Here is a 126,980-nt window from a genome sequence, read left to right as displayed (position 1 = left end):
AAACGTTGCCTGGTCTGATGAGTCTCGATTTCTGCTGTGACATTCAGATGGTAGGGTCAGAATTTGGCATAAACACCATGAAAGCATGGATCCATCCTGCCTTGTATCAACGGTTCAGGCTGGTGGTGGTGGTGTAATGGTGTGGGAGATATTTTCTTGACACACTTTGGGCCCCTTAGTACCAATTGAGCATCGTTTAAATGCCACAGCCTACATGAGTATTGTTGCTGATCATTTCCATCCCTTTATGACCACAGTGTAGCCATCTTCTGATGGCTACTTCCAGCAGGATAACGTGTCATGTCACAAAGCACAAATCATCTCAGACTGGTTTCTTGAACATGACAATGAGTTCACTATAATCAAATGGCCTCCACAGTCACCAGATCTCAATCCAATAGAGTGCCTTTGGGATGTGGTGGAACGGGAGATTCGCATCATGGATGTGCAGCTGACAAATCTCCAGGAACTGCGTGATGCTATCGTGTCCATATGGACCAAAATCTCAGAGGAATGTTTCCAGCACCTTGTTGAATCTATGCCACGAAGAATTAAGGCAGTTCTGAAGGCAAAAGGGGGTCCAACCCAGTACTAGCATGGTGTACCTAATAAAGTGACCGGTGAGTGTACATAGAGACTAGCGGGCTCGTGAGGGAAACTCCAAGGCTGGGAGGCTGCAGCACTTCAGGTAGCTGTGGATGGCACAGTGCATTTGGGTCATGACTTCCTTCTCACAGCAGGATGTGGAGTTAGAGGCAGGCCTTGGCAGTGCTGTGTTTGCAGTGTGAGACTGCCTCACTTCTGTATCCCTACACCTGTTGCACTAAGCTTGCCACATCTCACCCTCAAAGTGTTTTGGAGGAGTTCTGTTTCTTCCTGCTTGCCTTTCCGTGTGTAAGTATGTCTGCCGTTTGTGAGCACCACAATAGTCCAAGTGTGATGCATAGTATTTGATGCGTAGAACTTGAAATAAGATGTCATCACATTTGTTAGAGCTAAATTAACTTATTTGGCAGGTGTATCATAAAATATTGATTTGAGCGATGCTCATGGTTTACCTTATGCAGAAAATTTGTTGATTGCTCTGGAAACCTGAGAGAACCACATTTATTTCTGTCAGTTGTGTATACCTGTGTTATTTTGTATTTATTCTTTCTAAGAAGACAAAAAACATAATATTGGCTGTTCTAACTTTCCCGAAGCCTCCGGGCCATTCAGAAACACAATAAATAACCGGGGAAAAAAAACATTTCTAATGCAATAGAGAAATGTGTTTTAATTGGGACTATGCAAAAAATAAATTTTAAATTGTAATTGTCAATTCATTCAGTTCTTTCAGTCATGATTTTCCTGTGAGAATCACAGTGTGCTTATAAATTCAATTAGAGCATAGTTTTGTTCCTAAAAGGGTTGGCAACTGTCCTGAGAGAAAAGGCTCTGTAAATATTTTTGCAAGAATTATGAGTTTGGCTGTCTGAGCAGTGAACGTATTTGTTGTTGGTTGATGGGTATCAGTTTTAATCCCCTGTGTGTTTGCGCGCACACACACACACACACACAAAAAAAACTGTCTGTTTTTAAAAATTATTCCAAATGTTCTTTCTGTTTTTTGGCACCTGTTCCTTCTTTAAATGGTATTTCATTCCTGTGAAAGTATTTTGTGCATATTTTCCTCCAAAACAGTGTGATCCGATGCCAAATACTTAGATTTTTTTTGTTGATACTACCCCGGGTTTTAATCTTTGTGTGGGATGGGTGCATTCTCACGCTTTAAATCTCTTTTACCGATTTATAAGGACAAACTGAAGTCTTTGTGAACCTCTTATTAAAAGCAGCCAAGGACATTACTTAATCATGTTGTACGTACACATCCGGAAAGAGTAGCAGATATTGCCGCTAATACATTCCAGGCATCCCAAGGGTGCAGCTGCATTTGATATGCTTTTTTGTGAAACTTGCAGGTATCTCCTCGTTGTTCATACCGTTTTGTTACTGCTCCTGTGCCAGAGCTAACTTGTGCCCCTTGTGGGGTACTGGGGGGGTGATCTGTATTTAGACCAAGTGCTGTGATCAGTCGGTCCAGGGCAAGTGCTGCCTCACATACTCGATCAGGCCACCATGGCGGCGCGACAGCATCTCTGGCTTCCATCGCTGATTCCTTTCCTCGTGCTCTTCAAGCATGGGATTCACGGGAAGAGTCATCACTCTGCAGTGCTGGACTAGGGACACTCAAACATTCATCAAGGAGATTAATTTAATAATTAAAAAAAAACTAGAACCGTGCTTTCTTTCTCCACAATTTGGCCTCATTTTCTGTTTGTTTTTTATTTGCCGCATAATCTTTTTTTTTTTTTTTTTTTCCCCTGTTTTTAAAGATGGGGTATGACGTTCAGCAATTCATGGACAGGATGTAGACCATCTTCTAACATAGCAACTAGAATCTGATTGGATGGCAGGCGAGCAGCTCCTTGCATGCCATTGGTGGCCTGGGCTGGTGTGAGACAGGGAGCTGTCAGGGAGAGCAGTTGGAGACAGAGGGCAGAGCCACGTGAGGTAGGTCCCATTGGCTGGGCAACTTGGGCGCAATGAGGCAAGATGGCGGGTGCGAGGGGGCTGGAACAGGTACCACGGAGCTAGTGTGGCACAATGAATCACAGAAAAAGTGGAAATCCAGAGTCCCAGCTATAGCAGACACTGCTGTGAGATTTAACGTGTACCTATGTTAATGTCACATTATTTGCACATCACTGGCACCTATTCTAAATAAGTTCTTCATTAGAAATGCTACATCACACTTTTCAGGTAGTTTGGTGGTAAAGTCATTACTGAATTTATTTTTTTTGCAATCAATTTCAATTGGTCAGGCTGTTTGCCAGAGGGCACAAAACCGTTGCCAAGAAGGAAATCTTTACATAAGAGAATGGAGCACATGTATGTCTGCGAGATCTCTCGGGTTATGCGGATACATCCATAAACCACTGATATTGTCGTCTTTTATTTCCACTGTGTTTTGAATTTACATATAAGCGGGAAGTGAGCATGAATAAATACCCACATTAGATTCAATTCATGTTGGTGAATGTTCAAGTATGTCTTAAAATACCTCTTTTCCTTTCTGAGATCAGGCAAGAAATACTGGAGATGGGCAAATTGTCATCTCACCCCTACTTTCTTCACTCCCTCAGGTTTTGGGAGAGCACAGTGATATCTGTACATGGCCTCGCTTCACATTGTGACTCGGCAGTGTGTTCCTCAGCTGGGGTGAGCTGACGCAACACACGAGAATCTGACAGTGTGGCCCCGTTCCTGCAAACCAGCCCATCTGGGCTACCTGGACTCTCTGTATTGTGCTGACACCGAGTGGGCTAATCCAGTCCTTAGGATTTGAAGGGATCTCGCCAGAACATCCCCATCCTCAGAGCTGTAATCCTCCATAAACAGGGAGCAGCCTTAATGTGATAGGGCACCTGCTGCCTCGTTGGTGGCCAATGGTGTGGCAGGGTTGGTTTGTTCCTTTCTGCATTAGGGTAAGCCTGGCACAAGAGACAGTTTTATTTCAGGACTGTATCCCCTTTAGCTATTGCTCACTAAGTGTTCCAGCTTCACCGAGTAAGAGAACACACTTTTGTTGCCCTACCTTGGCGCATCTTTTTAGGTCAGGTGTGTATAGGTTTACGTTCAGATAAACGTGTTCAGTCCAGCTGTGCCCTGATGTGTTGATGCACCTCAGCGGAGGCTGGCTCCTGCTGCTTTATTGTAGTCATAACTCAGCATAAATCTCAGGGGAAGATGCAGAGGAATGTAATGGAAGGGCAACACATACGCTCTTAGTTTGGAACAGACTTATCACCTTTAGTCCTCGGTCTGCTCTGGTGTGCTCTGAGCCAGCCGTCACACACCAAGTAGTTCCACAGAGAAAGATACTATCTACAGCAGGGCAGTGTGAAATGTCCATGTATAGCAACTGAAGTTCAGGCAAAGGTATAGTGCATGTATGCACACGCGTTTCAGTAGCATTGGGCTGAGGTGTGTGGGTTGAAGCTTGATGCTAGTTTATTTTTGCCCTCACATTTTGGCTCTGAACAGGATGAGTCATTTTCCTGTCCTTCCTGCCATAGGCAACATACAATCTTCTCCATCTCTGCCCTTTCTTTGGCTAGTATTTATGAATTATGATGAAATATTCTTTTATAGCACTTTTTAACATTGAGTGTAAATGAATTATACATTTTTTCACAAAACAATGTGTTCATAGTATGAATTGGGGTATTGTTTGACAGCATGCAGAACAAATGAGCTAACATAGGTGGACAGGAGTGTGGAACTGCATTGGAATTGTGTTCTTTCTACGGTGTATCATTCCTTATGCTCTGTGACTCCTACAGAATGCTCCTGATCATCATAACCATGGTTGCATAAGCCAATATGAAAAATGGATGAATAGGCAGAGAATACTGTTTCAAGCTGTGTCTTAATGCCAGCTTGAAACCAAGCAGTTAGGGAAAACTCAAAGAGAAATGTCTGCTTCCTTTTTCTTTTTCCATACTTGTGATTTTTCTCTCTCCTATGCAGACTAAAAATTGAATCTTTTTGGACCATAGGGTATGGGGTGTAATTTACATTTATACGTATAGCAGATTCTTTTCTCTAAAGTGACTCAAAGTGTTAAAAAAAAAAAAAGTGCATTTCAGAACACTCAAAGAGCTTTAGATGCAGACACGTGACTATGAAAGCACAATTACTTTACCATTGTGCTTCTCAGTACGTATTACACAAGGAGTTGCTTATAGAATCGAGAAGAAATACAATGGTTATCATGACAGGTGGTGGGACCCAAAGTTATGTAGCTGTCAGGAGTGAAGTGAGATGTACGTCGCTTTAGAGAAAAGCGTCTGCTAAATTAATAAATGTAAATTAAGTGAGTTGAAAAGAGGTGCATTTTGAGACTCTGCTTGAATGCTTCGTCAAAAGGTTTCCTTCCTGTGTGCAAAAATAAAATTCCCCATGCTGTGTTATTTTTTGCCTTCGTTATTGTAATTCAAATATTCAGTCATTGCTCTAGGGATGTGTTTACATTGCATGTGCAAAGTATTGTACTGTAAAGACACATACAGTTCACTATCTGCTCTCATTCCTATATCATATGCACAGAGGTCAGAGCTTTGTCCCCTCCATCCTACAAGGACTTTTTGAATTCCTACGATTTTTCTGAAGCATTGTTTGAATTTTTTATGAATGTCTTGATAGGGTTAACGATAAGGCCAAATTGTTTATGACTGCTGCTAGTATTTGATAATTTATCCTCAGGTTTCCAAAACTAAAAACAACTGGATACAACCTAATGTGTGTCCTTTATTTAAAATTAAAGCAGTCTAAAACTACTTATGTTAGATGAATCCCAGAAAAATCCATAAAACTTTAGCGTAGGCCATTCATGGTAGCTTACCAAAATGTTTTTCATTAGATATTGTGCTTATCAGGAGACTTTCAGAATAGAACTGTAGAAATAGTATGAATGAAAAGATTCATACTGAAAGCTGAAAGGTAAACTTTTCAACTTTATTTCTTACATTTACTCAATGCACACACAAAGCAATAATATTTTACCTATAAAACCTTAGTTCAGTGTGTAATACGTATGTATAGAGAACTGTATACCAGTATTGCTCTTGAAAGGAGGGAAATCTATTTATTGTGTCGTCATTCAGAAATGCTACTCTTTTGAGGGCAGATAAAGTGCTGAAGTAACTACAACCTGTTGTTAGACTCAGGTTGAAAGTGGACCATTGAAAAGAGCTGTTAGGTCATCGCTATACTTGTGCACATTACCTTGCGGCTCTAGTGACAGCATTTCCTGAAAATGTGAGTGGCCCACAGTCTTTGCTAAGTAAAGACATGATTGGAAAAATAATCCTGTGGGACAGTGCAAGACTTTGGTCCCTGTCTCCTTACCTCATTCACTCAACCTTGTTGTTTGTTTAGTGGGAAAGGCCACAAGAAAAAAGGGTTAATTGTTGTTTCCCACCAACAATTAAAAAAATTCCAAAAGTCAGTGTTTTTCGTCCGTGCTCTAGTTCAATAGTGGTAGTCTTTGTGTTTCCCTACCATTTGTAACCTGATTGGTCTCTCCAGCAGTTTCAGTCATTTTGTTATTTATAGCGCCTGTCCGTCACTGGCCCTGTTGGTAAGGAGCCCAGTGCTGACTGAGCGGGCTGTGAGTCATCATCGCCTGTGGCAGCTCCACATCCCAGGTGACAGTTGTCCTAGGACACATACTTTTCATGTGGCCCATGCAAGCTGTCACACTTTCGGTCCAAGACCAGAGCATATCACTATTGTAATCAATTAAAACAATCAATTAAAACAAACTGTGGCCATGTGACTTGGACCCCGCTGGCAACATGTCTCTGTCGTCAGGCGGACCTGCAGATGGGCTGCTTTTGATCGGCTCCATGGGCTCATGCAGATGGCTCCCAGCAGGCTCAGTGCAGCCTCTTTCTCTAATCAACACCCTAGCATTGTTGTGTGTTTTAATTACAGCTGCTGTGGGGAAAATGTTCCTGATGTTGAAGTGAAAATACCAGTGTTATGGAAATGCGTGTCAAAAACTGTATCTGAAGTACCTAAAACTCCAACCTGTGTATTTTTTGGTCTTCAGCAAATGGTTTGGTAAGGAGTTATCCTTTGGTTTTTCTGGAGAAAAGTCTACTGCTCTCACTCCACCCTAATATTGTGCAAACAGTTGACTGTTCCTTCTGTAATATAGCCTATAAGTAGCTTTTATTAAGTTTTAACTTTAAAATGCAGTATTACAATTATTGTGCCACTTAATTTCATTCTGCTCAGTTGAAAAGTAAAATACCAGTTGATCTGTTGCTCATATCTCATCATAGTCGGATGGACCGTAAAGAATATTCAAGCAGACCAAAAAGCTAAACATTACATGAAGTTCTTCTCTGACATGCAGTTACAAATCCAGTTTTCTGAGGGTTATCCCATATTAGGCACATGTTCAGAATTTGGAATGTGGTAAGAAAACTCACCTGTAGAGAAAATACTAATTCACTTTTCAGTTGAGATTGACGTTTAGTGTTGGACCTGTTGCTACTTGAGGCTCTCAACTTTTATTACAATGAAAGCTGGAGAAACAGTCTGGTAATTATTTTGGCTGTTCATTGTTATCTCTGTACATATGTATATTTTGGACATAGTAGTATTATCTACTGTATCCTGTCTTGTCTGTAGTCTGTGGAGAAGCATTCAAGCAAGAATTTCATATTACTTGTACACAGTAGTTGTACATATGACAAACTTTGAACAGAAATATGAATTACCTGATGATATAGTTTTTTTGTAGTGGGGGGCTGCGGTCGCACAGCGGGTTTGGCCAGGTCCTACCCTCTGGTGGTCTAGGGTTCGAGTCCTGCTTGGGGTGCCTTGTGATGGACTGGTGTTCCGTCCTGGTTGTGTCCCCTCTCCCTCCAGTCTTAACGCCCTGTGTTGCTGGGTTAGGCTCCGGTTCACTGCGACCCTGCTTGGGACAAGCGGTTTCTGTGTGTGCATGTATAGTTTTTTTTTCTATGAACATAAAGCAGTATGGTTAATGTCAGTGCTGCCTTGTTATGATGATTTGCTGTTAACCTTTCTATTAATAAAGTACTGATCTCAAGTTTCCTGATCTCAGTACTTGCTTGTTTTCCCATATTCCAATACCTGCAATGTCATCTGCATGATGAGAAAGAATGTTCTCTGGGTATTGTCTCTTATTCAAAATCAAGTATTCCGAATAATCAAAACTTTCTATATTTTTATTTTTGTAGGTATAACCCTTTTTTCAAACATTATACATGTACATGCTGGGGTGTACATTTACATATATGGAGTTAGTTTCCTTAATTTAAAAGGTGTGCTTTTTTTTTTTTTTTAAATGTTTAGCTCACGGTTTCACTCCATTCAGAATTTAACACAAAGCCTCAGTGCCCCTTTCCCCCCTGCTCAGAACTGCTCGCTCTCTCTCTCTTTCTCTCTCCCCCTCTTGCTCGATCACCCGCTTCCTCTTGCGCCGTTTCGTCTATACTACCCGCCTAGTGCCAATTCCTATTGGCCGGCCAAATGAGGCTTCCATCGGACGACATCTGCTGTGTTTCTGACCCTGCCCACTCAAATGGCGTCATCCAGGTACGCTCGAGTCTTTGAATACAACGTGAATGTGTTTGTGTGGGAGAGCGTGTGGAGAAATAATGTTGTAATTCAAAGAGACGTGGTCTAAACGGGGCTTTTCCTTCTCAGAAAGAAAATTAAAAAAGATTGTATTTGTCAACATTTCTTAGAAGTAACCTTGTTCCTCATGATTGTTAGGTGGTGCTCCAAAGTAACCGAGTTCATGAACTAAGATTAACAGGCTGGAGGAGGTGTTCAACATTCACACATAAAATAATAAGCAACATAAAATTAGTGCACGAGGGTTAGAGTAAAGAAATCCAAGCCAGAATAAAGTCAACATTTCTTCGGCATCAAAGAAAACCCGCTGGAGAATATTTGAAATGGGGTGGAGGGGGAGGAAGTTGCCTGGTTTGTTTTTGCAGCAGAAATGAATGAGAGCATTTTTTGTTTTCTTGGAGTAGGTAGGTTTGCGTTTGGCAGGCTATGGACTGCATAGAAAAAATAGGCCTCTTTGCCATCAGGGATTCAATGTGCGCTCTAGCGGGATTGGTCAGGCCTTCTGTACATGGGGTTGGTGCCTTCCATCGCCCCTCATCTGCCTGCTGACTCCAGGTAATGTCACGATAAAACTATCGCACCTCTGAGTTGGTCTGCAGGTCCTTTGGCCGCCTTTACACATCCGTATGAAAAATTAAAATTAGTGGAATTTTCCAGTCATTACCACGGTATGCTGGAGCACTTACTGATGAGAGTGATGAACACTGGAAAGTTTCTCTGGAGAAAAGTCTGCACTCACTCCACCCTAATATTGTGTAAACAGTTGACTTTTCCTTCTGTGATATATAAGTAGCATTTATTAAATTTTGACTTTAAAATACAGTATTATATTTATTGTGCCATTTAATGTTTTCATTTTACCCAGTTAAAAAGAAAAATAAAAGGCCAATTGAGCTGTCACACTTCTCATCTAGTCACATGTACTGTAAAAAGATCCTGTCTAAAGTGGTCTAATTTGACAACTCAGTTTCCTAATGGGGGGTGTGGTGGTGCAGCAGGTTTGGCTAGGTCCCACTTTCTGGTGGGTCTGGGGTTCAAGTCCTGCTTGGGGTGTCTTTCAATGGACTGGCATCCTGCCATGGGTGTGCGTGTGTCCCCCCCCCCACACTCTGCGTTGCCAGGCTAGGCCTCAGCTTGCTGTGACCCCACTTGGGACAAGCAGCTTTGAACACTGTGTGTGTGTGTGTGTGTGTGTGTGTGTGTGTGTGTGTGTGTGTGTGTGTGTGTGTGTGTGTTTTTTTCCTAATGTGGTTGTTGTTATTTCATTGTAGTTACTTCTGATATTGTTCACTAAAATGAGATTTAAACTTTCTGAGTAAAGATGAGATTTACATTATGTGAATACTTGTTTTGGCAATCAGATTTTTTTTTTAATGTATGAACAACTATGAATAACCACAACTACTACTACTATACTACCTCTCTCCTATAAAACATACTGTACCTATTACTGTGCTATAGGAAACAATCTCAATACTGTAAGTAAGGAAATAGGCAAAACTCTATCTAGCCAAGCTTTTTGTCTCGTAATGTAGAAGTTATAAAACCATCAGAAGTGTTTGTTTTTACAGCAAATACCCAAATTCAGTAAGTGATGCACTGTACAAGGTGCTCTAATCAGCTTTTAATGGTTGAATATTTGCTGAAGCAATGAAGATACAAGTGTGGGAGTGTGGGAGGTGTTATCATGTGGTCATGGAGCTGCCTACTATAAAAAGGACAATGTCAGCTTCTGTTACAGGTGTCTGCTCTATCATGGCGTGTGCATCAATGTGCAGACATATTCTGATAAACTCAGTATCTGTACAGAATGGGAATCTGAGATAGTGTCATTTTGCAGTGCTGGTGTCGTTCACCTTGCTGCTCATATCATCATCTACTCTTATGCCTACTCTTATGAGCTTGTGGTGAGCTCTTAGTTTACAAGATAGGAAATCCCAGCTTGCTAGTGGCAAATGAATGAAAACTTCCTCTTGATGGGGCACCAGCACACTTGGTAGATGTGTAGTAGGGCTAAATTGTTAAGATGCCATTTCTTACCTTGCATTTGAAGCCATGTACCCAGCAGTCTAATCTACACTCTGAGCAAGGACCTTTCAACATTGGCCAGAAGGTGCGAATGACAGCACACTCCATGCTACAGCAGATGATCCTCCAAATGTTGGATCAGGCTAGTTGAGTGTTATATGTCCCACCCACACATTCTAAGCATGACGAAGAAGAACCGGGCTGGCCCTAGGCTTGAAGACAATAACGTCAAAGTGAACTAGATAAATGGCAGCCCAAGCGGCAGAGCTTAGCCAGATCTGAGGTCCTCACATCAGGGTGACTGTCTTTAAACCCAGGCAGTATTTTTATTGCTTCTCTTTTAGTGCAATTGTCTCTGGCAGGGCTATGATTTAATGGTGGGGACTTATTACGGGTTGGTAAATTTTCACTAGGCGGAGCCCAGGGTTGGCATGGCAGGCAGCTGCAAGCTCATTATTACTTTATTATTTGTCACTGTCTGGGTTTAATTTATTCCTGAGAGAGCGTGGCTGTTCCACCCCGTGCTGTCCATCCCTTTGGTATTGGTCTGTCCTAACTCCTGGGCCCTGTGTATGGTTGTGCCAAAAACATGAACTGTGAGAGTTCAGCTTCTTTGCTTTAAATTCCCTGTAACACTTCTAGCATTCCTGGCTCATGTGAATAAACTCTTAATTGCATCATTTACCACATTTTTGTGTAATGTTGAATGTGCTCTTACTCTTGCCCAAGAAGTACTCTGTTACTTGCTTTTTTGTACACATTCTAAAGCACTGATGAGATAGAGATGACTATAGAGTTTGACTTTTTAAAGGGTTCTGTTGCCTTGTTTAAAATGTTTGTGTTCTATATGTTTCAAAATGTTTCATCTGCTAGTTTCGTAGTTTCAGTCACATAGAAAATTACACATTAATTTCAGTATTAATGTTACACAATACTGTGCACTATATTGCAGATGCAAAGATATTTAAATATTCTTTGTAATCTAATTATGAATAAGTTCTAAGTAAATACTGAACCACAAATAGACAGTACATTTGTTCATTTACATGTACGTATTTATTTGGCACATGCTTTTCTACCGAGTCACATACATTTCACCGACAAAGAGATACATATGCAGACATACGGTTCTCAAAGTACATTCACTTAGTCCAACACCATCAAAGTTACACTAAGTAACTTCATGTAGAACTGATGACAAGCATCTCACCTACTCCATGTCAAATTCAACTTATGAACTTATGTTACTTATGAAGTAACATACCAATTATTGTTCCAGTTAAGTTTGTAAATTGAGTAGCAAGTGTGGCATCAAAAAATATTACGTTGCATAACACATAATAAATAATGAATTTGACTTAATGGGGAACTTCGGTTTGCCTACTTTTGCTTAAAAGGTACTTGTTCACATTTCCATGGACCAAATTTGAATGTTGCACACGTTACACTTGAATTAATACATAAACACTCAATATCATATTGGATCATCGATTACTCTGGGGCTGTCCTTAGGAGCTGGACTATGACATAGACTGTAAATAGCTGAATGGCTTTAAGTTTTATACAAGAAATGATCTCTGCATACCTTGATTATTCAGTAAATATTTGTATAAATTTGTGTATGGACACAAGTTGTTTGTTGGGTTGCACTGTTTATCACATTTTCTTTTATGTCAGGACAGTTTTACATTGCAAGTTTAGGTTTAATAAGTTGAAAAGTCACTAACTACAACTTTAGTAGGGCGAACATCAGCCATATATTTTGCAGGATGAGTTTTGGTTATTAATCCTGCTTGGTTAGTGATGGGGGGGCGTGGTGGCGCAGTGGGTTGGACCAGGTCCTGCTCTCTGGTGGGTCTGGGGCTCGAGTCCTGCTTGGGGTGCCTTGTGATGGACTGGCGTCCTGTCCTGGGTGTGTCTCCTCCCCCTCCAGCCTTGCTCCCTGTGTTGCCGGGTTAGGCTCCGGCTCCCCGCGACCCCGTGTAGGACAGGTGGTTCAGACAGTGTGTGTGTGTGTGTGTGTGTGTGTGTGTGTGTGTGTGGTTAGTGGTGAGTCCTATATTTCTAATTTTTTTATTATTTACAATTATATTTACTGTTCCTGACTATTTTCTTCCTGCCTTGTATTTTAATGACGTGTGTTACACATCTTCATTTTCCCCGTCAACCCCTATAGTTGCACGCAGACATCCATACGGTATAGCATGGTACAGTAATCAGTTAGGGGAACCTGCTTGTTATGTTACGTTACCATAATCAGTGAAGTAATTGTGTCCATTCTGAAGAGATTTGGTGATATTGGACCACATAAGTGTGTAAATTTTGGGGCTGAGGAATATTCAGGAATGCATAAAAAATACATATCTGAGATATTAGAATTCAAGTTACAAGGAGTGTTTTAGGAACACATTACCTTTATTAAAGTGGGAGATGATTGTAATAACAAATACAGGCATCCCTCGATTTGTTAAATTAATCCTGAAAATGGTGCACATGTTGAAATTTCATATGTAGAAATTTTGTTTCCCATTATTTTTAATGGGAAAAAAATAGTTATGCATTTCCAGCCCATTAAAAAACCCTAAAACATTTTCCCAAAATATCTCTAGAACACTGTAAAACACCCATCTAACTAGCAACCCATGATTTAAGCACGATATAAAACACATTTACAGACTTACAGCTCCGGGGTATTTCCCACTTTTTAATTTATCAGTTCTCTGCAATATGAGTAACAAACCAAGCAGGGCACTTTGTGTTTAGTGTGAACCACTTTCTAAAACTGCAGTTCTGCTAAAGTGCATACATACCCAATAAATCCATCAGCTAAACTTTTCCTGTTTATTGCTCTGCTGTCTCTGCATTCATTCAATGAAATCATTCAATAAAATACCACACATATGTCTGGCAACTGCTTGTACATTTCCCATAATGCCCCACTTCCATAATGTCCACAGTGTTGCTTTAAGAAGCAACTCTCTCACATTCCTAAAAGTCAGAGCAATAGATGGAGAAAATTTCAGAAAAATTTTGTTACTGTCTTCTGGTTCTGTAAATTGAAAATTGGGTATCAAACGCCGAGAGCTGTTATCCCAAAATTTCAGATAAAAGAGTTTGTAAATCGAGGGATACCTGTATATGAATATTTACACGGAAAGAAACTTTAATGACGTAAATTAAGTAACGTAAGTTGTGTGTTTAACTTAAAGCATAAAGGAAGACGGCTCAGATGCATAGGCTCATGTACAGTTTACTTATTTTCCACCTTTTGAAGAACAGCACTTACTGTTTGTGATTGCAGTCAATTGTTGCATCAGCTGAAGCTTTTGTATTTGATATGATTAGTATGCGCGTGTTGTTGTTCTGAAAAAATAAATAATAAATGCTCTCTGAAAAAGTTTGTATCAGCAAAAATGTGCTTATATGAAGTTTTTCTATCTGAGATTAGTTATCCCAAAATATTTCTTAATTATACAGTAGTTCTATCAGTTAGATCCCAATTACTTTTTTGCCAGTTACATGCTAGTGAAGGAGATCTGTGTAATTTTTGGAGGAGTTTGCACTATTTAATTACATAAATAAATTAGTGGTTTCTACTGCGATGCCCTTTACGATGAATTAAGTTAAATCTGTAATTGTCAATGGCTTTCATACTGACTGCCATATCATTGTACCCGTTTAAAGCCTGTAACCTAAAAGCTGTAGATATCACTTGAACTATCTTTTTCCAAAAGAATCCAAAGTATAGAAGTATTTCTCTCAGTGCCGGGCTGATGCAAAATGTGTTCATCTGGAACATTTCAGTAGTTTGACATTGTTAGTTTTCTGTGCTGCCTTCCATTGTTTGTATAAAAAAAAAGTAATTGAGTTAATTTAGTTCTTCCCTAATCTGACAGAGTATGACTGAGAAGCATGTCTGTGTGTGCATTGAGGATTAGAGGCTTAGCATCCGTATCTGCGGGTTGGAGAGCTGGGCTAAGCCCGCGTTCCCTGGTGAGTGTGAATAGCCAGCCAAATCGCCTTTGCTATAGTGCGTTCACAATACCCCTTGTATTGCAGTGATACTGGCATTGAGCAACAGAAGGAGCACAAGTACACATTCGTATGGCAGACAGTAATGAGAGCATAACACAGAATTAAAAATAACTTCTATTTAAAATGCTTTTGCACATTTTTTTTAGTTTCACCTATTTACGCTGTTGGAGTTGCAGGCCAAAGAGCATACCTTACATTATGTCAGAGGAAAACAGAGGATTCCTTGTTTTATAATTGTGCTGTTTGGTCACATTTTATTGATCAGTCAGCGGATATTAATAAGGTACCTGCATACCACACCTTTCTTCTCAGATATACTATATATAACTACTTGAACGATGAACCTCGGTTCAGCAAGTGGTAGGTAACAAGCTAGGTTTACTTGAGTCACATGTCTGCAGCCATGTCTCTCTATCTTAATGTAATGCATAAATTGTACTTTTGCTGAGATGTACATTGCTTTGGACAAAAGCATCTGCTAAATGAATAAATGTAAATTTAAATATATATTTTACTGGAAACTTACAACTTATATTATTCAACATTGTGTGACACTCTGCACTCTGGGTTTCTGATATCTAATGCAAGTCAACCTCATTACTTGTGGGACGGTGGCAACGTTCTATCATCACCACAACATACAATACATGTTGTAGCATAGCTGTTATTTCCATCTTATTTCGTCTTGCATCAGATTTTTTTGAAGCATTCAGCTTGTGCTTGTGACCTTAGTACAGGCAGTCCCCAAAATACGAACAAGTTCTGTGTCCTCAGTCTGTATTTGTCGGATTTTGACGCAGGTCGGAACAGACTTAGGTATGGTGAGTATCTAACATCAGTTTGTCACATTTGTCTTACTTTCTCTTAGTTCGTGTAGCTGTCTATGCATAAAAAACGTTAAAGAAACACTTCCGGATACACTAAAACATCTTTAATATAACAATAGAGTAATAATAATAATACAATGTAATAATTATAACAATAATAATAATAATAAATGTTACTACTGTCATGATGAACAGAGGACATGGAGGAGGCTGGACCCAAGGCAGGGTCGTTTATTCACAATCAAAGAACTAGACGTGTTCTCGTGGTGGGGAACAGGTGAATGGTAAGTCAGTCGGCAAACTGAAGAGAGGCAAGGATCCGAAATCATGGTCGAGGGACAAGGCGGGCGGTCATTAAAGAGACGTGGAATGGGATTGCAGAATAATGAGGGACAGGACTTGGAAGAGCAAAGCGAGGTATGTTTGAGAATGAAAAGGGGATGGTTGTGTCGAGTGAGATGTTGCAACTGGGAGCAGGTGACTTTTATAGCTGAGGGCTCTGACTGAAGCTGCTGGTTGAGGTGTGGGGCGTGGTCGTGACAACTACAGTATTTATAATAGAGAGTGAGAGAGTGTGTGTGCGCACACGTGCAAAACAAAGAAACTGTTTGCTTTTCCAATGTTCTTTGGTATTTTACCTTTTCCCGATCGCTTTATTATGTCCACTTTAGTTTCAGTCGTGATTGTTTTCCTTTTCTTGGATGTATCACCATTCATTTATGCTTTGGTGCCTTGGTTAGAAGGGTAAGAACAAAAAAAATTAAAGCCAAAAACACATGAGACACTGTTAACAGCAATGTGGTCCAACTGAAAAGAATGAAGTCTGTCCTAGCTCGGGCTCACACGCCCGGCCTACGAACCAAAGTACCGCTTGTTTGTCATTACGAATCATTGTATATAACTTGAATTTTTACTATAATAGGTTTATGAACTTTTCACTTGATTTGTTACTTAAGGGTGACAAATTAACTTTTGGTCAGTAATGGGGTGGTTCGTAAGTGTGGACTGCCTGTAATGCAATATTACTTGCAGTACAGAGGGTCCCCGAGTTACGATGGTGCGATAGCGATATGCATTCAGTAGAAACCGTAGTTTGAATTTTGATTCCCCCCCCCCCCAGGCAAGTGATATGCAATACGATACTCATGATGCTGGGTAGCGATCTGCATCTCCCAGTTGCTAGTGTTTTTCTGGATACCCCTCCATATCTACATTGTTTTGTGCATCCATCATGTCTACGAAATGCCCATCTCTTTTCTGCTACTGGTGAGGAGAAACTCATTGCACGTGAACTTGGATTTTCACCATCAATGATCTCAACCACCTTAAGAAGCAATGAGGTTAGGGGTATTAAATGCATTTTGCACTTGCGTTGGGTTTATTGGCACATAACCCCATTTATAAGTCAGGGACCATCTGTATTTATGCATCTACTCAAATGAGGCACAACTTGTACCCACACAGACTGAGACTGAACCTAACCTAGAGAGATTCTGTATACCCAGTGCTCTTCTTCCTAAACAAATTATTCCACTCTAAAAACAAAAGACAGGAAAACCAACATGAACAAAATATTTTCTTTATTCTGCAAGAGATATGAATATCATGGAGTGGAGCTGATGACATACACAAATTCATCCCATAACAAATATACTCAACAATCAATACACAAACTGTACTGTGATGAAAAAATGTAACAATGATATACGAGCCTGAAGCAGGTAGAATACTGAGAAAGAGGTGCTTTTTTTTTTTTTTTTTTTTAACTGATGTCTTAGAGGTAAATTAAAAGGTAACTACAGGAAGAACAGAAGTAGTAAAAATTTGCTGACAGGATGGAAGCACACTAGCATAGGCTGTTAAGCTGCAGGCAAGGGGCTAAGGTTAATGTTTCTTATTGCTTGTAAATCTTAATTAAAAACATTAAAGTACTCAGTTGTGCCTGTGCAAATGTTATGCTGTTATTAAAAGTGAAATAAAATCACATCTAATTAAGTCATGATCTATAAATTTACTGTTTGAATGTAATGAAATTTTACAGGTGAAACCAAATATATCATATGGTGCCATTTCAAAACATGGGTTTAAAAAAAATCCTCTTTCTCAGCATTTATAGATTTAACCATTTTAACAGCTATACAGGGCTCTTTTTTTTTTTTTTAGCAGAAGTGACTTTATTTTGTAAGCAATATTGAATTGAGCTGCTCTGAATATACCATAAAAGACAAAACATTTGTTTAACTTTAATACACAAAAACAGTCATTTCCAAAGATGCATGCTGGATTTCTGTATGCATGTAAAATGGGAGAAGTAAAACAAGCAAATATTGGTGATGCTGCTGTTAGGCTGTTCTGGGTAGTTTGCTGGCAGCACAGTCAAGGACACAAACACTTCAGTTAATCACAACGTAATCAAATGCCACCGCAAATATAACTCTGCAGGGCTGTGCAGGGAGAAGACCCCAAAAAAAAAAAAAAAAAAAAAACCTCCCATTCAGAAGCAAGACATACTTCTGATCCTCCACCTTTGTACTACAGCTTAATTTATGTGGGAACCTTTCAGCCAATTTCAATTCAAACAAATACATTTCCTGGCAACATTTTCCTTCCTTTATGGTGAAATCCATAGATTAATCCTGCTAAAATATAAATACTGGAATATGCTATCTGAAGTGAAATAACTAAATATCCAGTCAACTCCGACCGCTTTCTGGCCTGCAGAGAACGACAATTACATTCTTTGACAAACTGTTATACTTTGGGAGCAAGTATTGTACAATATTTCTAAATGGTAGACAAAGAGTGATAAACCCTCCTACACTGTAGTACACAAGTTTAATACTGGCTACATTTTGAAAATTGCATGGTGACAGATGCAGATATTTTTAGAAGGAAGTTAAGGGTATCAGAGAGAGAAGAAAGTGTTGCACAAAATCTAACTATTGTAACCAACTAGTTTTAATCCTGGCTTCAAATTCTCCAAGTCTCCATGTAAAGTACAGTATTATAATTTTATGGTCCAAGATGACAAAGTCCTTTTGGGCAGTTGGATCAAATTACCGGCGGGGGGGCATGGGGAGACTGATCTCAATGACAACTTAGTTCTTCTGCTTGGATCTTTTTAACTGCATGGGTATTGATTCAACATACCTTCCACATAACAAAAGTGAAGGAAGGAAATATGTATGAGAAAAGTAATGATATCTAAATGACTTTAGGGCTTGCACATTGGCTTTTGTGTAATTCATAGGAAAAACCCATTAAACACTAAACAAAACACAACCAATATACCCCACTACTAAAATCTACACACAGCACTTAAAATTGATAACTGATTCAACTTAAGTCTTTGGTCTCAAAGCAAAGGGAGAGATACAATGAAAATGACAAAACAGCAAAGGAAAAAAACAAAATCTTAAAAAAAAAAAAAACCTCTAATGGGTATCCTCTTAATCCTTCAGTAAGCTTAGGTATAGTAAAAATCTTGCATCTCACCCTGAAAAGTGTCTTACACTCCCTCTCTTGGCAATCAAGAAAAACAAGTTCCAAATCATACACATCTACTTCTGAATCTGAGAGAAGCATTGAGCTGATCCAGGCTTATTTAGCAGACACCAATAGGAATCTGTCTTCTGTAACATGTTTCTATCATATAAAAGACATTCAGTGAGTAATGCAATAGTTCAAGTAGTAAAGACAGGGCCTACTGGGGGTCCTGGATAATTATAATAAAAAAGCCACCCTCACATATAAGACAAATTAATGAAAACATTGAGGACAGTTTTGAGAAAAAAAAATCATAAAATGCATTAATAGGACTTAGGATGCAGTCTCTAATTGCTGGGGAAGACTAAATTGCCAGGATCTCTCAAAACTACAAGATAGAAAAGCATAGGGCAGATGCTGCAGACTATTGAAGTAATTTTGATCTGAAATAAGAGCTGTCTGCAGTACACTTTAAACTAATTGTTCAGTCTCAGGCACACCTATAACAAATAGGTGTTTTGGCTGCTGATTCATAAGCTGTGCTGCGTCAAAGACCATTAGTGACACACATATGGTAGTTGCATTCCACTGGTTTTGATGTAGGACAGTGGCCCTCCAGTACAAGGATATTTTCTCTAGTGAGGAAGGAGAACATGAATCCTCATCAGTGATGCAACCTGATGCAGATCTGAGCAACAGAATTTAGCCCTTGTACATTAGGCTGTGTTGGATTGTAAAGGCTATGAGAGCTATGGCTGTGTTAGATTCAAGCTGCAGATGACCTCTCAGTGATAGGGGCCTCTCAATTTTTACACTTTAGGCTTTAGAAACTGGCAAGAGGATCAACAGAAATGTGAACTTCTCTGTACTCCACAAGATAATTTTACATTCACGTCTAATACTATTAGGTGGCAGTTGTACGCATAAATGGGCTTCAGATCAATTTTAATGGTAAGGACATCAGCTGATACTAAACCAATGTCTGTAGCTCATTGAAAGAAAGAACGAACAAGTGGTTATTTAAATGCCACTTAAACCATCCAGATAATCAATCTGTGTGCCCTCCAACAGGCTGCAGTTACATGGTGGCCACAGTATTGAAATGTCACAGCCCTGCTCATGCACTACTGCCACTGGGATTTAAATAGTCATAGTGTTAAGAAGCAGACTAGGGTCACATGACTGGAATCAGAATCTCAACAGTGCAGTGCTGAGAGTGAGGACAGACAGCATCCTGTTGATCAGAAATAGAGGTTATATCGCTCAAAATCCTGTCAGTGCCAATAGCCTTGACGTTTCCAACTAATTCCTTTCTGTTAACTCTGTTTGGCTTAAAACCTAGACAGCCTAAGAGAAAGTCTAACAAAATGATTCACTGGCTATAAACTTTAAAAAGAACTTTATAGGAATTCACTAAACTGATTATCTTTCATCTGTGCATCCTTATAGGGTTAGTGCATCTCCAATTCTAGTTTTAACCCCATTAGTGATGCAAATTGGATTGCACATTCAAGTTATAAAGCATATTACAATAAAAAAGTACATGCCTGATCTATGAATAACTCAAATCTTACTACAGGGAAAACTATTAAAATCCCAAGTATATATTTTCAGAAATAGGCAGATATATGCATTTTCATACATTGAGTTCCTTGTGTTTTTTTTTTTCCCTCCCCCAAATAAGTGCTTAAAAATTCAAAGTACAAGGGACAATCTGACTAACATCTGTAGTGTATATAAGCACCAGATAAACTTGTGTGCAGTACCAAACTGCCTACTTTTCTATCTTGGGATAAGTTCAAACTTTCTGTATCAGTTTTGATCTCTGCAGGTATGCTGGACCAAGGCATATGTCATTCAAATAATAAAAAAAAAAAAAAAAAAAACAAACCACCACAATGAAAATGAGTTTTGTAAGTCCAGTTTGATCTGCCCCAGCAAAAAAAAAAAAAAAAAAAAAAAAAAAAGAATTTTACTATGTTCGTGTAACAGCTTTAAGCTAGATTTCTTATACTTCTTAGCAGCAATCACCTTTACTTACTAGGGGAAATTACTGATCATGTGTGCTACATTTTTATATCTTTCACATGGAGGGAAAAAATTAAAAGAAAAAAATCAATTTTCCCTGTGAGTAGTTGCTCTAAAGCAAGGAACAAAGAAAAATGCATTAAAAATGAAGAAAAAAAAAATTGAGAAAAGTCCCAGCTGGAGTTCAGGCAGCCATAAGTTGCCTGAAACTCGGGTCTTCTGTTTCACATTCAAACTTTAAATCTTCCTTGTGCAAATCAAGCAGTCTTGAAAGAATGCCCTAAAATTGTTCTAGTAAAAATATATATGTATATATAATTTTGCAGTGGCTGACACACATGGGGTGCAGCACATTTTTTTCCTCCGTTTTTCTTTTCGCTTTGAGTTTGCCTGCAGAACACCTTTTTCCCCACCTGCATGCTGACGACAGATGTGGTTCATCTACAGATGGAGGGCATCTGTGCGTAGACAGGGTAGGCCAGTCGCACATTGAGGGAGTCATTGTGCTGGACAAGGGATGTCTGGTGGTAATGCAGGACCAGGTCTTTCAGAGTGCTGTACAGGTTGTAGGGCTCTGCAAAGCCATACCCACGGGGGGTGCTGTAGATCACACAGTGTTTCACCTCCCCATCCGCACTGCAAAAACAAACAAGCCATGTCAGTGCTGACATCTGGGTACCTGTGCAAATGCACAAATGGTGAACAACTGTACAGGTAGCCAAGTTGCTCTGAGAGAATACTCACACCACAGAGCAGGCGTAGCAGCCCTTTTTGCTACTCTCCCGAATGAGAAAGGCCCCATCCGGCTTGCCCAGCAGCAGGTCCTCGGCCTGCATGCGATTAAGGTGACCCACGAACCAGCTCTTCTCGTTGTGGTGTGGTAGATTATCGTCCTCCTCTGTCGTGCAGTAGGTGCTGAGAACAGAACACACGTTACATTAAACCATATATGGACTTGAAATTGAAGGTTCAAGTAGTTCAACTCTCAGGAGGGGCCCAACTGTAGGGCCACTGACCAAAATGCTAAAGCTGCATTGCCCAGTGCAATCTCCAGTAGAGCAGGTTTGTTTATATAATAGGGGTGGGCAGGTTTCGTAGTCATTACAGCAGTAAGGTCTGGGTTTCAAATCTGTTCTCCAGCTGCAATGCCCTTGGGACAGGTACTTGCAGTACCAGACTGAATTTAGGAGTAATCTTGCCAGGAACAAGTCCCCCCCTCCCCATGAGGCATTTGGCAACAAGATTGAGCAGGACATGTCATCCCAGCTGTTCTGCAGCACTTTCCAAAGATATAAGATATTCATGGGTTGCTTAGCCCTCGCACTTTTGTAAAGTAAAAAGTACCCAGCTGTATAAATAGGTAAATAATTGTAAGTAGCCTAAAAAAAGATGCTGGATTAAGTGACCTTGGACAAATTCATCCGTTAAAGTTAATAAAGATGTGTGGAACAGGTAAGACAGCATCTCCCTACATAAAGAAGAAAGCTTAAGAATAACAAAAGTGACATTTTTTAATTAACATTAGTATGGTGCCCACTCAGTCTTCTTACCTAACTACAATCATCATAGAATTCACCTGCAGAGAAAACCACCAGTATCATGGAATTTCAGACACAGAGAGGTTAAGACTACTTACTCGTCATTTTCATTCTTTATTCCAAGCCAGTCATTAATTTGTTTTTGTCGAACACCTTTGTGATTGAGCCAGCTAGCAGGACAAATTGAAACAGGTGGTGAGAGAAAGCAGAACATATTTTCTGGAATGTGTAAAAACAATGGCATCATAGCAATACTAGATTTCAGTTTGTCAGCACGAAACCAATCCTGACAGCAGTTACAGTTTTCCTCCATTCAGCTTTTCTCATCTTGGCAAGAGAGGCTACAGTTTGTCAATGAATTTCAGTTAAATAGACTTAGTGGGAAATGGTCAATGATCAAAGCAGCCCAGGGTTTTGGTAAACTATACAAAAGACTTAATGTTCCTCAGTCTGTTTCTGCTGCAAGGCTCTAAAATTCATTCTGGAATGACTGGCCAGCAACATGAACTCACACAAGGTACTGGTCCCGGATCTTGCGAAGCTGGATGAGGTCAGGCTTCAGGCTGTTCATCTTCTTGTCTGTCTCGCGATTGTCCAGTGCCTGCTTCTTCAGGTCCTGCTCCAAGCGAGACTTGCTGTCATGGATCTCACCCAGGCGGGACTTGAGCTTCTCAAAATTCATCATGATCCTGGTGAGCAGATAAATGGGGGTAATGGTCACAACTCCAACACAACTGAACAGTACAAGGGTCCTAAGAGTATATACACATACTCTGCAGTTTACTTGTTACTCCAAAATGAACTGCTGACAACTTAAGGACACTGGCTTACTGGGTAGCAGAATCAATGCCCATTTCATAGTCAGGATTTGGACTTGCACCCCTTCTAGCCATAACAAACAGCCACACAAGAAGTCATCCAAGAAGAATGAACCATTGTAAAACTGGGAATTTCTGGCAGTAGGAGCACTGCGCTCACCGCTCAATCTCCTTGTCATTGCCCTCCCTGCGGAAGCGTTCAATGTACTCCTGGCTGTAGCGTTCCTGGTTGTGGCACTGCTCCTCAAAGATGTTGATGGTCTCACTGAAGGCCTCAATTGCTGTCCTCTTCATCTGAATTTCCTGCATTGCAGCCATAAGAAATTTCTTATTTCTCCAAGCCAGTAATCAAAGCAGATTTGTACTTAACACCAGTGGGATCCTATTAAGAGTCTGTGGGTGCCACTCACAGGATATCATGTGAAGTTTTCTTTACAGTCCACGTACTCCCATAAAGTACTAGTCAGAACTGAGTACAACTTATGGTACTTTTTCCCCTTGAAGCTTTCAGTTAAGTTTGAGCAGAAAACAAGCTCACATGTCTTCTGCAACAGTTCTCAAATGTTAGGCATTTGTGGGTTACTTAGCCAATTCAGTCCAATCCGTTGTGTTAAGTCTACTCAGACTCTTGACTGGCAATGTACCTAATGCACAACTGACAGTTTAAAGGATATCTCAAACACCGAATATCACCTTTCCCCTTTCTTCTAACCATGTTGTGAGATCGCTTTATAACAGCACCTGTGATGTCTTTGTGTACTCCTCATACAGCCGGTCATACTCCTTGCTTTTCTCCTGATACTGATTGTGATATTCTTGGAGTTTCTTCCCAACAGCATCTATGTTGTCTTCCTTCACCAGCTGATCCTGGGGTCAAAACATTTAACATTTAAGGGTATGGACTGGGCAAATAAATGCTTTTGGCATCCATGTTGGTATCCCCACAAACAAAAAAAAATAAATAAAATAAAAACACTAAAATATGCAGATGCACTTCTTGTGGACTTTTCTTAATGGAAATCTTTCAATGATGAGTGCATGGAAGCCTAGACAGATGTCAGGAGAAGGAAAAATGACTAAAGGCACGGAAGGCCCTCAGGCATTGCTGATCTAATTATTTATGATCTGCACAAGTGAATCAGCAACACAATATATCATTGCATGGAGATCTAGCTGACTGTGCTTTTTATGGGAAAAGCCACAAAATGTGAGCTGGGTGGCATACCTGCTGGTAGCGGGAGACTGGATACATGAGCTTCACATCCAGCTTGGTGTTATACTGAGCCAGTGACTCGTGTCGATAGTGGCTGATCAGCTCCACCACAGAGTTGAAGGTAAGTGGCTCTGAGAAGCCATATTTGCCCTCCCGGTGGTAGATCTTGATAAGTTTGTTATTACCGCCTTTCCTGGTGAAGTCAAAAATAAGATGAGAATGTCAAACATTACCTATGCTTAAGGAGATGATTACAAAACATATGAACAGGGCCACCGTATAAAGCTTGTCTCCTGGATTACCTTAGTGTCAGTGTGTAGTCCCCTTGCATCTTGGTGGATGCATCTCGAACAAGGAAGGTCCCATCTGGCATGTCACGAAGCTTGTCGTTGACCTCCTCCCTATGGGTATACAGTACAGGGCCATCAAACCGGAGTTACAGCCACTGCACAGGTGGTGCCTTTCACAGTAATGGGCGTTGCTGGCCAGCCAGAAACCACAGGTGCCATAGACCCTCTTCCCCACCCCTTTCAGGGGAAAAAAAGCTATTTATAGGGTGTTATGCATTATAAAACTGCTTGGATTATGCCAGCTGTGGGCAAAGCTGAGCTGCTGTTCTGTGACCATCCCATCTGCTGCAGCTGTAGAACATCTTGAGGCACTTGGCTTCATTAGCTTGGCTTCCACCCCATCCTTGGAGAATGCCTGCATGTGTGTCTGAAGACCTACTAAATCTCTACTCAACCTTGGCCCACCACTACTGTTCCCATCCTTACGCTGCCCATTGCCCAGCAGCATGGCTCATGATGCATGAACACAGAGACGTCCAGGACTACTACTAATCTGAAAAACGGAAATCTACAACTGCAATAGCACCTCTGACCAAACTACTTGTACCAACCTGATTTTGTTTAAAAAAGAAAAAAGTAAAACTTATGTCACTGAGGCTTACAGCATCTGCTGAACAATGGAATCAGTCTAATGTGAACACTTTTGGCTGTTCCATTTTAAGTATTATGCAGAAGAAATCTGTAAGCTTGAAAACTTTTGGTTAAACACCATACAACACAGAATCGCAGGCTTAATAAGCACTGTAGAGAATTTGAGGTCCTGTCCTGACGTGTTATGGGAGTGGGGTGGGGGTTTGCAAAGGAGGTGGCCACAATGGAGCAGTGCTGACGCTGGCTACTTGCGGGCGACTCAGAGCCCAGTGGCGCCTGGCATTCAAAGCCCAAAACTGGGCCCAATTCCTCTGGCTGGAGCAGTGGAAAACGCCACTGAAAGGAAGTCGGAGGAGGCGCTGACCCACTATGCTAGCCTGGCGACCTCAGTGAACAAACATTTTAACCACAATCCATTTCAAGAGATTCAGGAAAGGAGACGGTGGTGCTGACTTAAATGTCAAAGTCGGGGACTGATTTCATAGTCCCTTTGTTTACTGGTCAGAATGCGGTAAAAGTAACCCTCCTCTTCCTTCCAAATACTAGAAAATGTACATAATGCTGGAGGGCACAATCGTTTCCCCTCATTGGGTGGAAGTCCTGCCATTCATGTGTGGGAGTTCACATATCCAAGTGAGGATTTATTTGATGCATAATACTGAACATGCTTTATTCATCAAAGTAAAAGGATTAGGATAAAAACGGAAGAAGCCACATACTGGCTTACTTCTTATCCATTTCAGACAACAAACCACAACGAGACACTCTTCTGCCTACAGACAAGAATCGTGTCATTGTCTGGAAGGGAAAAATTTTCAGGAACACGGATAAAGCCCACATGTGCTCCCTAGGTCAGTAATGCCTATGTTCTGCAGTCACATGAAGTCAGGGTCCGCAACAAACAAGACCAAAGCCGGTCTGTAAGTGCTGCTTTAGTTCACTAATAACAGTTTTATGGCATTGTGTGAAAATAGTCTCAGCCAGTTAATATATTAGAGATTCAAGCTCTCCCCTCTTGCTCCCCTCCTTCTCCCCCATTAATCTGAACCAGGTGTTGGACATGCGTGTCCTGGAGGGAGGGGAAACTGGAACGAATGCTGAAGGGAGCTACTGATTGGACCAAGTTGTGCAATAGGTAGATCATAGTGTTGACACTGATCTTACTACATGCAGCAGAAAGAATGCACAAGGGCTTCAACTTTAAAGAAGAAAAAAAAAAAAATCATGCATTTCAAGAAAATGAATGCAGAGTGGATTTGTGATAATGGATACCTCACTCAACTAGGTTCAAGACATAACACCTGTTATCTCTCAACTAAGTCTTCATGATGGGACAAGCACAAGCCAGACTCACCTTGATATATCACCCCAGTACCACTCAGCTTCCTGGAGAGAGGTTGCAGATACTTCCTTGATATTGGTACTGCTGGCAGGAAGCATGGGCTTGGCTGGCTTTGGAGGAAGGGCTGCAAGATTAGAAGAAACATGCTTGAATTTTGATCATGACCAGCATGAAACTTTGGAGAATAACCAGGAAGTACAATATTTCTCCAGACTGTAGCAGAAGGAAGAGCTGTGCTTTCACTCTTCTTTAGCCATAACAAACAGTCAAAAACCACTTTCTTTACAAACAGTATAAACTGATGATGATCATCTAGCAAAGTAGACAAAGACCTGGACTACAGCTGGAGCCTGTATGCGTTTAGCATGTTAATGTTTTTGCAGATAGTTTCTTTATGTTTTAAGATTCCACTTTAGATAAATGTCATGTGTTTAGGGTCTCCAGCAGGAAATTCTAAATGAGCCATCAAGCACATGCATTCATCAAGTGAAATACAGATTATATTTTTTCTTGTGAAGCTTCTCTTGCGATATACTACACACCTGAAGTCCAAACTAAAGTACAGCTGAAACCAAAGTCCCATTTCCAAGCAAACATAAAATTGGTAACTGACATTTTCAGGAAGTAATGTGGGGTGTGAGGGAGGAGAGCGCTTGAACGAAGCTGCCAGTCTGGCCATATAATCGTCTCACAAATTCCACCCTTTCCTTTCACAGCTCCGAGGCCAGAAGGTAGGAAGTATAACCTCCTGGGGGCACAAAGGCCTATTCACTGAGAAGCTAAATGCAGTAAAGGCAGGGGGAGGGAGGCGGCAGGCAAACTGGCTGCCCTCATATGAGGCAACTCCAGTGTTAATACACTCAAGCCAAAGGCAACATTAAGCCGGTGCACATTACACGGCTCTAAGTAGGATGAAACAAAGGCACTGGGTATTGGACACGCTTGGCTTCCCAAGAGGCGTGGGGGCTGGGCATTTGGAGCTCAAGGGTGCAGACATTTGCCCAGGTGTAGCTGTGAAGTCCCCAGCCTTGTGTGTGGGGGAGGAGACCTTCTCACAACCCCACAGTAGTGCCTGTATGAAGCCTGCCTGCTTCCATGTCCAAACTAATCAGCCCCTGGACCAGACAGCATGCTGCAGTCAGGCCAAGACTACAACCCCCCTCCCCTTCCAACTTGAGGGGGGCTCCTTCCTCTTCATTTGCCAAAAACAGACAGATTATCTGCCCGGAAGAATCCCTCGGCTGGCTAAAACGAGCAAAGCCAACTCTTCCTAGCTAAAGAAACTTTGCACTACGAAAAGCCAGGACTTTTTACTTTCTTGCTCAGACTTTCCTTCCAAAGTTCACCAGAAGAGAGTGATTCAAGCTCCTTTGCCCAGGAAGCAGTGTGGGATTGCTTGTACTGCAAGCATTGGCATTGTACAGATCACATGTGAAGCACTCGAACAGCCAAGTGTTTGCTGCTAGATAACACTTCTACTTTTAGGCCAGCTTCAGATGTTAAGGGATGAGTGACACAGCAGTAATGGTTTTTTGGCAGCAGCTTCCCAAAGATGACCGCACCGTTGCAGCGTTCGCAGCCTCGTGGTCTGCGGGACAGTGGGGCTGTTGGCCACTGCAACAGGGTTTCCAGGCGCCCACGTCCGCTCTCCCCAAACCAAACCGAGGAGAGGCCGCTTACACAGGGAATTCCAGTGGCCGCTTCTGGGTCAATGGCTTCCTTAGCCGGACCAGCCACGGAAGTCCCCTAGCATGCTGGGGACGCACCAGGACACGTCTCAGCTGGCACCCGTCAGTTGGACCAGGTCTAACCAGTTCAGCAGGACCACAGGGTGAGCGTGCCAGATTTGCTAATTACACGCTGCCTAAGGTCCTGCCACAGGATCCGCAGAGCCTTCTCTTTCACACAGAATGTCAACGCAGAAGGTGATGGAAACTATTCTCACGCAATGTATACTTTTGAGTAACCTTTTTATACACCCAGTTGCCCAGCCAGGGTACTTTCCTCCTGTCAAAACATTTGGGCTGATGCAAATCACTTGGCCGAAAACCATTTGTGCAGCACAGCTACATCTGAAGGAGGCCTCTGACATGGCCGTTAATGATTAATGTTGTTCCACTCTTTCCTCACCGACACCATAATTGCAAGATTAATTATACATCCCCCCCATGGTCCGCAGACTCGCTAATGCAGCTGTAAACTTCCAGGCTTCTCTGAATTGGTGGACTGGGCGAAGGGTGCACACAGACCATTTGAGGTGTTGTTTCAACAGATTTCTCCTTGGCAATCCACAAAGCACCATTCACAAATTTAAGAGTGGGGGCGGTGGGCAGGGTATATGAAAATGGCCTGTGAAAAGATATTTTGGTGGGCTTTACATCACCTCCTTCTGCTGCTGTTTAAACAAACCATAATGCAGGTGCAGAAGCAGGAGCAAAAGGCTCAATTGGAGTGTCAGCTCTTCCTCTGCTTGATTACTTTACCCCATTTAAAAATCACCATCTGTGACCAGACGACTGAGGCAAGGGTGAGGGCATCTGCATGGCTCAGGTCAAAGAGATAAACTCCTACACCTCCTTTACAGATTTTCCCCGTCTCAAGATAAGCACAATGGCACCATGAATGACTGAACACCACACACGTTCTGCAAGACCATCTTTTTAGCAAGTCTGTGCCCATTTTTCAAAGCAACGTTAAGGAAAAATACTTTACGTGGCAAAAGTCTAGTTCAGTACTGCTCTTTGCTCGTCTCACTAGCAAGACTTCCACATTGTTCTGTGTAAGATTCTGTAAAACCACATCATGACTACACATATACTGCCCATATTGCATACTTTTCAAAATATCAGAAATATGAGGCTAACAGTTTTATAGATTAATGCTTATTTTTATTCCTATTAAAGCTGCCTAAATACATTACAACCAAATGATGGGCCAGAAATGCATATTCTTCATGATGTGATTTTAATGTTACATATCAGTGTTTGCCTATGCACACTGCAATATGCAATATGGAAGAGAGAAAAAACATGTCTTGGAGATGGGTGGATAAATGCTGGCCTGTGTATGGAGATCATATGACCCAACCTGGAGAGAGGCCCAAACCCTGGGCAGGCACACATAAGATCTACATGTAGAGCTTTCTATAATGAGTATCTCCACATATCCCTCTGAGGATACATGGTGTAGGCAGAAACATAACAGCAGTGCACATCTATGAAAACATTGCGTGAAGCTGCTTTAAAATGACCTGCGTACTCTTTACACAAATCAAAAATAAAAAGGTCATTCACAGCACATTTATATTAACATTAGTATATGTGCTCTTTCAGAAATATCACCAGGAACTGGTATCTCTCACTCACACACACAAACCATGTTCTGTCCTCCAAGCACAATTCAGCTCTCCCCCAACAACCTCAGCATCCACTCTGTGTGGCAAGCAGACATGAAATCCTTTTCGTCCTTCTCCCCACAGTCTGCACATGCCAGTGCTCTCCCACTAGGGGGGATGTGAGTGGAGAGGTGGGGAATCTAAGGAGTTGGGGAAACAAAGGCCTCGCCCATCCACACCCTCACCCTCACCCATGGGCTCTTACCACTGTGGGTGATGGCCTGTGACCAGCATGACAGATGAGGCAATCTACTTTGCGTTAGGCAGCAGAACCTGAAGAGCTCTGCACTTCAACTCTCTTGCGGCCTCACCCTCCTCTTCATCCCACAAGATGAGAAGAAATTCCCTGCTTCCAAGATCAGATGTTCCATCTAAACTGAATAGAGATAGGATCCAGTGGGAACGGAGAACTGTAGGCAGGTGCTTCCCTTCCGGACAAGCCAGCAGTTGTGTGGGACTGGGGTCCTGGCAGCGTGCTGGGCTCCACGACTGCCGAAGTGGCCAACAGGAATACAGATTAAACTTTTACACGTCTGAGACTAAAAGCACCCACACTAAATGCCCTCAGTGCTTCCGAAGATATCTCACATCAAGTGTAGCCTGAAAGCAAGTTCCAGCCCACCAAAGTTCTACCAAAGTAATCAGAGTGAGGGGGCATGGTGGCACAGCGGGTTTGGCCTGTGCCTGCTCTCAGGTGGGTCTGGGGTTCGAATCCCGCTTGGGGTGCCCCGTGACGGACTGCCATCCTGTCTTGGGTGTGTCCCCTCCCCCTCCGGCCTTGCACCCTGTGTTGCAGGGTTAGGCTCCGGCTCGCTGCGACCCTGCTTGGGATTCAGTCAATGTGTGTGTGTGTGTGTGTGTGTGTGTGTGTATATATAATCAGAGTGAAGTTCCACCCACATTAACATATTACAGTTCGTCTGAATGAAATGGAGAGAGAAAGGTAAAAATGTTGACTTATGTGTCACAGAGCAAAGATATGCTAGAAGTTCATTGATTTAAACATAAAATACAGTGCATACACTTTCCTGTAACCCTTCATATTGCCCTTCCACTGCAGAGCCACACAAGCAAAGCTTCAAAATGAGAAAATTCCCCAAGAGCCAATAATAAAGGCTGACTTAAGCATGACCTGAGACACACCATCAGTTCTAGCAGGAGCTCAGCTGATATAATGTCTGCATGACAGAGATTCTGAGTTAGAGCACAGAACAACACTGCATGAAACAAAAAAGGCTTGAATGTCATATCCCAATCTGGGCACAATCACAGTCTACAGTGAGTTTGGTAATTTGCAAGACTATATCCCACAAGGCAGTTAAAGCATCTATATATAATACTACAAAAGTCCTTATTGGATACCTGAGATTAACAGCGCAGAAGAAAGTTTTGACAGATGAGAACCAAACAGCTAGATCTTGTATTAAACCATCACATACCCCATTCGAGCGATTTTATACATGAAGGCGTTCTGAAACAATGTCAGTATGAAATTTAACTGCTAATTCTGGTTTGAGTACCTTAACCTAACCCACACATAGCAATGGGGAACCAGTGCATTGCTTTTGGGGGAGGGGACAGGCTGCTGCTTTAGCCTCACACATCTCAATCTACCAGTTTATTAAAGAGCTGCAAGAACTACTGGACCCCTACCACGTGTCACCACTCCCTGGAGCTACTCCAGAGCATCATACAACATACAGCAAACCTAAAATACCCTCCCAATGGAGACAGAGAGGGAAGGGAAAGAAAAAGTAAAATCCAAGAATTGGGGCACAGACTGTCACAGGAAAGACTGTCGAAGGACATGAGTGGGGTCACATCCTGGGCAGAAAAGATCCTGTGTGTTTACCAGCTCCTCAGATCTGCACCAGAGGACCAGGGGACAAAAGACAGCGTGGGGGTGGATTAAAGGGAGGCTTGGTCACAGTCGACGTTATTAATCCCAGGAATCGAGGGACAGAGCTTTGACACCCAGGAGCTCATCCTACTGCAGTTCAGTCTCCCTCGCGGTCCAGTATGCCGGACATCTCGGCAAATGGGCATCACACAATGGATTTAAGGCAGGGGAGATTAAATGGCAGTAAGTAATGTGTTTGCTCACTGCCATTCATTTTAGGATGCTCTTCAATCCTACAAACAAGTCCAAGAGTGACATTTAAAACTGGCCAGGAACATATAAAGATAGATTTCACATATAAAGCCTTGATAAATATCCACAGACATGATGAAGGAATCTTAGAAGCATCGTCAAAGTTATTTCGGATTGATACGCCATAGCATCCATTTGTAAGTTTTCCCTCTGCTGTCTTGTCCCGTCTGTCCGCGACAGTTTGTAAAACGATTTCTGTATATAAAGCAAGTGTCACTGCCCAGGACAGATGTAACAGGGGGTTCAGGTTCTCTCTCTCACTCACACTCACACACACACACACCTGCTTCGGTCAAACTGCGGATCGAAAACAACAAAGACAAGTTTATATTTTAAAATACCAACATATAAACACACAGAACCATCTGATGCATCCAAAAGAAATGCGCACACTGGAATCTGACAGGCTGCTGCACTTCATACAATATCGAATAAGTGGAACTACAGCTGCTCGTCTAACAGCAGGATCTAACAAGAAGATCTATACAAATGCGGGGTTAAACTAGAAAACTGCAGGCGTGTGAAGGGCAGAGAAGATGCAGACTGGCGGGTATGTGACGGAGATCATCATGGGGAACGAGGGAGACGCGAAGGCCACGCGAAGGCCACGCAGACAATCAATGCAATGAATGAATGCCCACGCCGCGACGCCGGCCGGTGCAGCACACCCGCAGCAAGCAGAGGGACTGACAGCTGTTCCTGTACATTTTCGAGGACAGGGCGGCAGAGAACGTCTGAAAGAAAGTGTATAACACACACACACACACACACACACACACACAGAGCGGAGCGCTCGTGACGGACACGCACGAGATCGGAGCAGGAGAGAACGCGCTTCCGGCTTCTTCACACTCAGCCCACTTGTTCCAACACACACATCTTCACCGCCGTTTCCTACAGAAACCGCTCTACTCTCGGCAATAGGGTACCACACACCACACTCCCCGCTTTTTTCCGTTCTTTAAAAAAATACAGCTACGCAACTAATCTTTTCCGAACACGGCGAGACGTTCATGACGTTCATGCAACAACGATCCTTCTCAATCCCGAGTCTGTCCATCCTCTCTGCACACTGACAGTGGACCACTGTGTCCAGGAGGAGCACCAGCCCGGTGAGTTCCTGAACTTGGACAAGCTGCAGGCATGATCGAGAACAATCCCCTCGGTACTTTTACATCGAAGATGTCATCGTCTTTGTTAAACTCTGCACTTAAGACGGAATCGAGTTTGACAGGTGAATTTTGCAGCTTTTTTAACAACACGAGCGGAGTTACAGGTAATAATGATAATTATAATGGCGCACGGCCGGGGTATTCGCTGACTGTCCAAGTTCAGCAAAGACACGCTTCTACTCTAGACAAGACAACTAGCCCAGAAGAATCCGTGTCTTAGACTTTTTACACGGGGTCGGTGTCATCGGCGGGAAAATGTAATGTTAAGTACCTGGCGGCTGATCCATTTCGATGTAAAATATCAGTTCGGTGGAATATGGCATCATCACGTCCCTCCAGCCGTCCTCTTCTTTCTCCGCATTCCATACGGTGTTATACATCCTGCTATCTTTTACCCTACTTATCCTCCAATCAATTCGTATGAAATAAACGTAAAATGTTATCGGCGAACGCCGGTATCATAAAAAGTATTTATATCTGGATAGAAGACAGCTAGTTGACTATTTCTACACCGAACAGTCTGTGTGACCTGAATTCCTGCTTCAGAATAAATATACATGGATGAAAATCCGCCCAAAAGCACCAGGCTTCACGGGTATCCTTGCTGTGGAATATTCATAATGAGTATACAGTTCTACAGAAAAGAAGGTAGAAGCCGGCTCTACGATCTTGTCCTCTACTGCTAGCTCTGCTTTCGACTCCGATGTTCATTTTGAAGAAAGAGCTGTCCGGCTTCGAGAGCTCACGTTCACCTCATCCCGGAACGGCCCATGAACGCACCCTGACAGGGGTGTCCGTGCCAGAACACAGTACAACACTGTCTTTTCACACAAAAGGAAAACAACATCTCCTTCGTTGCCAACTACAGAGAAAACATATTTACATCTATAATTATTGCTAATGAATACCTTATATCGCAAGATCAAGCATTCAGATTACTTTACAATGTGCAAATTAATTCGCCCTTCCCTTTTTTCGAGTCAAAGTGGTACGTACGTCGCCAATCCGCGCCGCCTTGTAGCGGGCAGGAACCGGACTGGATAGCCAATCAGAGAAGGGCTTTAATTTAACTCTTATCGAAATCTGAGCGGCTGCTCCGTTCTGAGCCAGACAAGAGAGAGAGCGGTGCTGTGTGGAGACCTTCGCTGGCCAATCAGGGGGCCTGGAAAGGCAGCGCACCACCCGATAGGCTGAAATAGTTACTATGAGGGACAACGAAGCACGTGAATCAGGACGCGAGACGTTACTCTGCTGTGCTCCGTGCCTGCCGACAGGTTCCGCACGCAATCATGGAAACACTAAAGCCAAACAAAACAATTTCACAAAGATTTCTACCCCCACTTTAAACCCCCTGCAGCTTAAATATACGGTGGAAAAATACACAACTGAACTGGCAGACGTTAATGCAACTGCAACTGTCAATATAATAAACGTGAAATCTGCTGGACAGTAGACGACATTGTCTGTTATCTCTTCTCTTGCGGGAAATGGTTATGCATTTCTCGAAAAACCAAAATGCTGCTTTCCACAGTTACATCAGATATATCAATATGAGTATGAGAATTATGGGGAGATAGAAAAAGTCAATCATATCATCATTCAAACAGTCTTCACTGACAGTAAACACATAACTGAAATAAAATACTTGGTAGCAGCAAAATATATATATATTATATATATTTTAAATTACACCTCAGATTAAATATCAGTAGTGCTAAGTTGTTCACCAGACACCTTTTCCATCTGTTCTCCACACCTGCTCAAACTAGTACAGGAGGTTTGTCCTTTTCTTCAAGCAGACCCATGCTGTCAACAAATAAATCCATTTACCCATCATGAGAAGAATAACTCCCATATGGCATATGCCTGACACAGACAGACTTGGGTGAAATATGTCAAACATTTACAACTGCCACTTGCTGACCCAAAGTGCCATGTGGACAGATGGGTCTGAAACAAAGACCAGGAACTGAATTAACATGCCGATCATCCTCAGGAGCCTTGGGAGAAATCCGTCAGCTCGGATTTGTACAGAAAAATAATAAAGTGAAGCATAAAGAACAAAAAATGAGTGCAAGGATATAAAAAAGGAAATACTCTGTGGCACAGAGTGAGATGCACACGTAAACTGAGTGGTTCAACATTCCACTCTAGGGCATTATGAATTACCAATAATATATATGGAACATCACGCACACACAAGACATACACCAGCTTACTATGCCATCCTAACACATATACCTAGTTATTATTAAACACCTAGCTGGCATGACTCCCCTATTTAAGCTTGGCAGGGAGAAGGGACTTGCCCTGGAGTGGCAGATGGCAAAGGACACAAGATAGGAGTGTCCTAGTTCCCTTCTCCCCGACACTCGCCCCGCCTATGAGTTCCAGAATGAAGACTAACGAATCCAGAAAACAAGCTGGCGTCCTCTTGTCAAGTCACCCAGCAGTTTGTCACACACACACACACACTGACTTTCGAAATTCTGTTTTTTGCACCTCAATCAAGTTACAGTAATTGGTCAAACATTGCCTAGAAGTTCAATTAAATTAAATTTAATTTAATTTAAATACTGGCTTTACACTGACCTTTAACAACCCTGAAGTGAAGAGACTGTGGAAACAGACAAATATATCTAAGTCTACATATTATGTTTTTTCCATTGCTTCCCTCCTAACATCACTGAATCTATTCACATGGCGAAAATGCTGCTGTATTTAAAAGACTTGCATATAACCCCAAAGAAAAGACGCATGTAAAAGAAAGGAACTGTAGTGCGCTTTGTTAGAAGACCAATGTAAAGTCTAGCCTGATGTGTGAAAATGTGAGTAAAGGTTGGGGAGTCTAAGCTCTACATTACATTTACATTTATTCATTTACCACACGCTTTTCTCCAAAGCGATGTACATCTCAGCAAAAATACAATTTGTGCATTACCTTAAAAGAAAGAGACATGGCTGCAGACATGTGACTCTTAAGTAAACCTAGTTTGTTACTTTCCACTTGATGCACCAATGTTCATCGCTCGAGTGGGTGCATGAAACGCAGGATAGATAAATCCTGATAACTTCCCCACAAATTTTTTCTTTTTTTTTTTTAAAAAAGGTACACAAACATTCACATACAATGCCGGAGTAGCGGTTGTGTAAAGGTTCATCTGGGGATGATCATGAAGTTACGGTGCATGAACATTTACACCATACATGAGCTGGAGAGATCTTGGGCGAAATGGGTCCGGAAAAGGTGAGTTTTCAGACCCTTCTTGAATGTAGACAGAGTTTCTGCAGTTCTGAGTGAGAGGGGAAGGTCATTCCACCACAACGGAGCCAAAACCGAGAACCTCCGTGCTTTACTTTTCATGCAGAGGACCACCAAGCGAGCAGAAGTAGACGAGCAAAGGGGTCTGGCTGGAGTATAGCAGTTGATAAAGTCTTCTAAATAGCTGGGAGCGGTTCTATTGATGCATTTATAGACAAAAACCAGGCTCTTCAATTTGATCCGGGCAGCTATAGGAAGCCAGTGCAGAGGAATGAGTAGAAGCCAACACACTGATTTGTATGTTTGCAAGAATTAAATGGAAATACTGTGTCTACCCCTCCCCATATGACATCAGATGCATTACAATTCAACTTATTTGTGAACGATTCTGTATCAACTTCTCTACAGCCTTGAGGGAGTTCATTTGTGACATAAGTCAATAATTCATTACTAAATTGACAGTTTTACCCAAAGTAACAAAGTATTTGACCTACTTTTGTTGCTGTATATTTTTCCTTCAGAAATTGACTGAGCCTTAATCAGGATATTATAGCGGTGGCAGGAGGAGAGGTTTGCACCTTAGCAACCCTCATGTTCCAAAATCCTCTCACTAACCACTGTAGTATCTGCTGCCCTGCTTTTATGATTTCTTTTGTAGGAACACAAAAACCGCACATCTGAAATCAAAAATTGCGACCTTAAAAAACTTTAAAATCTTACATTGGAGGCATTAGGAAAGCAAATGCTGACAAAGCTAAATAAAACACAAGAGCTCTAATCCCACACCTCTCATCTCTTCCACACATAGTTCATCACACACACTGAGCAGTAACATGAGGGCCCAGATGAAAACGAAAGATTCACACTGTGGAAATGCGATATGAAGAGATGCGGTTGGGGGCCAGCCGGCAGGCTTTCCTGGGCTACAGAGGGGAGCCTCTGATGGCTGGCCTTGTGACAGGACATCTGGAGGGGACAGATTTCCCACACCATGCGGCCCAGATGGTGGTAAATAACAGATTTTTAAACTGTCTCCTTTCACAGTGGCTGTTTATAAACCTCAAGTAAAGCTAGTGGATTTCTTTTTTCTTTTTTACTTGGGGTGGGAGTCCTGGTTGGCCAAGTCTACCAGTGGTACACAAATTTTGAACCAAGTAAAACCCCACCTCACTTTTTTATAGTTTCTTCCCATGCCAGACAGTAGTAGGAGTGCAAAGAAAGGCTTTCTTATGTCACAGCAGCCAACTCCCACCCTCCACATTGCTGTGGTCTCTGGTGGGGGTGAGTGGGGGCATTAGACACATTCAGTGATGTCATTGTGCAATTTGACCATCCTTTCAGGCTGATGCAATACTCAGGTGACATCCTATAACCTCCCTCAGGTCTTATTCTCTTTAGCTTTTTTTTTCCCTCTCCACCTTCATATTGCACTCCCTGTCTACAGTCTGGTCCTCCGCAACATCCTTCATCATTCTATTCCACATTTATCTGCGTTATTTTTCAATTCCTCTTGCTCTTTCAGTTTTTTGAATGATCAACTGCTCTCCATGCCTTTAGCATTCCCAGAATGTAAAGCTACTCATTCAAGGGCTTTTTTTTTTATCTCCCTGCAGTGAAATGGACATGGTGCCAAGGGAAACAGAATATTATTATTTCTGTCAATGAAACTGTGTATGTGATCAACAGCATACAACACTATACAATGGTATGCAAACTGTGACTACAATGCACTATAAAATCAAACCATTATTTATCATCATTATTGTTTTTCAATCAGAAAATTATTCTTTATAAATTTGACAATCACACAAAATTGCTTTGTAATGCTCTAGTTCTGAAAATTAAATACAATAAAAAGGTACAAACAAAAAATTCCGAATATCTCTTTTGCTACATGTGCAAAACTATTGAGACAGTATAGCATGCATTGCATGATATGGCGTGTGGGTTGTCCTATGTACTTTCGAGGGTGTGAGAGAAAAAGCTAGAGAATCAACAATGCAAATTAATATCAACGAATCTGATTTCAGCTGATACAGGAATGTTCCATTTTTCTCACTGGTGAGGAAAAGGGCAGTACCATGTATTTGAAATGTATATACATTGGTCTGTTTTGAGCTGGTGGGGGGAGAATTCTTTTGGAAGGACTCCCTGTACCTTCTACTGAAGCAGAAACGGTAATGAAGTTGAACAGTGGGAGCGATTGTTTCACTGATCTGGCTGTTGCTCCTGCCCAGCGCTTCAATATTTTACCAAGGAACCATCCGATTGGTCTCTGCCTGGCACAAAAATGGAAACACGAGAAACGCGTAGTGAAAACTTGAAAGGAAGGAGAAGGAGGAAGAGCTTTTGGGGTGGAACTGCAAAAAATGAATGAATTCATCAAAAAGTCTCAGTAGGTGTGACAGTGCACCTGACTGCGGTCTTGAGGTGGTCTCACCATACTGTGAGAAAAGCCCTTATGCACATTGAGTAGCTCATAGATCATATATTGTAATATTTCTTCCCTTTATTTCCAGAACATATAAATGACTAGATAAAATGGAGGGGTTTAAGAGAAAATGTGAGATAGAATGAGAGATGTAAGCACATACATCCTGAAGCCAGAACATATCAAATGTGGGTAAGACTGACTGGATTGAACTGAGGAGGGAACCACAATAAAGTTATTAACTGGAGAGTTAACAAAAGCTAAATAATAAGAGGCTAGCTTTTCAGGCACAGACTGTCTAGAGGTGGGTTAAATTGCACTGCCCACAGGGATTCTCAGTGAAAATGCTTTTTAGTCCAGGACTACACTTAATCTGTCTGGAAAACCATGTAGAAATGTGTTAATTATAGAATGAACAATAATGGAATTATTTGGCAATAAATGATAAATTAAGGAAATCAACAATTTTTCATATATACATAAAAATAAATCTGATTAAAAGTGAACTATATATTAGAGTATGATTACTTGAAAGCTTTCCAGTTTCACTGATGTCCTTCAACCATCCATTTTCAGTTACCACTTATGCAATTCAGGGTCATGGTGGCCTGGAGCCTATCCCAAGCAATATAAGGTGTAACCCTGCACCCTGGACAGTGAAATGCAGGACAAGTGCAAACATTCTCACTCACTAAGTGCAATTTTTAGACTCACAAATTCACGTGCAACATGTCTTTGCACAGTGGTAGGAAACCACAAAAACACAGCAGAACCATGCAAACTCTTCACAGAGTAAGACTGAAACAATACAAATAAACCACATAAAGCTAGAAAACTGTTTTTTTTAAACCTGATTTTGAGGTGGATGGATAGCACATAAAGTTACCACCATTTCTTAAGTTACCACATGTTGTCATATCCTAAATATCTGGGAAAAATGGTTTCATTTTCATGTCATGACGGGAAAGAGGGAAAAAAAAGGAAAGGAGGAACGCGAATTGTGAATGGACCCCAGGCCACCCTGCTGGCTACCCTCTTTCCTTGAACAGATGAGGCCCTGTAGTTAAATGCAGTTAAACAGAAGCCAACCGCTGCGCTCCACTGAAAAATGCACCATCTGGTGGCTTCGTGTGAAATTTGGTGTGAGGTGGATGCCAGTGCACTGGCTGCCTGTTGTGGTGCTGGTGTCAGATGCGAAGACCACAAGGATGTTCCCCTTTACATTTTTGGCAGTAAACACTGAAAAACAATGAGAAAACAGAGTGTCTGGCTAAAAGAAACACTCGAAAATAACAAAGACAGTCCACAGGACAAGACTTGAACTGCAAGGAGCCTCATTTCAAGAACATGAAATTTTTACATTTTATACATTGCTGGGTAGTGAATAAAAAACAACTACTATTTGCATATCTAGTAAGCACAGCATATAGACTGCTTTTGTGTCTGATGCCAAATGGTGTAAACTACAGTATATTTGTCACTGAAAACCCTTTCAAATCAATGCAAATGTGTAGAAAGTGAATTTCAAAGTCAAAGTCAGGTAATTTGACTGTACCAAAGATGACAAAGGTTTGAAAGTAAAAACTCCACACAACAAAGTATGTTCTCAAGTTTTTATATTAGTAATTCGAGTTCAGAAAGGATATTTTAGTAGAAGTATCATTACTTGACATCTTGTTTCCTGTGCTCCTTGCACAAAGTGTGAATTTATACAGTAAGCCTCACATTTTTATAATTACTCTGTCGATTCATCTTAGGTAAATTTAAAAGATGATGCCATGCCATCTTGCTATAAGAAGCACTTTTTCGTTCCATATTACTGTGACAGAGTAGGGACTGTCTACAATATACACACAGAGGCACACACACAAACTTATGTTCAATTGTAAATCACTTTTGCATTCTTGATCAACACTATTGTCACGTCCACGCCCACAACAAAAGCGACAACACCTGACTCTGCACTAGCTCATGAGTAATCGCTCACCCTATAAAGGCCCTCTTCAGCTCCCGTACCGTTGCGGAATCTCGTTTGGGACAACCGCCCTTCCTCGCGTTACTACACACACTCTTGCTCTGTTCACGATCTCCGGTTTTTTGACTCCTTGCTTCGTTCTCCGACCACGTCCATGGATACTCGTTCCTGTCCTGTTCGCCGATCGACTGACCCTTCGCCTGTCCCCGGTTTTGAGAACTTGCCTCTTCCCTCAACTTCAGACGAACAACGTTGCACTTGGGTTCAGCCGTTCCAGCTCCCTGTATTCCGCGTGACAACTATATTGTAATTAACACAAGTTCCATTGTTGAAATTTTCATAAGCAGGAAAAAAAACTTGACATAATATCTACCACTAATTGATCCTTGGCATGAGTGCAGCCACTGCCATGAGCGCTCATATCTGTTGACTGTACTGTGTGTATGTAACTCCCCTATGCTGTGAAGAAATAGCAGAATAATAACAATATAGGGGAAAAAACAAGCTTTCTATGTCGCCAGGCTCATGGATACTGGTAATATTTTATCCTTTATCACTAGAAGAAAACATTGTTCTCACAAACATTGAGTGTGAATGAAAGCCTTATGTGACAGTTCTATGTGTTACTAACCTATAAGCCACATACAGTACATAACAAACAGGACCAAGCATGGCCATGTCCAACTGGTGCAATATGAATAACAAAGATGTAAAACCTTTATTCAAAAGAAATACCACAAAAAGTATTACAGGGTGTGACAGACATAAAGCTTTTTCAGCTATTAAAGGGATGTGAAGCTATTAAATTTCCAAAAGCCTAGCTGGCATTTTGCAGTGGAAATAGTAAAGTATTAACATGACAGCAATAAATGCTATTTTTATATGCGTTACATGCAAAATTTATAAGAGGAATAAGCACCACCAGTCACATCATTCTAATCAATATTTTAATCCACCTGAATTTCCTGCACAACTCTTCAGAACTGTCAGTGAGTTAATGAAGACTTTTTGAAGATATCCTTCCAGACTGCATCTTTCACAAGAAGCATCTGCTGTCGTAGTCAAGTGGTGTGTTTAAAAGGTGTAAAACTAACATTCCCATTGACTGTATGCCACGTATCAAGATGTATATGCAAAGTGGGATGTTCTAAATGAACATTTGTTGACTTCCAGTGTTAAGTAACAACTAGTGGGAAATATTTCTGCGGTTTAAGCAAACTTCTGAATGACTACGTGCTAGGATTCCTCATGTGTCACTGAGGCTGATTGCTCTTATCTGACCTATGGCTCTTGTCCGATGTTTTCGCAGTTAGGTCTGTTGGGTGCTTGAAAGCAGGTACAAAAAGAGACCAAGGGGCTCATGGTTGCGTGGTCAACTTCTGTAAAGCACGGTTCCTCACATCTACTTGAACCTGGACACGACTACACCACTGGAAGGCTTCAATTGACTGGGGAACACCCATGTACAGTTACGGTTCTGTGGTTTAAACGTGCACTAGCAAGACAACGGATTCCCCACCCAACCACTCCAACCTTTAAAAAGTTCCTGTTGAAACAGTGCCGACATGAGGACTGGCACTCCACACAACCACCTCCGTGGAAGCAGATGAATCGAAGGAAGTTTCCAGAAAACAACACGAAGAAGTGGATCCTAATCTAGCGTTTCTTGGATGGTGCTAAAACACACAGGCAGGGAGGGTGGCGTGTTCGCTGATCCCTCATTTCACAATCCACAGTCATCTGGAGCGGAAAAGATAAAGGTATTTCTAAATGAGGGATCCTTCAGAGAAATCAAACACAAACAAAACTGCCACAACGTCGCAACGTACCAATTAAGTGGGATTCAGGGCCTCGCTAAGTAAAAGCTTCACGATGTGCCCTTGAACGGATGTCAGCATGGGGGGGAAAAAATAAACTTGTTGACCAGACAGTTGAATGGCACGAACCATCCTTGTTCTGTGGTTGTGTTCTATTTCTTGCACACCCAGGCATGGTCCCTTTAGACTCCCTACGCTGGCCTCCCCCAAAACTCTCCGACCTCCCCTGGAGAGCTCAGAATTCACCACCGCCCACCCCCTTTACACACCGCCTCAGAGCGTCTGCATGCACCCCAGCAGCTCGTGGCTGCTGCTTGGGGGGCAGGTGTGGGCATCAGATTGGTCAGTCTTGGCCCACAGCACTGAGCAGTAGTTAGGCAATATGACCTGTAAGGAATACGTCTGGCATCTGTCAGCACACGGCACATGGGACCGAAACCCAAGCCCATATGTGATAGCCGGCTGTGTGCCGGTCTGTAAAATGTGCCCAGCCTGGTACCTGCCTGAACCCTGAAAGAGTTTATCCCTGTTAAGAGAACAGGGCTCCCAGAGTTTACAGCAGCACCTTCATATACATAACGTTAATTAAGTGCAGAACTTTGCAAAACACAATAATGAATCCAGAGTTGGGGGGGGGACAACGGACAATATTATAACATTTAGTACCCATAGTGACATTAAACAGCCGTAACCAAAAAACCTGTCTTGGGTACAAACCACAAAAAACAGGTTGCCTTTTCAGGTCTCTGTAGACCTTAACTTCCGCAGAGTTTTCACAGGTTGCACCGGACTGTAGTTGTACAATAAGCTTCTAGTTATATTTCAATTCTGCGGCAGTGACCGAGTTACCAGCCACAAAATGTCCCATCAACTTAAAATTCTACTCTTCTAAACTTTCCTCAATCACATATGGAATTCTGATAAAACTGGTAACACTTAACACTAACTGGCCCAGTTAAAACTAAAAGGAGTCAGATTTCCACTACACTTACTGTGGTCCATAGTAAGATACTAGGTTGGGAAAGGTAGAAGTACGCTGCAGAAAAACATGTGAAGGTTTGTCTAAGAACTAAAACAAAGGTCATGGGTCAGATGTCCCATGGGGCTGAGGGGAGTGGTTTTTTTTTCTTGGGGGGTGTTTAGGTCAAAGGTGTTGTCAGGGCAGGGGGATTACTGCATTCTCAATCTACACATTGTTCTATACAGACCAGAGGGTGGAGTGCAGTGTTACCCCAGCTACTGAGTTCACGCAAAAGCCACAGTTAAAAAAACTCAATCTTTTAAAATATATAAAATGATTTATTTTGATTATATCCATATCATAATATTACCTCAGATGTTAAATGGAATACATAATGTGTCTGTCTAGTTGGGGCATCATCTAAGAGCATGTGATCTTAATGCAAAAATGAAGTGCATGTTCATTTTTTCAAGCAAGTGTCAATCTGTTGCTCAGACAGGAGCAAAATATAAGTCCAGGTGTCCAAGATGTGGAGGAGGTCTGAGGTTCACATCTGGAACTCAGTATACACCCCTTTGCTCACATGTGGACCCTGGCCTATGGATGCCATCTTCCTTAAATGTAAATATCACTGTAATTAAGTAAGGTCCATCTATGAAATGGTCTTTATAGTGCCTAGTTTAACTTACAATAAGCCTACTCTCGATCTGCTCCGAGACATTTAACAGGCACTTAGCTTAGTAAAGGGTAAAGAAAAAGGGCAGCAGAGCATTTCAACATCTTTCCGGCAATCAAAAAGAAAAAAGAATCAGCAAATTTAAGCTTTATTTGTTCCAGAGTGACAAAACAGGCAGTAAATCTTAGAAGTGTTAGGTTTTGCTGATTTGGCCAAGGTCATGGAAGAGCGCAACGGTCAAGCCCTGTTGAGAAGCCACAGTATTTGTTATACTGCACTAAATTTCCCAGCTGTAAAAGAGAATGGTGTGATTTACCTGCAGTTGCTTGGAACTACCTTGAGGAAAAATGAAATGGAAGGATTGCCTATCTGTGTGGAAACAGCTGGGAGACGAGAAAATTCACTAGCCACTTGTTCTGGCTGCTGGTGGTGAGAAATTACATTACCAATCGGCATGATAACGTTACCCAGCATTAGTGAACATGTGCTCTGTGGTTTTATATGCCTGCTGGTTAGGGTCTGGACTGTTCTAAGGTTAACGAGGGTGTTTCAAGGTTACACAGAAACTCTGACAGCGGTAACAGCAGAAAGAAAAAAACTTTTGAATTCAGAAACAAGAAAGGTCTCCTCTGGACATTTTTGCAATTGTTAACATGAGTCAATACAAAACCTGCCGACAAAGCACGCTTGTGCAAAAAACAAAAATCGCTGCTGAATTACTTAGTTCAAAGCATTAAACTATGTTAAGGATGTGATGATTTTAACTGATTACTTACTGCTTAGCTTAGCTTCCTTGTTGGAACTTTAGTCGTCTAAATGGCAAAGTGTCCAAGACACTAAGTGTGAAATAGTGGTTGAAGAAATCCACAAAAAAACATGTAGGTTGCTGGTTTAAGTCCCAGAAGGATATCTCACACACACAGAGGCAATAACCGGAGCCAAACCCGGCAACACAGGGCGCAAGGCCGAAGGGGGAGGGGACACACCTTGGATGGGACGCCGGTCTGCTGCAAGGCCCCCCAGGCCCGCCACACACCAGGAACTGGCCAAACCCACCGCACCACCTTTAGGAGGATATCACACACACACACATTTTCTGAACCGCTTGTCCCATACGGGGTTGCGGGGAACCGGAGCCTACCCGGCGACACAGGGCGTAAGGTCGGAGGGGGAGGGGACACACCCAGGACGGGATGCCAGTCCGTCACAAGGCATCCCAAGCGGGACTCGAACCCCAGACCCACTGGAGAGCAGGACCCGGTCCAACCCACTGCGCCCCCATGGCACCTTAGGAGGATATCAGTTACATAAATTTCTGTCACATAAATAAAGACCTTCAAGTACCTCTGAAAAAAGTTGTTCAGGTTAAAAAAAAAAAAAGATGGAGAGAAGGCTTAAAATGAAAGTTGTTTTGGTCAAAAGCAATTGCATATAAACTTATTCAGTGATGAAGGAAATTACTTTTTCTTGACAGCCTCAGTAGCTTCTGATTTAGGCAACACCTAAGTGCCACCATGCTGTAGTCCAGCCACATTAGTTCAGTAACACTGAGAAAGGACCCTGTGTGGAAAACTCTAGTCCTAAAGGGGATGGGTTTGGATGTAGCAACCCTGAGAGACAATGGCTTCCTGTACAATCCACTGTGACAGACAGGGATGTGAGGCTTGGTACTCTGCAAAGGGGCTCAGTGCACCAGCATTTTGTGTGCTCCTTCCCCGGAGTCCTCATTAAGGGTAGCCTCGGTACAATTAGAGGAGTAGTGCTGGGCTGACTTCTGACCTCCCTACCACCTGAATGCCCTGGTTTTAACTGGAGTTCACCTGGGGACAGGTTGGTGAGGGCCCACACAGAGCCCTGCATGCACAATACACACAGGGTAAATCCCCTTAGGAAGGATTTACAGGGTCCAGACACACTTAACACGTAATGGACCAGGTCGCTTCCAATGGGGGGTCCTGCACTGTCCCTGAAGAATGAGAGCAGAATGACAATGAGGGCCAGGTCTGCCTAAGACCCTTCACAACTCAGTCTGAAAATGATCATTTCTTCATTTCATCCTAAATACAAAACACAGTAAGTAAAAAGAATACTGGAAAAATAATTATTTTATCTTGTATGACTGCTTATCAGAATTTTTTTTTTTTTTTTTTAAATCTTGTGTGGCAACTTTTGTAGTGTTGTGAAATATCCAACATAACAACCCAGCCTCTGGTTCCAGAAGTATTTATGAATACTTATGTATGTTTATGAGAGCGATATGGAAAGTTATGCAGATCTTATGTAGGTACTTTTGTGTAAAGTATTACCGTTACTTATTTTTCATCTTTCACACTCTTATCCAATAATTTACTTAAGCAATTAAACTAAGCATGCCATTGACAGATACAACAGCAGACGTGGTATTTCAGTCAACAGCATTTTTATGAGTGTACGTCATTAATAAGAACACTACAAGGACGGCATGGTAGCGCCGCTGTCTCACAGTGCCTGGGTGGTGCAAGAGGACATAGGTTTGATCCCTGCTGAGTGTGTGTGGAGTTTGCATGTTCTGTCTGTGTCGGTTTCCTCTGGGTGCTCTGGTTTCTTCCCACAGTCCAAAGACATACTGTTCAGGTCCCCCACAGCGTGTGAGTGACAGAGAGAGAGAGAGAGAGAGAGTGTGTTCCACTGATGTATGGATGAGTGACCCAGTGTAAGTAGTGTATCTAGCAACGTAAGTCACCTTGGTGAATAAGGTATGTGGGCTGATAACACTACATAGAGTTCACTGGAAGTTGCTTTGGAGAAAACTATCTGCTAAATAAATAAATGTAAATGTACACCTGCTACCCACCAAAAAACTTCTCATACAAAACAATAGATAACAAACAAGATATGAGATAGGCTCAGTACACCATGAAGCCACATAAACCCTGGTGCTCTTGTCTTCAGATTTAGGCAGCCCTGATTAGATTAATAAAGGCTAATCTGGCTTTGACGAGATCGGCTGGTGCTGCCTGTTTCTCCAGCTGGTGGCAGACATGACTAATCGGCTCTGGGCATCTCTCTTTCACCTATCCAGCGTCCCTCCACAGGAGCAGGAGGCCAGCTTCTGGAATATTAAATGCCATTGGGTGTGTGGCATTTAAGGGCATCGGAGTGTGTTCAGTAGTAGGGACAGGGGAGATATTTTACACTGGTATGAGCTTTTAAGTGCCCATATAAACAAGCGTTCTTCATTGTCATGGAGCCACTGACAACCAACTTAATGTAGCTATATTGTTACTTTCCTTACAGCGGGTCACTATGTTTGGTTATATTTCATGGAAAGCAATCTGATGACAAACAAAATATATTCTTGCTTTAATTATGATATTGCTATGTCAGATAAAGAATAAGACTTTTTTTTTTTTTAAATATATTTCATACAACTACAGTTTAGCTTCACATGACCACATGACCAAGCTAATAAGTGAAAGGGGTCCAGTCGTGCAACTGACAGGTCATTCCAATGCATCACGTACATAATTCTTAAAAATTATGTTCTCATGATAGTAACCTTGTTATAGGCAAGTACAATGTTTCATTCTAGCTGGTTTTAAAGAAATTAACAAAAAATTTTTGTGTTGCGTACTTTAAATTTGAAAGAACGGTAGAAATGCAAATCTCACACACTCACACACACACACACACACACACACACACACACACACACACTGTCTGAAGCCACTTGTCCCAAGCGGGGTTGTGGCAAACCAGAGCCTAAGCCAGCAACACAGGGCGCAAGGATAGAGGGGGAGGAGACACACCCAGGACGGGACACCAGTCTGCCACAAGGCACCCCAAGCAGGACTCGAACCTCAGACCCACTAGAGAGCAGGACCCGGCCAAACCCGCTGCTTTTTCCTTTTGTCCAAAATTACCAATGAACTTAATGAGAAGGAAGTGATGATTCCTTCCAATTCTGCATTTTTAAAAATATTTTGTTATGAGTTGTATGCTTGACAATCACTTTAAATATTTAAACATTTAATATCTGAATTATGAAGTATTATGAATATTTAACCGTTATTCCTTTTTCAGTTTTTTTGGAAATTCAAAAAAATATATATTATAGATAATGCTGTATCCTGTTGCTCAATGTCTGGTCAAACATACAGTATATTAACTAATTCTGAATAAAAACAACAGAATCACTGATCAGTAATTCAGAGTGCTCAGAGTTATACTATGCAGCCAAGAAGACAAGATATTTAATCTCTTTATTTAACAGCTTCTTTCAGTATTTATTATTGCCCAGAGCTGGATTAATCCATCAGATGAAATGCAGATGACATTGCTGATATGCTTTTAAACTCTACTCTCCTGCATCAACGGAATGGGGACATTAAAAAGGAGCAGTGGGAGTGTTGAGCTTGTAATACTGGGGATAGGGGATACACCTTCCCTGGTAACTCTGTTCCTACTCCCTCAGTGACAGCAATCACAGCTGTACATATCGGCAAGAACATCAACCGATGCTATCATAGATAAACACTAATTTATTTGTAATTTCAGGGCTCTATGTATTTTTCATTTTCTGCTTTGACAGCACAAGCACACTCCAAGTATCAAATGACCATTAATGTTTATTTAACCTTCTGGCAACACTCTGCAGATCTGTGACAAGCCATTGGAGCATAATCATACTCCTCAGGCCCAGGAAGAGCCTTTATTTATGTAGCTACTTACAAGCCTCGTGATTCATTCAGCAACTGGGTGTTATTTTCTGGCCCATGGGCCCATTTAATCCCAGTTGGTACTGTACTAACAGAAGCATCAATTCTATGATTGCACCAAAAAGTTGTACATTTGAATCACACACACACACACATTTTCAGAACCGCTCATCCCATACGGGGTCACGGGGGAACCGGAGCCTACCCGGTAACAGAGGGCGTAAGGCCGGAGGGGCAGGGGACACACCCAGGACGGGACGCCAGTCCATCGCAAGGCACCCCAAGCGGGACTCGAACCCCAGACCCACCGGAGAGCGGGACCGCGGTCCAACCCACTGCGCCACCGCACCCCCTATTACATTTGAATCATTCACAGTTATTCATTTAGCGGATGCTTTTCTTCAAAACGACGTACATCTCATCGAAAATGCAATGTGTGAATTACATCCAATTATCACGTGTGGTTAGTGGAGTTATGAGGGGAAGAACTCTTATTAGAGCCACAGAGCCGCTCCAACCACCCCATCTGCTCACACTACACCTGTACAATGGTCTGTTTCTCTTTTCCTCTCAAGCGGGTCCCTCAAGGAAAGCAGCTACCACCGTTCCATACGTTTTTCCTCACATGTACCCATAGCACTCCCAACCTGGTTGCGCATTTGCAAAACCCTGTGGAGCAAAGTGTTACATTCCACAATTTACCGTTCGATATTGACCTGTCTGCTATCAACACGGCTTTTGAAAACAACTTCAAAGCATGATACACACCAAGTCAAACAGTTGCATACTGATGTATTTTATTGATTATACATTGTAAACCAATGCTCTTCCCTCAGTTTTAGTGCCATAAAAAAACAATTCTGTACTCTCACATGTAGTGTGAGCAAGTCATTTAGATTAGATTGTGGTGCAAATGTGAACAAAGTCCTTAGGGCTTCCATAAAGAATAAATAAATATGATCTGAGGTGTGACCAAGTGAAAATGTTTCTTTCATCCCAGTATAATAACCATGTGATCCACACTGATTGACTGATCTCTCTCTTCAGAGCTGGTAGCAAAGGCTTTTCTCATTATACACCTGTATATTTTGCTTCAAGATATACAATACAAATGTGGTGCCAGAGACCATGGGTCAGGATCTGAGGATTCATTACAACACTCACGAGTCCAGCAAGTATAACAACCTATTACTGCTATTTTTGAATGGAGGAAACCCAGCTATTTCACCTTACCTTGTCTGGGTTTTTCCCAGTCCTGGAGATATGAGGAACAGAAGCAGTTAATTTCTGGTGCCCTACCATCAAAGCCCTTTGACTTTCATATGTACAACTCCTTAATCTAATTGTAGTCAATTCAAGGTCATGCTGGAATTTGATTTTTAAAATGAATTCAAACCTAATGCATTACATTGATATTTCCAATTAAATGTATTGATTTACATCTTGCAAACTGTTTCCTTTGCCTTTGCTTGGACATGAAATCCAGCCACAAAACAATGTTGCAGCAAGTGAATTAATTTGCCCCATTCAGCTAGCCTGTGCTGACAGTTAAATGGGAGCTGCTTCCATACCGAAGGCTTATTCCTCTTCCAAAGAACAGGCAGTAGACCTGCAACTGCATTTGCTCAATGCAGACATTGGCAGAGGCAAATTACCCTTCCAGATCATGGTGGTCAGTTGGAAGAGTGCATGAGGTCTTCTTTATTCACCAGCAACGTACAAATACGCAATTTCCTTACTGGACTGCTCTGCACTCAGGTCCTTCTATGGCAGGAATTGTATGCCTGCCCTCTGAGTCACTCTCCCACCCAAACTGGGATTAGTAAAGTGTTCTGGAAAGAACCTTGAGAGGACCACGTTGCTGAGCTCAAAATAGCAAGGCCTGGGAATATTGCTTTCATCTAAGAGAACATTAGAAAAAACATGCCAAGTATGATGGAGAACAATGGAATTTTCCAACCAAGTATTCATTATGTCCTCTATCTTTTTTCATCACCTCCTGCTCCGTCTCCCATCACTCTGACAAAGTCCCCTATTTCAACCACCGTGTCTTTTCATCCCACCGGAGCCAAAGCTACAAACAATTAAACACAAACGACATCTCTTGCTGCAGCGCTTGCCAGATGTGGATCTAGAATGCCAGGCCCTGGGGAGAGAACAGCATGCACAGTCAGCAGCTCTCACCCCCTCTGGGTAGAGTCACCCCAGCAGACTGCTGAATTTCCAAAAGCTCTGTTGTTGAGGAATGCACTCAGAGTCTCATTTTCTAGCTTTGTGATGCACATTGTCTTGCATTTATTTTGACAGACGCCTTCATTGAATTAAAACACTAATGTATGTGGTAAAGAAATGTGTCTTGCTTTTATGTTCTTTCAACGACTGCTCCACCACTGACAAACTCCAGAGGACATGGTGACACATTCTAAATACTGTTTATTGTAATACATTGCATTTAAGCATTCTGACATCTGTTCTCTTGCTGAGAAATAGACAAAAATCAGTGTTGCTCCATTTCATTAGTTTATCAAAATAGATGGCCTGTCTCCATTAATAACATAAATGGGATTTTTGCAGTATTAACACAAACCAGTGCCAGCTTTGAGCAGAAGTCAAATGAGTAATAGCTGCCATTTGATATAATAGGAATGCTGAACAATTCTTTTCCACAGATGTTACGAATAGAATTCACACATTTTACATTGATCACATAAGTACCCAATTAAAACAAAAAAATATTCACACCAGTAACAGGTATACAAAAGACAGGCAAATACTACAAGAACACCACAAGGCCACTGGAAACAGACTGAAAAGAAAAAAGAAAATGATCATAGTTTTCCATTAATAATTAAAATGTTGTGGCAGACAGGAGACAACGGACAAAGCTTGTTTTTTTATATAAACACACACTATTATCTAGGCTATAGCTCTATTAGTCTTATCACATGGACACGCCACACAAAATGCCAAACAATGGCACTGTTGTTCATTGTGAGTCCCATTGTTACAGGAGAAACCATACCATTTTACACAATTTGCCATGACCTTCACCCCTGACCTTCACTTCAATCTTCTACCCCATGAGACTGGAATATGCACCCTTATTTTCAGAAAAAAACTGCAGCAGGTAACTTCCCTCTCTGCACTCCACTCTCCTGGGGTTTGATCCACACAAGTGAAGGGGCATTTAGTTAGAGAGATGTCTATTGCCCTATGTGTCTAACTCTAAACCTCTGCATCTGAGGAAGGACAGGTTCTCATTCACAAAGGCACAAGGTGTTCATAAGGGTCTGAGATGAAAAGTACTTCTGGAATCAATTTATTTCAACTTCAAAGTGTGCTGGGTTGCTAGAGTTCGAAGTTGGTGTTTGATACTGTTTGTCAGAAACTGTTGATCCTCAACAAATTGTTATGAACTCCACTGTAAACAATGTTGGATAAGCTCACCAATATTGTCTTCAGTTAATGGGGCAGCCTGTCTGCCTGCCCAGGTCTGCCACAACCACCTTTTCAACTACTGTCCTCTACATGTATTGCATTTTAATCCTAAAGCCTGCATTACTGCCATACAATTTTGCCAATAGGAATACCCTGTAAGAAAAGTTAGAGGCTTTAAACCATGAATGATGCACAACATTAACTTCAACAGTTCCTGGCTGTGATGGTCCTTGGTGGATCCAATGTATGAGACATCAGAGAAATGTGGTTTTATTTGCGTATAAATGAACAGTCATGCTATCCTGCTTTTTTCCCCAACTCACCAAGCACTCCAAAGCAAACAATTACCAGTGTGACACAAAGCAGCCTTAGAACGTTCAACCTCCATAACGTGTCACCTTATCACCCCTCCAACTTAGCCAAGTGATGCTCGCTGGAGGTGAGGATTCCGTTAGTCAACAAAATTCCAAAGCTATGCCTTTTAAGATTTCACAGTTGTGTTTAAATCCCATTTTGCTGGGGACCATTTTCTGAGGCGAGCCCCAGGGTTCAGGTTGGCGTTTAACCTGACAAATCTCCTCGGCTCGTGTTTCGGCCAATATGCCTTCTGTAACTCTTTGATGGACAGGCCCATTTTCAGAGTAATAGCCACGGTAATCCCCCCAATCAAACAGAGGACCATCTGACAATGGAAATACAGGGTCAATAATGTAAATCCCCAGCAGGCTACACGGACACAGCAAACATTTGAAGTTCTTTTTCATTAGCGAAATATGTGTGGGTTGATTCGATTAAGTCCAAACAATTGCATTCTGAAAACCAGAGTGATTCTTGCCAAACTGCAAAGGCTAAACTGACTGGAGTGAATCTTACTCTAGGGCTATAACGCAATCCACTTCAAACAGCGACATTCAGTCGGACCCACTCCACACAATGCACAAAGAACACAATTACGAGTTTCCTTTTAAATCATTTTTGCTTTGGTTTCATTATATTTCTTTTGTAATGAATTTTGCATGCAAATAATAAGTAATTTAACGGGTTTTAGAAACTGGATCAATGAGATGTTCCAGTAAGAAACTACTTTCCCAGCTCAGTTTGATCCCAGTCTCTCTTTTTTATTTCACAGTTTTAGCAGATTATTTAATCCCAAGCGATTTACCAGGCTTACACATTTGTTCTTTACCTATTTATGCAGCTGTTCATTTTTATAGAAGCAGTCCCACTTAAATATGAGTTTCTTCAGCCTTCATTCCCATGCAGCCTTCAGCTCTGCATCTAAAACATCTCATTTTCAAAAATCTGTTTCAATTACAAAAAATATTGCTTTAAAACTTGCTTTAGTATCAGACAAACTAGCCCAGATTGCAATTAGGACATAGTTATCTGCCAAAAACAAGGTAAATTTCCTTGCAAGACTTCCCTATCAGTTAATCCCATTGTGATTGACTACCCTGTAACCAAACAGCCATTAGCAGAATTCTTACTCACTATTGATAACGACTTATCTTACTTCAAGGCCACGATATTTCGAAGCCTATCCTAGAAGCAAAGGGTATGAGGCAGGGTATACCCCAGACAGGTCACTAGTCCAATGTAGGGCAAATATACGCACACTAATTCACTGACACACCACTGGCAATTCAGGGTCACCAATTCACTTGAAACACACATCTCTTTGGGCTATGGGAAGGAATCAGAACACCCAGTTTGAAACCACTGACAACGTGCAAACGGAATTGGAATCGATCCTCTGTCCGATTATTCAGCCCAGATGCTGTGAGGCAGCAGAACTACCTGCTGTGCACCATACCACCTCACAACTGGGACAATTCAGGGATGTTTTTACTCTTCTAGGGGATGAAGCTACTTGTGTCAGTGAGCCTTTGGTATGTGTCTGCTTGGGCTCAATGAGTTTTACAAAATCATCTTCCAATCCAATCTTCAAAATCACTCTGACCTTCCAATCCAATCTTCAAAATCACTCTGACCTTTGACTCTTAGTATCCCAGCCACTTTACCATCATCCTTAATGAAAACGGATGTCTCCTCTTTTTATTGCACTTTCTACCCCCATCTCATCCAGTGAGATCCTATGCAGCACCAAAAAGCTCCTGGGGAATGTTACACAGGAACCATCCAATCCAGTCACGGAGAATTTGTCTCTCCCAGGTCAACTGCCTGCAGGGATAGTCCATAATGACCAGGGGGGTTGGCCAACAGACAGCTGCAGCACCTTCATCGGATATGAGGGAAAAAGAGGAATAGAAGATCTGCTAGTGATATCTTTGTGCACTATATGTGTATGAGCCAGATGAGATCACCCACCCCAATGACATCCTCACAGAGGGGCACTAAAATGGGTCGCTTTAATTACAGTAACAGAGAATATTTAGTCCAGCTTCTAGCTCCCACACAGTGTGGAAAGGCAAAGTAGAGGTCTTACATTAACATTTTACATTTATGCATTTGGCAGACACTTTTGTCTAAAGTGATATACTGTACAACTCAAAGAAAAGAAAAAAGCAACCCACAACAGAAAAAGGGCTTAGACACACACACAAAAATTAAAGCACAAGCTGTCTGATACTGCTGTTGTCAACATGCACATATTCTAGCAGGTACTATTACAAGTGATATATAGGTAGGAAATATATGTACACAAAAATACCATGTTGCAGGGGCTTCAGAGAGAACTGGATCTGAAAGAGATTACTTCTGTGAGCATTGTTACAGTATATGTGGGAAGGGATTCAGCAGTTCTCAAGGACAGAGGGACTTCATTCTTCCACATCAGACCCAAAAACCGAGAGAAACCCCTTGAACCCTTTGTTAGTGCGATCACCAAGCAGCCAGAGGTGGAAGAATGTACTGTTCTTGCTCAAGTAAGTTCTTCCGTGGTGAGTAGGCATACTTATAGCCTTATAAAAGCATTGATAATGTATTAGTCAGGACCCTGGGAAGGCTTTGGCAGTTTGAACTGAACCCCTGCTGCAGTTTTCTGTATCAGATGAGGAGTATTGATGGCAGCACAACACTGTGAAAATGTTACTCAGTTATATCTTCATTCTTCACTGGTAATGCTTGGACTCAGTTTGCTCTCTGCCTTACATACAGCAGGGATAGGGAGAGAGGGCTGGGCAATGAGATGAGCTGCATCTTCCACAATGAAGCACGTTGTCCCAGCAGCCACACTTCTATTGTTCTTTGACTGACTAAAGTTAACAGAATAACAGCAGCGAAAGGACTGATGGAAAATAAAAGGTACATCTCCTGGAGGACTTCCTCATAGAAACTGGCCACTACTCACAGCAGAATTAATGAAGGTAAGCAGGACAACTAGGAGTATACCAGGAGTATATGATGATATGTCTTTTCCTACATTAATCAGAATGCAATAAAGCCCAGAACCACAGGGGAATAATCCTGGGGATGGAAAATGTTTTCAAACTAAGTGAAACCTCTTTTGGTGTCTGAGGTTAACAGATTCTGACAAGCAGAGTGCCTTAAATCCATCTGCGTTGGCTTGTTTAGACATCTTCAACATTTCAAGATATAATCGAAGGTCACCCATTTGCCTACTACTACTGACATACAGTATATAACAGTGCACAGTATTAAACGACGCTACACTGTCATCGTGCTAAACTTTATCATTCACTGAACATTAACAGGTTTTAGTTGAGCTCAGGGTTTTATTACTACTGAGAAACCATGCACAGCTTTGGGTAGATGAAATGGTTCTCTGGGTAGATAAATGGTTCTGTTTTGGACTAAAACAGTTTGCAGTTTGGCATAATGGTCTTGCGCAAAGCAAGAAGCAACGATTTCTCGTCACAGCGCTTCAATAATCTCTGTAAACCCTCCAACAGACCTTGAGCTTTTGAAGTCGTTCTTTTCCTTCATGTTAATTTCTGGACCGATGAAAAGCTACATCATTATTATTTATTTCGCTGATTGTTTTCTTCCAAGTGATTTACAGTACTAGGTTTGTACACCAAGCTGCTTCCAATTATTTACCATTTATAAAGCTAGGTCGTTTTCTCTGCAGTAATTTACAAGTTTGTTTGCCTACAGATTTTAGCAGGATTAAAATTTGAACCCAGGTCTTCCAACTGCAACACGATGGCTCTGTCCACCCTGTTTTGTACTATAGCATCTGAACACAGTTCTACAATATAAATCAAGTAAAATATAAAAATGTAAAAATTATGTGTAAGAATAAGACATAAGGAAACCATGTGAGACATCCTAAATAAAGAGTCATCCTATATAAAACTGACAGTTGTAATAACATTCATTATAAGTTCTACAAAAAGTTTGTTCTTCAATCTGTTGGCACTGCTAGCTGAACAATCACTGTAATGACAATAATAGGCTGTTGGTCGAACACACGGAAAGGTCAAATGGTGCAGACTACTCAAAGTGCAGTTCACAGCAATCACTTTGAACAAAATGATAAAAATTATACCAATTTAAAGACAGTGAGTGCTCTTTACTGCTATTGGCATCCACAGTCAATAAAAACATGAACTAAAAAGGAAATGTTCATGCACTGCACAGCACAGAGAGAGACTGAAGAGAAACTTGGAGACAGGTTGCCAGCAGTATAAAAGTCTATAGAAATGTTCTTCTAATATGCTTTAAATGTTTCATTCCGGGGGGTGCAGTGGCGCAGTGGGTTGGACCACAGTCCTGGGGTTCGAGTCCCGCTTGGGGTGCCTTGCGACGGACTGGTGTCCCGTCCTGGGTGTGTCCCCTCCCCCTCCGGCCTTACGCCCTGTGTTGCCGGGTAGGCTCCGGTTCCCCGTGACCCCATATGGGACAAGCGATTCAGAAAATGTGTGCGTGTGTGTGTCTCACTCCACTCTGATGGAGAGGTTTACATGTGCTTATGTTAGAGTACCTGTGGCAGGTTGCACTAACTTAACAAGAGAATCGTCTTAGAGTAAGCTGCCTATCTCAAGGGTAACATGGAAGCATATCCACAGACTCGAGTGAGTCCAGCAACCGCCCAAGAACAAGTGTCTGAAAAGAGCCCCCATAGCCTGCTGCTTGCTTTGCAGACCTCTCACCTTCTGCCCACTGTGTTTCTCTTCAAATGGTATTGGGTATGTCAACAATGAATGCATGATCTAGATTGTCCATCTCTATGTGGCAGTGTAAAGTTTACTGCAGAGAACAAACAGCAAAAGCCAATAATTGCACTATGTCATAAATGCTGAAAGACAAGACTGTTAACTGGTACAGTGTTCCAGTGGTTTTTGATCCAGTTTATGGGAAAAATGCCAATTTCACGGAGGTGGTATTTAATTTTAATATGTAAATACCTTAGAATTGAAACAAGATTACTTTGTTTATACCACAAATCCTTTTACAGTTTGCCAGTCTAGAGTCATTTATTTAAAATAAAAAAACTATATCCAACAGGCAAATAGTGAACATTTTTACCATGACAAAATCTGTGTATAAAATTAAATCATAATGCTAATGCCTAAAGCCACACTTTCATTCTGCACTTTTTTAAATTAATCAACTGTTTTATGACTCTATTGTATTATAAACTATTCCATAAATGGAGGAAGTGGTGAATAAATAATATTTTGTCTAAGTAATGTACGTATAAGTAATGTTATTGTTAACTGACCTGTTTATTGTATTATTAATATTGTTCTCCAAAAGCAGGGCATTTTCTACTTTTTTAAGTTTGTGTCAGTCTTTGTAAATGCCTAACATAACAATTTTTAGAATAAACAAGAATTAGATCACCTATCAATGTCACATACATCCCAAAAAAGACTTACCTTCTTAGAGTCAAAAACAAGTTACATTTCCTTTCAACCAGTGAGAGAAAAACTACTAATGCTTTAGTACATTTGTAGTACATATACGTAGATCGCTGCGTTCAATCCGCAAGCACCTTTAGACTTTTAAATGGCCAAAATAGTATCTATGTGTAAACCTCTTCACTTACAGCCCAGATTTATATTGTGAGTAGGATTTTTTGAATGATAAAGGGTATTGCCTTTCCTTGGCCATAAAGTAAGAAACTACAGTAGCAAATACAGCAGCAATGCTGTGTGTAGCCAACAGGGAGAAGGCAGGTCAGCATGCCAAGAGCAGTGGGATTATAGTGACTGACATACTGCCAGAAATGAATGAAGGTTAAATGAGCTACTTTCATTCAAGGTATCTTACACAGCCTACATTTACACAGCTGGATATTTTCTCCGAGTCGCCGGCTAAAGACTGAGTCCCTTGCTTAAAGGCACAACAGCAGAGCCCCGGCTGTTTGCTGGAAAACTTAATTCTTTACTTCACACTATCTGTTTCTTAACTAAAGAAGCAGAATGCTAGAAAAATGCAAGTGAACTGTGTCTTCTGGCTCCTCCACTTTGTATCTCAAACCCTAAGGAAGGACAACGCTGTCATGCTCAAATCACGTCTATGGTGCGGGAACTGAATACAGCTGGAGGGGAAGGACTTAATAAAGGCAGCCTTCCTGAAAGAAGCAGTCTGCCGAGTTTTTGCTCCCTGCCTGGCGCCCCTCCCCATCCAAGGGGGAGCCATTCCTGTGCGGCCGAGCGGAACCATGGCGCCTAATTAGGCACTGGGATAGCGTGAGAGGGCTAGGGGAGGAGAGCACGCGACAGGGGCCCCTCAACCCCCACTCTGACAGACAAGTATGCCTGAGAGCAAGCCTGCAAGGATCTCACAAATCAAGACAGCCCAGACTCACAAGTCCACTTCTCGACTTCGCTCAGCAGGAAGCGGCAGTGCCCTGGGATGCTCAGCCCAGTGGTCCCAAATGCTACAAAGGCCATGGTGACGGCAGAGTGGAGCGGAACTGGCAGCTCTATAAACTCTGCCACTTCCACTCTATAAACTGGAAGTTGAGCTGCATGTATACAATGTGTTCCATCTGAATGACATGTTGAGTGTAGAACGTGGACAATTTGTGGAAACCAAGGCCAGACAAGTAACCCTGGTTATTTTACTGGAATCCACACAGCGACATGAGGAACAGAGGGATCACTGAAAGAAGATCACTGGGGAAGACCTGTGAGCACAAAACATTTAGAAAATTTCCTAAAAACACTGCAATAAAGAAATGAACAATTACTCAATAGCGCCTATGAACCACTTGTCGTTGTCAGGGTTACGATGGTCTGCAACCTATCTTGGGCATTAGGCTAGGATGGGTATACTCTAGAAAGGGACACCAGTCCATCGCAGGGTAGTCCCATACATGCACACACACACACACACACACACACGCACACACAGACACACACATACACACACACACACACACTCGATGGGCAATTTAGTATTTCCAGTTCACCTAAACTGCAGACCTTTGGACTGTGAGAGGAAACCCATGCAGACACAAAAAGAACAAATCAGAAGTCCACACAGACTGAGGTGGATTTGAATCTATGTCCAAATAGCCCAGGCGCTACAAGGTACTGCCCACAACACCATTGTGCAAACTGAGATTTATAAAATAAATAAATAAATAAATAAATAAATTACAGAAATATGACCAGAAAATTGCAGGTGTTTCAAAAGTAAAAATGCAACTTCATAAATACTGTGTTCCATTAATTTAGAAATACTGCTGTTATAAAACAACAGTACAAAGAGGAAGCTCTAGGCTTAAGATGCTCACTTATTTTTCATCTACATATCAATTTAAAATTTATTCCTACTCACACACAGAGTCTGAAACTGCTTGTCTCAAGCAGGGTTGCAGCAAGCCAGAGTCTAACCTGGCAGCACAGAGCGTAAGGCTGGAGGCGAGGGGACATACCCAGGACAGGAAGCCAGTCCACTGTAAGGCACCCCAAGCAGGACTCGAACCCCAGACCCACCAGAGAGCAGGCACAGGCCAAAACCCACTGCGCTACCGTACCCCCTCTCTTTATTCCTACTTATTCTTCAAAAATGTATAAATTCAATAGGAAATTATATTTGAACTCATTTCTTCTTTAATACCTATGCAATGCACATGTAAAGTTGTGGTATAACTTTTGATAAATAGATAAAAGAGATGCTAAACCACTGTCTTTCTGATCTGCTCAGGCTTCACTGCAGTCTTCAAATACAGTATTTTCAAGACATGAGAAATTCCCATTGTGGAGTGCAGAGTTGGTCAAAATCAATGGAATGAAATAAAGATGCAGGTAGTCTTCCAGCTGAAGTGGACATCCATTCACGTTTTTTAGTGACCTGGCATAATGCTTTAATGCAATTGTGTTGATGGGTTAAAAACGTCATTACAGCACCTTTTCAGAGGAAGACTGCGATGTGTCACAACATATTTCTGAAAACACAACTAGAGCCTCATTATAGCAATGTATATGCTACAGCCTCGTGTGACTTAAAAGACTTAAATTTACGTGACTCTGAGCTGTTTTTATTCCCTTTTTTCTGTTTATTAGGGTGGCAAAGTATTGTACAGTGCCACGCTGTTTGGGATCCTGGAATTCTTACAATCAAGGTCCTCCTTAACGAAGTACAACCTACAGCACCAAGTTCAAATGTGGTTTAAATGGGCACTCCTGAGATTACTAATCTTCTCAAAGCTTCAGACATCTAATACTGAACCATTTCTGTCATATTGTGAAATATGATTCAAAATTCCATTACAATTACATTTCTCAGTGACCTTAAATGACTTAAGTAAGATGCTGCTCATTTTTCATTCTTACATTCAATTTTTAGTGTTGCTCCAGGCCACTAGGGCATACTTGCTGGTGTGGAGTTAAGTAAGTCTATCTCATTAGAACTGATATTCCAGTGGATTAATATTACCATTCATTATGAATGAGCTTAAAGTCTTGGGAAGCCTCTGTGGTCATTCTGAAAGTGGATGTTGTCTGGGATTTGTTCTTAAGATCAGGTCAATCCTTCTTAGTTAAGCTGATATGGATTAGCGTTATTTATACCTGAATTGTGCTGGACTTCCTTAACAGGGGGATCTATGAACCTGGAATGCGTAAGTCACAGAAGAAAAGTCAAAATAACAAGATGAGGTTGACGCTGTGTATTTTAATTCTCTTAGATTACATAAATTAGCAAGTAGATTGGAAGACTTTGATGTGTGAGTTAATTTATTAAATGAAAACATAAGGAACTTGTCATGCACTAGATGTATTTGAACATAACGGGTACAAATAGGTTATGTCACTTTGACAAACTGTAGTAAAAAAGTTAGAAGAAGATATCTCTGCAGAGATGGAATAGTTTTGAGGTCACGTCAGACCATATTTCACCCCAAGTAATATCTGAAACACAAACACTGTGGTTTTCAGGACACATCCCTCAGCCTGTGGATTAGTCACACAAGCCAGTAAAATAGCCATATTGCTGGAGTTTGGGAATCTTGCATGCAGAGAGTTGATAAACTGATCTTCATCCATAATTTAGTTTATTGAAAAGTTCTACCTAGCTGCAAGTCCAATCACTAAGTCCTGCCCTCAAGTCAAATGTTTATTTGCAAACTGCAAAAAGTGCATGGTAACTCCAAAGACTGCTGTTTTTTTTTCCATTTTAATGTAAGTGCAGGGATCACACGCTATGTACAGCCTTTTACTTGTTTTCACTGGTTCGGTAGTGTTATATAACATGGTAAGGAAACCCAGTGCGTGAGTGAGAAGAACAGGGAGCTTGCTGGGAAAGCATTCTTTCCTGACAGCATCATTAAGCATTCGAAACCAAGTGGGAGACAGTTTCTATCAATAAAGCGCACACCGGGATTCATGCCAAAGCCACCCTAGGAAGGGTGGCTGCCCTGTGGGCAAAAGTGACTCCTGGAACCAGGCCTGGTAGTTCTCTTGCTTCCTTGAGGTGCTCTTTCTCTGGCCCAGAAGACAGCTCTGTACTAAGAAGCTGTACAATGCTGGCAGCTAAGCTTTTGGTGTTGAAGGACAAAGCATAATTTCTGCAGCTGGCGCAGCATGAACTTTAGTGCTGGAAGAGATGTTTCTGTACACTTTCATGGCTTCACCACTGGCTGTGATGGCACCAGGTTTAGCATGTGGGGTTCTATCTTCCAGGGATATGACATGCCCTGAGGACATGTTCCATTTTCATTGATTCCTCAGGTGGGCAAGGCCCTCTCTCCAAATAAACCCATGACCCAAGACTCTGTTCCCACATGCATCTGAGCAGCACCTACCACAGCTATGTTGTGGCCCCATGGCCTTTTTCATGAAGTTCTTCCAACAGTAAAAGCCCCAAGCTATTAATTGTAATATCTAGTAACTGGGCCATATAAAGGCAAAGGCTTAGCGAAGTGAAACTTTTGTAAGGTAGGGGTAAGAAGCAACTCCCAGTCTCTACTGATTGTGCATAATTATGAATGAATTTAAAGTATGGTCATCCCTCAGTTAATGTAGTTAATCCATTCCATGAAATCACACTGTTACTTAACTTTCTGTAGTGAGGAGATCAAATTAACATCAATTAAAAAATAATTGCTTGCTACATGAAAAATGTCACAAAATTAATTAAAAACCAAAATAAAAGGTATTTTTTTAAGTATGAACAGTTATAACACCAAAAATGTTATAATACTTGTAACAAATTACAGTGTCTAGCTCGATCTTTATTGTTAAACTTTCATTAATTCATTATCAATATCCACTTGTTCAACACAGGTTGGCATTGGTCCAGAGTCTACCTCATAAGCATAGGACATGACCTATGGTACATGGTAAAGTGGATTAAGAAATACTGATCATTTGGCTCACAGATGTAAAACCAATGTCACAATTTAAGTAACCAATTTAATGTTTAAATGTTGATAGTTTATTTCTATAAGGAATCAAAAAAACTGAAGAGCAGACAGAGCAAAGTGCCTTAGCAGATATTTTGTTTTGGCCTGGGTCTCTGACATTTCATGTGACTATTAGGATGTCTGCTTTAGTGCATGGTTGTGTGACTCTGTCATCATTTGGCTTTGACCATATTGCCCAAGCAAAGAGGGCTGTCCTGAGACATCAGCATTGCGGTGCTATGCCATTATGTGTGACTCATCACACTTTGTGCTTGGCAGATGGTAGTGGTACAAGGCACACACACCCCATTTCATGGGATGTTTAGAGTGTGGCATCAGAAAAACGGCTGTGGTTCAGAGTTCGGTCTTTATGCACAATGTTTGCTTTGGCATCCTACACCATAGACTCTTTAGTGGCCGATGCACATGACTAGTGTCAGTTAGGCCGCATATGTGTCTGTCTGTGTTGTGGAAGATCGGATGCAATTCACAATGAAGAACGGGGAATTTTATAAATTCATTGCTAACAGATACACCTGATAATAAGTAAGATTCAACGGTGTTATTACGAGAAAGGCTAAGTAATGCTCAGAAAAGAAGACACAGTAGGAAGGGCTGCCTTGGCTGACTGACTTTGAATTTGGTTCCCTATTTCTTATAGCTAGGGAACTATTTGATGAATTATTCATTATATATTTTATATGATCATGCAATAAAAACAATTCACAGTAGTCGGAGAAAAAAGCCTCCAGCGCCGTTGCCAGGTGCTCCATATTGAGTTCCACATTGTCATTTAAATGTATGTCAACACTGACCTTGAACTGTAGCCTGGGGCATGTAGCCCCTTTAATTAAATTAAGCCAGTAACGCAGAAGTTCTCCCAGGTTCTAATCCCTTTGCAATTCCACCACCTCTCCAGGTTACAAGATAAAGGGATTCTTCCCTGATGGCCTTTTGTCATGCGACTTTAATTGGAGTGACCATGTGCACTGCACAGAAAAATCAGTTAACAAGTATTAATAGAAAAAAAATTCCTGAACGTGCTGAATAAATGCTGTTCAAATAATCTTTATGAATAATAATAATAATATCTATTTTGTGGATTTCAGAGAAAGTTTGGCATAAAGCTTGTTCAAGGTCTCCCTGCTGTTATGTGTGAATTGCAACTGTAAGTGTAGACTGGTATTTTTATCTTTAGTTTTATTCCAAGATTTACTTATATTGGGATTCCCAAAGTTTTAAACACAGCCAAACGAGTGGATTTTGTATAATTGATCATTTACTGTTTCTTTGCTAGGGGGTGCGGTGGCGCAGTGGGTTGGACCGCAGTCCTGCTCTGCGGTGGGCCTGGGGTTCTAGTCCTGCTTGGGGTGCCTTGCGGCAGACTGGCGTCCCGTCCTGGGTGTGTCCCCTTCCCCCTTACGCCCTGTGTTGCCGGGTAGGCTCCGGTTCCCCGTGACCCCCTATGGGACAAGTGGTTCTGAAAATGTGTGTGTGTGTGTGTGTGTGTGTGTGTGTGTGTTTCTTTGCTGACAGAAATGAAATTGAAAGATGAGGCCTGATGCAGGGTAGACAGGCAGCATTTTGAAACCTCTGCCACTCAGAGTTCTAATTTGATAACATTAAATATGAAAGAGATTATTCTAGGCTAATTGAGAATAGTATATGGACAGATTTTTTTGCAAAATGGAAAAAAATGATGGTTCAGTTGCAGTTTTCTTTGAATTTAATGATGTTTTATCTGTCTCTATCTGACTGTAAAAGGGTGTTTGGAGCCCAAAAGTTGTTTTGGCAAAAAAGTTTTGAAAGAATTCTTAGATATAGATTACTTATTCTTTCATTTTTTTTCCAGTTAATTTTCAAGTTATGAATCAGTTATTTACTAGATTTTCTAAAGTTTTTTTTTTTAAAAAACTCATACTTGAAGTGTAATTAATATGGCACTTTGGCTAAACATGTTTAGTTTGCTTTTTTAGTTTAATTTAAAAATGCCACTTAATACAATTTTTATAAATAGAAAAAAATAATTGTTTAATTTAAAGAGACTTGCCATATTTTTGTCCTGTCCTGGATATTTTCTAGTGATGTTTAATAAAATATGAAAGTATTTTTCTTCTCCAATTACTTCAGTAATGATCAGGATAATTAGTAGAGTATAGTGTTAGCCTGAGGGGGTGCGGTGGCGCAGTGGGTTGGCCCATGGTCCTGCTGTCCGGTGGGTCTGGGGTTCGAGTCCTGCTTGGGGTGCCTTGCGACGGACTGGCGTCCCGTCCTGGGTGTGTCCCCTCCCCCTCCGGCCTTACGCCCTGTGTTACCGGGTAGGCTCCGGTTCCCCGTGACCCCGTATGGGACAAGCGGTTCAGAAAATGTGTGTGTGTGTAGTGTTAGCCTTAATCTGGTGTTTTCGCAGCCAAATTGTCCACTATTTCTTTCTTCACTGTTGCCCTGTTTGAATCAAGCATTTTCATTGTTACTTGGGGAATCATTTCAGTCTTAATTATAATACAACATAATGGGGCAGTCTCCCTTCATTAATCTCTCTTTAATACTTTATGGATGTCTATGGGTGTCTGTGCTTATTCAGCAGTTTTGTATGTTGCACAAAGTATAGTCACCAAAGCATGGGTTTACTCCAAATTTAGTCCAAATATGCTACATTAGTGCCTCTTTCTTTGGTGGCTTTTAGTGTGTGTGTGTTTGAGTCTTTTACATTGCTATGTTTTATAAATGTGTCAGTGACCATAGGTCATCTCAGTGTAACATGTGTAAAACTTTAAGAGCTTGACATGTTTACCTAAGGTCAAAGTACCATGTTGCCATGGTAAACATGGGACCAGGTAAACATGTCATCTAAGTATTAAGTACTTCACAATCATATGTTGCTCTGTATAAAAGCTTCTGCTAAATGAATAAATGGAAAGTTCTTGTACTGTTCATCTTTCAGGAGGAGCACAATATCCAGATTTGGTCCTTTGTAAACATAAAGTGCCTTGAAGTTCGAAGTAGGGGTATTAAACTTGTGAAGTTGAATTCTCGTAACGTGAATCGGTGTATCATGGGGAGGTGAAAGCATTATTATTGTTGTTGTTGTTATTATTATATCATTTAGCTTACGTCTTCTCCAAGGGGGCTTAGTGTTAAGCTACTTGTGATTATTTACCCATTTAAACAGCTGTCTAATTTTTAACCGAAGCAATTCAGGTTAATCACCATGCTCAAGAGTATTGCGGCAGGAGGTAGATTGAAGCCTGGGTTTTTGTCAGAGACCCAGGCCAAAACAAAATATCTGCTAAGGCACTCTGCTCCGTCTGTTCTTCAGAAGGTATGCCGTGGCCTAATCTCCAGATAACTTTATATCATTGGAAGCCAAGGTGTGAGTGTCAGAAGCCTTAATGGGCTTTTTTACTTGATGAAAAAATTTCCAGCATGCATCTTCTAAGCATACAGCTTTATCTTCAGGTACCTTCAACTAGTAGCAAACTCAAAATTTTTCAGTGTCCAGTGCCAATGCTCATTTAGAGACCATTGCAGCTTATGAGCAGATTTAAAAATATGCTTGCATTGATTAATCTTCTGCTTTTTTTGTATTACATAATCATATAACCATCTAATTAAATTGTAAATAAATAACAAAATTACACAAAAATGAGAAACTTCAGTAAAATAATCAGAACTGCAAAAACAGTAAAGTGCGGCATTTCTATGCTGTTTGTTTGCATGTTTGCCATATTTTCTAATTAAAATAGCTATAGAAACATTTTACGTGGAAAAATCTTTTAAAATGAAGAGGTGTACGTGAAAATCCAAAGGCATAATCTTTTAAACTACAGAAAAATTTCTTGAAGCAAAACAAAAAAAAAAAAACACATTACAATACTATTCTCGTCCTCAAACTCCCACCTCCTTTCACAGAAACAAGTGTTCAACAAGAGAAAATAAGCAGTTTTCTTAGTCATCTTTATCTTTAGTCAGCCTTGAAATTCTCTATTTTTTACCTATTGACAGTATAAGTAGACAGTAAGTATTAAGACATTTGATTACATTCTAATACAAATCATGTATAGGCAAAATATCATCAATATGTTACAGGATAACACTGAATAAAAGCCCATATTTTCATTATCCTAAAAGTTTGCTGGCTGATAGTGAAGCTTTGTGAACTATCTAGGCTAACAATCTGCAAAAAACATATACAAAAAAAAAAAAAAAACCTATTTCAAGATGTAAATCCAGCACCCAGACTCAATCTGGAGATATGAGGGGCTCAAGGCAGGGTGTACCCTCGATGTGAAGCCACATTATGACATGGCAATTGCACACAATCACTCACACAAGCACACGCTAATGGCAATTTCGATTCATCTTAAGTGTCTTTGGACTATAGAAGGCAACCAAAATACCCAGGAAACCCACACAAACAAGATGAGAATGCCCCTGTGCACCCCAGTATTGGTGAATAGAGACTTTTGCATCAAACAGCTAAGACCAGAAAGTGTCTTTCTGTTTTCTCTCAGATACACTGAAGGCTGACAATGCCAACACATGCAAAAACAACCCCTGAGCTGGGGGATGGCTGAAACATATTCCACAGATGTGTGGGATAGTTGCATCGTATTCCACTGACCCATGAAATAATTTTTCTGCTACTGTCTGAATATTTTTTTCATGAATTTTCACAGTTTCAACACTTGGAAGTAGGAATTCAACACAAGTTTTATTCACAGTCACTCTCAACTGGAATCCAAAGGTAGAGTCTGGAAGTGAAATGACTACAGCAGAAGTACCCATGTGCATCCAGACAACTGCTGAGAGACTTTTCTTACGTAAACTCTTCTGAATGCCAAACTCTGGCAGCACTGCTGCACCTTGGCAGTCAAAATCGAAAAGGCTTAAGCGGTTCTTGTTACAGGTTCCTTAAAGGTAACTATTCCACTTCCCTGTTGAATTACCTTCTCTAGGGCTGCAAATGGCCTTGATCTGAATGCCAGGATGAATGCAGATCTGCTGTGCATCTCTCCACACCAAGGATAGCACCCCCTTGTTTAAAAATTCACTTCCTGCTCTTCTTGATGCCCCGGGGGAATATGTTACACAAGCCTAGTGATAGCTTTATAGCAATAATTAAAGCATGAGGAGAGTGTGTGCTGCAGCTAGATAAATACATGCATGAGATCCCTCGCATGCAGCGAGGTCATGAATCCTGGGAATAGCATGGTGTTTGCACTCAGGTGGGAATCAAGTGAGGGTCCACCGTAATGCTCCACTAGATCCATCACAATCAGCTGGTCAGTATATTCCGAGCATTGCAAGTCTAGTTCTATTAAAGGGTCATAAAGAAGTAATCAAAAGTTTCACTCTTTCATTAATATTATACTGAACGGTAATAAGTGCCTCCATGGCAACTTGGGTCCAAGTCACAGAGATGGGGCATAACATTGTAACAAGAGACATGACCTTAGTCCTGTCAAACAACACACTGGTTGTAGTGATGTTCACATTTATTGAACCCTGCTCCCCTGGATTCATCAAAGCAAATTTTGTTTCGGTGCTTCCTGCATCCACTAAGTTCTCACAACTGGGCCCCACATGTGCTCTCCATTCCATTGTTTCAAAATGGGAACGAGAAAAGGCTGCCTTCCTTCAAAGGGGAATTTACCTAGTAAAATGAGTAAAGCGAAAAGTCACTCCCCATCCTAAAACAAAAGGTGTGATTTCTATCCCTGAGTAAATACTTGCTGCAGCCTCATTTCCCTCCTTTGTACATATGTAAACAGTGTCATTGGGCTTCTTGTGTCTTAGACAAAGGGTTCTTTAGAACTTCTCAAGTGGGCGGTGCTTAGTGAGAACAGCAAGGTGGGCTCAGGTGACAAACTGGAGCTGACTCCACACACTGTTGTCTGGGAACTGTTGCTATAGCCTCTAGCAGCCCCACCCACCCTGATGGGGTCAGACCACCTATCATAAAAAAAAGTTAATCAGGACTATGTGCCTGGTTTATGTAATGAATGGAGCAAAAACCTTTTTAAAATGGCAACATTTTACATCTGCTGACAGCTTGAACAGTGGATACTAAATTTATATCACTTGACTTTAGTCATGTGTTTTTTTTTCTGAGTTCGACCCACTGTACTATTTTAGGGGCAGTGCTGGAGAGTAATCTGCATGACAGTTCTGAGAAAACATGAAAAACAAAATTGTCAATGCACAAATATTTGTGCAAAAACAGGAGCAGCGTCTTTTTATCCCTCATACAATAAACTATTGTGTTTTTAAGGAGTACCTGCTCACCTATGCAAACCTAGAGTTAGCAAACCTTTACACGTGATTCAGTTATAGTAACCTCAAGCCAGAAACACAGGCTTGATGGAGCAAACTTTTGCAAAATCCAAGCCAGGCCATCAGCATCTAAATGACTCCTATTTTTTCTTTTAATACAATTCAATTAAGATGTGATGAAAACAGTAAGCTGAGTTGGTCCTTTGAACCAGTGTTGATTTACGCACAGCTGACCTATTGCATTTAAAATCCAGTGAAAACTTCAGTGACGTACTAAAGGAAGTGACTCGTAAAACACCTTTTGTGACTAAAATTAAGCAGGCAATTAATGTTAACAATAGGTATTCACTCAGTGAGTGGTGATAGTGCTTAATAGAATGAGCGGCACGGTGACACAGCGAATAGCGCAGCTGTCTCACAGCGCCTGGGTGGTGCGAGAGAACGCGGGTTCGATCTCTGTTCAGTCTGCGTGGAGTCTGCATGTTTCTGCGTGGGTTTCCTACCACAGTCCAAAGACATGCTGTTCAGGTTACCCATGGTGTGTGAGTGACACAGAGAGTGTGTTCCACTGATGTATGGATGAGGGACCCAGTAAGTAGTGTATATAGCAGTGTAAATCACTGCGGTGAAGAAGGTGTGTGGGCTGATAACACTACATAGAGTTCGTTGGAAGTCGCTTTGGAAAAAAGTGTCTGCTAAATAAATAAATATAAATGTAGAATTGATTAAAATATAGGATCACAACAGCTACAGAGCACTACTGTTTCAGTCCAGCAATGAGTTACAACACAGCATGCATTTACTATTCAATAACATGAAAAAGGCCAGATATAACTAGGATGACCGATGAGCTAAACTATAAGGATGACCAATGCTCTTCAATAATTCCAAAGCAATCCTTTATTACCGCTGTGGGCAAAGAGACAGAGGAAAATTTCTGCTGCCAACTCAGTGCACGAACCCCAACTTGGCAGCGTTCTTTCCTTGGTATACATACAAAACAGCACCACTTTAGAATAGTTTTTTTTAACATATCAATATGACTGACATTACAGATTAATTAATAAAAGCATGGTTTACAACTATGAGATGGGACCATTTTGCAAAGGGTCCAAAAAGGCTACGGAACTGAAGGACAAGTGTGAGCGTAAAGGATACCCTGATCCCTTAGAGCCTGACAGAGCTTACTCCCATTTCCTGTATCATGAACAACTGTAGCCATTTCCTGTGTCAGGAACAGCGTGAACCTGGCCAACTCCCACTTCCTGCGTCAGAGGCAGCTCCAACTTGCCAAGGAATACGTGGATTGTGTGGACGTGTAGAAATTCAGTGAGAGGTTTAGTCTTTCTCCATAACTAATACAAGAAAGACTATATGGTGAGTTGCTGTCGTCCATGACATGCATGTTAATTTTCATCATTAAACAACATCGTCACTGTACAAGTTGCATGGCTTGTGAAGCATTACTCTCATGGCACAGTTCAGCTCCAGCAATGATTGTACAACTTTGTTCTTTAGGTTCTCAATCTGTTCACCACTAATGATAATCGGGTGATTTTATGAATATGTTTCTTGTGTGAGAGTTCCCAGTTCTCTCTCGTTTTTTCCAGCTATCAGCAGCACTGGTGTAACCAGAGCTGCCTAAACCAATTACCGGCAGCCCAGAACTGACAGACGTTTGATTAAAATATTTGCCTAAGATTAGACAGCCTGTGGGGCACAGCCAAGTTCCACTGGTCGAGTGGAATATGAGGAGATTAACCTTGCTGGAGAAAGTCCGGCACGCTCTCAGGAAGCGAATGCAGAACGCACAGGACAGGAAGTGCTGCTTCATCCTCGGCTTCATTCAACTACACATTTCATGCCTTTTGCCCTCTGCTTTAGTAATTTTTTTGCTTGTTGGGCTTATGTCTACTAACAATGCTCTGGAACAGCTTTGCCACCAGGGGGCTGATCTTTCAAGAAGACTTCACACAGTCGCGCTCCAGACTGGCATCAGACATTCTCCTCACTTTTAAAAGAAACCCAAATGTGTTAAAGATTAAAATCCTACTTCATTTGCTTTTTAAGCTGATAGCTTAGTCCAGAACACATATACATCTTGGTATTTTACAAAAGTAACTGAGGTTAAGCGCCTTCTTCAGGGTAGTCAAGCAAGGCACTTCTTGGGATTTAAACAGGTAACCTTCAGGTTAAAATTATACAGTCTTTACCCTCTATGCTATCTGGCACATTTAAAAAAAAGGAAAAAGTTCTCATCTCTGGAACTCTGGTACTGTTCCAATCTTCGTGGAAGATGGCAGAGATAAAGTAGCCAATAGGTTAGTCAATAGAGTAACTACTAACTGACTACAGAAATTACAATAAACTAAAATGCTGATTGAAAGTATGTGAACCCTCTAGGGATGGTTATTATTCTTCTATAAATTATTAAAATAGTTATAAAATCTAAATCTTAAAATAATTATATAAAATGAATAAATCACACCTGATTCTACATAGCTACTTGGTTTGCACCTGTACGACTTCTGTTGTGCTACTACATACATGATTTCCTCTAAACCAACATAAGGAATTACACAGCTATAACGTCAGATGAGAAAGACTCCTTGATAAAATAATGATTTTGTGGTAAAACTAAGGGACAGGAAGGCATCACATCCTGTCACACAGCACTGTACATTTAAAAATGTTAATATATTCTTGCACTCTGAGCTGGAATGGATCACTATTCACTGAGCTCTTGTGCTAATGGTCATATTAAACATCTTTGACATGAATACAGTAGAAAATAGACGTGGTTACTGTCATGAGCTGATAAAGACTACTGGGTTTTACTTAATTTCATGTGTGCCTTGTTTGAAACTTCAAAATAAACTTCTTATTTGCCTCTTTTGAAGCAAATATTGTGTTGCTCTTTTCCATTGCACAAGGTATGCAATAATCAGAACAACTCAATCATAATTAAGTTATGCAATGTTGTATGAACAATAGCTTCTAAAGTCTGCACATGATTTCCATGCCGCAAAATCAGCATCTCAAAATGTTTTTCAGTGTTTAGCATCAATGTTGTCAAACTAAGTCCTAGTCGATCCAACTATCAAAAATAAGTATCTCCCAAATAGTCTACGTGTCCAACCCAATTGCCTATGCAGTTAGAAACGTCAAGACTGGCAGCACTTATGCAATACAGTGTGAATCCCATCTTGCTTCCATTCAGAATACAAAATATGGGCTGAGCAATTCAGCTAAGCTCATAAGGGCACCAAGAAGACAGCATATGAGGTGTGTTCCTTAAACCTGAAGTTATTTCCTGTCCCATTCCCTTCTCAAAGACTCAAAAACGTTATCATTCTGCAGGAACAATGGGTTCAAAATCCTTTGACCAGCCATCTGACAGTCAGGCAGTCAAACATTACTCCCAGAAGACGGCATAAAGCAACATGCTCTCCCAGCCAGGCATTGATGAAGAATGACATAAACAGCATGTGCATTATGGGTACAGTACTCATGGCTGCAGGCCATTGGGCACGACCAGTGTTGCCTGCTGGGAAGATGATTATATCCAAAGTCACAATTTCATCCATTTATGTAGCTAGATATAGCTCCTTAAGTACCTTTATCAAAGGCAGAAAAGCAGGACAACTCCCAGATCTTGAACCAAGAATTTTCAGGTTTTCAGTCTGTGTTTATAACTGCTATGTCACCCCATTTCATGGTCTTATTACTGTGTATAGTACCTGTCAGATGATCTGCTTTAAAGTCAAACAGTCAAAGTTGGACCCCTGGTCTATAAATCCTAAAAACTGAGTAGCTGTGGCTGTCAGAACAAGTTAAAAATGGAGCACAACAGACTGGACACATCTGTCATGGGTATACTGTTTCTGAAATATTATCTTGTAGACACTTAGTTTATATTGTACTGCAAGTGAGGCTTATTGTGTCTCAAGACCAGTCATGATCACAAAAAGTAATAAGCTGACATAACAGGCATAATAAACCAGACAATACTACTCTAAACATAATTCATCACGTGAGAGCATAAATACATACGACTGATTATGAAATATGAACTGCAAAGATACTGCCATGCAAAGGACATTTTAAATTTGGGTACGTGTGTAGGTGCAATGGTGTCACACAATGGGAATGCATTTATCAGCAGAATTCACCCGAGTGCTCCCGATTTTCCATGAACTATACACGCTACGCTGGGACCTCTACAGAAACACAGAGCTCTCTACCCATTAGTGTTCATGAGACACAGCAGTGTCAAGGTCTGCCGGAGCAACTAAGCCGCTTTCACTAATGCCCTTTGAATTAAGAAATTCTCTAATATAATTAGTCACCTTGGCATGATGTGTTCTGTACCAACAGGCAACTAGCCACATCACTTTGCCTCCCTGGCTTCATTATAAGGTTTCATAGTCACTGATACTGTGCGACTAAGACTCTTAATGCATAACACTGGCAATGCTGAATCAGTAAGATTTTAGTATTGAAAGAAAATCAAAACCCTGTTGCATGAGTCAAACTGTAAAAGAAAGAGTGCACCTCCCTAACGCTCTTTCTACCTTGACACCAAACAATTCTCCATGAATGTGCTTGTCCACATGCACACTGACACTCTGTTTTAGCTTGTCCTGGTTAGTGTAACGTCCATACGTGAAATGGACATGGACATATGTTACTGGAACATCCAGACACAGACATATAGTACAATAACCTCAATGGTAGAGTGTATTCTGAGATTAAGTGAAATGAGTTCACGTGCGTGAGACTAATACGACGAGACGAAACGTGGACTGAGGTGGAATACGACATCTGGACAGAACCACGAAGGACAGGAGCAGGACGCACTGGAAAACAAGTCAGTCAATATGTATCGAAAGAGAAACTGCAAGAGAGTAGTATAGGGCTGATTAAGAATCTGCAAACCACCTACGTGACCTCAGCCCTTATGCAGGGCTGGGAGCGTGTCGTCAGATCCGTTGGGGCTGGGTGTGCAGTTATGGCGAGTGGCCATCGGGGATTTCGCATCTGTGGTCGTGATAGTGCATTTTTACATTGATCTATGATGTGAGGACAATCACACACACACACACACACATTTTCATAACCGCTTGTCCCATACAGGGTCGCAGGGGAACCGGAGCCTACCCGGCAACACAGGGCGTAAGGCCGGAGGGGGAAGGGGACACACCCAGGACGGGACGCCAGTCCGCCGCAAGGCACCCCAAGCGGGACTTGAACCCCAGACCCACCGCACAGCAGGACTGCGGTCCAACCCACTGCGCCACCGCACCCCCTTGAGGACAATCAATACAGCTGTTTTATTAAAGTGCTTGGACCTCCTTCAGGAGAGCACCTGAAACTGTACCCCAGATTCACTGTAGCTAATGCCATTAACTCCATGTCACATGCAAACTCTCTCAACAAACTCACACTCACACTCCCAGCCACTAAGCATTCCTGACATATCTTCCCCTTTTCTTTACAAAACTGTCACTGCCTTCACAGTTAATACCCTTCTACAAAATGTCATTTTGCTAAATTATTTCTGAGTAACCATGCTAGTAAGAAAAAGCGCAGAATACATAGAATTAATTGTGAAAACTGGTGAAATAACCTTTCTTGTTGAAGACTAAACGTCCAGAATGAATAAATTACGCAGCACGGCTTACCGTCTGAGTTCAGACAAACTTGCTACACTACAAAACATCCCAGTAGCAAACCCTAGCAGCTTCTGACTCTTTTGGAAAGCTAGAATCCACTTTGGTGGGGCTGCCAAGACCCTGCAATATCTCATAAATAAAGGCTTCCTCAGCTGTCTGCTGGTTTCCCACTATTCTCTCATTAGTAACCCTGCTTTCCTGTCACCATGACTGCTAGCTGGACTTTTGTGGGCCTATTCCGATCAGCAGGCCAGCACAAAAATCCTGCAGGACATTTCTCGCCGTCTGGACTTGGAACCGGAGACAAGAGATGACAGACTTTGTCTGGGAATCGCAGATTTAAATTTGGTAACAGATGACTTTTGCCACTCTGTGTCAGAGGTCCTTCCAGTCAGAAACACTGATAACTTCTTTCTTCCAAACATAACTAACGGTCACATTTACCAAAAAACCAGGAAAAAGCCACACGGTTATATAACAATAAGAGATTTGCATTCACAAAGAATTCTGGCGAAACCGCTGCTGAAATATGGTTAAACTAAAAGCGAAACATCTGAGGCAATTATTGCAAAAACTCGCCTTATGTTCCGCCCCTGCAGTATGGACAGATGCTCATTAATCCATTTTCGATGGGTAGTGGTAACATATCCAGTGATGGCAGCGTGTTACAGTAAGACAGCAGCTTGAAAAGTGACACCCTTAGCCTTAAGTCCAGATCTCCCCATACCTAAGTGGGGACGGCATGAAACGAGCAGCCATGGAAGATGAGCGAAAGCCGTAATTATACCTGGAGCTGCCTGCGTCTCCGCCAGGCCTCCCACCGCAATGAGCGCCTCAACGATCTTCACATGGTGTTCCGGGTTCACGCTCGCACTGGCAGAGAGACAGAGACCGTAAACTTCACTCAGAAGACCTTGACTGATGGCGAAACCACAGACTGATGAAACAGTGGGAAGGGTCTTCGTGAGAACTGAACTGACGATACGTTGTATCGCACGGAAGAGCACGATCACATGTGCATGTACTTAAATCAGTGATTTCCCTTCTCCTGTTTCATGCATAGCAGTCCTTCAGGAGCCGTGCGGGTTCAGCGCTAACGTTACTTCTTTGTCTTCCAGCCAGCCTATTCGCCGTGGTTTCGTAAAGGAGGTCAGATAAACATACATTTCTACATCTGTTTCCATTTCTTTTGGCATGAATGCAAAACACACAAGCTAACAAATTTACAGACCAAAGCATGTTGGAGTGTCCATATTGGTATATAATAGTACGTTCATTTTTCAGAATGCTTAAGATAATGATATGCTACGTCACATGTGTTCTACTATACGGTTTGAGGAAAAAAATTAAGCAGTTCATGTTATGTTAAAATGTTTAACACTGTGCATTCAGACCATAAAAATTACACATTTCTGACTCACTGCTGTAATAGTACAACAGTATTTTTGCCATCTTGGGCTATAGGACTACATAAACTAACCAGCTAATTACATTATATTCATTTCTGCATTCAATCCAAACAAAGGTAGATAAATGCATTGTGATAAAAATTAAAAAACGTAGGAAAAAATTTAAAGCTTTAAATGAAGAGCATGTCAGAACAATCAAAGTTGCGTCTTATTTCATGGTTTTTTTCTTTTTTATCTCAATAAAGTATGATTTTTTTCCATATTAATTTGTATCTCACCAGGAAGTCTAATATTAGAATTTTGTTTTACCTTGAGAGGGAGTGTCGGAAGAGGGTTTCGCTGTAGGCCTGGGCCAGAATCGTGGGGCTTGCCTGGCATGGTGCCCCGCTCTGAGCTACTCGACACAGGTGCTTGGTCAAGTGCTGCAGGAGCTGGTAATTAGGCTGTGGGATGCTGGGGGACTCCAGGACTCTCCTTAGCTGTTGGCCACATTCATCCATGTTTTCAATCTCTGAAAAAGACACAGAAATCCAAAGCTTAAAAATGCAGAGCAAGATAAAAAAATGACACAGAAAAACGCTGTCTTGGACCACAACAAAACTTATAGAAAAGAGTGGGCATTTTCAGTAACAACTAACAAATCAAAGCAACCAAAACAGAAACACCTTGGACAGTGACAGCTGGGAATAAAAAATGACCTGGAAAAATTTAGCATTCAATACATAGCAAGACTCAGCTGCTGTTGTCATATTTAAATCTTGCTGTCAAACACATATGCAAAATGAAGGGTCCAGGCTTTTGCTGTCTTTGGCAGGTATCACACATTGGCTTCCTTCACAATCTCATTATTGTGAATACAGACTACTTTTACTGAAATGCTTATGTGGAGGGATTGTCTTTGGTTCAACAGTCACAGGCAGCTGAAGTCGAGTTCAGTGATTGACGGCTTGCTGACATTCTCATCATAGGGCCAGAATGCTGACCACCATCTTAACAGACACAGCCCCCCCGAAGAGCCCTCGTCGGTGCTCCCCGGGCCTATACTGAAAGATCCTGACCTCTATTCAGACGTGGAGAAAGAGAGACCCCTGGTATAAGCAGTAGCAGCCCAGCGGGAGAAGAGACAGGCCAGCCAACACCAGGCACAGAGCCTCTCTGGAAATAGGCTGTCAGGCCCAGTTAGGCAGATGGGTGTCTCATCCCAGTCTGCACGTTTAAAGAGATCACGCAGGATAACGCCTTAACCAGATTGGGATTCAACCTGCATGCACAGATAGAATAGATATACCGTACGTTACCCAGTGTTCAAACAGAAATGTCTTAATGTGATTTGACTTCCATGCGGCTGAGGCATTTTTTTCAGAGGCATTCGTATGAATGGGTTTGAGGCAAGTGGAACCCACATTAAGAGGATGGGAGAATCTGGGGATTATATTGCCCAGCTTGAACAACGGAGACATGAGACAATTACTTTAAGGAACCGCAAGTGACGGGTAATGCTAGAATCAGATTTGGGGAAGGGCTCTGAGGTGTAGAAGGAGATCACTGGGGATTATTATCAAAGGTTTCGCTGCAAAAGCCTATTGCCATCAGTGACTTGCCGGCCTTTTTGATGCCCAAGTTATGTGGTGCTCACCTTACCTCAGGTGTGCTGAACCTCAGTGTCCATTGCATGGTTCGTTGCCTTTAAACCCTGGGTCTCACTGTCAAGGCAACAATGGCAGCAGATCACAGCTACCAGCTATAGATTGAACTTAATAGTTTGTATATTGTGCAGAGATGCGTGGCTGCACAGTACAATGCAAGATAAATTGGCTTCAGAAGCATTCAGGGAGGGTGGAAGATTGTGATTTTGTCCTAAGGCATGTGCTATAATCCTTAGCCCTCCCCTACCACAACCATCATGCACACACAGTGTTTCAGGCTCTTAACAACATTGGAGAGCTTCACATGTTGAGGTGTTTATAATAAAGACAGCAGCAGCTCTTCATAATAACTGCGAGTTGCCCTAAAACAAGAGAAGAGGTCTGGCAAGGGAAGGTATGGGGCACTGACACGAATAGAGCCTGTTTGATGTTCTGGTTTTAAACAATGTCCATGCTACAGCTATCAAGTTAAGCTCATCAGGCCCTTTAGAAGTTAAAGGCTGACCTGCTTTCCATGTCCTTATGGTCTTACCCTGGGCCGTGAAAACCAACTCGCTGTAGATCACAGCTGGAACAATGGGGCATGGAAGGTCCTGGAGGTAGCACCTCAGGGTGGCTGCCAAGGTAGGCAGGTTGTACTGCTCCAAGTCCACAGTTGAGGGCTCTATAAGAGGATCACATTCATCAGATCACCACTAACATCTGGAGCACTACATGTTATGTTTAAAAGATTGCAACATGGATTTTTTTTAATGGATTTCAAAGAAATTTCAGATCTCCCAAGGAGTTTTAGCAGCAGTTTGTAGGCTCTTGATTTACCTCAAAATATCTGCAAAAATACAATGTATAGAAACATACTGGCACCAACAACAGCACTGTACAACATACTGTCAAAAGCATAATTTTAGTCTATATTCTTTGTATAAGTCAGTCTTTGTGTGACTGAACTAAAAGGGGAGGTTTTCGGTTATGTGATTGATCAGTCATTCCAATATATCGATGATATATATATAAATATACAGATCATAATCTTGTTTTAAGACAGTTAAGAAATCTGCATTTTTTTACGTTCCTGTTTTTTTACATTACTATTAAAAGTTTAATGCAAGTAAATCACATCAAATACTGAAGTGATGTTTAAATTTGTGTTCCCCCTCCCCATTCTTTTCAATTTTTTTTTTTAAAATTTCTGGACAACACATTTAAAAAAATTATATTGTGATGCACTGGACAGGTCGGTCATTCCAATTTGGTCCGGTCATGTGTGGGTGAACTGAAAAAAAAAGTTATACAGTATTGAATATCAACATTTCCATGGATTTTTGTGAAAAAGTGGAAAAAAAAAAAAACCTTAGATACCATTACTAGCAGCCCAATCTACCTTCAGCTAGTAAAATAAACGTAGGGCTTTTGCTTTTCCTTAGACATGAGTCACAGGAAACCAAACCCCCGGCTGGGATCTTCCTGTACAATGCGGGGCATCATCGCTGGAAAGCACACAATGGGCTTCCAATATGCAGCCTACAGAGGACTGCTCCCATAACTCTGAAACGCACACAATACAGTGGCTGAGCCGATGGAGTAGAGAGGAAACGGTGATTCATCCCACCAACCACCGGCTAGCTAAGGTACCATGAGGACAACGGCAGAGCAGGACCTGTGTGGACAGACAGCTTCACCGGGAAGTCTAAGACCATCCCCAGCCCCACTTGCCCTTTCTCTCAGACCCCTGGACTGCAGTGTTAATGACATTGAGCCGCTCCTGATTAGCCGTCCAATAAAGTGCCCAGCAGTATACCAAGCAATCATTCAGTCATTACGTTCCAGCAGTTAACTCCCTCGTGGGTCAGAGCATCACAGTTTTGGGAAAAGGAGTGAGCGTCGCCACTGCTGTACACTTAGAGGTGTAAAAGCTCTCAGTCCACGTGTGTTGATGTAGAAGCGCACAGAGAATGGATGCACAGAAGAGAATGACTGAGCACTGGAACTGAGTGTTTGAACACTTCACCTCATTAAAGGTTAATGTACAGAGTCCGCACTGCCAAATTTTGCTATTAGATATACATCAGTTGGTCAAAATGCTTTCAATAATTTTGGCAGTTTTATGAAAATTCATTCACAGAGAAAAAAGAACAAAGAGAAAAAGAGCATGCCTTAAATGCCTAGTCTGCATCAGCACAAATAAAGCATTATTGTACCCCCATACTTTTTGCTGCCCAGTACGAAAACATCCACAAGCATGACGGAAGAGCAATGTATATACTTATCACATTATACGAATTGTCTCAGAGGGACTGGACATGGGAGACAAACCTCAGCTAAATCCCAGTGAGGCTGTTAAATTAGGATAAGCTGTTTGAGACACATTTTAAAGTAAGAGTCATTTGACCTTTACATCTGTCTCCTGACTCCTGTGGTCCTGTGAACACCCTGGAACTCAAATGGATCCACAAATGGTTCAGCATTTAATTATTCAGAAACAGTAGAGTGAGAAAAGCCAGTTCAGTTCATCCACCCCATCCTGTTTGACATCTGACCACTGAAGAGACACTGCTCATCTTCGACACAAACACGGAAACAGAAAGCAAAGCTGGGCTTGGAGAAAAAAAAAACCTAAGCATTGAAAAGTGTACACCTGAAACTGCTCGTCCGAAGCAGGGTCGCAGGGAGCTGGAGCCTAACCCGGCAACACAGGGCGTAGGGCTAGAGGGGGAGGGGACACACCCAGGACGGGACACCAGTCCATCACAAGGCACCCCAAGCGGGACTTGAACCCCAGACCCACCAGAGAGTAGGACCCAGTCAAACCCACTGCGCCACCGCGCCCCCCGACCATTGAAAAGTATTTAACTGTATTTTTCTTTGAGATGTATGTCACTTTGGAGAATGGCATCTGCTAATTGAATAAATGTAACCTGTTAAATGACAGTTACCTTGCACAGTTGCCCTGCGCACCCGGACTGTTGTGGCTCATGTCTGCATTCCCTTACCAGTTCTGCAGTGAACCATTCCCCAGCGCATCAGTTAATCTTAAAAAACCAGCTGTGGCTTCTATCGACAGCCTCTGTGCATCTTATGTCTCGGTTAATCTGCTTGCCCAATCAATCCTCGTTCGCAATTCTTCTAATCACCCTCCAGTAAGATCTGCCGCCTATTATTTCTCACCATTGATTGATCACACATTACAACCCACTTGTTAAATCCATACCTCATCAGCAATTCCTGACTCTTTAACAAGGTTTGTCTCTCAGAATCTCCTTTCCGTCCACAGAGCCCTCCACCCTGTCAATCAAGGCTGTTCCAAGGCCTCCCCTATGAAGCATTTACATACATGTCAACATGATTTATTATGCAACCCAGTAGCAATTTGCTAGTGTAAAATAGAACTTGCTCATATATTTAACTAGAAACAAGGGGGGCAGGTAGAGTAATAGCTCAGGGCATGGACTTGGAACCTGGAGGCTGCTGCACTAAACCCCAAGAGGGCCTTGTTGTAATACCCCTGAGCAAAGTATTTATCCAGAGTTGTTCCAGTGAAATACTCAGCTTTATAAATGGGTCAAACTGTACATTGTTCCAGGGGAAAAGCTTGGACTGAGCTACAAAACAATATCATAGTAATTCAAAAAAGCAGGCACTAGCTCTGGATTTGCCTTGTTATGGAGGGTTGGATTCAAAATTAGAGCCAGTGGTGACTACTGAAAGACTGAAAAGTCACAAGACATGATCCTGTGCAGAGATTGCAAGGGTAATCAAATTACCTTAATAGCTCTAAAGTGAGGATTCCTAATTCAATCTGTTTTCAGTGTGTGTAAGGATGTACAGATGGCTAAATCTATAAAGCATAGGTTAGCTGCAGAGAAGTGATACAGATAAATTGTTCTGCATGATTTAATGTACTGTACAGCTTCCATGGGAATGACAGCTGCTCCCCAAACCTCATTGTGAAATGGAGTCTTGAACAAGAAAAATAAACAACCACTGTTTGGATGGCAACACAATGTTCAGAAATTGGGAAAAAAATCTTAACATCTGGTTTCAGTTTAGCTGGGTTTGAGTGCACATGGAGGGATGTTCTGCTATGAATGTGCCCAGCCATGCTGTGAGCGTTGCCCCACATTAGTTGTCGCTTCCTTAGGATGCGTGTGCAGGGCCCGGCAGCAACCCAGCTCTTTGACACTCCTGCCTGTGGTGCGCGTTACACTCCAGTGTCAGCTGCAGAAGGGATGGCAAAGCTCCAGACTGAAGATGCCCAAAATAGGGATGGCCAAAAAATGAGCAATACTCGAAAAGGGCCTAAAACCAAAGCCCTGCTTTCCCCTCAGCTTGTTAATCTTTTCTTGCTGACAAAGCAGGATTTAGACAATCCTGAAATACCCCTACTCTGGATTTTTCTTCTCTCTAGATACAGCACATGATCTCCTTGCAGGTGCTACTGAGTTTGGAAGTTTTAAACTCATCTTGCATTTCTAAAGGAAAACGAGCAATGTATAAATTAACGGAACAAAGTGTATATATAGACACAAAAACAAGCTTGAATGTAGCTGTAATATTGCATAAAGTAGAAATAAATGATTTCATTACTAAGTTGATGCTTCAGAAGATAATTAATCTTCTCCATAAACCCATACCTTCAGTTATGAGTCCTTAGTTTCACAAGAATTCTCTTTTAATAAGCACGTGAAATTTATCGCCCTGAATGTGATTTGAACCTAGAAAGAGGACAGCTGATAAGTGTTGTCGACAGCAATCGTGCTGAGCTTTACTTGTGATTTTATTTTCATTAGAGGTGCAAATCCATTTCTTTAGTTTGGTTACATTTTGATTTCTGAGAAGTAGCTCTTATTACCAATCACACAGGACATTTCTATGTGTCGATAAAGACCATAATACTCTTTGTTCTGTTTTACTACTGAACCTGTGTCCACTGAAATACTGCCCACCCCACAGTCACTCAGTTTGTTATATTATACTCCAGGAAATGGCTAAACCATATCATGTTAGGCACCGTAACAGACATTCAATGGGTCCTGCTGCAGGATCTTCGCAAGTAGACTTTGTTAAATATACAGTATATGCCATTAACCACTTCACTGACTGCTAAATCTTTGCTAAACACTTTACATTTCCAAAACAAAAGTCAAAATGCACTTTGAAATCCAAAGACACACATGCAGAAAACATTTGTTCACATTTATGGCCTATTACAGCCAAGACTACAGTGCCCATTTCACTATAGTATTTCATAGATGTTACTATTCTTCTTCCCAGAACAGCTCAAGCTCAGGACAACCTTGCCCCACCAGCAATTTCAGCCCCTGACCTGCTGGCCTTAACCACAAAACCACAAAGCTACTTCTTCAGTGTGATTCCTGCTGTAATGGAACTGGAGTGGGTGCGTAAAACAGCACAAAGGAGAAATCAATTTCCATCACAGGCCTCCATGCTTCAAGTGTGGGGACTGACCACTTAAACGGGGAGAATTGAAATTCAATGTTGTGTTCTGCTAGTAAGAAACATCATTTAGAGAAGCCGAGAGACTGGATGCGAGTCGATCGTGTACAATACCACTATAGTAGTGCCATATTCTGAGTTTAAATCTAACAGTTAATCTGTAAATGGTTCATTTTATTAAGTAAATCGCAGCTATCTGTATTGTTTTCTACAACTCACTCCAAAGAATCATGAGCCTTCCTATAGTAACTCTACTATACTCTTCCTTGAAGTTCTTGTGAATGTGTAAGGACACAGCAGTACAGGAGAAAAGAAGGAGACAGAGTTGTGACAAAACTGAAAATTGCAATTTTGCTGTCTTACGACAGACCCAGATCTGTCATTAGCACCGAAAAGCTTCTTGCTATCAATTTTATAAATGGACTTTATTAATAAGACAATGATGTATAACTTCAGCAAACCTGAAGAACAATGGTGCATGGGAGAATAATATTAAAATAAACATGTTCTGTACACTCTGTACAAGAAAGCTATGAAAAGTTCCAGCATACAGTGCAGGCCTACTTTGGCTATAAGTGCACAACTGGTTGGGAGAGTCTCAAGAGTCCTGCTGTTGGGTCTTTGAGGAAACCTTTACTTAAAATGTAGAGCTGTGTAACTCAAAAACAAATGTACAAGTATAAGGCATTTAAAATGTTTTGTACAAATGCAAACACCTAATAACCGCGCTAAACCTCCAGCTCAAAGCCGTCTAAAGACGGTCCTTTTTGTAATTACACAATTTAAAAGAAGGAAAAGAGGCTTCAATATGCATGGATGTGAAGCTGATTGTACGTCAAAGCCAATCATAAAAGCTGATGGAAGCTGTGTGTGACCCTGGATTTACAGTCACACAAGCAGACGCAGTCACAAAAACCTCACTGAGGACCGTGAGCTCGCAAACACTGAAATGCACATTTAGTGCCCTGCTGCTTATTCCCTTCAACAATATTCAGAGCACAGTGTGTTACAAAAATCCCACAAGGAAGATCACCAATAAAGCTTTCATTACCGTACAAGCCTTCTTCTATACGCACAGGCAGTTGCCAGCTTTTCTGAAAGACCTTTAAAGTGCTGTGATTGGATTTCCATCCTCACCATATCTGCAGAGCCCAAGGAATTTCCATTCCAATGACTGTTGAAAAGGGGGTGGGGTTTTACGCAGAAAGATATTAGCACGTGTAATTGAGCAGATTCGCAGAAAAGGTCCTTTTGTTAAACCCATGGCTGATGAAACATTTACATGGCTATTTTCAAACAGAGCACAGTGCGTTCAAGAAGGAAAGAGCTCTCAATTGTTCCGTGTTCGACTTCTAAGTTATATCAACCCAAAATCGCCTCTTCTCCTTGGTAATAATCATAAAAATTTATCTTCAGTTACACAAGTTTCCCTTGTTTTGCTTAGCTGAGGCTGTTGAGCCGCTCACTGTATTTCCTGTGGTGTATGTCCATGCACCAGCCTAAAGCTAAAAGTCTGTCTACAAAATAACCACAAAGAGAAAATTTCCAAATTTGAGACATGTGTTGACAATCATGATTCAATCCAGAAAAAAACAATGTGAAGTAGAAGCTCTGTAGATAGCAACACACTGTGGATCGGAGGACAGAAAAGGCCCCAGGTCTGTTTGTGAATTAATACTGTCCAACGGAAGCAAGAATGAATTTTGCTGAGCGTACATTGTGAAAATAAAATACCATAAATATGTACAAAAAAAGACCTGCAGAAGGCTATGCAGTTCTCCGCCACCACCATATTCAAACATTCCTGCGTTACAAGTAATTAAACTAAATCATTTACGCAAAATAACCCACCTTAATAGATTACATTTACTCATTTAGCAGACGCTTTTCTCCAAAGCGACGTACGTCTCACAGAAAAAACTATATGTGCATTACATCAGCAGAAAGACTTAGACGCAGACACGATTTGAAACCGCAATTAATTTACTATCCACCATATGAACTAATGTACATCACATGAGTAGCTGCATAAAGGTTTATCCAAATAATCAACAATTCCTGATCACTTTCCTACATTTTTTTTTTAGATTAATAAAAATCTGATATTTAAAAGGGGAATTGCATATACTCCCTGGCTGGATATGTCTGGTAAGCAAACTGCAAAATAATCATGCAAGTCAACATCATCAGACAAATGAATGAGAAGCCATATAGATCAGGTTCTAACGGACAGAACGGCATGTGCAGAATGAAAACGTTTGGTTGCATCTCCCAAGTGGGACTTCAGTTACACGAGTAGACATCGACATGTAACTGCTCAGCGGAAACTGCACGGAATAGCTTCCCTGCACACCAAAGGACAGGCGCCGTGTGTGTGAGTGTGTAAATGCACGCGAACTGCACTGCTGATGCACTTGTAGGCAGACATGTAGAAGCTGGCCCCCGGCATTGAGTGCATCTCCAAAACTGTGTCCAGTGTTCCCAAGGGGTGGTGTACAGTTTCAGTAAAAGAAACCCCATTTCAAGGCAGGGGAGAAAATAGCCCCAGAGTTGACAGGCCTCATTCCTTGGTGACCACAGGGCCCTGTCGCCTCCGCCCTGGCCCCAGCGAACTCCCTCACCCCTCTGCCGGGAGGCTGGGACCATGCCGACGCCTGCTGCGGTGTTTCACTGGAGCAAAAGGAGGCCACTGGCTGGGCTGCCCGCGCTCCAACACTCCTGTCCCCAGACATTTCTGATGTTGTCTTGCAGAGGAGGCAACCAGTGACATTTCAAGATACATCTGGGACACCAGGGTGTCCTCGAATTTCTGTGGTTCCTTTGTGTTTACTAAAAGCTATGGGGGGGGAGTGGGATCATAGCGTGACTAGAGCACAGTGGACAACAAACTTCAACTACACTTACGTTGAAATTATCCAGACGCAAGCACAAGGGGAGGCCTGCCGTTGTACTCTTGAACTTGAATAGGTTCACTAATGGATTAAATGTGTAACACTACTTCCCTTTCTGTGTATGAATGTATTCCAATGTAAAATGAGGATTTTTGCAGTGCTTCACGTGGTATATTAGGGATACAGGGAAAAGCAGGAAAGTCACAGTTATTTTACTGCATAGGATTGGGGTGGGGGCAACATCGATTAAAGTTGATCAAAAAGCATCCCATTATCCTGATCCCATCGGAAACCAGAGAGAGTCAGTCATTTTTTTCCTAATGGAATACGCATGCATACTAGAAAATAGCTATTAGATCAATAGGCATTTTTACATTTTTATTCCTACATGACACCATTTGAGAAAAATCTATTTAAATGCATATTTTACTTTATGTGAGAAGAGATCGCCACCGTAACAACAATCATAATATACAATTTGCTGTCCGCACAGAGTCCAGACTATTCAGTGAGGTAATGTTTTCATTGCGTTTCCATGCCCTTTAAACAGGCTTGGTGTTTCCTTGGCTGCGGACATAATAGCTGGCCTCTCCTCTCGGTGCCAGAATAAAAGTGGAAGTGTAATTGTTTGCGGGCTTCCAGCAGGGAGAAAGCCTGCAAACCACAGCGACCCACAGGTTTGGCACATATTAGAATATAAATTAACTTATTTAGTTGGAATAGTGCTTTTGTTTTTTGTCTAACCTGAGCAAATGCTCTAAAATCCTGTGCAAACAGCAGACCCCATGCTAAAAACATGGCAAAAACCGAACAATTTCAGCGGTTATAGCGTAAATATTCACAAAATAAATCTACAAATATGATTAAAAGTTTTCCCTGCAACTCTCTTCAATTCTCTTCCTCTTAATTCCTTCAAATATACCCAAGAATGACGGGGGGGGTCTCGGAACGTACTGTATACTGTACATGGACAAACACTGGATGACCGGACGATTGAAAAATTCCATTCAATACACTTTTTTGAAGCTCACCCTAAAGCTTGAATTTATCAAAAAAACTGTTCCGCACAAATGACTGGAAGTTGAACTGTTGGAAAACATTCTGACAACACTTCCAGCGCACAAGAGCTTTAAAACTGCACGGGAGCGCAGTCCGTCCACGACGAGCTGAACCAGAGTGCTCCCTTGTGGCACTCGCGTGAACTTCAAGAACCACTTAGACAACTTAAAGACGACTCAAAACCTGGAACGTTTGCTTGTTAAACTAGGTACCGTGGGCAGGAATACTAGAAATTCATATATAAATGGATCCATCGTGCAGTAAAGGCTTTTTCAGTAGAGTCAACCTCATGCTGTCTGTGTGTTGGTAACATTTCTCAGAGGGAATCTGAAAAATAAGGTCTTCACCACTTTAGCCACACCTAATGATAAAGCCCTATGAGCAGAGGGTAAAGGGGCAGGTAACATGACTCACCTGCATCGAGGGCTTGCAGAAGCTCCGAGGAACCATGGGAGTCCAAAGAGGACCAGCACAGGGGCTCACTCTCCCATCCTGCACAACCAGGAAGGCAGAAATTCAGGTCTTTCTAAAACTCTATTTCTTTTTATGACAACGTACCACATAGCTACACATATGCAATGACGACACAAGCTGAAACAGTCATCAGTTGGGCCTGGTCAGGGCATTACACTTTAACAAGCAAAACAGCCGTCTGTTTTTAACAAGAGCACCATGAAAGCATAAAATAGAACTTGTGATGGATTATAATTACAGCATCCATTGTGGAAGTCTACCACAGCGGTGTGAGCCTCGTGTCTCACCTTCCCTCTCCAGTGCTTCCGTGAGTCTCATTACCATGGCGACGACCCTCTCTGGGAGGGCTGCGGGCTCTGGGGGGTCGGTCTGCAAGCAGGTTCCTGTCAGGAGGAGGAGGAGGAGCCCAGATCAAAAATCCCATTTCACACAACAACCTCTCTTGGAATTGGCCTCCAACCCCCCACCCCGTCACCCATTCTACGTGTCATATTTCCCTGGGGCAGTAAGCTGTCACCTGCATGCTCCGAGCTCATACAAGATACCACTGGCGGGGTGGTGTGTGTGTGTGTGTGTGTGTGTGTGTGTGTGTGTGTGTGTGTGTGTGTGTGTGTGTGTGTGAGAAAACGACACTCCAAAAATACGATGAAAACATACTACGCCCGACTTCTTTCCGTTTTGTTTTTGCCAAGTGCATTTGTGTGAGGCCCATCTTAATCATCATTTTGATATTAACCACAAAAGGGAAAAATATCAACCATCAGGGTTTAGCACATACCAAATGAGGACCCCTTAGCAGAAAGAGAAATCTGAAAAAAATGATCCTTTTTTAAGCATGATCAATTACATATTTTACATGCATACATACATGTATAAACTTAATACACTCAGCCCATCAATCTCTACAGGAGCATATGAAAAGATACACCATTTCCCATACAACAGTCTCATACTTCAGGACAAAGGCGTTTTTTTGAAAGTCAAAGTGGCTTTATTGCCATTTCAACCATATAGAGTTGGTACAGTATACAGTGAAACGAAAACGTTCCTCCAGGACCATGGTACTACACAAAAAACAATACATTACGATATATTACAACGATATTTTACAATATAATAATAAACGCTGTAAAATGTAAACGTAATTGCAAAAAAAAAAATTGGAAAGGGAGTGGAATGGTGAAAGATTTTGCCTGTTAGGTGGTCATACTTGTCCTTTGCATGAGCCTAACAAAGATGAAACTGAAAGTGTAACCGCACACTGCAAGTAATCATCCCCCACTGAGCGGATTCCTGTCAATACAATTCCCATCCAAGGTTACGGGTTCGGAGGAGTCATTCAACGCCACAACAACAAAGTAAACATGGACAACACAAACTGGTACAAACGCAGCAGTAAAGAATAAGCCCACGTTCGGGTGTAAACTTCACTGGGGGGGGGGGGTGATGTCACAGCCTGGAAAAAATTACAATTATTTTAAAAACGAAAACTCCAATTTTCAAAGCACAAACGCAGCACTAACAAAACACAATCTTTTTTTTTTTTCTTTCCATTCATGCCATTTATACGGTGACCAAATTTATGGAGCTTCTCTGCTGGCATCATATCCATATAGTTAATAAACTAGGTTTGCTTGAGACTTTCATGTCTGCAGCTATGTCTCCTCCTCTGAAAGTAATGCATAAATTGTACATTTGCTGAGATGTACATCGCTTTGGACAAAAGCGTCTGCTAAATGAATAAATGTAAATGTAAATATGCTTCACAGAGTAAAAGACGCAGGCAGTGATCTTGCGCACTTTATGTCATAAACATCCGTGAGCCAAATTATCAAAATATTTTCTGTCCAGGGTATACGCTGCCTCGCACCCTATGCTTCCTTGATAGACTGTGGACCTCAAATATTGGCGTTTCCACCGCCATGGATAAAAATGCTTTATTTTTATATTAATTTTCTATGGCAAATTTTAAATTGGAGAGCCAATTATTTTTGTTCATCGGAAATAATGGTAGTCTGTGCAGAGTTTGTTTTTTCTTGCCATGTTCACATGGGTTTCCTTCAGATGTTCCAAAGACTGAGGGAGTTAAGGTGCAGTGTATCTAGCACTAAGTTGCCTTGAAAAAAAGGTGTCTGCTAAACATAATCAGGTACATTTTTAATATACTAAAAAATATATATACACAACAGACGTTTTCAAATTAGTTCGACAACCAACCCCAAAACGCGTACGTATCTTGGGCTGTTAAAAGCAGACGGAAGAGTCCGTACGGGTCTTTTCAACGAATGGGGACAGACAAGTCAATACAGAGGAGCCCACTTTGCTCTCCCTCTAAGGGCCGAGCGCAAACGTGAGCCGGGCTCTCGCTTGAGTGTCAGAATAAACACCAAGCACACTGGAGTACCTGCGTGCTCCCGCTGAACAAAACACTGCACTCAGATGGACAGGCCTGGGCTGTTACTGCATGCATCGCCGAGCGTGTTATAGGGCTGCTCTGATTTTGTCATTTTTCCATTAAGGAGACAGAAACCAATTTCACCCCCCAACCTCCATTCCATCCAGGTCTTCCCATTGGTTCTGGCTCTAAAGAGTGAAACGCTCCCTCGGCCAGAGGATCAGGGTGTGACTGAGAAGATCAGCATATAGCCAGAAAGCTATTTAGTCACCGGGGCCCAGGGTGTGCCCTTGTGAGCCAGGTGACGGCCTGCATCGCAAACGGCTACGTGTTCGCGCACGTGATGCTCCCTTCCAAATCGGTAACTCGACTCTGTAAGCTACTCACCAACCCCAGCTCCGGGGCTCCGGACGTTACATTTTCTATTTGTATTTTGTACTTTTTATTCTTTCTGTGTTCACCGGAATGCGTGCCTAGTCGTGCTATGCTGTCCGGCTGGGCACATTTGCAAGGGCAAGGAAGGTCCGCACACCTGTGGGCAGGGCTGTACTTATAAATAAATGAGTCTGCACACATGGGGGTGGGGGGGGGGGCTCCAGCTCACCAGGACCCTGCTTGGGACAAGCAGTTTGTAGACTCTGTGTGTGTGTGTGTGTGTGTGTGAGTCTCCACACTCTTGTCACCACACTGCTGCATATACCAGACAGACTACAGTCCTTTGTCAAATGAACTGCTGGACTTCAAATCTTACGAGCAAAAGTCTGTACGCTGCAGTTTTTCTGTCTTAGATTAAAGAAATTTCATCACAAGTATAAAAAAAAAAAACATTTTCATCACAATTAAAATAAACAGCTACATCAGGGGTGTCCAACATGTGGCCCAAGAGGTGTATGCATCCCAATTTCTCCCAAAAAAAACTGCTGGACCCCCCCCTGGGGGGGTAAATAACGTCATATCCACTTCACACCTGCAGCACAAGACCATTTCTCTATGGTTGCACTAGAGGGAGCTCACAGTCTGATTGGACTGTTGATCCAAAAGGGATGTTGGGGATTTACTAAACATAGGAGCCCTTTGTTAAACCATGTCGTACTTTACCGCTGCCCTCTACATTTCCTGAAGTGTCCTTTTTTAGCGCATGTGCCCACAGGGTTCTGCTAATCATTCAATGTGTTTCACTGCAGGTGAAGGAGTGTGTGTTGGGCGAGTACGGCTGAGGACGACACTCCCAAGGATGATGCTCCGCGCCCCGTCACCCTCACAAGACAAACCGGACCAGTGATACACCAACACGCACTTCCTGCAGCAGCCACTGAAGCGAACCACACCACACCCAACAGATAGTACCCTCCCATCACAAACACACACACACACACACACACACACACACACACACGCTTCCAAGACCCCTAAAAGTGTGTGCTGCTCTTTGTTAATCGTACATTGATCCATGGGGGTAGAAACACAGAATCAAAAACTCAGTTAGGAAGTGCTACTGTGACTAACACGCTTTCATCGCACCGGCCAAAAACATTGTGCATTCTGAATGATCGCTCAGATGCAGTTTTGAGTTGGTCGATCTGCATCCCGCCAGCAGGGTTGCTCTTCGCTAACACACACACTGCAGTATCCATCTTTCTGATTAGCTTTGAAACTTCATTCCATGAAGCTGCCATCTGAGAGAAGAGAGAACAAGTGAGAATGCGCAGTAAGAGTGAAAGGTAAACAAAAGAACTGTGCTTATGCTGCCTTCACAGCTGCATAGGCCTTGTAAGAAACGGGACAGAACGTCCACACACAGGAACAGCGTGGTAAGTGAATATGCAGGACCAGTGTAGAGTATCACCTAGAGGAAATATGCTTACATCCTGCCATCACACAGCCCATTGCCCAAGCCAGCTGGCTTCTTGTCGAAAATAATCTTTGGGTACGTTTTTCCGAAAAGGCCTCTGGCTGAACCGCACTTCCACGGTCCGGTCAGAGGAAAGAAGTTGTTTCTTTTGAAAGGCTGAACTGCTCTGGACCAAACAGAAACATTCCATAGTTCCCAAATACAAAATATTCTGCAGGGCTTGCCAGCAACTTCTCAAATTCCACCCGTAGGCTGTACGGAGACCAGCGTAATTTTCAGAACATCAGCAGTTTAGAAGGGCTTGACAGTTACTAAGGAGAAAGTATTGATGAAAGATTGCATAGCACATTCTGAGATTAGACCAGGATCATTTTTTCACCCTGAGGAGAGGTGACCTCACAGGTGAGCAATAGGGAAATTTGAGAGCCAGAACCCTTGCAAAAGCATTACATTTACATTTATTTATTTAGCAGACACTTTTCTCCAAAGTGACTTCCAATGAACTCTATATAGTGTTATCAGCCCACACACCTTATTCACCAAGGTGAGTTACGTTGGTAGAGACACTACTTACACTGGGTCACTAATCCATACATCAGTGGAACACACTCTCTCTGTCACTCACACACATGCACATCGCTCAAACATGACTCAATACACTATAAACAGTCTATAGTTTATAGCCCATGTCCTGTGTATTTATTGTCCTGTACTCATCTCACACTGCTGTGCATTTACACTTTATATAGTCCTACATACTGTTCTATGTTGCACTGTGGTCTCTGGAGAAATGACATTTCGTTCCACTGTATACAAGCTATATAGAGGAATGACAATAAGAACCACTTGAACTTGAAAACTGCAGGGAGGTTAAATGTGAACATGCTGGAAATTAGGTCTGAGCTGTACCATGCTATGTTAGGGTGCTCTGGTGGTGGTCCCTCAAAGCACTTGCCACCACAAGCCAGAACCAAGAGCCTCGCCTCTCCATGGCACCAAAATTTTCAAGTAACTTGAATCAGAACTCCACCAACACACATTGAAACCTATTGGCCAAGAAGAGGTCAAAGTCTTATCCATCCAATTTGGAATTTCCAATTCCAAATTAACATTATACCAAATCATTCACCAGTTCTAGTCCCGGAATCCTGCTGCAGTGTTCTTGCCGAAGGCTCTGAAACACTTATTAAATAGCTATCTGAATAAATATATCTGTAAATTGCTTTGGACTGAAGTGTTGGAAAAGCGACAAAGTCACAAAATAAAAGCTAAGCGTGCACAACTCCTCTTTCTTGGGGGGGAATCGGGATCCTCCTACAGAACAGGGGTCATAGAGTAGAGTGCCCAGAGTGCTAAGCTCATCGTGGTGGAACAGTCCTGGTGAACTGGAGCTTGTTTAATTAAAGTCAAGCTGAGAACAAGAGCACTGAGGGCATGTTTCTTCTACTTAAAAAAATTAAGAATGTTACAAATAATGTAAATGTGCACTCATTCACTTATGAATGTATGTAAGCATGCGAGTTTGCATTGTGTAGACTGATTTTACTCTCACACTGACACTTCCTAAATTATTCACAGCCCTCCTCAATTTAAGCTCTGAAACCTGTGGCTTATGTAACAGAGGCTTCTGCCGTCCACAAAAGGATCTGGAGAACACATGTTCACGTTCTGCCCACTTACAACCGCAAACTGTCCGGCCTATTTAACGGCTTGTGATTCTGATGGCAGTACATGCAACGTAACTCTATAATGAAGAACGCGCACTCAGTCTTGCGCACAGTACATGTACATACCATGCTTAAAACAAAATGAATAGCTCATTGCATAAGACAAAACACATGACCGATTTCTCTGTTTTTCCTGCCTTGTTATATTTAACAATATGGATTATGGTCCAGCTTTGTAAACACTCGAGCCCCGTGGACCTTATGGATGAGTGACCCATTATAAGTAGAGTATCTAGGAGTGTAAGTCACCTTGGTGAATAAGGTGTGTGGGCTCATAACACTACATAGAGTTCATTGAAAGTCACTTTGGAGAAAAGCATCTGCTAAATAAATAAATGTAAATGTAAAAAAAAGGAGCTTAGTTGTGACTGAGGTGTACGAAATTGCTATAGACTGCTAGGTCCCACTTTCTTCATAACACAAAAAGTCTAACAAATTATACTATCATATAGTATCTAACAAATTATACTATCATATATCATATCTTCGTAACTTTGGAATTTTTTTTCCAAAACATACATGCCTGAAGAGAGTAAATAGTGGTCATTGATACACATGCAGTACTTGACAGTTCAGCTTGCTAAAGGATGTAACCTGAATTGCTCCAGTGGTATAATTAAAACCTCTAATTTGGACAAAAGCCCAGGATAAGCAACGTAAAAGCTCTCTGAATCAAACTGCAATGCAAGTTAATGCTTCTGTTCAGGTTTATCTGATAATATGACACCTTTGATCAGCAATTATTTACAAGCATATAAACTCAGCAACAGCTGCTTTTCATAACACTTAGAATACAGTAACGGCTCTCATGCAGACATAAGATTGCATCAGTACTTGTTTTCCTTTGGTCTAATATGTACAAACAGAAGGCAGGCAAGGGAGCCACTGGACTCACTTCACCGCGCACACAAATGGCATCTATTCCCTCAGAGTGAAAACATGTTGCCATGATGACAGCACAGCCATTTAATCTCCGAGCATGTACACCAGAGAGGAGGAGGAAAGAAAATCAATTATCTCCATACTGAAAGAGTATTTTCCTTGCAGATTCTTCATTTCCTTGGGACTGGCAAGCCAATTCTTTATGGCCTTTTGTGGTCAAGGAGATATTGTAACCACATACATACACACAGAGCTCTGGCCAAAACTATTAGTACCCTTGCATTTCTTCTGCAAATAACAGAATTTTCTCCAAAAATAACAAACTGACCAAAGTATTTGGTCGCCACAATTCCGTATTTCACTGTTAATATTACAGAACCTTTGTCTTTAATAACTTAACATATCCTGTTAAATCATAAAGTTAAATAATAAAACTGACACCAGACACTCAATATTTGGCAACACAGCCTTTGATGAGCTGTTGCACTTTTCTATGTGACGCACAGACACCAAACAGGCACGGGTGAAAACCCTGCTAGTAAACTCTAATAAACATTTGAATCACTCTTCTTGTGCATACTGCTGTAGTTCTCCCAGAATTGAATGTTGCCTTTATACTTGTTTTTAGATTTCTCCACTGGTTTCTCCATCCCTCCCTAAGGAATTTAGATCTGAACTCATTGCTGGCCACCTCATAACAGCCCAGCATGGTCTTAAACCACCCCCGAGTGCTTTTTTCTACTGCGTTTGTAGTCACTGTTATGATGGTAGACACATGATCTTCAAGGAAGGCCAAGCTTTCTGACACCAGGTATGACACTGTGCTCCTGGCACTGTGGCAGCATAGCATCCCTAAAATATTACTGAACCTTGTTTCACTGTAGGAAAGGTGCTCTTTTGTTCAAAGGCTTAATTTTATTATCAGGATATTCTCTAAAAAGGATTGACATATTCAGGTGTGTTGTTCCAATTCGCAGTCAAGTTTTTTTTTGTCTCTCTGCCTTAAACTTTTTGACACCATTATTAACAGTGGAAACAGGGACATAGGGCTCTCTAGAGATGCACTTGTAGCTTTGAGAATGTCCATGCTTGGCAACAATCTTGTCCCGGAATGGCACAAAAAAGGAGCCATTTTCTATATTAAAACTGGCAGAATGAATGATTTTTATTCTGCAACTGACCACAGGTAAGTTCAGTTTACCAAGTAAAGGAGAATCAGCTACTTTAAACAGAAATATTTCTAACTACTTATACAAGGTGCCTGTAATAACTGTCTGGGCCAATACTCAATCATTGCTCTAACAGCATAAAGTTGCTTTTTAAAAGGATGGCTGAATGAGATTGTGAAAGCCATCAATTACAGTACGCTGGGCAGGACAATGAGTGGAAGATAAAACATATGGAGATAAATAAGAATCTCCAGCTGTATGATTGGTTAATTAGGGAGTTTCTTGGCTGAGCTTTACATTGGAGAAGTCCTAATGAATTACTGTAAAAGTCTTACTCTTTCATGGGCCATGAAATACTGCTCATAAAAGACAACTCTACTCAAATACTGAGCACACTACATGCAGAAATGGTAAGTTCTTCAAGTTAAGGAGTACACAACTCATGTCTGAGTTTTTACAGAATTCTAATTAGTACCTACTTTTCACAGGTAAATACCTTATGAAGTAACACACTGTCCAATTATCTACATCAATGTAGCTGAGACAGCTTCTCTTATGAGATCCAGGACATCTGTACCATGTCCACCGTTATGAACCTGATACGGGCCTTGTAATGAAGACATTCCGAATACTCATTGTGTGCCAGAAATTTCTTGGTGAGTGCATGCACACTAACTGGTTATTTTACCATTCAAATGTAATAAAGTGTAGACAATTACTCACAGCTCCATGCACAGAACTCCACATAACAATGGTATACGCAATGAAAAGTTGGGCCAGAATAAAATACAGCAGACCCTTGCCTGTCCAAGTGGTAGAGGGAAAGAAATCCATGGAAAAGCTCTGACACATAAATGAGTGGTGCCTCACCCAGCTTCCCATGGAACTCCAAGGTCTATCCAACACCTATAAGCTAAACACTAGAACTTCAATCCCTTAAGGGTTGTTGATCACAAAAGTCCCATTCCCATTGATATGCAACAGAGCAAAAGAAAGAGGGTGCCTTTCTTGAGCGTGAACACATACCAAAAAAAAACCAAACACCTACACAACTGGTACAGATGAGATACACAGATAATGAAACATAATCAACCCTGCTGAGAGCTAACGTGTTTTGACATAGTAATATAAATTGGATGAAAGAGCAAGCTGGGAGAATCTTGTGGAGGGACCCACCCCCCAACCACCACTGCAAGTGCAATTCATCATTTTTAGACCTTTTCCAGATAAGACAAGGAAATGGTGTGGAAAATTGAGCCAGGATAGAGAGCGGTGTTGAGAGAGCTCATGTTGTGATGGTCAAGTCTCCTGGGGGTCGACAACCATATGAAATCGTCCCCTCCTGCAAAAAGGCTGACTGTTATCCATCTACTCTCACCCACCCCCTTCTGCTAATCCCCAGCTGTCAAACTCCAACGCCTTGTTCCACTGCACATTGACATGAAGCTGACATACTGACTATAGGCTCAAGACTCGGGAAACTCGAGCAAGTGTGAGGGAAGTTTAGAAGGTGGATGTAGTTCTCTTATTGGTTCATCACACCTGAACACATTATCAAATTGCTGTGTTCTATTTATTATTAGTATATTATGCTGTCATCTTCCAGCTCCGCCACTGTTGTGTTAGCCATTTAAATCATGTAGATTGCTCCTATATCCCTCTTCACTGAGACAGTTAATTACACATCTCATGTTGTGTAACTTCTGCAGCATTCTTGTTTTCCTCAAGCAGCACCTCCCAATGGGCCAGTCCAAAGCCTTCGTGTTCCCAGTACCACATGCAACAGTTAACTGAAAATAGCTCTGGGTTGGAAAAGCAACAATATGGAGACTTAACAACCGAGTAATTAAAAAGCACATTTCAAAGTCATTTCTTCAGGGTAAAAGTACTTCTAATGATATCATACTTGTACTCCATGTCCTTGGCACGCTTCGTGCATTCTCTATGGTAAAAAACTCACCACCTCAAGGAAACAGTGTTGACAAGATCTATATTCTCAGTGTAGCATAAAGCACTGACAAATAACTTCATAGCTTTAAAGTTCAATAATAAAATCAAATAGTGATACATAGTGCTGTACTGCACATACAGTAATTGCCTTAAATTACACTTTGGGGAAAATTAGAGTTTAAGCTATAGCTATTTTTTCAGTGTACCTCACGTTCAGTGCTGTATCGCTGTACTGTGACTAGCACTGGTGAACCAATTTCTGTAGGAAAACTCTAAACTCGGTTAGCTTTTCTCATGAATCCAACAGGCCCACAAAGGTGTGTTTGACAGAATAGACATCACAGTTTCACAATCACCTCCATCAACACACATACAGCAGTCAGAAAGTCAGATTACTATTTGCTTTCTGAGGAGTGGTGGATAACATTCTAGTACAGTAATGGTGGTTGTAGTATACCAGTCAGAAGTTTGAGTACACTTGTGTTATGCTTTGCTTTTACCCTTGTACATCCCATACAACTATTACCCAGGTTCCCCGGGAACAGTAGGTCTCCTCAAAGGCACTAATTTAAGATGTTGCCAGCATCAGAAACCTGTCCAGCAGCACTTGTTTCATTGACATTTTGGTATAGAATCTAGGGAAAGTAGTACTGACCAAGTAGTACAGTATGAGACTGTAGTAAAATGTATTATGTTAATACAGAACTAGATATACAATTTTTACATGAAAGTGACTAATATCAAGTATCAATAGCAAATTATGTATTTATATAACTGGTACCCTGTTGATTTTCATTGACAGCAACAATAGTGATGTAGCCAGTACTGTGGTAAAGGTGGCTGTAAAGGTGGGACAGTAACAGGACAGAACATTTCCCTAAACAAAAGGGGTTTGCGTAACAGTTTCAAACCAAAAAAATTACCATCTGTTTAAAGTAGGATGCAAAAAAAACAACACGAGGCACAGAAATGCAACAGAAAATCCACTCTTCAACCATAACTCCATTCATTATCCAACTACAGACAGTCCTACTCCCTCACTGTGCTCCCTTCAAGTCCCTCTAAGCCTTTTCAGACCAACTGCCTCAAATGCCCATTTTGTTTGTCCCTGACTTGTTTGCAGCTGGATGTTTTTGCTTTGGATTGACATTAGGTTTATGCCTAATGTCAATTCAAAGTTATAAAGTAGGGAGCTGTTTGTCATGTTCATCCCCACCCCATGCCCTGGCTCCACCTCTTACCCACTCACAGTGGTTACCATCACACAGCTGCATGAAACAGTGTTTTTTCCTCACAATATTAAGGAGCACACTAAAAACAAGTGAGTACTGCATGAAAACAATCTGCATCCCCCCTGCAGTGGGGGCAGTAATGGACTATCTCTAAACTCAAAATCACTGGAGCTCAGGTGTACGTAGTGCAACACAGCATAGCAGTTTCTCTTCACTATCCATCTGTCAGATTGTGTGATGGAGGAGCTAGTAGGCAATGTAGTGTAGTGGTTATGGATGTTGACTTACATTCTGTTGGCTGCTATTTCAGGCCTCACACACTGTTATACTTCTGATACTATTGGACATGGTACTTATCCGGAATAGCCTCAGCAAAAATGCTTGCTGCATAAACAGGCCAAATACTGTAAGTCGATTTGCACAAAAATCTCAGTTAAGAAACAAATTAATCGATAAAGACCTCCTGCCCTGTCAAAGCACTTCCATCTTGCACATGTACAGAAGCTCTCAGATTATTGAAAGGCAACCACTGTTCATTAAAACTACCTAGATTCATTCAGATTAACACAAATATGAACTCCTTTATGCCTGATGACAGTTACACAAGCAGTATCAATAATGGTTTTGAAACAATTGGTTTCTGCAATCAATTTAATGTTCCTCTGCTGTCAATCTCATAAACAGAGTGAATTTACATGTCAGCGCTACATGCTCATATAGTGAACTTAAGGATTAACACTTAAGTCATAGGCATTAAATCATTACATAGTGAAATTTTAATTAAATGTGCATATATGCTGAGAAACACCTGGCCAAGATGGAGAGAAACTGTGCGATAGGGCTGCATGACAGCAATAAAATGGAAATCCCACAAGAATTTATCACTATCAGTCCTATTTAATACAAATTCTTGTCAACAGGCACACCCAAACCATGGGAAAATAAAATAAAAGCTATGTCATGTAACATGACAGTGATCCAGAACACAGGAGTAAAACAACAACAGAATGGCTCAAACAAATAAATTCTATATTTCAGAATGGCCAAGTAGAGTCTTGACCTCAATCCTAATGAAATGATGCAGTGTGATCTGAAGCAAGATATCCCAAAATATACATGAAATTAAATAGTTCTATATAAAAGAATGGGCCAGAATACATCCTAACCACTGCACAAGGGGAAAAGGAATTACTGACACGGTGTCTAATAGAGCACAAATCTGGAACAGAAATCAGGGAAATTAAAATAAGGTGATTATAAATAGGGGGTGTGGTGGCGCAGTGGGTTGAACCACAGTCCTGCTCTCCAGTGGGTTTGGGGTTTGAGTCCTGCTTGGGGTGCCTTGTGACGGACTGGTGTCCTGTCCTGGGTATGTCCTCTCCCCCTCTGGCCTTATGCCCTGTGTTGCTGGGTAGGCTCTGGTTCCCTGTGACCCTGTATGGGACAAGTGATTCTGAAAATGTGTGTGTGTGATTATAAATACTATACCTTGCCATGACATATTTAAAAAGGCACATAGAAAAACAAAATTAGTTCTAAAAGGTTTAAACAACTGAACATTTTTTTCAGATCACTTATTAAATCCTCTGAGCAAGACTGGCTTTCAGCCTTGGGTCATAAATCATTTCCACGTGGCTTCGATGACAAAGAAATAGGGGGAGTAAAGAATCCTTTAGACATCTTTAACCAAGCAATTAATGACATGTGAATCATATTCGTTATCACCAGTCAGTTTTGTCAGCTCTTTAAATTCAGTTAAAAAATCTATTCTTTCATCAGTGTTATATTTCTCACTTAAACATACCAGTAATACACACACACATTTTCAGAACCACTTGTCCCATACGGGGTCGCGGGGAACCGGAGCCTACCCGGTAACACAGGGCGTAAGGCTAGAGGGGGAGGGGACGCACCCAGGACGGGACGCCAGTCCGTCGCAAGGCACCCCAAGCGGGACTCGAACCCCAGACCCACTGGAGAGCAGGACTGTGGTCCAACCCACTGCGCCACCGCACCCCCATAACAGTAATAGCCAAATTCATTAGACAATTTAATGCTTTAAGGACCACAGTTCTAGAGTGTCAGAAAATGATAAATTTATGGAAACAAAATACTAATACAGCAATATAAAAATTTAGATAATACATTACTACTCATTATAACCCAACATAAGTATTCATATTCGACAAAAGGCTTTGGAGATTACCCGTGCATGCATACTGATTATTATTTTAAAATTTGGGGCAAATCACCGCGGGGTAACAAAGCTACATCAGCTAATCGCATGTGTGCTTCAGCAGGCCAGACGGTTGTCTAAGCTGATTGTGAGGATCCATGCTCTCCACTGCAGGGAAGCAGGTATCACACTGTATTAGGAAGCAGAGACATGACACCCATTAATCTTCAACCCTGCAGAAGCACTCCTTCAACAAGGTGCTGATTAAGGCCATGACCTCCATTATCAAGGTCATCAAAAATACACTACACTTATGGTAAACAGAAATGAGCCTCCACAAACCACCTTTGTGCTTCACACCTGGGACGGTGATATAGGCAGAAGGAGAAATACAGGGCAGCAATGGCAGTGATGACAGTGACAGAGATGAACACCGCTGCTCCTGAAATTTAAAAACCCTCATTGCTTACAGCAAGAGGGCCAGAAGGTTTTGCTATAAAGTGACATGGCCATCAAAAATGTATGCCAATTAATTTTTATTGTTAGGGTCAGCTATATGTATAGAAAGGCATAAAAGCCCCAAAAACCTTGGAAAAAGTTGTGAAAATTAAGTGTAAATCATTGCTGTAGTGGAACCATCAGTGCTGATGGTAGGAGCTTGTCTCCACAGCTCTTCATGTGCCTGGTGCATCTTCATGTGAGGCTGTGAACTTGAGCTCCAAGCCAACTCTAAGCCCTAGTACAAAACATTGATGTGAACAAAGGAGCTCAGATTTCCATAATGTTTTTGCCACTCAGCTAAAGCATGTGTACACTGACAAAAAATGTATAAATAGCCTGGCATTTACTACAGCAATTCAAGTAACCTTAGTCAAAGATATAACACTATAGTCCTTGCATGGAAATAAACCAACAACATTCATGTTAAAAGTCTGTGCACACTAGTTTGTCACATCCTCAACCCCGTGCCAGACAACCACACAAAGACGTCTGTGAGGTCTTCAGTAAGAGCAAGGCAGCCACACTGCTGCCTCACTGGCCATGGGACTGTGCCATCAACCTCCTTCTCGGTTCTACGCATCCATGAGGCCGAGTGTACCCCTTGTTGTTGCCTAAACTAAAGTCCATGCACATCAGCGAGGCTTTGACAGTAAGAAGGGTGGAGGACTACACCCTTGCATAGAATACCAAGGATTGAATAACATCACCGTAAAGTCTCACCATCCGTTGCCCCTGATCACCGTGGCGTTAGAACAAGTACATGGGGCCCAGGTTTTCACTAAACTTGATCTTCGCAGCACTTACAACCTGATCCATATCCGAGAAGGGGATGAGTGGAAGACTGCATTCAGTATCACCCTCGGCCATTGCGAGTACCTGGTGATGCTCCTTGGTTTGGCCAATGCACCCAGTGTGTTCCAAGCCTTCGTTAATCATATGCTGGGTCAACAAATGCGCTCTGGTATATCTGGATGACATTCTGATCTATTCTAGGTCTAGGGAGCAGCACGTCTGGCAGGTAAGAGGTGTTGAAGCGACTCTTGTAGAAGCGCCTCTATGTTAAAGGAGAAAAGTATCTGTTTCACCAATCCCAGATCGCGTTCCTCAGATTCATCCTGAGCAAGGAGTGGGTGGCATTAGACCAGGAGAAAGTCCAAGCCGTGGCAGAGTGGCCCCGTCAAAAAAAAACGTGAAGGCCTTGCAGAGGTTCCTGGGGTTCACCAATTTCTACCGAAGGTTCATTAGGGGCTACAGTTCGGTCACCGCTCCCCTCACGGCCCTAACCACAGGTAAAGGAACCCATCTGACGTGGACAGATGAGGCCCAATAAGCCTTCCAGGAATTGAAGGACAGGTTCAACAAGGTAATCAACCAAAGCTTCATCCCTGTGCGTATTTCTTATGTAAGTTATCAAGGTCTGAGCAGAATTATGATATCAGGATGTTGGCAATCAACCTGGCATTGAAGGAATTGGGGCAGTGGTTAGAGGGTGCTACACACCCCTTCATGGTGCTAACCGACCATCGGAACTTGAAGTACCTACAGACGGCCCACTGCCTGAACCCCTGATAGGCCCGGTGGATGTTTTTTTTTTTTTTTTTTACCCTATTCCATTTTACTGTGTCCTATAAACCAGGTATCAAAAATACCAAAGCTGACGCACTTGCGCGGGTTTATGACAGTAATCCACCCACAGGTACCCCAGAACCCATTCTACCCAGGCACTGCATCATGGCCCTGTTGTGCTGGCAGTTCTTTCAGGACCTGCAGCCTGCCCAGGAAACTGAGCCAGGACTGGCAGACAAGACCGTAGGAAAAGTATACGTACCAGTAAGCATGCAACAACCGACAATCTGTATTCCCAAATTGAATGCATATGCTGACAACAGACAGCTCATAGACAGGCTATATAACATGAGATGGGACGTCGTAGCCGAGTTAAAAAAAAAAGTCCAGTTTTCATTTTTTGTAAGTTTTCGTAAGGTGAATTACACTGCTAGATACACTACTTACAATGGGTCACTCATCCATACGTCAATGGAACACACTCTCTCTGTCACTCACACACTATGGGGTCACCTGAACAGCTTGTCTTTGGACTGTGGGAGGAAACCCACACAGACATGGGGAGAACATGCAAAGTCCACACAAACTGAGCGGGGATCGAATCCATGTCCATCTCCGACCGGGATCCTCAGTTCACCTCACAGGTTTGGAGAGCCTGCTGGCATAAGATAGGGTTATCGGTCAGCCTCACCTCGGGGTATCATCCACAGGCCAACAGACAGGTGGAGTCACTCAAACAGGATATCGGCCGGTACTTACACAGTTACTGCAGTCGGAAGCAGCACCAGTGGTCCCAGTATCTGCCATGGGCCAAATAAGCACACAACTAAGTGACACACATTTCCATAGATCTCTCCCCCTTCCAGTGTCTCTTGGGCTATCAACCGCTGCTGTTTCCATGAAATCCCGGCCCTAGCAATGCACATGTGGTGGACACTTGGTATCGGGAAAGTGAAGAGGCGTGACACACCGTGCGGGACCATCTCAATCAGAGTACCCTCAGGTACTAGCAGCAGGCAGATCGCCATCGCTGCACATTTTCCTTCATGCCAGGGTAGAGGGTCTGGCTGTCCACCCGAGACCCTAAGATGCAACTTCCCTCCAAGAAGCTCAGCCCACAGTACATTGGCCCCTTTAAGGTTGTTTGCTGCATCAACCCGGTCATACAGACTCCAGCTGCCCCTGCAGCTGCAAATCTGCCCAACCTTTCATGTGTCACTCCTTAAACCATGGGGTACGTCCCTTTTCCAATAGCCCCCAAATGTCAGACCACCTCCGCCGGTGCAGGTAGATAGTGCTCCCGCATAGACCATGCAGGCGCTGCTCAACTCCAAACGACGGCAAGAGGGCTTGCAATACTTGGTAGACTGGGAGGGCTACGGCCCAGAGGAGCAATGTAAGGTGTCAGCATAAGATGTGTTAGACCCTGTTCTTATCTCTGACTTCCATAAGGACCACCCGGACCCAGGGGACACCCACCCAGGGGCCGTAGGGTGGCAGGAGCGGTCCACAGTCTCGTGGCAGACAAGAGCACCTACAGCAAAAGGGGCTGCCCCAATGCACCAGTGCGCGGAGCCTCATTTGAGCCCCCTGCAGCTTCAGCGAACTACTCAACATGAACCTCGTCTCTCAGTTTCCCAGATTCCATCTTCCCTGTGTCTTCCCTGTATACTCCTGATCTGTTCCTCTTGTTTTCGACCCTTGGCTTCATTCCCCAAACCCCATCTTTGGTTATTCCCTTGGTATGACATTTGTACATTGGTGACACCCTGCCTGTTTTGAACTATGCCTCTGCCTGTTCCTTGTTGGCTTTGAAGAAAATAAAGCACCTGCAACTGGGTCCAACACTTCAGTTTCTTGTGGACGCCATGACAAACCGGTAGGGAATGGGTCAACGTCATTTTCACTATCACTTTTTCAGACTGAATAATAATTAAAATAAAGCTCCTAACAGACATCTCACACAGGGTGAAAGAAAACATTCTGATCATAGGTGCAGGAAATTTCTTCAAAGCTGCAGCCTCTCACATTTCCCTCGTTGTGATTTAATTGCATAGAAATATTCCATTCAGCCAGACAACGAGCATGGAAAGAAATACTCTGGCCTGAGGTTTTAAATTACAAAAAAATCCCTGTCTCCTAGAGAGGTTAAGAAAAGCATAAATCTGCAATGCCATTAGTAGGTTGTTGCTTCAAATCAAATGTGGGCTACTGACATCGTACATTGTTGTAGTGGAACCATCAGCGCCGATGGTGGGAGCTTGTCTCTTGTAGTCTGTTCTTCTTAAGGGCAGATCATTTAACTGGGCCTTTCACAAACGTTGTGCCTGTTAAGTCTTGACAAAACATATCACAATACTGTGGTATATCAAGACTTGCAGCAGAAATACAGTGTTTGGACATTCTCAGGCAGTTTGCCATGTCCATATTTTCTATCTAGCCTGTATGTGCTTACAAAATAGTTTAGTTCTGTTCAAAAGTCACCTAAAAGATCAATAAACCCAACCATATTACACAAACAGAGGGCAGTAAACCCGAAGCTGTATGAAACGATTATCAATGGATTTTATGCAAGGTCAATGGAACCTCTCCTTGCCATGCATTCTGTCTTTGGCCATGTTATACACTTGTAATATAGGTAATTCACAGTAAAGCTGAACAGCTGTTGCTGTTCTTTCACCAGAAAATTCTCTGCTACATGTTTCAAATTGACTATTGCTGAACACATCAAAAGCTAAGAGTATATTAGATTTTCAACATACATGTGTGAAGTAATTTAACAAATCTAAGGAGAGGCAAACATTAAAAAAAAATTCTGAACTTCACTTCTCATGTACAGAGCATTTTAAAGGGAGTGTAGTGAAAGTGTTAACAAGGACAACTGACTCCAAAGATGCCAACGGCTCATATTCAAGACTGAATTAATATGATCTGAAGCTTTGCTGAAAGTATTGAAAATTTGAATCATTCACCGTTAAGCTGATTCTCCCCTCTTGTCTAACATCATCACAAATCAAAACTGACAAGGATCCCACATGCATTCCATTAACTATTACTTCAGTAATCCACAATGTATGTAAAGGGAGATCTTCAAGTGAAATCAGTCATGACAGTACTGAGAAGAAAATCAGCAGCTATTAACAAATAATGAAAGCTGGAAAAACTAAATACATTTGTCAATGGTGAGTACAGTTACCAATCCCAGAAACTATTTCTTCCAGCCTCTTTGCCACATTTTCAGACATTGATAATGTGCAACGCTTTTCCTATCCAGGTCATAAACCAATTCCCCAAAACCAGAGTGGGACATTTGTGCATCTTTCATTGCTACATCACCTACAGTGAAGGGAAGATGAGATGGCTTTGGATGGTAAATCAGAAATCATGTGAAATAAACAAGCACTTGTGGAGACAGAGTGGATCTGAAAGTCTACTGGCAAAGTTATTATGATTCAAGACCCCCAAAAAAGAGAAAAAAAATGAGACATGATTGCATTCCCTGTATGGGGGTGCGGTGGCGCAGTGGGTTGGACCACAGTCCTGCTCTCCGGTGGGTCTGGGGTTCGAGTCCCGCTTGGGGTGCCTTGCGACGGACTGGCGTCCCGTCCTGGGTGTGTCCCCTTCCCCCTCTGGCCTTACGCCCTGTGTTGCCGGGTAGGCTCCGGTTTCCCGTGACCCCGTGAGGGACAAGCGGTTCTGAAAATGTGTGTGTGTGTGTGTGTGTGTGTGTGTGTGTGTGTGTGTGTGTGTGTGCATGTGTGCATTCCCTGTATCAAGGTAGAGGGGTGTGGACAGCATGGCAAAACTGCAGATACTATGCTACCTATTAGCATGCGTGTCCTACATATACTGAGACCATGGGATACTCTGTGCATTTCTACATGTATGTCTTCTGAGAAAGTTCAAGAGGAAGCGAAGCAGCTTCTTCTGCCTACAGCCTCTGCTTACACAGCTGTGAAGATGAGATAGTGGGTGCAGCCATCCAAAATAATCCAGTTACAACACTGCTTGCCTTCTCTCCTTGTTCCTTTAGCAGCTTTTAGGGAACGAGGGTCAGTTCCACTGACTGGCCTTTTCTTCACGATAAAATTTCTTCACAATAAAAAACTTGGACCCTCAATGTAGAACCCTCAGTGTTTGTCTCTCAAGACCAGATGATCACACCTTATCCATGTTTCTCAAAAGTAGGCCTACTTTAATCAGAACTAACTAAAGGTATTTAGTTAATTAACAAAAGGTATTTAGTTACTAGTAAGACTAGTTATTTACCATACTGTCACATTGCACTGATCAGCCAATGCAAAAGTGTCTCATCCTGTTTTCCATTTTGCGGAATAGCATTTTGACAGTACCAAATTTTAACATACCACACCAGGCCTTCAGGGTGTAAATGATGGATTTCTCCTTCGAGATGGCTGATCACCACTCCCTGAATATGGCTCTCCCATTCAGGCTCTTGGCAGTCAAAGCTACATCACCCTGACCTCCCAGAGCAACTGTCTCTTAGTTCCTGTTTAGAGCTTATCATTCCTTATGAGCATTCCTAGGCACCCAACTGAAGACTCCACAATATAATTCATCTCATACAGTGCAGGCATGAGTGCATCACTGACAACAGTTCATAAGTTGAGGATCTGAACTCTGACCAAGAAACATGGAAGAAGCCGTTCTGTACTGTTTACAAAGATAATTTTATCCAAATTGCTTTTTACAGTGTCAAGTCCAAAAACTTGTACAAAGTTACCAGGTGTGTAAATCATACCAGATATTAATATCTGCTGAAAACAATTACTGAAAATCCCAAAAATACCTAAAAATATTTTTATTGAGGACCCATAATTTGCAATATTTTAACACACTTAACTAGAGATGTGGATGTGCAATTGCGTGCCACAAAAACTCCCTTAAACCACCACCTGGGGGGGATCTAGAAGTGGGAGGCCTGCATAAATTATTGAGCTTGTAACTGAGGTGGATTTCTTGAACCTTCTGGGAGGCAAGACGAAAGCAGCACAGTTAGCCTTTGGCTAGATTTACAGGGCTCCAACAGCAAATTAGAACTATCCTGAGGTGCTGGAGAGTTGCATAATGATTGACTGGAGCTAAACTTGCTCACTCACTGTCACTCACCCAAAGAAAGACCAGAAGATTAACATCTGGATGTGATGTGAGGCATGTCTTTGTCCTCTCTGTCTGTGGTTGCTTTTCTTTCCTGTCTACGATCGTTTTGTATGCGTCTCTGTACCATTATCGCAAATCCTACCTCTTTAGAATGTTGTTCTTCTACATTAACACTACTGGAAGCTTTTTGTTCTTTGCTTTTTTAAAGTACATTTTCTTTTAAATATATTGAACAACATTCAGCTAGAAAGCAGTATGTAAATCAGACACACCCATACCCACTGCATATCTAATTCCTCCAATATCTGAAATAAATATTTTTTGTCTTCAGTCCACAATCACACAATTACATAAAGTTATCCATCCATCTTGGCTGATCATTTTATTACTTTGTCTTATCAGTAACCCTTTCCTGCAGTCCAATTTCATACCTGTGGACTAGTTTCCACATACATGCCGTCCCCGGATTACGAACGAGTTCCGTTTCTCAGTCTGTCTTTAAGTCGGATTTTAATGTAAGTCGGAACACTTAGGTATGGTGAGTATCTAACGTAAGTTTGTCAAATGTTTGTCTTAGTATACTGTGTACCTTTCGATGCATAAAAAACATTAAAGAAACACTTCCAGATACACTAAAACATCTTTAATATAACAATATAGTAATAATACAATGTAATGATAATACACACACACACATTTTCAGAAACCGCTTGTCCCATACAGGGTCACGGGGGAACCGGAGCCTACCCGGCAACACAGGGTGTAAGGCCAGAGGGGGAGGGGACACACCCAGGACAGGACGCCAGTCCGCCGCAAGGCACCCTAAGCAGGACTCGAACCCCAGACCCACCGGAGAGCAGGACTGTGGTCCAACCCACTGCGCCACCGCACCCCCCTCTATGATAATAATAATAATAATAAATGTAACTACAGTATTTATAATAGAGAGAGACAAAGAAACAGATAATGCTACTACTGTCATGATAAAGAGTACATGGAGGAGAGTAGATCCAATTGCAGGATAATTTATTCAGAAACAAAGAACCAGACGTGTTCTTGTGGTCAGAGTCGGGCAAATGGTTGGTCAATCAGTGAACTGAACAGAGGCGAGGATCCAAAATAGTGGTTCAGGGATAAGGCAGGCGGTCGTTATCAAAGAGACGTGGAACGGGACTGGGGAACGATGAGGGACAGGACTTGGAAGAGCAAAGTGAGGTAGGTTTGAGAATGCAGATGTGACGGTTGTCTGGAGTGAGACTCCGCAACTAGGAAGAGGTTGAGAAGTGTCTTTTCTAGCCAAGTGCAAGAGAGAGAGAGAGAGAGAGAGAGAGAGAGAGAGAGAGAGAGAGCAAAACATTAAAGAAACTTTGTTTGCTTTTCCAATGTTTGTTGGCGTTGCACCTTTCACTTTATTATTTCTACTTTAGTTTCAGTCGTGATCGTTTCCCTTTTCTTTCATGCATCACCATCACTTGGATTACAGTTACACTTTGGTGCCATGGTTAGGAAGGTAAAAACTAAAAAGTTAAAGCCAAATACAGTAACACACGAGACATTTAACAGCAACGTGGTCCGAAAGAAAAGAACCAAGTCTTTGTCCTACTTTGGGCTTATGTGCCCGCCGGCACGTGAGCTAAAGCGCAATGTTTTGCTACGCGTCGCAAAATAGTTCCCGTTTGTTACTACGAACCATTCTATGTACAGCAACTTGAATTTTTAATAGACCTAATTATAAAGTTCTTATCTGATTGTTATTTAAGGGTGACCCCAAAAAAAGAAAAAAAAAAAAAAAAAGGAAGAAAAACTTCCGGTCAGTAAGGAGGATGGTTCGTAACTACAGGTTGGATGTAAGTCGGGTATTTGTAACCCGGGGACTGTTACGTGTAATGCATGTAACAAACACATTTTTTTAAAAAAAAATAGGAAATATGAGCAAGTTTCCTAATATTAACAATCGAGAAGAACGATGTCTGTTTTCTTGCTAGTGTTATCAAGTTAGCATTGTGGTTGTGCTTCAGGATTAAATAAGGTCTTTCCTCAAGTTTTGCTTAAATTCATAAGACTGATGAAGCAAAAAATGCTGCCTTTCAGTCTCTCTGGACAGTGCATGAAGGTTGATGGATTTTGAAGATGGGGACTCGTATCACACACTCAGGGGAACACAACAGCTGATGTGATAAATGTTCATGAAGAAGTGAGGAAATCATTAATGATGGGTGGGCAAATGTTTGCGATGTTAAACCAGAGGGACTCAAACAAAAACTCTTTCAATATTTAATCGGTTCCATCTGACAGCATAAGCAAGATTCAAAGCTTCGTGTGCAGTAAGCCCATTTGGGAGCAAGAGAAAGAATGCATAAATCATGCTCAAGGCTCAGTGTTCAAAAAGTCAGTTGCAGAACTCAACTGGCATCACTACAGACAAAGACTTTTAAGAAAAGGAATTAGATGGAAATTAATTAAACAGGAATTTAAACAGTTATTTTCTTGTAAACAGTTTAAGATTAGCATGCTGGGATGCATACACAGTTCTGTGCCATATGTTCAACATCTATTTTTTTTATGAGCAAAAATTTTCTGAAATCTTTTTGGCATTTCTTTTGAGTATGAAAGATGCCCCCCAAAGTAAATGGATCAACACATTTGTGGCCTCTTCCAATATATTCTACAGGCACTAATTCACCCATCCAAGATTCAGTGAACATGAGTAGGTTATCTTCAAGACATTTTAGCCATGATATCAATTCCACATTATGAGGGAAGGGATTAATGGACTCTTTTTGCAGATCTGAAGCTTTCTAGGCACCCAACTGAACACTCCACAAAAGGAATAAATCATTTTGGTATTGCACCCTTTTCATATCAGAAAGAATAATGTATCCATTAGAGAGTCATTAATAAAGAAATTATGATGTTTCTACTCATTTGTTAAGGAAAAGACAGGTGCACTATCAGGTTTTCTTAAATAAAGGCTAGACTGAAAGTCTCAGAAAAATTATTACAACAAAGACCAAGGAAACTAAGTACTAGTTTTGGGGACAGGGACAAATATTCGAAAAAAGTTTAGCAGTTAGCAAAAATTGGGTTACATATGAAACACAAAATCCATCCATCCATCCATCCATCTTCCTCCGCTTTTATCCGGGGCCGGGTCGCGGGGGCAGCAGTCCGAGCAGAGTACTCCAGACCTCCCTCTCCCCGCACACCTCCTCCAGTTCCTCTGGGGGAACCCCAAGGCGTTCCCAGGCCAGCCGGGAGACATAGTCTCTCCAACGTGTCCTGGGTCTGCCCCGAGGCCTCCTCCCAGTGGGACAAGCCCGGAGCACCTCCCCAGGGAGGCGTCCAGGAGGCATCCGGAACAGATGCCCGAGCCACCTCAACTGGCTCCTCTCGATGCGGAGGAGCAGCGGCTCTACTCCGAGCTCCTCCCGGGTGACTGAGCTCCTCACCCTATCCCTAAGGGTGCGCCCAGCCACTCTGCGGAGGAAACTCATTTCTGCCGCTTGTATCCGCGATCTCATTCTTTCGGTCATGATCCAGAGTTCATGACCATAGGTGAGGGTAGGAACGTAGATCGACCGGTAAATTGAGAGCTTCGCCTTACGACTCAGCTCCCTCTTCACCACAACAGACCGGTACAATGACCGCATTACTGCAGACGCCGCACCGATCCGTCTGTCGACCTGCCGCTCCATTTTTCCCTCACTCGTGAACAAGACCCCAAGATACTTAAACTCCTCCACTTGAGGGAGCAACTCCCCCCTAACCCGGAGGGAGCAATCCACCTTTTTCCGACTGAGAACCATGGCCTCGGATTTGGAGGTGCTGATTCTCATCCCCGCCGCTTCGCACACGGCTGCAAACCTCCCCAGTGCACGCTGCAAGTCTTGACTTGATGAAGCCAACAGGACCACATCGTCCGCAAAAAGCAGAGACGAGATCTCGCGGCCACCAAAACAGACACCCTCCGTTCCCTGACTGCGCCTAGAAATTCTGTCCATAAAAATAATGAACAGAATCGGTGACAAAGGGCAGCCCTGGCGGAGTCCAACATGCACCGGGAACAGGTCTGACTTACTGCCGGCAATGCGAACCAAGCTCCTGCTCCGGTCATACAGGGAACGAACAGCCCGTAGCAACGAGCCCCGAACCCCATAATCCCGAAGCACCCCCCACAGGATGCCACAAGGGACATGGTCGAATGCCTTCTCCAGGTCCACAAAACACATATGGACTGGTTGGGCAAACTCCCACGAACCCTCCAACACCCTAGTGAGGGTATAGAGCTGGTCCAGTGTTCCACGGCCAGGGCGAAAACCGCATTGCTCCTCCTGAATCCGAGGTTCGACTATCGGTCGGATTCTCCTTTCCAGTACCCTGGCATAGACTTTCCCAGGGAGGCTAAGGAGTGTGATCCCCCTGTAGTTGGAACACAATCTCCGGTCCCCCTTCTTAAAAAGAGGGACCACCACCCCGGTCTGCCAGTCCAGAGGCACCGTTCCCGAACTCCACGCGATGCTGCAGAGGCGTGTCAGCCAAGACAGCCCCACAACATCCAGAGACTTGAGAAACTCGGGGCGGATCTCATCCACCCCCGGAGCCTTGCCATCGAGGAGTTTTTTGACTACCTCAGCAACTTCAGCCAGGGTAATGGACGAGTCCCCCTCCAAGTCCCCAGCCTCAGCTTCCTCTACGGAAGGCGTGTCGGAGGGATTGAGGAGATCCTCAAAGTACTCCTTCCACCGCCCGAGAACATCCTCAGCTGAGGTCAGCAGCGCACCACTTCCACTGTAAACAGTGTTCGTGGAACACCGCTTCCCCCCTCTGAGTCGCCGGACGGTTTGCCAGAATCTCTTTGAGGCCGACCGAAAGTCTTCCTCCATGGCCTCACCGAACTCCTCCCAAGCCCGAGTTTTTGCCGCGGCGACTGCCAGAGCCGCGCTCCGTTTGGCCCGTCGGTACCTGTCAGCTGCTTCAGGAGTCCCATGAGCCAGCCAGGCCCGATAGAACTCCTTCTTCAGCTTGACGGCATCCCTTACTTCCGGTGTCCACCACCGTGTTCGGGGATTGCCGCCGCGACAGGCACCGGAGACCTTATGGCCGCAGCTCCGAACCGCCGCACCGACAATGGAGGAGCGGAACATAGTCCATTCGGACTCAATGTCCCCCACCTCCCTCGGGACCTGGTTGAAGCTCTGTCGGAGGTGGGAGTTGAAGACCTCTCTGACAGGGGCCTCCGCCAAACGTTCCCAACAGACCCTCACTATGCGTTTGGGCCTGCCAGGTCTGTCCAGCTTTTTCCCCCGCCATCGAATCCAACTCACCACCAGGTGGTGATCAGTTGACAGCTCAGCCCCTCTCTTCACCCGAGTGTCCAAAACATATGGCCGAAGGTCAGAAGAAACGACTACAAAGTCGATCATCGACCTCCGACCTAGGGTGTCCTGGTGCCAAGTGCACTGGTGGACACCCTTATGCATGATGAAACACAAAATTTAAAATATAAACCTATAGACTCATTTATCACCAAACACACAAAAGTGCACTGTCCTGAATCAGAGCTGGATTGACCACTTGTTCCTGATATGCAGATAACCGCCAAATTAGCATTTGCGCTAACTGCGCTAGTCTTCATATGGTATTATTCACAGCAACTGTCTGTTGTCACCCCTTCCCTTACTGGCCAATCCAAACAACACTATTTATCCGATTATGTAATTAGACAAAGACCTTACAAGCACGTGGGCACCTCATCACATCTAGATCACCTCAGGACCATAGCGTGACTCTTCTCCTCGCTCGGCACATTTCGAAAAGAGCTGGGGGGGGTTTCGGCCACAAGGGGCTTTAGCTGACCAGGCAGGTGTCACTTTACATCAAACTGACCCCAAAGGTCTTTAACGCACAAGTTGAGTTGATATTCATCCCTACCTCAGAGCCCCAGCAACTAGCATAGACTTGTTTTTGACTGTGGTGCACAACAGGGCTCATCAGGAGCTGACTGCATTTTGTTCACCACTCCTGGAGTAGAATCAATTATCTTACATGCGCTTCTTTTGTTTAGTACCAAGACCCACACTACAAGAAAATCAAAAACATTTCAAGCTGATCTCTAGGTACCATTTTGAAAAGCTCTTCATTCTGGAAGTAAATACTCTGATGAAGCTTATTACTCCATATTTTAATCTTTAAACTTCTAATAGTGAGAAATAACTGCGCCAGGAAGGATGGGAGGGATTAGAAAGGATTAGCAGTATAAATGAGATTAATGAAATGATGAGATCATAAATACCATGTGGCAATGTGTGTTTATAAGGAGAGTACTGGTAATAAAAGTACAGCAGAGCTTTTAAGTCCTGTAAAAGTGACTCATCCTCATTCACTATCAATACATGCAAACTGGTAATAAAGATGAGGAATTTTGAGAAAAAAAATGGGAGGGTTGGGGTGCATGACAGTAAACTAGAGAGGGTTGGAAAAAAAACTTAATTTCCCGCAGTCTACGCTCTACCCCCACAGCCACACCACAGTATACGTCTACACACCGACAGGGACACAGTACATGTTCCAATTCATTTACTTACTGACAGGGACATATTCCTTTTCCCAAATCATCGCAGCAGCTTCATTAGATTCTTGGCTATGGCCCAACTGTAGGTCAACAACCTTGACAAGGAGGGGACCTCAGAGGTCATGCAGCGAGTCCCTTTCTTCCTCAAAAGGCGTTAGATAGCACACGCTGCCTCAGATAAATCACATAAGTGTTGTCAATGAAGTGCTGCCTGATTTACATCTAAACTTGGCTATTCACACGGACTTCAGTCAGCAAATCTGAGTTCCAGTTCTGATAAACATTTGACCATCCAGCCAAAGAAAGGGACGTATGCTGGAAATTTTGTAGGGCTACATTGACTGCACGGAATGGAGATTGCACGCTACCCAAATTCAGCTCCGCTAAATTATTGAACTGCTCAAGGACACTGTATCTAAGGATTACGATCATTATCTCTTTAGTTGAGCTGGTAAATCCTGATACCTGTATATGAATTTAGAGGGACAGTGATACATTTATTCAGTTCAATACGGTACATTTTCATGCAAGTCTGCTGGCATTGATTTCACACGCCACAAATGTTTTGAAAATAAATGTTTTTTGTTTAACTATTAAATGGTTCGGGGAGCACGGTGTTGCAGCGGGTTTGGCCGGGTCCTGCTCTCTGACAGGTCTGGGGTTCGAGGCCTGCTTGGGGTGCCTTGTGACATACTGGCGTCCCACCCTGGGTGTGTGCCCTCCCCCTCCAGCTTTGTATGCTGTGTTTCCGGGTTAGGCTCCGGTTCACCGCGACCCCGCTTGGGACAAGTGGCTTCAGACAGTGTGTGTGTGTGTGTGTGTGTGTGTGTGTATTAAATGGTTCTTGTTTATGGTGGTATCCGCAGATAAGATTAGTATGAACTCAGCTATGTGAAGAGCAGCCATGCTTGAATTGAACTTTTTGGCAATTTGTTGGGGACTCTAATTTCTGCATTATTTTTACTTGCTACTAAAGTTTGCCCTTTAGCTAAATAGTCTTTTATTGCCTTTTTGCTGTTATGAGTTGATAAACAACACATTTTTATGTTGTTCTTACTTCCAAATTTTGTTAGTTCAGAAAAGAAAACTTCATGCTCTATCTATACTTTTAACATCCTCAGTAAACACCAGAATATCATGAAAAACTAGAATCACATACTGTATGAAAGGTGTAATTTTCTTGATCAAACATGCAATTAGGATCATAGCAGATTTCCACCTTGCCCATGAAGAGGTTTCTGGTCATTTGCATGATTTCCTTAGATATAATATTTTTATATAGTGCACTTATTGGGTTAATGGTTATGTAAAATATAATTGAAAAGTCTCCTTGGAGCAATATTAGCATTGTTACTATTGCTAATACAACTCCAGAAATAAGTTTACAAATGTGCTGGAAATTTGGTATTGGACAATTTTTGATTTGACACAGAACAATAAGTTTACCTGGAAACCAATACTTACCTAGAAACATAAAAACCTTTGCACAGGTTCTGAAAATAGAATTCCATGTATAAATGTCCCCGATGTAAGACCGATATGTATATCCAGTACCTTTAGTATCTCTTAATAAAAAGCACTGCTGCTAAACTGTTATAATTTTTCATATAAGTTGTGCTGTTCCTAAATTAGCTTTCTTTCTTTTTGCAGAGCCCGTCTCCTCTGGCAGATCTCCGAAAAAGGATTGTGCATCACTGTTCTCTAAGCTAAGGGGGTGCGGTGGCGCAGTGGGTTGGACCGCAGTCCTACTCTCCGGTGGGTCTGGGGTTCAAGTCCTGCCTGGGGTGCCTTGTGACGGACTGGCGTCCCGTCCTGGGTGTGTCCCCTTCCCCCTCTGGCCTTATGCCCTGTGTTGCTGGGTAGGCTCTGGTTCCCTGTGACCCTGTATGGGACAAGTGGTTCTGAAAATGTGTGTGTGTGTTCTCTAAGCTAGAGAGATGATTTCATTTCTGATATAGCAAAAATGAGCACACACACACCCTCCCCCCCAATCCTGCAGTACTCCTCCCAAATAATAATTAAAATTCTTATTACTCAGTCCCAGAGGCCTAAAAAGCTGCTGCCCTGCAAATCCAATCTCCTGCATCTCTAGCAAAAGAACAAAGAAAACAGAGATAGAGGCAGGCAGAGACCCTCACTGCCAACATTTGCTCTTTGATCTTCATTCCAAGTGCTGCAAATCTATTTCTGGGACATCCACACACACACACACACACACACACACTAATCGGGTAACTTCCTGCATTTCAAATGCACAGGCTGTGATAGCAGCACCCCAGGTAGTGAACGATCAAGCCCTAGGTTGCTTGTGGAACTGTCAAGAAGCAGAGTGCAAAGTCTCTCCTGGAGGAGACCCATAACCTCCTTTCATCTGAGCCCTAATTATTGGCGTGCTGTGATTGGGAGCCACTAGCTTCACCCAGGGAAAATAACTGAAAAAAAAAATGTTTGAGTAGATCACCTTAAGTGTGCTACTTGTGTGGTTATTTAAATAGAGGGTTCTCATCCTCCAGGTCTAAATGGGCTACAGAGAGTAACAGCTGAGAGAGGTGAGAAGAAAACCCCCCACAATGATGACATTAGGGACTACACTAACATTTGAACTCTTCCATATCCAGTTCCCATACCACTCACTTGTTTCACCAAAACCCAAGTTCCATTTCACTGTTGCATTAACATTTTAGAAATGTGCATTAATTAGATATCAGTGAAAGCCTTCTTTTTGAATTCTTTGCACAGCACCCTAAAGGAATGTGCAATATTATGTGATATTTAAAATCCCACAAGGGCAACTACAGTCTTTGGATCCTGGCCTGTAAAAATATTCTATTACCATTCAAAGGGTTCTATGTCACTGCTTAAGGTTTTTTTTTTTTTTTTAAATTAATTGACTGATCTAGTCACTAACACAAAGGATATTTCATGCCTCTTTCCGCTGGTTTGCACAGTTACAGCGATGTTGCTGTTGTTGTTCTTCATGGGTGTTTTGCACCCCGTTGCATCATACAATACTGCTTCCACAGGAATGCTGCTACCTACAGATGCCAGATCTTGGTGGCCAAGGTGTCAACACTACAGGTTCAGGAATGTCACACTGGACAATGTTTCTTAATGAAAACAAGCAGTTATGCTGATATATGACCACAGGTGCAGAATGGGAGGGGAGGGTAGTCTGGTTCCACCTACCTTTGGCAAGACTTTCCCCTTGACTTTAGAAAAAATAAAGACTTTTTTCTAAAAAATGTCCCTCCTCTACTTGTATTAACATGACATGGATTTCCTAAGATTAGTATTAGAGTGAGTGAGTGAGTGAGTGAGTGAGTGAGTGAGTGAGTGAGTGAGTGAGTGAGTGTGTGTGTGTGTGTGTGTGTGTGTGTGTGTTCCACTGATGTATGGATGAGTGACCCAGTGTAAGTAGTGTATCTAGCAGTGTAAGTCACCTTGGTGAATAAGCTGTGTTGGCTGATAACACTACACAGAGTTCCTTGTAAGTCATTTTGGAGAAAAGCATCTGCTAAATAAAAAAATTTAATGTTATATTAACATGTCCTTATATTTTTGTTTTATTATATATGTATCAGTATTTCACCTTGATATTCAAGACCAAGAAGTAACAACCTGCATATTATTCTTCCACATGCAAGAAAATCAATACTTATACTTTCAAGGCTTGATGAATACTTAACATTTAATAAACCAATTCTAAATAGTTAGAGGCATACAATTACCTCTGACAGATAAAAATACTAATAAAAGTAGACAATGCCTTGACATTTCCTCCATAATAAGCAGATACTGAAAAATTGAGGATTAAATGTGCCCTTTTTCCACGTGCACTGGGATAGCTCAAGAGATGCAGACATCAGATGCCTACCCAAGTACCATATCCAGGGTCGTGGTTCTTCAATGTCATCCTCTTATGTTCACAACGAGCTCACTACAGAGAAGTCAGGGGACAGGAGACTTACTGGCTACTGAAAATCAGATGTCATTTTGACCTCCTGAACCCCCTCATGTGCTCTACCTTCCATAATTTTGTACTTAAAACATATACTATAAGTAAAACTGTCAGCATCAAAGCAAAAAAAAAAAGCAAAGCAATTGACTAGAAAAATATAACTTAACTATCACTGAATCATTTAAAAAAATAATTTAAAAATGAAAGAAAAATGACAGCAACTCTACAAAAATAGCAAGTCCAACATCATTTGTATTGCAGTATTTCATCTCATTTGTGGATTAGTAACATAACCTCATGGAGCAAAGTAGTGCATCTGACACCTGCTCAGAAGGTTGCATGTTCAACTCACAGAGTCAGCTGGTAGTGTAGTGGTTAAATCTGCTACCTTTCGACTCAAAGGTTGCATGCTTGAATCACACCTTTAGCTGTAGTACCTTTGCACAAGATACTTACCCTAAATTGTTCCAGTAAAATTACACAGCTGCATAAAGTGGTAAATAATCGGAAGTTCCTTTAGAGAAAAGCATCAACTAAATGTATAAATGTGAATCTTGCATCTAAAGACGATGTAGCGGCAGCGCTGGAAGAAAAGAAAAAACAGTGAAGGAAGGTAAGTGGGTCAGACCTAATAAGTTCTCATCCAAATCAGAATCTCTCAGCTGTGATGGTAAGAGAAGAAGCCTGATGTTCACAAAGGCAAAGTTCTGTGCCATCATGCACAGAAACAACCTAAGACAGGGACAGAAATAGCAAAGGCACAGGGGGAGAGTGAACCTCAAGAGCCATCACAGTGCCATAGCTGTATTCAGAACACACAAGGGAACCACATCTCTTATTACTGGAAGCAAAAGTTTAAAAAAGAAAAAAATTACATTCTTTTTAAATGCTTTACATTCAAGTGATGTCACTGGCTCCATAACAGAGAATTCCACCTTTACCTTTACTGTCTAGGGTGTACCCTGCCTCACATTCTATGCTTCTGGGATAGACTCTAGACTGCCTGACCCTGGATTGGAGAAATGGTTACTGACAATTAATGAATTTCGCATTTTATGCCTTTAATTTGTGGAAATATTCAAACACACTACACATTTTTTGTTGTTTGTAACGAAAATCAGTATTCACATAATACACAAAAAACAATGGCTGGTTAGAAGCCATAAAAAAGTATTTAAACAGAAGTGCCTTGTTATAAGTGCTTATAGGAGTGAAGTAATTGTCATTTAAGTGACAAAGTGAAAAGGCTCACAACCACATAAAATTTTCCCATTTAACTTAATGGTAACTTGGGCCCTCAATTACTAGAAATTGATTTACAAGCAAATCTCAGAAAAGCCTTACGTTGCAGTAAACATGTAGAGGTAACTGTCCAACAGCCATATTCAATTGTTAAAACAACAAAAATCACATGAAAGGCAATTAAACTTTACATTATAAACAGTTATTCACAGGCCCATCAAACTGAAGGTGGATATATCCTTCTGCATGGAAATCTGCTTTCAGCCTTTCCCAGTCCAACACTTAGACATGCTCTCATAGATACACGAATGCACAAATTTCATGAACATTTCACGTGCACTTCACAGACTACGCGAAACAGACTCAAGTATGCGCTGACTTCAGCTCGCTGCTGCCCGTCTCAGAACGAGAACACATTAAAGAGACACTTGGAATCCAGAGACAGGAGTCCGGATGAACTCTAACACTTGAGCCAATGTCTACAAGGCCAGGCCTGTAGGACGACGAGAGAGAGCACTGTGGATTTATCCCTGCAGAGCGCAGCCACCCCGGCAAACAGAAGCTCCTTTATCCACTGCAAGCTTGACAGTTGGCATCCTCTACCCCCAACTGGTTGGCTGGCACTTCCCTCCACCGCCGCAATGCCCAGTGTGCCAAGACCCACTACCCTTCCTGAGATCAGAGCTTGGTGGCCAGCACAATGAGAACATTCAGGGCATGACTGCTTGGGCTCGTGGGTGGAAAAGGGGACTCCCATTCAGTAGCAAACACACTGGCTCTATACTGCAAGAAACGAAACCCCACATGGAACACTGAGTGACTTCCAACAACACTTTTAGGTGCCACCTCCCAGCCTCTTTCTTCACCTCTCATAAATGATTGCTGTGCTTCTGGTGAAATGAACACACACACACATTGTCAGAACCGCTTGTCCCTTACGGGGTCACGGGGAACCGGAGCCTACCCGGCAACACAGGGCATAAGGCCGGAGGGGGAAGGGGACACACCCAGGACGGGACGCCAGTCCATCACAAGGCACCCCAAGCGGGACTCGAACCCCAGACTCACCGGAGAGCAGGACTGCGGTCCAACCCACTGCGCCACCGCACCCCCTGTGAAATGAACAATGTATCTGAAAGCATTACTAACCTGTGCCTGTCCATTTAATACAAGATGGTATAAAAATATCCTATGAGAGTGAATAAACATCTAGTGGCACTCACCTAGGACTTCGCTGACTAAAGCTTCAATATCATATAAAAAACAGAAACTAAGTGTACTTCTACGCTCTGAAACCATCACCTCTGAATTAGGGAAGAAGCATGTGGGTGTGAACCAAAAAAGATAAACTTCATCAATCCTTTAAGAGCAATGAAAGAGGAAGAGGAATGTAGGCCGTACATAGTGTTACCTTCAAGGACTGATAAATGACTTGGAAAGGTACGCTGAGAAGCAGATCCTAACTGGCTTTTCATACTGCAGTTCCAGAGTTGCTGTGCTTAAATCCAAGAACAGACAGATTTATTGCCAGAGTCTCACTCAGCTGAAGGCAGTGTTTATCATGCGCTGGAAGACTGGTGGAAACTGGAATAAAAATGCACAATACTAACCCAAAAAACAGCACACAAAGAGAGCATTTCATGTGCTTTTGGTCTCGAAAGTTGAGATCTGGGATTTTTACATTTTTTACAAGTCTCAGCACTTAGATGGAGGAAACAGCCCAAAAGGGACTATAGTTTTGATCCTGTAAACTTTAAAATGATTTGGAACAGAAATCCTGAATCATTTATACACAACTAATTATTTATGTAAGTTTTCTGCTGCATATAACTGAAAAGAAGGAGCGAACGGAAGAAATAATACCAAAGTACCACGCTGATCTGATTCAGCAGCTTTTGCAAGCAGAAGGTTCACTTAAAATATTAATAACTCTTCTACATGTGCCTGTCCTTTGAAAGGAAAGTTAAGTTGGCCATCCAGGGCACAGGGACCGACACTAAAAATATCAGTAAAAGCCGCACACGGACAAATGTGGGACTTTCCATTCCAGCAGCTGCATATTTGAACTGATCTCTCAAATTTCAAACTGCAACAGATACTGAAGGGAGTGAGCAGTAAAGAACAAAAATACTTCCTAATTAAATGAACCGCCCCTCTCTGTTGATTACCTTCAGTCCCAACTGGATGTCATTCCTCAAGCTACACCCTCATAATTCTGCTCTACCACCCATTCTCTCACAATTTAGCCAAAATGCCGCGTTACTTCTTTTTACAGAGGAACTACAAAAATCCCACACTCTTAAAAACCCCACCACTTAGCTAAAATGAATGGTTTGACTGAGTGACTGCATTATAAATACCTACATTTTATACAATAGTCTGTTCCAAAAGGTTAACCTTTTTTGCATTTCCTGGAACTTTGTTAAAACACGAGAATAAAAACTGCTCTTGAACAACTTCTCATCACAACATACATCAACATGTGCACAACGAATATACAGTTAAAGTTTTCATCATTTTACCGTTTGCTTTAACAATGTGTTTGAATTTCCTTAAAGTAGATAATTCCTAAGAACGCGCACATATAAACAAGAGACTGACTGGTGATGAGAAAATATATCGTTAATTTATTATTCTAAAATATCTGAACCATTTTAAAGCCATCGTTTTACTTTTGTACCCCCTAAATATATTAATATCTGCTGTCTTTACAGTAAAATATGCAAAGCGGCCCCACCATATTTCCAGCCGCAGCACAGTAATTGAGCTGCGAGCCAGCAAATGTTCTGCCAGAAACTGGGTCGCACCGCCCATCACATGGGAAAGTGACGCTCGGGCCCACCGACAAAGCGCAGCTGCAACAGCATACGCAGCGGCACGGGTCCGAAGGCTAACCATGGAGCACACGGCCGTCACAGCTGAGAGGTGGATCCCAACAAGTGAACTAAACATCTCTTTAGGCCAAGCCTGACAAAACTGGAACTCGGGAGTTGGGGTGGGGCGGGGGGGAGCTGAAACGAGCTCGACTCTTCCGCGTGAGCCCACTCCGTCACAGGCGTTTTTCGTAAAGGACGCATCTGGCTGCACAGGAACCTTGTTAACACCAGCTGTTTACATTCTGGACAGTCAGAGGTTACATTATGCTGCTTTTGGGCCCAAAGGTTGTAGCTTTGAATCTCAGCTCCAACTATAGTATCCTGGAGCAACATACTTACCCGAAAATTGCTCCAGTAAAATTAGCCAGCAGTATAAAGGGGTAAATAACTGTAGGTAGCTTAACACTAAGTCGCTTTGGAGAAAAGCATCAGATAAATGCAAGTGCTTCCTACGCTAGATCTATTCTTGCATCTGACCAAAAAGACTTGCAAAAGCTCACGTCAATAAGAAATGCACATCCAACTGGATATTACATTATACATTTTAACAGAAAAGTGATATCGCTCTGGTCAGTAGGATTTAGCTGTTTGAATTCTTAAGTGAGCACGGGTCTGGAGGAGATAAGGACCAATATCCTCAGGAAGAAAGACAGCAACGGAAAGGGGTTCTGGGAAACTGGCTGCCATTATTGGGGTTGTGTCTATAGTGTACATTACAACACTTCATCCATCCATCGTTGATTTCTTGCCCACTTCACCAATACGGTGGTCTGAAGTCTTACATGAAGGCATAAGGCACGAGAACAACATACACTAAAATCACCTGATTAAGTTTACAGTTAAGCATTACAGTTAACCAACACATTAATAAAGCTGCTCATGCTTAAAGGATCAGTTATCACTACCCTCATCATAAATGGTCTGCAGATACACACTGTTTATGTGTAAAAAGTTCTGATGTGGTGATAATGAATCATTAGGAATCACTCCTAAACTTGATGCAGACAGCAGAGGTGTACTATGATGAATTATTTGATAAAAATGCCTTTCACTGAGCCCTATTATGTTTTTCCCCCTGGTCACTAACTACTTCCAGTAGTATGATAAAGAGCATAACACGAAGTAAACAAATGGATCAAATAAATGTTTGACTGTGAATAAACATCAGAAAGCAATTTCTTTAAGGACGACATTTAAAAGCAAGTAACGAGAGATGCCATACCTTATGAGATCTTTTAGTATTATCAAACACAGTAACCTCTAAGAGTTACACTGTAATAGACTCAAGCCAGATTGGAGGAAAGCGAACAACTCCCTCTTCCGTGAGTACGAAACATACCAGCATGCCAGACAATTATAGAAAACAGCAATCTTGGGACAACAGAGGAATCTGATCCAATTTCCCCAAATGAACACCAGAGAAACACAGGAAAAACACACTTCAATGACCCCGACCGCAACGCAACACAAAGAGTTTGACTCACAGTGCAAAATTCACTTTTTCGAAGGCGGTTTTAAAACCCACGCCCTTGTGTTTTTACACATCTCTCATTTTCCCCAAGACCACTGTCCCTTTTGTCTAAAATGTGTGCTGGATTTGATTGCACAACATAATTCATGAGGTTTTACCCCACAGTCATGCAACTATAAGAAATGTCAGCATTGCCTTTCTACAGACCGTATAAACACAAGCTGAGGTTTTTCCACATTAAACTCACAAACATATGGGAATGATTATATGAATAATCACAGTTAAAAGGAACAACACGGCACAGCAAACCAAATATCTACGAGAACTGCCCAGCATGTTAAAATCTGACTGAAAACCTAGACATATCTTGGATCATAAAAAAAGGATATCATGAAACGAGGTGTTCGGCCAGGGCAGAGCAGCGTGCCACTTCCCAATTGCTCTGCTCCTGACATGGAAGTATGTGCAACGTTAGCCACTGGTCCTTCGTACATTTGGCCAAAGGCTGTGGTTACACCAGCAGTGCGTGTGGGGCATAAGTTCAGCCAGCCTTGTACAGAGTTTGCACGGTTCGCCATTTTTTTTCCCCGCAAGCAGTTTTCCCAATTGCTGCGTAGCTACTATTACGTGAGTGGGAATTCAAATTGTGGGACATTAAGAGAGCACAGAGAATGTTTGCAGAAACTATGTAGTTGCACCAACCTTCAGCCATGGCCCCCAGAGACTGTGATCCGCCTGGGGTCGGAGGGACTGGCCTGGCCTGAGGCTTCTGGCCTGGCGGATCGATCGGCACCGTGCCCACGTACTCCACATAGGTCCCTGGGAAGCTGCCTCTCTCTTTGGTCCGCTCATTGGTTCCATGCAACCACCCTCTTGGGATCCTCTCATCATCATCATCCACACGCTCCCCTGGCTGCAAGGACACCTTGCTGACCATGAGGATGTCTCCGGGCTGCAGGGCAATGTCATCCCCTCGTTCCTTCTTGTACTCGAAGAGCGCGCGATACTGGAGCCGGTCAGAGCCCATGATCCAAGGGTCTCATGGGCTTCACGGACGTGAGGTGACAGTGAACCTTCTTCTCCTTGACTACAGTCTCCACAGATCATGTATTGCCTCTGATCGTGTCAGCAGTACATTTGGCTCTTAGTTAGTGTGCCACACGAGGGATTCAGCACTCAGTAAGATTTTTTTAAAGTTTCGGTTTCTCCATTTTTAATCCATTGGCTCTATAAAAAAAGGTTTATTCTTTGTTTTTGAACACAATCCCAGGTCTGAAAAGGGGATAATTAGCAAAGACTTACTTTGACCAAAGATAACTGCTAGAAGTAGTTCACAATCAATCATCAATCTCAGCATCAGAGAAAACGTCATCACTTTTACCATCGGGGTTATCATTAGAATTACAAGTCAGATGTGTGACTATTTAGTTTTACATCAGGGTTACATTACACCAATTTTCATCTACGCACATGCGAGAAATCCTACTAGTAACTAGTTTCATCAAACATGCAGAAATATTCCGGCAGGAGGCGGGTAACAATGAAACTTACCAAATGCTGTGCGTGTTCCCTGCACTGCCACCGACTGTGCCTCTACACACGCGCGAAGGCACGCAAATCACCGTCCGCAGGAGGTAGCTTCAAACGCCCTGGCAGTGCCAGTGGCACTCGAACTCGCACGAGACACGCACGTGTAGCGAACTGACCTCGCGCGCGCGGTAACAATCACCGCTGCAATAATAAGGACAAGGTCCGCAGTCCGGCTCCGACCGGCGACTGCCGCGCGCTCAAACGTAAACAAAACAGTGCCAGTGTGTGTGTGTGTGTGTGTGTGTGTGTGTGTGTGTGTGTGTGTGTGTGTGTGTGTGTGTGTGTGAGAGAGAGAGAGAAAGAGAGAGAGCGAGAGAGTGGAGGAACACCGCGTGGCTCACGCGGACCTCGGCGCGCGCCACACTCTCGCGCGCCACAGGACCAGAGAGCGCTTATATGGCAGCTATTAAAAACCACACCTCCGATCGGAGCGCGAGGCCGAGTAACACAGTGAAGTAGCAGTAAAATGAGAGTGACGCAGTAGTGGTAACATCACGTAAGGTGTCTGGGGCACCAAAAATCGACAGCCGTAGTGCTCTGTCACTGTGGAGGAACACACACGTAGAGTGGCGTCACCGCTGGG

At 42.2% G+C, this 126,980-nt stretch overlaps 1 protein-coding gene across 2 annotated transcripts; it reads right to left on the bottom strand.

The window, feature by feature from the left end:
• Window positions 1-16,298: 16,298 nt before the first annotated feature.
• Window positions 16,299-126,654, bottom strand: LOC108935188 (phosphatidylinositol 3-kinase regulatory subunit gamma-like). Of its 2 annotated transcripts, XM_018753590.2 has the most exons (16): window positions 126,359-126,654; window positions 125,510-126,079; window positions 88,406-88,501; window positions 88,059-88,136; window positions 78,773-78,904; window positions 76,904-77,105; window positions 75,973-76,058; window positions 26,489-26,600; window positions 24,496-24,594; window positions 24,206-24,386; window positions 23,722-23,847; window positions 23,141-23,283; window positions 22,675-22,851; window positions 22,261-22,332; window positions 21,369-21,539; window positions 16,299-21,260 (listed from the first exon to the last, which is right to left on the bottom strand). In XM_018753590.2, exons 2-16 carry the CDS (start codon window positions 125,832-125,834, stop codon window positions 21,062-21,064), a joined length of 2,199 nt encoding a protein of 732 aa, XP_018609106.1. In that variant the 5' UTR covers window positions 125,835-126,079; window positions 126,359-126,654; the 3' UTR covers window positions 16,299-21,061. The 2 variants fall into 2 exon arrangements, with proteins under 2 accessions (XP_018609106.1, XP_018609107.1); XM_018753591.2 differs by lacking the exons at window positions 75,973-76,058; window positions 76,904-77,105; window positions 78,773-78,904; ... (2 more) ...; window positions 125,510-126,079; window positions 126,359-126,654 and adding an exon at window positions 33,466-33,898.
• Window positions 126,655-126,980: the final 326 nt, after the last annotated feature.

The sequence above is a fragment of the Scleropages formosus genome, chromosome 3 (genome assembly GCF_900964775.1).
Source record: "Scleropages formosus chromosome 3, fSclFor1.1, whole genome shotgun sequence".
Lineage (NCBI taxonomy): Eukaryota > Metazoa > Chordata > Actinopteri > Osteoglossiformes > Osteoglossidae > Scleropages > Scleropages formosus.
Note: the sequence above shows the minus strand (reverse complement) of the source record. Positions and strands in the feature narration are given on the sequence as shown.

Coding starts and splice junctions, on each gene's coding strand:
- LOC108935188 (XM_018753590.2), bottom strand. CDS start 125,834: ATGGGCTCTGACCGGCTCCAGTATCGCGCGCTCTTCGAGTACAAGAAG. Junction 23,848..24,205: donor CAGTCTCCCGCTACCAGCAG/GTATGCCACCCA, acceptor TTTTGACCCCAG/GATCAGCTGGTGAAGGAAGA. Junction 22,333..22,674: donor ATCCGGGACCAGTACCTTGT/GTGAGTTCATGT, acceptor TTGTCCTGCTAG/CTGGCTCAATCACAAAGGTG.